This window comes from Pituophis catenifer, unplaced genomic scaffold, assembly GCF_029215685.1.
Source record: "Pituophis catenifer annectens isolate HBS135680 unplaced genomic scaffold, rPitCat1.0.hap2 SCAF_2, whole genome shotgun sequence".
Classification (NCBI taxonomy): domain Eukaryota; kingdom Metazoa; phylum Chordata; class Lepidosauria; order Squamata; family Colubridae; genus Pituophis; species Pituophis catenifer.
Window position 1 is genome coordinate 95,845,660 of NW_027256882.1, and position 100,989 is coordinate 95,946,648.

Genomic DNA, 100,989 nt, shown 5'->3' on the forward strand with positions numbered 1-100,989 from the left:
TCCAGAACATTTCTCCAAGCTTCCCATTTTGTCCATAGGCTTACAAATTCCTGATGGTCTCCCATTCCAAGAACTGAATTATGTTTCTATTTTTAGTTTTCACGTTTCATTAAATTAAAGATAAAAAATTGTTTTCTTACGAGAGAGAGAGATGGCGGGAAGGGAGAGATGGGGAAAAGTTATACTTTCTAGATTGGCACTAATCATTTACAGCCAATCTTATTATCTTATGAAGAAATTGAAAACTGACGTTTATTCTCTTCAGAATAACCAATAATATCTAATGCCCAGGATTACATCTACGACCAATACTCTACTGTCTTTTTAGAAAGTTTCCCAGAACGGAAATTTAACATATAATAAAATGAAAATAGTTACTCCTCCTGCCTTTTCTCACATATGCAGGCAAACTGCATATCACTATTCATAAAGATAGATATATTAGTATGGATGAAAATATAACTGAATATAAGAACCGAATCTAAATTATAGAATGTGGTGAATAAATGAAAAAAAAACCTAACCTTTCTACTTTTGAGAGCACACATTCTAAAATCATGTGATTTATTTTTTTAAAAAAGCAAATCTTCATTGTACTTAGCCCTTATATTACAAGGTGTCATCAGAAAGTCTTTTTGCTGTAAGCTTTAAAGTATGTCATTTCTAAGGATTTGTTCCTACTTCACTCAACATTCATATTTTTCACAGAGCTGGATAAATATTCTTCGAAATCCACATTCATGAGTTAAGAATGTAAGATGGGGGGGGGACAGACAGAATATGCAGATATCATTGCCTGCCTGTTATATATTTTATACCTGGTTATTATGAAAAATTCTGTTGAGTGTCCATGATAAGCATGTTTATAAAGCAAAGAGGTTTAAAAAAAGAAATCCATTACATCTCTTACTACAAGTTTATACCGTTTAATTTTTTTATGAAAAGTCCTGGAGCAGAAGGAGAATGTATAAAATACATTGCAATGTATTTTATATTACCAGATGACTAATCATTTCAATAGATTCTTTCTCATGTAGATATCTTTTCTTGACATCCTCTTTGCCTCTAACTGAGACAGTGTACAGCAGCAATTAAAACAAATAAAAATATCCCATCTTGTATGGAAACTTCTTAATTGCTCAATCCAGCCAATTTTAAGCATTTAACTGTAGATGATTTTAACAGGAGCAATTAACATCTAAATCTCTTCCTTTTTTGATTCAAGAACATCTAAAATAATAATAATAATAATAATAATAATAATAATAATAATAATAATAATAATAATAATAATAATAATAATAGTTTTATTTCTATACCGCCCTTCTCCCGAAGGACTCAGGGCGGTGTACAGCCTATTAAAAGCACAAAGACAAACAACAATTAAAATTATTTAAAATTATTAAATAATTTCAGCTCAATATTAAAACCCCCCAAAATTTAAAACATCCAATTTAAAATCATTACATTGATAGCCCGGCCTGGCGGAACAGCAGGGTCTTAAGGGCACAGCGAAATACCCTGAGGTCGGAGATCTTATGCATTTCCGGGGGCAGTTCATTCCACAGGGCTGGGGCTCCCACAGAGAAGGCCCTCCCCCTGGGTGTCACCAGCCGACATAACTTGGCCGATGGCATCCTGAGGAGACCCTCTCTGTGGGAGCGAACTGGCCGGTGGGAGGCTACTGGTGGCAGAAGTCGGTCTCGAAGGTACCCAGGTTCTATGCCATGGAGCGCTTTAAAGGTGGTAACCAACACCTTGAATTGCATCCGGAAGACCACTGGGAGCCAGTGCAGCTCGCGCAGGAGGGGTGTCACGTGGGCACAACGGGTTGCGCCTGTAACCACCCGCGCGGCTGCATTCTGGACCAGTTGGAGCCTCCGAGTGCTCTTCAAGGGGAGCCCCATGTAGAGAGCATTACAATAGTCCAGCTGGGAGGTGACAAGGGCATGAGTGACCATGCACAAAATGCAGCACGTTCATGTCTGTAATAGAATACTAAAAGCATGTAAATGTGATTATAACTTGAAAAGGCTATGGGTTGAAGCTGTAAGCACATTTGGGGAAATTCCTTTATTTTTAATCTCACTGGGGTTTAATTCTATTCATAGGAAGGAGGAAAAGATTAAATTGCATTACTTATGTATTGGCTATAAGCAGACAATAGTAAAGGACCTTTCTTATCTTGTATTTCCCACTGATTTAATTCTTCCCCTTTGGCTGGATTTTTTTTTTTTTTTGCACAGCTGTGGACATTGAGTTGGTATCCAGTTATTTAAAAAAAATATTGCTCACTACCAAAGGCTCCTATTTCTGTTTAATTTAATTATAAAAATAAATCAAGAAAGTTACATGTGTGAACCTTCTTGTGTGGAAGACAATTTATTATCAATGACTAAACAAGTTGTAGGATACCAACTAATAGTGCCAAATACATTCAGTACAAACACAGTTCTCTTTGAACATGCAGGTACAACAGATGGATCTTTCAACCATTCAATGATATGAAAAAATCTCAGGGAGTGACTGTCTGTGTTATATCGTAACATTTATTTAATGGTCAGATGTGCCAATGGCTTCACAGAGGAAAAGTCCATTAAGTTCCAGGGTTATCTTTCAGAAACAGACATAACCATAGATCCGAGGCACAGAACCTGTGAAAATACTACTAGGCAAGAGAAGGTGATTTCTAGCGTAGCAAGCGTAGCAGTTGAACCAAATCCTTCTTCTAGCATCTCTGTCCTTCCTCAAATTGAGATGGTTTCAAAGAACAGAGGCACAGGGCCAACACCTGTTCCGAAAATTATTTCTTTAAAAAAAAAAAATAGAACGACCCATTAGGTGCCTGAAAGCAAACGGAGGCCAACTTGTTAGATTTTCATGTTTGTTTGTTTATTTATTTGCTTCTCAGACTCGAGTGTTCTAAAAGAAAAATAAGATTTTTTTTATCGCCCGCCTTTTTTTTTTTTTCTTGTTTAATTATTTCTAGGATTTGGATAAACCGCGTGTTTTCAGAGTATTGATATTGAGAAATGAAAGATGGTCACATTCAGCGCGAGGGATTGGGTGAAACAGAACTGACAAGCTCTTTCTTACCTCTCTTTCTCTGTGTGTGTAGTTTCCCAACTCCGTTCATGGGAAAATCAGCGGGAAAGACGACAAGGAAAAGGGGGGAAGGAAGGAAGGAACCAAAGAAAGACTGGGAACGCGCGCGCCTGGCTCTGCGGCTGCCGGCTCGGCTCTCCTCTGTCCTAGCTCGGGGACGCGTTAGAGAAAAAAGAGAAGGGAAGATCTTTCAAACGATGCAAAGATGCGCTGATTTCCAAAAGTGACCAAAAAAACACCGGCGCTTTAAAGGTTAACTCCCTTCTCTGAATAACGAGCATTTGATCCAAGCTCAACAAAAGGTGGCTTTTCAAGCTCCCTGGCCAATGAGAGGAATTAGTGGGCGGAGCCAGGGCGGTCCAGGGGTTGGTTTACGGTGGGGTTTTCTTCGTGTGGTTTTTTTTTTTAAAGAAGCTTTTTCTCTCCCCCTCCTTCGTAGCCCCCTCCTTCTCCCCCTCCTCCTCCTCCTCCTCCTCCGCCTTAGTTTAATAAATTAATGCAGCAGGAAAGTCTGAGGATCCCGCGAATTCTGTCGAGGAGAAGAAGATAGGACGAGGCGCAAAATGGACCTGATGGAGAAGCAGCCGAGAGACTTTTGGCTTTTTCCGGCTTTCCGATCCTAATGGGGAACCGAAGCCCATGAAACTTACCTTTAGCTTCCTTCCCCGCTTCAGTCATGAGCAATGGGACACCGTCCCTGCAGCAATAATAACTTATTCGCGTGGGATAGATCCCTGGAGGAAGAAATCAAGGGCATCAAAACATCGACCAGCGGGAAAACAACATCTCCGGAACAATGCAGCAAAATGCGGAGGATCGCAAATTCCTTTGGATATAACTGAGGGGGAGAACCCTAAAAGACCGAGGAGCTTAGCCCCTGGGTTTCTTTCCCCCCACATGGCCAATTTATTCGCGTGGCATTCTGCATGGTCCAGACGCCCGGTGGGAGCGCTGGGGTTCCACTGAAAGGAAGGGAGCTCTTCTCTTCTTTGCCGGAATCTGGCCGCTTCAACAAGGCTGTTTTAACACGGAGAGCAGCGCGGGAGTTTAGAGGCCAATTTTTTTCTCTCCAAGGTGCTAGAACGTGGGGGAGGGGGGGCGGTTTGCTGTCCAGGGTCCTGAATTCCCAGCGCCTCATCGGTCCGAGCTCAGCGTCTTCCTCTTGCCCGGACGTCTCTAACTACAAGGATTGTATAGAAAATTAACAAAGAGGAAATTTCCACCATTTTACTCAGTCTGGCATTTATTTATTATTATTACTATTCTTATTTTGTTGCTAAGTGCCAATTTATTGTGCTGACTTGTGGACTACAAATCCATCCGATCTGAAAAAATGTGTAACCTCAATGCATTTGGAGTCTACCTTTGGGAGACCGTAGTATTCTTCAGGTAGGCTTTTTCCTAAACCACTCAGCTAGGGGTGTCTGGGTGTTGGAGATGCTATGCTGGATATGGTACGCTTGCCTTAGTTGAGATCTGTTTGCCAAAACATTTCCAGGCTCTTTGGGGATTCCCTCTTCATATCTTTCGTTCATCTTGTTTATTTGTTGATTGGAGTTATATGTTTTGTTTGTTTCTAATTATTTAATTCTGAATATACGGAGTTTTGACAGCTTTATGAGTTACTCGTTGTAATTAGCACTGCATTCTCTGCCTGTAACCGCAGTGCTGAAAACATCGAGTACTCAGACTGGTAAGAAAGCGACAACTAGCGGTGGCAACAAGCATTGCACGCATCCTACCACAAAACGAAATATTTCTTTCTGCCTTAAAGCATAGAGTTGCTGGTGGACGGGGCTGATCATAAGTTTAAAAGTTTGAAATATGCTTTAGTCATTTATTTATAATGACGCATTTAAAAATAATTGCTTTGTGTCAGGAGAATTGCTACAATTGCTCCTCTTGGGCTCCAGAATTCAAGCTGTACTGGTTCACTACAATAAATTTTTCACTTTTCAGAAACTTATGCAACTCCTACTTAGAATTAAACCCCTATTATTTCCATAGCACGTACAAGTGGCAAAATGCATAGAAGATCAATCTGTTAACTGTATATGCTTGAACTGGCAGCAGAGCCACATGGTTCTCTCAGAAGTTCCTGTTAAAGACACAGGAGAAGGCAAAGTTACTGTACGGGAATGAATATTATAGTCTTATATTATGGAAATGTGAAGTGTCATCAGATGTCATTTGTGAACCTATATTTATTTCACAAGCTGCAAGCTTCATTAATCTTACAAATCATTTGCTCCACATGACTGGAACATTTCATCTTCCATGTGTTTTAGAGGTGGAAAACCTAGTCATTTGATAAAGAATGCTGAATCACTGTATATATCTAGGTACATAGATAAACTACCCATAACCAAATACAAAAAAAAAATCCTACAAAAAACTTCCTTCTTTTTTTCCTTCCTTCCTTCCTTCCTTCCTTCCTTCCTTCCTTCCTTCCTTCCTTCCTTCCTTCCTTCTTTCCCCCTTAGTTTTTTAAAATTAATAAATTTTGTTCCAGTAATGTCAAGATCAGTTCTTTCCCAATCTTCTAATATAAAATATTTTAGATCTCTAGTAAGGAGTATATTGATCATCTAAGAGGTCAATATATCAAGAAAATCCACGTTACCAAAGAGTATGCATGCAGCATAAATTCTGCACTCAGTTACACTGCTGAAGTACTATTTACTTCAATAAGCTTTTGAATGGCTTGTGTGGAGTGCAATCTTAGTTCAGAACAAATATGTCCTATGCTTTAGCACCAATTTGCCAAATCTTAATTGCTAGTCTTTTCTTTATCTTTGTCCTGGCAATTCAAATCTCTATACAGGATAGCAAACAAATATTATTGGAATGCAGGTAATTTATGGGCAACTATATAATTAAACTATATAATTATATATTAATAAGATTTCAATATTATTAAACTTTCTAAAAGCATATTTTAAATTTTGACAGGGACTTTGTCTTGTGGCAAATACTTTACTTTACCAGCCAACAGAAAAGCAGGAAAAAGTATGCAGTTTTTCTCTCCTCATTTTATTGACTTATAAATTGCCTATCTTTTCTATGGAACACATGTGCAAAGAAGGCTCATTTCAAAACCATCTGATAACAGACATTTGTTATCTTCCTTGAGTATTTTTGGTACCAACCATTACATTTTCCTATACCCCATATTTAGCCTAAACACATATATATACACATGCAGCAACTTTAATGTTCTGTGCTGCATAGAAACCAGGCCTTTCAATTGTGTCTGTATTGATGCTTTCCCAATAGTCATCCTGAGATAAGAAATTTGAAGCAAATTCTGCAAAAATTTCCAGAAGCAACAAAGAAGACATTGCTAATTTTCAACATGTTGCTTGTTTGTCACCCAAAATTCCAAACCTATATTTTATTCATAAATCACTTTTGATATTTTAGAATACTGGGTTAAAGGAGATTTTGCAAACAATATGCGCTGTGGAGAGATACTAAGCATGCAATTAGTCAGTCAGTAATCCAATTGCCCATAATGGAACAGAAATATGTACTTAATTAAAAGCATTGAATGGTTTTTCAAAGCAGAATTATTTGAGACTGGAATAAATGTCAGTATCATTTCAGTACATAGCCTATGAAAAATAAAAGAAGGATGGGGAAATGTATCCATAAATTACATGAAAAAGAAAACTAGGCTTCTGGTTAAATATAAGATATTCTGATAAGCCATAACTAAATTAACAGGGACAAATAACATCTGGTGTGTGATTGTAAATATTGTGACATTCCCAATATAAAATTTGTTTGCGTTTTATTCAAAGCACTTCTGAAAGAATTCGCAGTTTATTCACAAGTGCCATTTAAATGAGACAATATATAATCAATTTACATACCAATCTGTGTTGCCTTTAAAGCTTGAAACAGTTCCAACAATTACTTAAAATGGATTGTTGAAGTAAAAAAAGAAAAGAAATAAACCAACAAAATCTGGTTGTTTTTTAACACACAAGAGTTTTGCTTTTTTTCTGTCATTAAATGCAGTTTGTTAAAGATAGTAAAAATAATATAGAGATATATTACTGAATATGTGGATATATACACATATATGTATGTATGTGTGAATATATATACACACACACACACACATGTTCTTAAAGAAATAATTCTATTATGTTTCTCCATTTAAGAAACAAGTCCACATAGGCAAGAATGAACATGGGTTTATTGATATACCCATTGTTTTAAAGTTGGCAACATTTTCCATATGTGCTGAATTTTCAAGGTTTTCAAAAATTATAGCAAAGCATAATCAGAGACTAATATCTAAGCCATAGTTTTAGAGGACTACTTTATTGGCTATAACTTGGAATGTGCCTATGTGAAGAAAATTACCATTTTGGCCAGGTTTTTAGTCTTTTTAATTGGATTTGGTTTGAACTTGCCTTTTGGGACTGAAATAAAGTAAGTATAACTTTAGCTTGATATCTAGGTAAATTGACAAAATTAGGATTACAGTTAAAGTACTATCTGGGGCTATGTTGTACTTGACATTTTAAATGAGGCTTTTTTGGATATGAAAGGAATTTGTGTTAACTAGAATGGTAGTGGAGTTTGTCAGGTTAATATACTGAAATTTTCTGGTAGCTTGATAAATGTGTTTAGTTAGTATTTTTCTACATCTTGTCAGTTTCTATTGCAAAATATGATCTAATGGGGAGGGGAGGGGAGGAAATGTACAATATTTGGTTGTCTTTGACAAGAAGTTAGAGTAGCGATGTTTCATCCCCTATTAAAAAAATCATATATTTTAAAAAAGCTAAAGTCACAAAAATGTGATATTGGATCACAAAATTAAAAGAGAGATTCCATTTCAAATTTCTGTTCTTTTCACTTTCCTTCTGCAACGCCAGATAACACCGTAATGAAAGGTGTGCTTCACTATAAAAACTGTAACTTTTGTCAGAAAGTTATTTTAAACGCTTTAGACATTTATAGGAGTAGCCATTTCTGTTCAAAAATGTGATGTCCCTTCATCAGGGATCAAGTTAAGATGGCTGTCATGATCACATGATCAAAATCCCACTCTTTTTTTTTAAACACGCGTATCTGCCATCTTGATGTAGAGGCCCAATGCCTGTTTGTCATACTGGAATCTCCTTTACATTGATTAGTAGCATGAAAGAATAACATAATGTGTAAACGTCTTTATCGTCTTCTTTTTTAAAGGATGTTTTATGGATAATATGTTCTTTACTTGTAAAGAAAATATAGCATTTATATAGCATAATAGAACAACAGTAGAACAGCGGTATCCGACTGATAACAGGCTACAATGTTGCATTGGCTTCTTCTCACCGGATTCATCAGCAAAACTTTTAAGAACCCTTTTGATGTTTTTCGGACAATCCAAGAAATGAAATTCAAGAAATTCTTCAAACTAAGCTTGGGAATGAAATTATCCCTAGGTGGCCAAATTAATTACAAAGCATCATGGGATACATCATATAATCATGACATATTTCTATTTCAATTGCTGTTCAATTTCTGAAAGATGTAGAAATGATCAACCAATTCACTGAAAAAGCTTAGTGAAAATCTCCCATTCTTTTTTCCCCCAGCAGCAACCATTTTACTGACTCTAGGGTATTTACAGGCCTAACACTGCACTGCAATTCAAATTTTGGCACCGAGAATTAAGTAAATGATGGTTCTTCTTGGGGAACCGTTCTTAGTTAAATATTAGTCATTTCAAAGCAAATGCCCAAAGCGCCTTTATAAAAGGTAATGGCAATTTATAAATAAAAAATAAGGATTTCTACTCCATCCTACTGCATGGTACATCAAAAATTAAAATATTAGATATTGAGCCAAATGCTAATTTTTGAAGCATCAATATAAAATCTTATATTTGTTCAAATCTTTTACTATCCAAAATAACCTTAAATAAACATTCCAGCAAGCTTCAATTTGTAGATTTTTCTAGTTAGAGAATTAAACCTTTAGCGATATATATAGTTCAGTAAGAATATGTCCAGTTAGATTTATGGGCCCTGCTTTGTGCTAGGAGTTAAGTAGCTTTTAATGATAGAATATATTCCTTAGCTATATTTGCTTTCATGGCAAACCAGTAATTATAACTGAAAGGGTTTTATTTCCCAATATATGCTAAACATTAAAGCTGCAAATAGAATTCTATGTATGCTTTTTTGGAAATTTACTTCTAAGCTTCCTAGGATTGCAACTATTTTGTATAATTTGTACACTAGCTATGATTCAAGGAACCTAGACAAATTAGCATTATAATGTACCAAAAAGTATGGATGGACCATGTATGTAATTTGTATTAGGTAAGATACCTAAAGAACTACTTTTTATTCTATTTTCTGAAATTCTATTTTCTGAAATTCCATTAGATGTAAACCTATAGGTACTGCACATTTTACATATATCTGCAATGAGAAACCAGCATTTGCAAGACAAACACTACAAAAAAGCAAACTAACATTTATTATCATTGAGAACACTTAATTGACTTATTTTCCATCTTTCTTTTTCATCATATAATATTCATAGTTCTGTTAAGCATTCATAACGGCCAGATTAGAACTGTAGAGGTATAGAGATTTTGCATAAAATTGTATCAACATGCTAGTCCACTGAAAAATTATATAGAGCACCATTTTCCAAAGATCTGTTGTGCACCTATTTGTGCCTGTATCTATAGACAAACATTATTTGTGAAATTGTTAGAAGTCATGTCTTGGAAAATGAGTGTTCTTAAGACATTAATCACTGAGTATTTGGAATTTATGGAATTCAGTATGTCTTGCTCTCCTAAAGCTTGTGCACTAAACTTCATCCCATATATTTGTTGATTTGATTATCTCATCAACAAATATCAGCAAAGTCCTCTATATGCTGTCCCCAAAATCAATGTCTTATGAGGAAAGAAATAAAAGCAGTTTAATAACTCTAGAAAATAATCCAAAAACCAATCTAGTGATTTTTGACTAAAATGTTTCAATATTGTGAAAATAATGACTATGCCCACCTATTCAACCTGTACCAGAATTTTATTCTCCAAAATTACAGGACTAATATATTCTGGAAAAGTGTAATTGAGAAGGAAGGAAAATGTACTTTACTAATGCAGAGCAAAATGTGTTATGTACAGACCATTGCTTGTTCAGGATTTTGCACTGGGTAAGCTGCTCACATAATGCTAAAGCATTACAGCATGTAAATATGTTATCTTGGCAGCAAGTAAAACTGCTTTGGTGCAAAGACATCTTGTTTGAAAACAAATGCTCTATGCTTTGCAAATCTCTTTAGCAACACAAAAAGTACGATATTCTGTAGAACCTCAGAAATTTGGAAAGTGTTATTTATGTCTTTCCAGACAAACAGACATATCATCCCCCTTATTCTCAGAAAAGGAAGAGGGAAAAAAGCAGTAAGCATTTGCTGATATGAAGATCATCACATATAAGGACAGTGGTTTTTGCAGTGCCATTCATCACTGCCTGGTGCCTTGAGATGGAAACTGGAAGCAGCAATCCAAATGCACAGAAATCAAATTAATCTCTACTCAAATCAAATACGCTCTTCATTTTTTTTTATTAATAACACAGCTTTCAAATATGGGCATAAATCTACCCCCGTTTTGTAATCAAGAGAGTTATGAATGGATTCTAATTGAAGGCCCTTTCGGTTACATTGCACTTTCGTAGTGCTATTTTTGTTTATAGTTTTACACTTGTGCATTTTTTGATGATATACTTAGTTGTGTTTATCCTGCTCAAATGAAAAAAATGGGTTATAAAAATCGAAAACAAACAAGCAAGCAAATGGGAAATTGTGATTGTTGTGTCCTGCCCAACAGTGGTTCTTACGTTTTTCTTATAAATGCCCCCACTCTAGTTACTGTGGAAAGAAAAATGTAAGCGTTGCTACAGAAACCACTATTCATTCAATGACCCCGAAGGGGAAAGGGAGGCTAGATGAGAAAATTTGCACAAGAGGAAACTGATTCCATCTTGGAAGAAGAAATAATACATGTTGAGGTCAAGTATTCTAGATGAAAACTTTAGGATCACATTGCTGTCTCTAGCCTGATGTCAAGATGCTTCAGCATTTTTAATATATTAAATAAAAGTAATAAATCAAACTAGAACTCATGTTGATGGATTCTTCAGATCAAATGTAAAATCAGTTCCCTGTTCAAATTTCATTCCTTTTTTGCCAAAAGCTCAGACAAATATTCACATTAAATCAGATTTCTGAAATCTTAAGGCCTTTTAAGGCCTTTTTGTGTCCAATATGTTACAATTGGAGGTAGAGGAAATTGGGGAAACTTCAGAAGTATTAATTCAGTAACAAAACCAAGAGCTTCTTTTATATATCATTAAGTTGATTTAAGGTTACAAAAAGTTTAGTCTTTAATTTTCTTTTTAAAAATAGGCACGTCTATCACTTTAGGTGTCATGTTTTCTTCTGCACTTCTCCTTCATTGGTAGACCTAAATGGGATTGTCTAACTGCTACCACAGCACCCAAATAGTAGAAAGGGGACAGAGAGAGAATGCTGTCAGCAACAGCCATTTTATTTCAAATGAAATCCAAGAGGGATGTTCTGCTGTGAACACTGGAAAGAATTCAAAAGGCTAGTTCCATTCCTTCAAGATGGCTCAGTGGGCTGAGTGGGGACAAGAATCAGTAAATTCACACATTCAAATTTGTGTGTGAGGGGGTGTTGTTTATTTTGTCCCACCAATTGCTGAGAACAGGACTATGCCATTTATTTAAAGCACACAAAAATTTCACTAAATCACTGCCTGATGAATAATTCTGTGGGTTCTTCTGTTTTATACATTCCAACATCAATCAAATATGAATATAATATTACCATAAAATCAACAGTATATGGCTTATTTCAAGGATATGTGACAGGATGAATTGGATATCAAAGCAGTTGTATTTGTTATGCGATTTCATGAAATCAAAAGCAAAGCTTATGCATGCCAGAAATGATGACTGTTCAATATATAGTGAAATATAGATAAAATCCACTGCTTAGAAAAAGAACAACTCTTATCCAACTTTAACAAATGATTATACTCCCCTACTTTCATTTTAAAAAATCTATTACAAGCTGCCACATTCGTGTGGATATGTTATTAAAATGAAGAAATACAGTCATAATAATATCAGATAAGTAAGGGGGGGGTCAAGGGGCATACCCACACCAGAATGCAGTAAATGAAATTCTTGCTATTGATTTGAGTGACTGCAGTTCCCAGAATTTTGCAATAGTGAAGTATTATCTGCAGATATTTCAGATTTCAGCTGCCATGATTCCCCAGCCAGAAATGACCAATACCTCTGGATAGCCACAGCTTAAGAAAATCTACAGTAACAAATATGCTTGATTATCCAAAAATGATATACTATAAAACAATAGCAATACAGGACTTCACTTAATAGTGCCTTTCTATACATTGTGTTATAAAAGTAATCCATTTCCTACTTCAGGGAAATTTGATAGTAAAGACAAGCCCACCGTGCTTCATATATACAACCCTCCTTGGCAGAAGTTTCTTTAAAACCTATTTTGTCAAACATGTCAGAAACAAACCAGAAAAGCAATAATTGCGCCAATTCCCACTTCATTTTTTCTTTCCTTTTTTAGCACCTCTGAAGCTTGTAAGTACCATAAAATGAAATCAGGAATAAGCCACAAATATAATCCTGTTCACACATTTGGCTAAGCCACCACTGTAGTTAGTAAGCCAGCAGCAAATTGAGTTTAAAACAAATTAAAGTTTATTTTGTGATGCTGTTCACACATCATGCTGAGTGAGAAAAAAATGCTATTGTATGGTTTAGTATAATGTTACAGTGGGATGCGGTGGCTCAGTGGCTAAGACGTTGAGCTTGTTGATCGAAAGGTCGGCAGTTCAGCGGTTCGAATCCCTAGTGCCGCGTAACGGGGTGAGCTCTTGTTACTTGTCCCAGCTTCTGCCAACCTAGCAGCTTGAAAGCACGTAAAAAATGCAAGTAGAAAAATAGGGACCACCTATGATGGAAAGGTAACAGTGTTCCGTGCGCCTTTGGCATCTAATCATTCCAGCCACATGACCATGGAGACGTCTTTGGACAGCGCTGGCTCTTTGGCTTTGACACGGAGATGAGCACCGCCCCCTAGAGTCAGGAACAACTAGCACATATGTGCAAGGGGAACCTTTACCTTTTTTTAATGTTACAGCACAGTGATCATCTCTAATTCCCTATATGATTTTGGCTCAGTCCTCTGGAAAGCCACTGATAGTTCACTTTTCCTTATATTTTTTTTTAAAAAGGAAGAGTTGAGTCATAGACCATCTATATATAATATATTAGTTTTCACAGGGTAAATTTCAAAGTGGATCCCATCCACGGCGATATGAAAAAAGCAACACAAGAACAAAAACTAACTTGAGTTCAAATAAAAACTGCATAAAGAAGAACATTTCTACCCTAAACAAACACGTAATATTGCACAGAACAAAGAGATAGTTTCTAATTAATGCCATGGTCAGTTGCCTCCTATCAAGGTGATGACAGCAGACTCTCCCTGTATGGGCACGTTCATTAGAGAAATGAGAGAATAGCCAGGTGGCGGCAGCACTTAAGGTGATGTGGGACAGAAAGGACATCATTAATTATGGGCCTGGGATTTGGAAAAGCCAGACTCCACTGTCAGGCTGTTCAGAACAGTTGGTAGCAAGAGCCTTGCTCCTATGAAAAGGCTTTCTTTCCTCTGGCCTTTGATATTAAATCACCTTTGGATTATCTGGCCTCTGTTACTACTACTGCTTGCCTAATTGGGTTTGGGCTCTTTTATGGGTTTCCAAGAAGCTTTAGCAAGAAGGAGCAATAGACGATGGGAGGCTCCATTGGCACGAGCAACTTGCTGCAGTCTCAAGCAGAGAGCTTCGTGCTCTTCTTTTCCAGGGTTTCAGTTTCATAATGGTTTCCTGCCGCAACAGCAGCAATAACTGTTCCAGGCAAGGACAATTTGACATCTGTCGTCAGGGAGAGCTTGCCCTCGTCCTCTGCCCTTGGCGTGCATGGCCAGGGTGTCATGCCAGGATGGGACATCTGCACAGCATCTTCCTGGGAGCCCAAGTTCTTTTTTTTTTTCCCCAGTTGAGCCCTTTTCTCAAATGCACAAAGACTTCATTTTTGGTGCCTGTTTTGGCTGACAAGCAGCTGCAGCCAGCTAAAGCAGGAAAGGAAGACAGCTCGAGTCATTTCGGTACGTGCATTCTCATGCTGTTCAGGGTGTGGATTCAGCAAACGAGCTGTCTAAACCATAAATGTGAAGTAGTGTCCCATTGCAGATTAATCCATTGTAAAAGCATCTTATCTGTGATTTTTTTTTTTAAAGGGGGATCCTGTGCCATTTTGGGACTGCAGATTAGTATTTATGTGGTATTCCTGCGCATTTCCTTCCTCCTTGCGGGTCATTTATCTTCAACAGTCCCCACCATCTGAAACTGACATCATCTCTTTATGCTTCATATAGAATTCAGCATCATGCCTCCTCAAGGACTCTGACTTCGGGACTAAATATATTGGCTCAGTCATCCATGAACCCCTAAAATATGAGTCAGCAAATATGACTTCCCAAACCCCCTTCTTTTCAGGTTTTACATCTGTGAAATACTGTCATTTTCCCCCCTTTTTGACACAAAGGCATATAGAATTTTCTCTAGGCACGTGCATGTTATGTGTGTGTGTTAAAACTGTGGGGACACCAATAGAGGGAGGGTAGTTCAGATGCCCGAAAAAAATCTCCTTTATAGCTACAGAAGGTTATTAATTCAAAGGCAGCACACAACACACCCCAAAGCGTTTAAACATCTGCCTGACTTGTTTTTAATTGAATTACATACAAATATGGGCTACCCTGTATATTTTTAATATTTAACCTCTTATTCAAAAAATTGTGCATGTTAAAATCTGTTATTATTTATGCTGCAGAAGCCAAACTAGGTCTGAAGCAATGCTAATACAAAATGTAGAAACAACACCCTGGAGAAAGTTTGAATGGACACCAGTCCTTGCTTCAAGGTGTACACAAAATGGTTTATGCAGAAGCCTCTAGAGATTAAAGCTGTCAGTTATTTGAAAATATTGAATTAAACATGCAGACAAGGGGGAAAAGATGTGAGTGAATGGGAGATGCCCAAAAAGATTGTGCAGGATGGGCTAAAGCTTCTAGACAACAACAACAACAACAACAACAACAACAACAACAACGGATAGATAGGGGAAGGAAGAAAAAAAATCTGACAAGCATAAGTGAATTAGAGGAAGAATAAGAGAAAGCATATGTTGGATAGGAAGAAGAGAGGAGGGAAGAGGAGGCTTAAAAACCAAAGCAGCTGCAAATATTTTGAGATCAAGATAGCCAGGACTGTTTGTCAGATATTATTTTATTTCAAAGAGGAGAACAGAGATCTCTTTTTTTTTTTTACCCAGAAATGAGGCAGGTTGCCCATTCAGATATATTTATACACCCTGCCTCCCTCCATGCTTTTTAAACTGGTTCCATTCTTCAAAGGAATTTCCCCAGAGGCTATCGGAATGCTGGTGTTTTAACATCATTTTAAAGTGACTTTACAAACAAATGTGATACAGATCTCTCCCTGGAGCATTATGATCTCTCTTGTAATTGTGTAATTCTTCCTCTGGCTAGAATATGCATTTCTGAACTTATTTTGCATCTCTGGAGTCTGGAACTTCCATCATTTTTTATACCAAAGTTCTTCATATCAACTTCTTCCAACCTAGTATTTTCATGAGTCAGAACTGTCACCCTCAAGGTAGCCCAGCTACCCAGGAATACTTCGATCCATGCTATATAATTGCATGTGGAAGGAACTAAATTGGGGGAAAGCTGCTATGTTGGCCATGATCTATGATTTCATCTTTTTAACCTATTGAAAATTGTATTTTTACATGAGAGATTAGCATTTAAGGCTGTGGTGGGTTGCTACCAGTTCGCCCCAGATTGGGGAAACTGGTAGCAGCGGCAGGAGGCTCCACCCACACATCCACACGCTTCTGTGCATGCGCAGAAGTGTTGCGCGGGAGTGCACGCACACCCACGAACAAACTGGTAGCAACTGATTTTGAAACCTGCCCCTGATTTAAGGTCTCCAAGCACAGGTCTCTGTTGGAAATGGGGAGGCTTAAACTAATTCATTTTATTAATAATTCCCATAATTTTGAAGGAAGAGCCATATCAGAGCTTTTAAAAAGATGCTTACACTACTGACTTCCATAGATTCTTCTATACCCATGATGGCAAACCTATGGCACACGTGCCACAGGTGGCACACGGAACCATATTGGTGGGCACGCGGAGCCATATTGGTGGGCACACAGCCTCCAGGGGGGTGGGGAAGGCCGTTTTCGCCCTCCCCAGGTTCTTAGAAAGGCTATGGAGCCTGGGGAGGGCAAAAAACAGGCCTACTGGGCCCATCAGGCCATCACATGCCAAAAGCAGGGGGAGCACGGGGGCGGGGTACATTGTATAAAGGTGTGGGCATGCATGCACGTGAGCCCCCCGCACTTCCCCCACTTTTGGCACGCAACAGCAAAAAGTTTCGCCATCACTGTTCTATACATATTCATATTTCGCTGGCATGCATGCAAAAGCTTTATTGAACTAAACAAGCCACTAGGATTACATAAACTGTAGCAGCTGTATGTATAATCTCCTCAAGCAAACACCTCCTGGTCAGCAGCTTTGCAGTGTCCTTTTGTGTTCTCACTGTCTTCATGTGAAAATAACTTGCACAGACAAACAGGCCATAAGTATGCTTAAGGTCAGAGCAGTAGACATCTTCGTCTGTTGCTGGATTGTTTCTGAATTTATCTCTGTCTTGGAAAAGAGAATAGCTAGATGAGACTTGAAATATTACAGCAATTAGTGATCCTGGTAAAGTGATATTTACTGACAGTGTAGCATTGTTGCATCAGTCATCTCATCTCCTGTAGCTCAGTTCTATTTGTAGACACGAATGTATTGAGGAAAGGGAATCCTGATATTTTTGCTTTTTATATGCCTGATTAATCTTGTACTAGAAAAATAACTTATCTATCTGATCAATTTGTGATGTATTCAGCTGTCAAAAATAGTTACTCTATTCAAAACAACCACTGCTTAAATCCTGGCACGTACATTGGCATGTATAGAGTAAGTCAATGATATGCCAAATTCAGTGGCATTTACTGTTTAATTTATAAGTGAAGTATAATTTTAGCTTATATTAGTCACATAGTGGAAGAACTTCATCCATAGACTGTAATAAAAATAGTACATTTTAATGTACAATTCCAAAATCATTCAGATAATGGCAATGAGTATTTCCAATTTAGAAACATTAGCTTCTGTACATACAATGCCTGACATCTGCAAAGCATATTTTCCATACATCCATACAACTAATTCATAGGAGTTCTTGAAAAAGCATATGACTGCAGTTTATATTCACAAGTTTTCTTTTTCCTTTTTTTAAGGTATACAATAAAAATATATGTTGGAATGTAATAGTTGCCTACTTTGATGTACTTAGACTCTGGGGATTGCAGATTAAAATTTAGAGTTTTTTCAGTAAGACTACATTAAGTCAATATTATGTCATATGGATTTGACCAAATAGAAGTCTCAAGTTCTGTTGGTTATCTAAAAATATTTGAGGGAGATGTGGAGTCTATCCATTCTCAACTAACAGAACTAGCCATGATTATACATTAGATTAAAATAGAATCATAGAATTCCCAGGCACTACACAAGAGTCATTTAGTTCTCAATTTCAACAACCTTAAGAGATGAAGACTTCAGCTCTCAGAATTCCCCAGCCATCAAGTGCTTGCTGGATGAATCCATCATATACCATCCCAGATAGTAGGCTGTCTAACTTCCACTTGAACACATCCAGTGAAGAGTAGAAGCTTACTTTCTTTGTTTTCTCCAGCTTCCCAAAAAATGTCTCTAACAGCTTGAATCTGCTCTTCTGTCTTTTGAATCCATTATTCTGTGTTCTGGATTGTGAAACAATAGTCTCAAACCTCTTCTGTCCTAGTATTTGAACCTATTCATATCCCTATTCAAGTCATCTACCCAAATTCCTTCATTCCCTCTTTCTTTGATCATTGTTATTCGGTATAGGCCCTGACCTACAGAGAAATATTGCTTCCAGTGATATGGAAATTATAATTTTGATAATACTGCCTAAAATTGCATTTAAGTTTGTTTGTTTGTTTGTTTGGTTTGTTTATTTATTTATTTATTTATTTATGCACTCACACCACACTCCTGATACATACTTGGTTTATAAAATGACTGTTCCAAGTTTGTTAAAGATAGAACTGAGCACCAGATTGCTGTAGTGGTTAAGGCATCACTCCAGGCAAGAAACTGAGAGTCCAACACCATCTGGGTGACTTTGGGTCAGTCACACTCTCTCAGTCCTAGGAAGGAGACAACAGCAAACCACTTCTGAAAACTGCAGGGCTTGTACTGAAGAGTCAACAGGAATCAAGCCTGATTCAAAGGAACACACAAAACAAAACAAAAACATAGCCTGCCCACTTGATTTTTTTAATTTCTTAATATTCTGAATATTTCTTTAGATTTTAGTTCAATTATTTTCAGCCCATTTTTCTAACCTATCAAGATCATTTTGAATCTTACTTCTATCTTCTATTTAGAAGACAGATTTAGATATCCCATCCGATTTGGCATCTGTAAATTTTCTAAGCCATTTCTTCATATGTTAAAGTAGAATGGGACAACTCACCACGGCCAACTTGCTGTGGCCGCCTCGCCATGGCCAACTCACTGCAGCCAATTCACCATGGCCAACTTGCTGTGGGACAACTCACCACAGGACAATTTAACAATTCAATTTAATTATTTAAAATAAATTTAAAAATTATTTTAAATTTTGTCATTCATATTTCATTTTGTCCCTCCTTTTGTATCCGTTCTTTAATTATTCTATTCCACCATTTCTAGAATTTCCTATGGATCAAAACCTCACCTGCTCCAAAAACTCTAGAAGGCATCCAATAAAATAGCACTGTATACATTTATATAAACAGACATGGTTTGCATGTGGATGCTATTGCCATTTATCTTAGCATAAAACATTTTTTCAAAAGTCCTTAGAAGAAAAGAGGAAAAAATCTCAAGTGCTTAGGGTGAATTAAATCCTTCAACACTGAATATTTTATTCTTATTGTCATCATTTTTCCATAGTAACAGATTGCAGAAATGCCACAAGCAAAGTGATTTATTTAGATCTTTAATCTGTTCTAATCCAGAAATTTGAAAGCAATACTAAAGACTGTCAACTATTCTGACCTGTTCTTATATTAAGTTCTTAATGCATGCATTTTGACATCCTCGCATCTTCTAATATACACTAATGTTCACACACAATTATTGGCAAGACCCAGTCAAAGTCTTGAATCAGTTTTTTGTCTCTGATGTTAGAGATATGATGGGCTTCAAGTCCCAGAATTCTCAGTCAGTATGGATAATGTTTAACACTCCTAGAGGACACCTGGTTTGGAAAGACTATACTGAATGATTGATTTATTATAGGCAATTCTCTTGCACTAATCAGAAAACACAACTACACTTGTGTTTACATTTTGCACCCAAACCAAAAAAAAACAAAAACCTTTAGCTTTTACATTTACTGAAAACTACACAAAGTAACTGAGTGTTACTGAGGTAAATTCATGTTACCCTATTCCTGCTCAAGTAGCAGAGTAACTGAGTGTTAACTGAGGTAAATTCATGATACCTATTCCTGCTTAAGTAGCAAACAAAAAGTTAAATTGATTGGAAATTATGCTAACCTTTCAAGTAAGGTGGGAAGGAACTGGCTCTACCCACAACTACCAAAGTCATATGTGAATAAACTAAGAAAAATTCACATAAAAATGGAGTTAGTACTTATTTAGCCATCTTCTCCAAAGTAATTGAAGTAATGACATTGAATCAGCAGGTATATCCATGCCTATTATGAGAATGTCTGAATTAAGTAGAACTTTTATGTGCCCAGCTGTTTATGTGCTTCCTTCCACACGTGTCAATATCCTGATATCACGGAGTCCCAGCTAGGGTAGAAGCTGGACCAATCAGCAGTGATAATTTGGAGAAGAATGGAGATCAATACCATCACTTATGTGCTAAATATATTTGCCTAAATAAGGTTGAAATGTCTCCCTGTTTCCCAATGATATCAGATACATCAGTCAAAGAGAACTAATTAGAATGCATTACCATTCACACTTTAAGATGCATTAAAGGGATCATACAGAAGAAAAACAAGTTCTTAGGAGACTTAAGAAATGTGTGATCTTGCCAAGAATAGCAACAGTGAGTGCTGAATATCCAACTGAGTCCAAAAGACTTGCAGTGCAGATAGAAGAGCAGTCCTGATAATAAAACTGAAAACAGCAACCAACATGCACCTTTGGTGGTACAGTGGTTAGAATGCAGTATTGCAGGTAAACTCTGCCAATAGCCTGGAGTTTGTTCTTAATGGAGTTCAAAATTAACTCAGCCTTCCATCCTTCTGAGGTCAGTAAAATGAGGACCAGATTGTTGGAGGCAATATGCTGGCATTGTAAACTGCCCAGAGAGTGCTCTAAAGTACTATGGGGCGATATATAAGTTTAAGTGCTACTGCTATGCACCCAAAACTAAATATTCATTTCTGAAACAGTAGCTGGAGTCACTGAGCTACATAATATCAAGTGGAAATAATAATCTCTTTGATAGTTAGAGGAAAGGTGACAGAGTGACAATGCTGCTCATCAGAGGATTTCTCCATGAAGATGCTCCATTTCTTAACAAGAGAGTTGATAATAGCTGAAAGGCCATGGCATATTTAAAGATCAGTGAACAAAAAGCACTTGATGGAACCCAAAGGGGCTTTTTTCCAAAAGGCAACGGGACTCTCTTGGTTTTTCTTTGAAAACATTTTGCTTTTCATCCAAGAAGTTTCTGCAGTTCATAACTGAAGAAGCTTCTTGGATGACAAGTGAAAGATTTTCAAAGAAAAAACCAAGAAAGTCCAATTGCCTTTTGGAAAAAAGCCCCTTTGGGATAGCCATGATTTGGATGATTGAAGATCTCCATAGACACTTCTTAGAATAAGTTGTCCACTTTCTGGGTTCTGTCTAGTGGGATCCACTTCTCTATTTATTAATCATACAATTTATAAATATGATGTTTAAATTAATTAGTACTCGCATGAGTAGGCATTGCACAGCAACCAATCAGAGAGTATGACATATATTCTATTTCCTGTCACTCTCCACCATTTCTATTGTTCTTGTCAAACAAGGTGCATTATAACCCAGTGGATTCCATTAGCTCATTAGCTGAAGCAGTACCCCACTGCCTACTCCTAAAAGATTGGCTGGACGAAAAGATCATTAGATTTTATACCAAGAAAAAAAAAGGATCTATTACTAGAGCTGTTAATCAATTCTTAAAGCCTTCTATGAAAAATAATATTAAAGTCTTAAAGCATTTTCATAGCAGCATCCAGCTGTCATTGAAGCAATGTAAAATCTTGCAACATTTCAGTAACAATGATGGTTGGATGACTCTAGAAGGCATCATGGTTATTTCCACACTAGTAGCTTATAACATCTTCATAGCACAGCACAGCCATTATTAATAAGAAATAAAGCTTATTTGCATTACTGTTATTTTAGGGTGGGGGAAATGATAGTTGGGTAACTAGAAGATACTATAAATTGTTAGTGCAAAACTGACTTATATGTCTCTAGCAGGAAAAGGACCTTTAGGAATTTATCAAAGCACTGTAAAGTACGTGGAGTTACACTGATTTTAGACAGCTGAAGCATGTGCTTACATCGTTTTTGTGATATCAAGGAACTTTAAAATGATTGATTTTGTCCCTGGCTTTTTACCTGATTTTTTTCTCCTGGTTATAGTTGCCATTTATAAATTTGACCAGATGGTAAACCTTCTATGCCTTCTTTATCATAAATACCTCTCGGCAACCAACCCAAGCAATACCTGTTAATGGAAAATAAAATTTATTGACAATAACCATCATAATATCAAGTTGTGTGAATTCAAGCTTGAAATGGATAGCTGAAAAATATAAGTGGGTTTCCTTCCATTATTTTTGTAATAGAAAAAAAAAAAGAAGAAATAATTTTTATCTGCCTTGAATTTGTCCCTGGGCTATTAGATGATGCAATGTTATACCTGCATTTAATAAAATGTAATATAGCTCACTGTTTGAAATAGATATGGTATTTCTTGCATTTAGCTTGTTCTTTAAAATATTTTAAAATCATAAATGTTAGGCAAACATTTGGTAAATGCAGGCTCACCTTTCTTGAACTTGTTTTTATCCTACTGATTAATTCTGAGTGATCAATTGTACTAGCCTGCAACTCCAGGGACTTTCAGAGAGTAACCTAATAGCCAGGTTATTTTATGATTCTCCTGGACAAGAGGATGAGACTAGAAAGCAGAATGAATCCAGTGTTTGCCTAAGTTTGGGAGGCAAACAAAACAGTACTTATGGTAATGCTGAAATGCCAGAAACGTGGGGTTCTACAGCAACCAGAGTCACTTTTATCTTCCAAAATAACTTGAGTTAGGGCAGGCTCATACCATTACTGGAGCTGGCACACATTTTTCCCCTCAGAGTGCAATTCACTAGGTGTTCATTGCTAGCTATCTTCTAGCATGGTAAGAATACAGAAGGAAAAAGTATACAGTAGCGAGAGTCATATTTGATCTTAGTAATTCAAATTCCAAGCCACGTACCATGTCATTTGAGGGAGAAAAAGGACTATTTGAATTGGACTCAGAAATGAATTCTTAGGCCAGGAAAGAGAGAAATGACTAGAATGATAATATATCCATAATCCCAGAATAAATATTGATGTAATACTTACAACTGTAACTATCATTTCACAGGAATAATATCCTTCTCAGAGACCTCCTGTTCCAGAAAATATGTTAGGTCTCTTCTTGAAGCAGGATAAGGCGTTTTCTTATTTAAAGCCAAGCCAATATTCTAGGGACTTGCTTCCCACCCTCCAAAAGTGTGTTAATATATAGATCCGTAGCTTGCTAAGGGATGCAAATGTTGGGAAGGGATATTCTGCCTAGCTGGAGATTATAATACAATGGATACACAGTAGCACTAGCACTAGCACTTAAACTTACCGTATATACTGCTTCACAGTCCTTTATAGCCAGTGGTGGGATTCAGCCAGTTTGCACCACTTCTGGAGAACCGGTTGTTAATTTTCTGAGCAGTTTGATGAACTAGTTGTTGGAAGAAATCATTAGGGCAGAGAACCAGTTGTTAAATTATTTGAATCCCACCAGTGTTTATAGCCCTCTCTAAGAGGTTTACAGAATCAGCATTTTGCCCCCAACAATCCGGGTCCTCATTTTACTGACCTCGGGAAGGATGGAAGGCTGAGTCAACCTTGAGCCTGGTGAGATTTGAACTGCCAAATTGCAGGCAGTCGGCAGTCAGCAGAAGTAGCCTGCAGTACTGCATTCTAACCACTGCACCACTGTGGTTCAAAGTGTGCAGTTTCTCAAACCATTTGCTACCATCCCCTCTCCAGCCAGCACTTCACTTCCCAGTGACCCCCCCCCACACCTGAGATGACCTCCCCATCACAAGACCCATCACAAGACCCTCACTTGACACACCCACACTTGACCCATCACAAGACCCACTGACCACACAAAGCCTTTATAAGCAGAAAAACATAGACACATCCCCTAAACTCTGTTGAAGATGTTACCTAGCCTGGTACCGAGACTTTCGGAAACCAGCCCACAAGCTCAGAGAACGAACATCCACCCTCATCCTACACCTGAGCTACAGATATTCACCACCATCACAAACCTACCATCATGGTACATTGATCTCAGAACTGCTATAGTGAGAAAGTATACTTGGTTTGGGGCAGTGGTGGGATTCAAATAATTTAACAACCGGTTCTCTGCCCTAATGATTTCTTCCAACAACCAGTTCACCAAACTGCTCAGAAAGTTAACAACCGGTTCTCCCGAAGTGGTGCAAACTGGCTGAATCCCACCACTGGTTTGGGGTATGAGCACCTAGTGATAAAGATAGAAAACATGGGCCCTTCCATATGTCTTATGTGGCTTCTTTATCATTCATAAATACACAGTATATACATTTAAAAAAATTAATTGCTTTCTCGCCCTTATGGGGGATATGTGTCTTCCTCAATCTTGAGTCCTCTGTCAGAGGCCTGGGAGTTTGAGGGTTCTGCCCAGTATCTTAGCTGCTTCCAGCATTGTATTGGACAGAGAACTCTGATGTCATTCCTGGGGTCTGTTGGAGCCACAGAAATTGTGCATTCATTCCTGTTCCTATAAACCATTATTTAAATCCCTCTGTCCTTAGTGAAAGAACAGTGTTTACCTGCAAGTATAACCCACACATGAGCCACTACCTTAAATAAGGTTAATTTAAGGAGTTCTCTCATTTTTTTTATTTTTTTTTATTTTTGTACTGGCATAGGTTTCATTTGTCATTACAAAATTCAAATTATTAATTTAATAGTAAGGCTGAATGCTCTGAAACAGGGGTGGGTTCTACTTACCTTTACTACCAGTTCACAGCGGGGCCACACGCACGCTCTTCTGCGCATGCGCAGAAGCGTTTTGATGGCATCGGGGTTGGTGGGCGGGGCTTCCCACCGGTTTTACTACCGGTTCTATAGAACCGGTGCAAACTGGGGGCAACCCACCACTGCTCTGGACTCAGCTGATTTTAATATCTTCCTAAATCCAAACATTTTGCCTGCAAAGCTCTGCCCCACCTGCATCTATAGACCCTGGTATATTTTACATAATATAGGCATAAATATAAAATCCATATTATTCACAGTACAGTATATATTATTCATTGGATCAATTGAAATGTGCTAGCCTACAACTAGAACTCTTTTCCAAAGACAGAATTGTGCTTGCTGCAGATAAAGGTGGCCACATGTAGGTGTCTTCACTATTCATAAGGAAATAGTTTGAATTCCTATACTGTTGGGAATTGCCTTTCTATAGACTTTCTTTGCATGCTAAAATCAATGCTGTACATACAGGAAGAAAAATATCTGCTTTTGCTTTGCCCTTTGCTTCATCTCATGCATGCAAGATCTTTGGGATGTCTTCTTTTTTAAACAAACTCTTTATATTTTACTGCCTCATTCCCCAAAGTCATTCTATAGCCCATAGTTAATGAGAAGAAATCAGTATATTGCATTTTCTGGCATCTCATTGCTGAACTGGCAGGATTCTTTGGGCACCAACTCATTTGCTGTTAAATTGAATTTTTTCTCCTCCGGCTCATTTCTATGCAGAATCTTTTTTGGAATACAGATTTATAGCCCACTATTGATTTCCTTTCTCCCCATTTACTCCTGAGCTTATACCAATTTTAAAACTAACCACAGATTCCCCCAGACTGATCTAGAGAAGATAGTTGCTTTAAAATATACATTTTATATATATATATTATATATATATATATATATATATATATATATATATATATATATATATATATATATACACAAACACTTCCTTCATCCTTAATCCACTTAAATATACAACATAGATTTTTTTTTTCATCTATGTTTCAATGCACCTACACTTATTTTTTGTTTTTCAAAATTAATCTTAACTGCTCGCAATTTACAATAGATACCTTGCTTGAATCAGTATGACATTTATAGTTTGTGTGGGTGTGGGTGTGTAAAATCATACGTGGGGATGAGAGATAGGAGGAAGAACCATAGCTGGGGCAACAGTCAGATAAAATTGCAGTTTAGCCCACAGAAAGAATGGGGGTATAGCAAATGTCTCAGAAGGGACCTTCCTAATTTCTTGGGCTGTAAAGACAATGGGAGAACAATGTACTTCCAATCTTACAAGACTTATGTCAGCCTTGTGAGTTAGCCCAGATAAGACACACACCCAAAAGTACTAGTTCTACTTTATTGTAAGGTTACATTAACAGAAGTTTGCAAATCTGAAACTATCTCTCCCAAAGACTTTTACAGCCAAAGAAATTAGTGAGGATCCTTTCTGAAACATTTGCCACATTCCTTCTGTGGGCTAAGCTGCCTCTTATCCAACCATTGGCCTGGCTCTGGCAATTCCCCCTATCTCCAAAATTTATCTCCATACACTATTACGGTGTGATATTTGCAGTTTATTTCTGATCAATGTATTTCTCTAAGCAATGTGTCTTCACATGTATTCCATGCATACCCAGAGATTCTGCATTGTTTGGGTGACTGAAGTGTAGGAAAACTCTGGCCAGCAAGATAGACCTATGTGTCACTGAGAATACCTACCTTCTCAGAGAATCATTGACCTGAAGATTGAATATGACTCCACGAAAGGCTATTGTTATTCTGTGACCATGGAAATGCATGAGTCCTCTAGAGAAATAAAACTTGGTAAAATGAGTTTAAATAAGAAATAAATGGAGTCATTCAAGAGAGGGAAACTCTCTCTGTGAAAGAGCAATACAATTTGATATAAGATTTCACATAATGTCTGGTTTTGAATCATCTTTCGGAATATTATTTTGGTGGAATGAAAAAAAAAGTTCAAAGGAGAAGGTGAGGAATAACTCAAAATGATTAGCAGGAAACCAGAGGGATCTTAGTGCCTTAGTGGACCATCAGTTAACTATGAGCCAGCAGTGTGCTGCACCTGCCCCCCAAAAAAAGCCTGTGCAGTCCTAGGCTGAATCAACAGAGGTATAGCATCAAGATTACGATAAGTGATAGTACCAATTTATATTGCACTAGTAAGGCCACACTCAGAATACTATGTATAGTTCTGGTTGCTATGATACAAACACGATGCTGAAAAAGTGCAGAGAAGAATAACAAAGTTGTTAAGGGGACTAAAGGATGACCCATAGGATGAATGGTTAAGGGAACTAAGCATGTCTAGCCTAATGAAGAGAAGGATTGGGAGTGATATGTGAACTGTCTTCCAGTATTTGAGGAACAGTCTTGGGGAGAAGGGGGTTGACTTATTCTCCAAAGCACCTGAGGACAGGACAAGGAGCAATGGGTGCAATATTGTTAATGAGAGATCCAAGTTTGAACTAAGAAGAAATTTCCTGACAGTGAGAACAATTAATCAGTGGAACAGCTTGCCTCCCAGAGTGTGGGTGTCCATCACTGGAGGTCTTCAAGAAAAGATTGGACAGCCATTTGTCCAGGATGCAATAAGGTCTCCTGCCTTGGGCAGAGAGTTGGTCTAGAAGACTTCCAAGGTCCTTCCAGCCCTATGATTTTTATGATTCTATGATTTTATTTCCTAGAGATAAATGAAAATGCTCATGAATGTTAAGGGACTCAAATGCAAAGCTTTCAAACTGATGTTCCTTAAGAGTACTGTCTTTGGCCTGTATTATTTGAGTTTGGTAGAATTTGCTCATCTGTTTCTTGTGGCATTTGTGTCTTTCAATCACTCATAACCTGTGATCTCAGAATATAGACAATCACTTTACTCTAATAAGAGGCTTCTATTCCTTGAGGCTGCAAAACTATATGAAAGTTTCTGAGAGTGAATGTCATCAAATTGAGTAAACATTTTCAAAATAGTTCATAGTTAATTCATCAGTTTTTTAAATTAATCTACAAGTACAATAGCAGAAGTGTTTTTAGATCTTTTATTCTAAGCTTGGGAATTGGATGGTTATGGAAGCTGACGAGGAACTGAAAGTTACTTCCAATGATATTTTGCTTTGGGGTTATTTATTCCCCTGGAAGAATAAAAAAGGTCCTTCACACGTGCACCCCAAGCTTCTTCCTACCAAACAAACGAACAAACACCCTTCCATTTAGGTTCATAAACATTTGATGAAATGGGAAATGACATTAAAATTACAAGGGATGTTTAAATAAAACTGCTACATTTTTTAAACACTCATAACTAAGAAAAGAAAGAACGTATCTCCGTATTGACATTAAGCAGAGACTGCATTTTTCATATTTAATAGGACTGACTATACAACCTGTTTATTCACATTTACTTATTACTGTATCTAGTGCTGTCAAGTAGTTAACTGATGCTCATTTATCCTGGGGCGACCCACAACTGGATCTTTTGTTTAATGTGGTCTGTTTACTTCCTTGCAGTTGCCGTCTATCCTACCCTTTCTAGGATTCTGTTTGAATAGCTACAGACTAGCCAACCACATTTTGTGGTGGCGCAGTGGTTAGAGTGCAGTATTGCAGGCTACTTCTGCTGACTGCCGGCTGCCAGAAGTTTGGCAGATCGAATCTCACCAGGCTCAAGGTTGACTCAGCCTTCCATCCTTCCGAGGTGGGTAAAATGAGGACCCAGATTGTTGGGGGAAAGATGCTGACTCTGTAAACCGCTTAGAGAGGGCTGTAAAGCACTGTGAAGCAGTATATAAGTCTAAGTGCTATTGCTATTTTAGCTTAGTGGCTTTCCTGTGGCCAGGTCACATAATTTTCTTGTTGTTGTTGGCTTCTGATAATTGCAAGGCCTGTGATACTTGGATGGGACTGCGGCAGACAGAATCAAAACTTCCCACCTTTTTGAGGAAAAATATGGAACCAAGACCCTATATCCTTGAATTTATTTTGCCCCTTAAACTCCCAGTGTGAAAACTGCCCCATGTTTTAAAGAGCTCCCTCTTCCCCAAACAAATGCCAAAAACTGCTGCATCGTTATGAGGATTTTCTGATGATAATAAAGGGATATTCCAGATCACACCCAACAATCACCATTGGCTGGTTCAGGATGTTTTAGGGACCTAGAAAATTAGGTTCAAATAGCAATAGCAATAGCACTTAGATTTATACACCACTATATAGTGCTTTACAGCCTTCTCTAAGCAGTTTACAGAGTCGGCATATTGCCCCCAGCAATCTGGGTCCTCATTTTTGCCAACCTTGGAAGGATAGAAGGCTGAGTCAACCTTGAGCTGGTCAGGATCAAACTCCTGGCCGTGGGCAAAATTAACCTGCAATACTGCACTTTAACACTATGCCACCATGGCTTTATTAAACGTGTTGTGTGACTCAACTAGAACAGGAGTCCCTATAGGTAACCAGATGATGACATCCTCCTTCTTCTCATCTGTGAATCTACCCACTTAATTTGAGTGCTAATAATTGAACTTAGGGTAATGCTGCAGTTTATTCACTGCTAAACAAAGATGGTACAATTTTTCATACCAGTTAACATTTGACTGTTAGATGATGAAAGGATGATCTGTTACATGGATGAGAAAATCCCTACCATTTCAGAGGGGGGGGAGGGAGGAAGGGAGAGGGAGACGTTGCCATCACAATTAAAACACCAAGCTGTCAAACCAGTGGTGAAATCCAAACTTTTTTACTACTGGTTCTGTGGGTGTGGCTTGGTGGGCATGGCAGGGGAAGGATACTGCAAAATCTCCATTCCCACCCCACTCCAGGGGAAGGATACTATTCCCTCCCCACTCCTGGGGGAAGGATATTGCAAAATATCCATTCCCAACCCACTCTGGGACCAGCCAGAGGTGGTATTTGCCAGTTCTCCTAACTGCTCAAAATTTCCGCTACCGGTTCTCCAGAGCCTGTCAGAACCTGCTGGATTTCACCCGTGTCAAACGTTGCATATGAACCTCAGTAGATTTCTCCATCTTCCATATTTTAAACAGTGAGTAAGAGATGGGGAAAATCTATTGACATTCAGATTTTGAAGCTCAATTCATCCTGCAATTACTTCCTTTTGCACGTATTTCTGAAGATAGTGTAATCTCCCAGTTGGACCTTCCAACTCCAAACCCCATATCTGAAAACAAATCTGACTTAATCCTAAACCTAACTGTATCCAGCAGAGAGAAGCAAAGATGAAAAGACACAAGGTGGTGCCAGGTTAGGAAAGGAAGCACGGAACCATGATACTAAAAAGAATGCAACTCTCCCAGTTTTTTCCTCTATCCAGGCAGCTGTTCTTTTCTCCACCTGTTAAACTACACCCTTGTTCATTAACAAGCATCAATGGGACCAGTATGCAGGTAGACACAAACTGTCCACAGCATGCAATGCTGCACAGAAGCTCAGCAAGCCTATATATTGCAAGCTTCTTAAATTCACTGGTTGTTACAGGCAACCACATGAGTATTTAGACATGAGTATTTTTTAAATTCTACAATTCAAGCATTTCTACATGCAAAACAATTGGAAAACTAAATGTCTTTGTTATGTTGTTTTTAATATGTTTGGACAGAGACAGAGACAGAGACCTTCAGTTATCTGAGATGCCTTGAAACCAAGCAAATTTCTTTCTCAAATAATAATCCATTTAGATACTAGAAATCTTCATGCTCTAAAATTTCACCATGCTATGCAAAGGGGAGTGGCCTGACCCTGGAAAAAGAAAACAGCACCATAATTTTTGTTCTTCTTTGGTATCTACCATTTGATTACATGATAATAGATGCCCCATGAGTGGTGCAATGGCCTAGAGGTGGAGCTCTCGCCTCACGATCAGGAGGCTGTGAGTTCGATCCTAGGTAGAGGCAGATATTTCTCTCTCTGGGCACAATGAGAATATATCTGCTGAACAAAACTCCGCATTGGTGACAGGAAGGCCATCCAGCCAGTAAACACTCAGCTCCATTCAGTTGCTCAGACTCCATCCCACAAGGGATTATGGGGTCGTTAAAAAAAAAGATAATAGATGCTCTATAACAGAACATGGGCAATCTTGATGTTTCCTCACTAAATTAAGAGTCCAAAATTCACAACTCTGATTTGGTAAAGGACTTTCCCTTGCTCAATCATATGTAGCAATCTATATTCAGGAATATTTAGACTGAGCAAGCAAATATTTGCAGAACATCATTAGCAATTCACAGAAGTATCCATAAGGACTTGTTATAGGCATTGTCTTAGCTACAAAGCATGCTAGCCTCAATTCCTACAGCATGGGACTAAAGATATAACTCTGAGAAGAGTAGATGGGCTACTAATTCAATCTTTGCTTGCTCTCTTCTTTTTGGCTCAGCCTCGCCGCTTCCAAAGAAACTGGAGCAGCAGCTCGATCCGCTCCTAAACTTATGTCCCCTTCAGATTTCCTGGATAAATTGATGGGAAGGACGTCAGGATACGATGCCAGAATCAGGCCTAATTTTAAAGGTATGCAGCCTTTTTTCCCCCCAATTCCATTCCATTTTATTTGGATGAGAGCATGATTTAGAAGCTGGTTAAGATTAGAGGCTTTGTGTCATACCTTAACATTACACTCCATAATTCCCTGCCAAGTAACAACTTCGTGTTTTATTCTCATTCCTCTTTTCAGTGCATGCAGTGGATGATGCAGACTGGATGGGCAGCAGTAGCTGAAAGATAGAAGCAGGGGATAAAACAGACTGGGATCATTTAAACCAGGGATGCTACTTAGAAAGCCCAAATACTTGTCTGCAATAAAAACATGATCATTGCTTTGCGAAAGTAGACAAGCAGCATTTTAAACAGAAAAATTTACCTCAGCTTCCTCTTTGCCAGGAAAGGTGAGGCAAGGGGGGAAATAGCACTTAAAATGTGGGGGTTTTTCCCCCACTTGTGGGGTAGACTGCCAAAATACTCATGAATCTCTGAATGTTGCTCTATTTGTAAATCCAGACAGAAAAAACTGTAGCCAGAAAAAGAAGAAAATCTATTTCTAGGGGGGAAATAGCAGTTGCTTCCAGGAAGAAGCATGGTTAAATAATGAAAGAAATGATCATGTTATCCTCTGTTTAACAAATGCCTCCTGACTGCCTTTTCTTACATGGCACATTCCAAAACTACTGGACCACAGCTCAGAGAATTTTAGCCGGCATACTGCAGAAATGGTACAAATACAAACAGAAAAGCTGAATATAAATCAAGTAGTTTGAAAACTAGTTAGTAAACTTAAAAGGAATAGACAGCTTCATCTATCTCATGTGTCTTGAGTCATAACCAGAACTGTCCTATTGCCTTTAAATCACTGGATGCAAAGTGGCCATCCATGGGATAAATATATTCAAATCCATGCATTGTTATGGAAAGTGAACATGAGATGGTTCTTGATTGCTTTGAAATGTAAATTGAACAAAATCCTCCAGCAAATATGTTCCATTACATTACATTCAATGAGTCATCCCCAGAAAAATACATGCAAGATTACAACCTAAGAGTATATATAGTGTTACATTCTATCTTCAATAGAAGGTGCTCTAAAAGTGATTGCTAAGGTGTTACTAATTCTGAATATCAGCATTTTGTCTTTTACTGTCAACTAATTCCTTATGTTTCAGTATGTTAAGGGTGAATTCACTAATTTAGAGAACAGAATTTGTAATCCAACACAATTGATGTTTAATCAGTTGTTAGAAACACCCTATGGATAGGCTGAGTGTGATTGCAGTAAACCCTCCCAAAATAATCAATTAAAAAAATCCCTTTGTCCAAAACTATACCTTGCCAAATTTACTATCAATTTTATTCGTTTAACTATAGACTTCCATATAGCAAATGTCTATGAGATAGCCTGAGGATGGGAATTCCATTTCTCTATTTGCACGTTAACATATGTTGATTTCACTTCTACTGGCATCCCATAAATATAAAGTACTTACATCTTAAATAAATAGTTTATTTCAATCATTTTTTCTCTTCTGGGGAGGAAATGGTGGACTGAAAACAGCTGCATTGTTTGAGTGGACCAGGTCTTCAATAATTCATCTCTGGACAAGGAGTGGGATTGAGATTGCCCACAAGTGCTCCAGACAGTTTCTTCTCGTGAGGAGATTGCAAGGCAGCTGCCTCTGGCAAGTTTAGAGCTCAAAGGATAATTAAAACTTTGATTTTAGAAAGTGACAAGCCAACTAAGGATTCAGATAAATTTGAAGTACAATTTTGAAATTAATTATAAAGAATCCTTACAGGGGAAAATTCTTTTGTTTTGAATTCTTTTTTAAAAAAAACATAATAAGACTTAAAAATTGGACACTTAGATAGAACCAGAAGGAACTAAATATTACAACTGAAGGAGAAGAACACTGAAACTTAATTTACAAATACAAAATAAACCAATTTAATTAAACAGTGGACATACTGAAATATATTTTTGAGCAATGGACTCAGAAGTTAATTTTAAAAGTGTCTATTTCTATAGACAGATTATGTGAAAAGGATGATATGGAAGAGAAACAAGTTTTACCTGACAAGATTGAGACTACTTTTAAAACTGAGCTAAAAATGACAGGCTACAAAAATGACATGGAAAAAGATATTACACTGGACATACAAAAGAAACTGGCTGATGCCTTAATAATTAAAAGAGATATACAAATAACAAACCAAGAAAGTAACGTGGATAATTTTCTTGTATTGGATTTATAAGACAGACTTGTTAAAGTTTTTTATTATTATTATTATTATTATTATTATTATTATTATTATTATTATTATTACTTATTTTTTTATTTGATTTATATGCTGCCCTTCTCCAAAGACTCAGGGCGGCTTACAATGCGTTAAGCAATAGCCTTCATACTTTTGTATATTTATACAAAGTCAGCTTATTGCCCCCACAATCTGGGTCCTCATTTTACCTACCTTAGAAAGGATGGAAGGCTGAGTCAACCTTGAGCCTGGTGAGATTTGAACTTGCAGTAATTGCAGGCAGCTGATGTTAATAACAGTGCTTTAGTCTGTTTTGAAGAATTTTGTGAGAAGGGACAAAATAAAAATGAAAATAAGTTCTAGAACATCCTGTATAGTTGAAGAGACTAATGATCAAGATTGTTAGAAGTAAAAAGGCTCAAGGTTGACTCAGCCTTCCATCCTTTCTAAGGTAGGTGAAATGAGGACCCAGTTTGTGGGGGCAATAAGCTGACTTTGTATAAATATACAAAAGTATGAAGGCTATTGCTTAACGCATTGTAAGCCGCCCTGAGTCTCCGGAGAAGGGCGCCATATAAATCAAATTAAAAAAAAAAAAGAAGAAGAAATATAATGTTCATTTATTTGATCAAGGCTAAAATAGATATGCTGTTATTGCTGGTAACCCTTAATGGACTTTTGTCAACATCAGGACTAAAATGACTAAGTTTTAAGGATTTAATAACCTTCCTGTGTCTCTATTACTATATGGATTACAATAATGTGGGAATTAAACAATTAAATTAAACAATTAAATTGAGCTGTCCCTAGAAATCAGTTGGAAAAGCTCTTATTTTGAACTAAATCACCCAAATTTATGCACATCTATCTACAAATGATCATCTTTTACATTTGCACATTCATTACTATAATGCATATGCACATGAAACAAAGAGGAATTTGAATGAATTTATTAGACTTTATATTACAATTGTTGCAGGAAGTGCTGGGGTTATACCAATGGCTTTTAAAGTGAGTTTGTTTAGTGTTTAAGTCATATTTAGACAAGTACATCTATATTTCAAACACCTGGGTGCCTGCAACAGGGGCATGAGCCAACGCTTAAACCAGTGGTGGAATTCAATTTTTTTTACCACTGGTTCTGTGGGCATGGCTTGGTGGGCATGGTGTGGCTTGGTGGACATGGCTTGGTGGACATGGGCATGGCAGGGGAAGGATACTGCAAAATCTCCATTCCCACCCCACTCTGGGGCCAGCCAGAGGTGGTTTTTGCCAGTTCTCCAAACTGCTCAAGAACGCTGCCGGTTCTCCAGAACCTATCAGAACCTGCTGAATAGCACCCCTGGCTTAAACTCATTTTATGCACTTACACACTTCATGCATCATCTGAAAAATAAACCATTGTGTAATCTTAGCATTCCCAGTTAGTAATGGGGATTGAAGACTAAGAGATCAAAGAAGAGATGATTTTCAGACGGTGTACATCTCATCTGCCCCTCTAGCAAACCTAGTGTTTGTCCAGGATGATCTCATAGCCTGTGAAAATGTTTATCTTTTGAAATTCATGCAACAGCAGCTCCATCAAATTTGGGCAATCTGTCTACATTCTGTCAGCACAAACATCCAAGCAAGGTCAGCCAAAAGAGCTGTTTTGAATGTGAACACTTTTTCAACACAGTGTGAAATCTCATCTGATAGGTAATATATCTGATAGGGGAAGCTGGCCAGTTGATGTTATACTGTCTAAATGCACCTTTTATTGCCAAGATCAATTAGGATGCACAGAGGGACCACTGTAGAAATCTCATGTGAAAGTATTAATACTATTTTCTGAGACTTCACTGTCCTAGAAGACTAAATAGAAATAACACTTTCTATGCATAGCTAAATGTCTATGGAGATTCTCAGTCATCTCAGTTATCCCATGCTTTTTTTCAAGAGGCAACTGAACTTTCTGGTTTTTCTTTGAAGACGATTCACTTCTCATCCAAGAAGCTTCTTCAGCTCTGAAAGTCCAGTTGCCTCTTGAAAAAAGCACCTTTGGAATACTTTTTATGATTTAATATATCCATTTTTTTAATGTGAGTCTTGAGCTACCAAACTTTAAAGTAGTTGGCGCTCTTTGAGCTTCATTGTAGATATTTCATTACCCAACTAGGTAACTTCATCATCATGTGTCTCTGTTTATATACAGTAGCTTGCCATATCAGCATTGGTGGGGTGTGGTTTTCTTCTTTGTAGTTCCTTGATTGGGGTATTGTTTTCTGCTTCATTATTTTTGTGATATTAATCCCTACTTATTTGGTTGTTGGAGTTGAGGTGTTCTGGTCTTTTGGTTTTCTTCTTAGCTTTATTGCCTTTTTCTGAAAGGTGTGTAAATGTTGTTTATCTCTATATGTCTATTGATGGCTGAATGCCCAGTTTCCAGGAAATCCCTAGCTTTTTTTGGATTTAGCTTGATCTATGATGCTCAGCTTTCCATTTTAAACTATGGTTGAATCTTCATATGTCTTATGAGACTAAGGAGTTTTCATCATGTCTTCTGACTACTAGTTGGTGTTCATGAATGCACTCTGCTAGTCTTCTGTCTGTCCTACATAGTGGTTGTTACAGTCCTTATACTGTATGCTATAAATGACTCCTATACTTTCTTCTTGGGCAGCTGGCTCTTTTGGCTTATTTTGGAGATCTTTAGTTTGTGTACTATGGTGATGCCATGTGGTTGTAATGGTTGGTTGGTTGTTTCTGAGATGTTATTCATGTAAGTGTTGCCATAATTTGTGCTGGTTATGGTTGTGCTGTAGTTGACTGAGTAGTCAGACTCTTTTTGATAAAGCCACCAAGGTTTGAATGTCAAGTTATTCATAAAGACCAGAAAAGGACGCCCAGGATACAAGTAAAATTGGACTTCCCTGAGCCATTTTGAAGTTTTTGAGGAAACCACAAAAGGTCATTATTCATTGTGAATTTTCCTTACCCACTACAAGTCTTGCATGGAGCCAGTCAGGAAAGAGTTTTCAGCTCAAACATTGTTCTTAACATGTCTGTTTCTTTAAGAAGGAGCTGTGAGTGTAGGAGGATCCCCAGATTGTGCAATGGATCTGCTTGAGGTCGTACAACCCCAACAGAAGTAAAGATGGAAGAATCTTCTCTCCATAGGATCTAAATACCCCAGCCACACAGTCTTGCTTGGGTTGAATATTAATTAAATCTATATAATCATTCAAAGTTCAGATTTCCAAGAAATTATTGTCTCGGCTTTTGGAAAAATCATAGCAAAGGATAGAACAATGTAGCAAGTTTAATAACTCTACATAGATGTTTGGTGATAGTGATTGAAAGCCCCCTTTTCTTCTTTTTCCTTGTTCCCATCTGGGTTTGTTATCCCTGCCATCTGGATTCTTTTTTATTATTTTAATGTTTTTTTTTTCAAAACAATTTGTAAACCTCACAGAATTTCCGGGAGTTGGGGGAGCATATAATAAATTACAACAACAATATATTCTAAAATAGTTTTCCCTGTAGCTGTTAGATCTAACAACTCCCAAGATTTCCAAATAGTATGGCTAAAGTTGAGCAAGAAACATTCTAATTCAGCAAACCAAAGAGAGCAATAATCTTTAACAGATGAATGGATGGATACTGAAATGGCATATCCTGCTCATCAAATTATTTTGACTATGTGAGCATTTTGAGGGTTGGCTGGTGGACATTGCAGCATACAGCATCCTAGAGAAAAGGCTAGGTCATACAAATTCAGCCAGCATCTTACTGATCCAACATGACTACAAACTGAATTCAGTCCAGTTTTTTTTTTAAAGCACACTGATATAAACTCTATGCAATGTAGACCTCTCACTATGATCTAACATCTTAGGCTTTCTTCTGCAACATACACCACCCCTGCAGAGCAGATCACACATCTACCTTTGTCCATGACATGTCAAACAGCCATACAGCCTTCCTGTGTTTTATCTGTTTGTTCCTTGATAACAAGCCCCTTGCAGTGCACAGTCAAAGGAGTAAAATTCACATGAACTTCCTTGAATAAATATTAACACCAAGAATTAGGTTTTCGGAGTACTGAATCTTGACAACTAACATGGGAACCCTCAGCTCTTATTTATTGGCGAGCTCATTAAGACAGGGTCTCTTTGAAGCTTTCTTAATGTCTTTTTTCCCAGGTTGTTTACAAAAAGTTCTGAGAATTTCTTACTTTGATAAGTCTGCAGTGACTTCTCCCACCTGCTGATTGTTTGTTATAGAGACTTGTTCTTTTTCAGCCTCGTCTCTCATACTTGAAGTTGGGAAAAAGAGGGTATTCATTCCGCAAGCGGGTGAGGTTAAGGTAGAAAAGTAGACCAATGGATGTCCCCACCCCCCACCCCTTTGTTGCTTGAATATATTCTTTTTCTAGAAGGATCCTTGAGAACAAGTGGTAAGACATAGATCGGCTTGTTTTTATGGCCTGATTTTAGAATGCACACTTCTCAGCACTAGGAGGAACAAATAAATGAAGTATGCCAAACACATAATTTCAAAGTGCTATTAACCATTGCATTTACTCCTCCAGTCTAATTGCAAACGTGCATGTTTCATTAGATGTAAAGATCAGCCCGTCTCAGTGTCTTGTGGCAAGTAATGAAAGATAAATACAAAATGTGTTGCTAAAATTAAGGTGAAACCTAATGAAATAGTTCGGTAAAATGGAAGTAAAATTCCAAAACCTCTCTCTCTCTCTCTCTCTCTCTCTCTCTCTCTCTCTCTCTCTCTCTCTCTCTCTCTCTCTCTCTCTCTCTCTCTCTCTCTCTCTCTCTCTCTCCACCTCTCCCTCTCTGTCTCCCTCTCTGCCTACCTACATACCTACCTCCCCCTCCTCTTCCTTCCTCCCTCCCTCCCTCTCTCTCTCTCTCTCTCCAAATAAACAGCTACAAATTCTTAGTGTTTTGCAAACCCACTGCAGAAACCACAAGAAAGTTAATAAGTTCTGTATAACTGAATCTGGAAACTTATCTACTAGATTCATATATACAACAGAATCTTTGATAGGTAGCACCACAGACATAGGCAGGGACAATAATTTATAGTGTTCAAGCATGGGGTTGAATTTAGAGTTACTCTCCTTTAATTTCACCAATCAACTGTGGATAAAAGGGAGCACAGATTGTGCTTCCCTGTGGCCTGAAAAAAGCATATTGCTTCAATGAAAAAGCAATGTATCCACAAAAAGGGTATAATTCAAGTGAATCTATGCAAGTCTATTTTCATGGATTCACATTTATAACAATAATTGCAACCAAAACAGATATGGTAACTGCTCCATAGTAGCATGCCATTTTCTGAGACCACCCAGAACATGCTTGTACAATTCCACTTATACCCAATAGCCCCACAGCATCTTACTGCTTTTTATTTTTATTTTATTTTGTTTTATTGGAACTTCTCTGTGAATGTCCTTGTTTTGCTGTCCATTTCTTACATATTCACCCCTAAGGCCTTTTTGTCCCTTTCCTTATCAGTCCAGACTGTGGGATCCTGGGAGGCAAGAAATATAGCAAAATTGCATTTCAATACTCTTTTGACTTAAAAATAATGGTTACGGACACATTTATAAAATGCAAAGAATCACAGAACCCAGGGATAACTGTTTTCAAAGCTGTGCCTTTCTCCAGTAAGTACTACTGAAAGATTCTCCTGGTACAATGTGGCTCAAGGAAAATCCTCAACTATTATTGAATTAGCACTTACCAACAGAGGGAGTGGTTTTAATGAGAGAAATTTCGATAATTTTTCCTCCATGAAAGAGATGAAACCTTTTATAGATGAGGGGCAGGGACTAACAGATAAGTTCAAGGCCAATCAATAGTTCTGTGGGAGTTTAAATTCATGTTTTCCAAGTTCAGATTGATCGACATTGTCTTATCTTTGAAAATCCATAGTTATGGAACAAAGGCATGTGGGTGTCTTATAAAGAAAATGTATCAGATCCTATGAGAAAAATCTATTGGAAAAAATGCCAAATAAACTAGAGAAAAAAATTTCTATATATATGCACATACACCCCAAAGAAATTAAACTTTAATATTTAATGAAATATATACATTTCCCCTTTGCTGAAAGCAGCTGAATTGTAATTTCATCCAAGATAATTTAATTTCAGATTTATTTCAAGGAACTCCTCATGGGGGCAGTTTACTGACTTCATCTGTCACAAATAAATCAGTATCCAATTCATATGAAAGTCACAGAAGAAGCTTTGCAGAGCTTAGAGTTATACGCCTCTGAGCATATTATTCAAACGAATGGGTCAATAAGTCACTGCAGCAGTTTAATGGTTTATAGTCAAATGAAAATAAAATCATGATTCCACTGAGTTAGTTTCTTTCTTCTTCCTTCTTTCTTTCTTTCTGAAATTAAAAATGTCTTCTCAATCATCCAAGTCATGGTTTCCCAAAGGAGCTTTTCAAAAGGCAATTGGAATGTCTTGATTTTTTTTTTTTTTTTGAAGGTGTTTCGCTTCCTTAACCGTCATCTGGTTTTAGCACTCTGACAGTCCGTTGTTCTTCAGCATGCTAACTTCTAAGGAATATTACTGCTACTGCTAAGGAATATAAATCTTTCCATTTATTTATTTATTTATTCATTCATTCATTCATTCATTCATTCATTCATTCATTTATTTATTTATTTATTTATTTATTTATTTATTTATTTATTGGTTCGATTTATATGCCGCCCTTTTCCGGAGACTCAGGGCGGCTTACAATGCGTTAAGCAATAGCCTTCATACTTTTGTATATACCTGCTTAGTAGGGCTTTCGGGCCCCTACTAAGTGGTGTTTTTTTTATACAAAGTCAGCTTATTGCCCCCACAAACCAGGTCCTCATTTTACCTACCTCGAAAGGATGGAAGGCTGAGTCAACCTTGAGCCTGGTGAGATTTGAACTTGCAGTAATTGGAGGCAGCTGGTGTTACTTAACAGTGCTTTAGTCTGCTGCACCACCAAGGCTCTTTATTCCCCACTATTCAGCCAGAACTGAAGAAGCTTCTTGGATGAGAAGCAAAACATCTCCCGCCACCAAAAAAAAAAGGCAAGAAAGTCCAGTTCCCTTTTGAAAAGCAACTTTGGGACTGCAATTTTAAAAAAATTAAAGCAAGGAAGAGGACATACATCATTAGATGTTTACTTTGGGTTGCTTTGTTCAAAAACCAGTAATCATTATGAACTTTTAAAGATCATAGGGTATGGACTCTGGTTCACAGCATCCTCTCTAGAATTAGTTGTTCTCTCTCAAATGACCTAAGCAAGGAAGCCTTACCACTTGTGTAAGGCAACTCTCATTCACACAAAAACTACCTACAATAAGACTTAAATAGTGTACTATTCTACACATTTCTTCAATGTAGTTCTAGAATGCAGACAGAATTATTTAGGAAATGAGAAGATGAAAAGAGAGAGATGGATGGATGGATGGATGGATGGATACCCAACTTCACTAGCTTCCTCCAAGAGGATGCAAAATATGTTTCTCCAGTGCTAGGGTTTCTGATGTTGCACAGGACACAATCTGAAAGTCTTTGGGGAAATTTTGAAGAAAAATAAGAGGTGGAGGGAAGAAGAATTATGCTGTTGCTTCTTCCTCTTTTTGTCTTGCCAATATAAGCTCTGAATAAGAAATATCATTTTGATCAGAAAGCAGATTGCAAATAAAATACTAAATATTAAAATGAAATATTCAATTATCACAGAACCATGCAATTTTGTTCGTTTAATTAATAAAGTGACATGTTAAAAATATTCTTATGACACACCGTGACAGCAGACTGATATTTCAGTTTCCAGAGTTCTTTTAAAAATGTCATGTCTATGACCCAAAGATGGAAGACCACCATAGAAAAGTTCTAAGTCTGGTACCCCATGATCTCTTATTTTGCCATCGCAAACTCTCCTTTTTAACCGAGTTAGCTTAAGTGGTGCTGTTTGTACTCTGGCATTTTTTTCTCCCTACTCCTCTTGCCAGAAAAAAAGGAACCAAGGGACTACAAAAAAAACTGGTCCCCCAAACTATTTCTATTCTTCTATACAGCATTCCTCTTATAAATGCAAATAAAATTATGGATATAATCTGTGTATCCCCTGTGCTATATGTTTCTATCTGGCTATATGAGAACTATTATAAGTTGCTGTGTTGTACATAAAGAGATGAAGGAAGGAAGACACACAGTTTGGAGTCCTTGGTGCTCCCTGAGCTTGGTTGTTTACTTGCAGACATTTCATTACCCAGCTAGATAACACCATCGTGTTATTTAGTTTAGTAATTAAATATCTGCAAGCAAACAACCAAGCTCAAAGAGCACCAAGCACTCTACAGTTCAACCCTGAGCTACAGAAATTCTTTTCTACTGGAAACATAGTTTACATTGCATAGAAACTACACATTAGAGAAAGCGGGAGAAACATTCTTCCATCTCATTAGCCTTCATATTCTCTTTCCTTTCTCTTTTCTGTCTCTCCCAAATCTTGTTCTATTCAGTCCTTATCTTACTATCAGTTCCAGTTCCAGTCTGCAAATCTACACACACACACACACACACACACACACACACACTTTGCCTTCCATTGTTACTTTTCCTTTTTTCATCCCTACCTCCTTTTCTACTCTCTTTTCTCTGCCTCTTCCTTGACCTTTTTCTTCACCTTTTATCTCTGACTCTCCAAAGCTTATTTCTTCCACAACTTTCCCCTCCCACAATTCTAAAGTACTTTTTTTAACCTTACCTCTTTTTTTTTCAAAATGTTTTTTTATTTTTTAAACAAAAACAACATAAAAACATCATCCTTCCAAACAATCACAGACATTGTTTCGATCAGTTAAGATCATTTCGTGCTCTCAAAGAATTTTCAAAGTCACATTATATGACAAATGTTCTTTCCTCTAGCAAAAAACAGATATTTAAACATTTACCACTTAAATTAAATATAATGGAGGTACACGTAGTTCTCAACTTATAACCATTTGTTTAGTAACTATTCAAAGTTAATATTTAGCAGTATATAAATATGTTCTCATATGCAAGAAAACAATTTATAACTTTGCTTTAGTTTGTCTGATTCCCATTTTAGTTATTTTTTTTAAATGGGAAAAAAAAATGAAAATCTGGTGGGGAAGAGATGTTATTTGGGCATATCAGCACACCTAAACACCAGGGTACCCTTTATTGATGCAGTGGATTTTTTTTATTCCAATTTATTAATCCAATGAAAATAAAGTTGATGATCATGTACTTTCAGCCGCAGCTGCATTTGATCAAAGATATAGTTGCATATATGACTGAGCTTTTCTGACTACCCAAACTGTGTCACTTCAGTTACCAGTTTAAACTGTCATGGCTTCTTGTTTCATCCAAAGAGTCTTAGTAATTGTTCAATGATTAAATCTGCTTTGAGAGTACCATCTCATCTGATAGCAACTACAATTCCAAGAATCAATGATGATGGGATGAAATGTTAAAGCAGTCTGGAAGGGTGATGTATGTGTATGGATCATAGAGTTCCAGTTCTTCACAGTTTCTAGTCAGCTGCAACGGGAACATAACAGGAAGGATTGCAAGGTTGGAGTCACATACTACTTCTTTCCCTTATTTGACATGACAGCATACAAAAATTTTGTATGAAGTAAAATTTTGAGTAGTTCGAAGAACCAGCAAATGCCGCCTCTGGCTGGCCCCAAAGTGGAGAGGGAATGGAGATTTTGCTATATCCTTCCCCCAGGAGGGGGGAGAGGAATGGGGATTTTGCAGTATCCTTCCCCTGCCACGCACACCAAGCCATGGCCTCCAAGCCACACCTCGCCCACCACGCTACACCCACAGAACCGCTAGTAAAAAAAAATTTGGATTTCACAACTGGGCTGTCCTTGTAAAGCATCTGGAAGCTGCAGGTGGTGCAAAATGCAGCAGTAGAGGCAGTTTTGGGTGCCACTAGAAGTACGCATGAAACATCTCTACTGCACAAGCTGCATTGGGTACAATATTGGTTATGACCAATTTCACCACTGTTCTAAAGTAGGAAGCATGAAGTTCAACTGGCAATTCAAAATCAGTTGAATAGAATTTATATCAGTATTGAGGAAAAAAACAGAAAGGCTCCCTTTATTATAACTGATGCAGCTCTTTGTGTCCAGAGACAATCACTTCCAAACAGCCATACTTGGTAAAAACACTGAAGCATGGTGAAGTTTATTTACTGTGTAAGTCTTGCCAAACAAAACCAATGAGACATATTAGTTCTTGTTCAAACCTGCAGGATCTCAGACCCTTTTAAAGAAAATCATTAGCTATGTTAAATCACAAAGATTTCTAGCCTGTAGCTGGAATGAACACTATACTATTGTCAAAGTTTTGTTGAACGATGTGGCATTAGTTCATTAGTGTAGCTTAATTGGACAAGAAAGTGAGGTGGGGGATATGCATGACAATAAAACAGACTAGTCAAACTTTCATTAGAAGAGAAAGAGAAAAGAGAAAGGAAAAACAGAATGCTGTATGTAATAATTATATCAAACTCATATGGTCTGAAATTATGCTAAGTGCATATGATTTCACTTTTTACCCATGTAGTCTTGGACTAAGACTTGGGTCTTAGAGCAGCCCAAATTTATTGGATTCAAGTGTAATGCTGTAGAGAGTTGTCTTTGTCTGACTGTGTGCATCTGTTGCTACTGGGGAGTCTAAATCAATAATGGCATCAAAGTCACACTGAGTAGAATCAATGCTATGCTCAAATTGCCTAAGCAACTTACCAGAGAAGGCCGTTATGTCTTCTAATTTAACATCCCATGATCCAGATGTCGTCTTTCATAAGCCTTCAGAGAAAAGATCTAGCCCGATGGACTGCTGGTGGATGGAGCAGTGGTCAATTTACCACTCTCCAGACCACAAAATAAGCATGTTACTATGCTTTAATATATCTTATTTATTTACTGTGCAAGATACTTCTCATTTCTTGAATCAAGAAAGGTGCCAAATAGATCCTTCAGGACTGGAAAGGAGCAAATATCGCCTAGGCATACTAAAACAAGGAATCGATGGGATAGCCAGTTATGTGAAGCAGAAATTAGTGAATCAAAGTTTATGGATTGTATTTTAGTATAGTAGACCATGTGTAATTGACATATCTGAATATATATCTGAAGAAATCAGTAATAAAGGTCAATAGATGTTTGTTCATTACCCATATTTTTCAGAGTATAAGACACACCTTTTTCTCCCTAAAAGTGGGTGCATCTTATAGACCGAATATGGGCGTTTTTGGCCTCCCGAACCCTCTGCGCATCATGTTTTTGCCCTCCCCAGCCCCCAGAAGCACTCTGCAGTGCTCCACATGGCCCATTTTTTGTTAAAATGGGCCATGTGGAGCACTGCAGAATGCTTCTGGGGACCAGAGAGGGCGAAAACACGACGCACGGAGGCCAACAATTATTTTTTCCTCCTGTAAATTTAGGTGCATCTTATAGTCCAAAAAATACGGTAGTTGACATGGGTCTGGCAATATCATTGTAAAGACAAACTCTCTAGAGAGTCCAAAATGGAATTGGGGTTTTTTCCCCTTTAATACAGTATATACATTTATTTCACCAGGATCTCTTGCTCAGATTGAGATACTAGAATCCAATTTATATTACCTAGCTTCTATACCACAATTTCTTCTTATATAGCTACTATTTTACAGTTTTAGTCTTCTCATTCAAATAAACGACTGTCCAATTCTCCTCTCTTTCTCATTTCTCTGTAGTCATGGAGAGTCTTTCCTTTAAAACAGATTTGTCTTCCATCTGCTGGATAAATGGAAGCTTTGCAATCCATGCCCAATTGAATCTCTCCCCTGTCTTAATTAAATTACTGGTTTCACCAAATTAGTGCAGATTCTTTTATAATGATTTTTTGTTAGTTCTGGAAATCTCCTCTGTATCAAGATAATGTTTCTGTCTGCCTGCTTTATCATTCTGTTGCCTAACAGTGTTGTTGTGTTGTCCTTTCTTGAATATGGTTTTACAATAACTAGTTTTCACACAGTTTCTTTATTTGATTGACTTGAGGATTGCTGTAGAATTAACATCCTTTACTCTCTGCTTGATTTTAAATACACCTTTGCATCTATTAAATTTTTCTAAATATATTGTTACAAAATATAAGTTTGAATCCTCTCTTATTTCTAGAGCATTCACCACAGTTTCAAAACATTACTGAGAGTCTAACATTAGTTCAATTAAAACTGCCTTGGGTAGAATCAGCCCTTGGACCTCTAGCTGGCATGATATTTCCAGTCTAGCCTCTAGCATCGATAAGCTCTCTCCTTCTTTGCCTTTTATTACAGAAAACCACAGAAAAGTGCACTTTAACCAAATGATAGATTTTTTCTCATGTCATTTGCCTCATCTCCTCTGCATTTCTATTATTTCTTAAAACTTTTGAAATACTGTAGTTTACTGCAAAACAGATCATTCAATAATAATAACCTTCTTCTTCTCCTTCTTGTTCTCCTCCTCCTCCTCTTCCTCCTCCTCCTCCTCCTCCTCCTCCTCCTCTTCTTCTTCTGCTTCTTCTTCTTCATCATCATCATCATCATCATCATCATCATCATCATCATCATCATCTTTATCTTCATCATCTTCTCTTTCCTGGCCTTCTATTAATGGTGCTACTGCTCCCTATTCTTTTTTATTTATTTATTACATTTATATGCTGCCCATCTTGCTATTCAAATAATCCTATAGGATTCTTTTCTATGCACCTGGCCTGCAGGTGTGAACTGACCCTTTGATTCTATCAAGGAATCCTCAAGGAATCTAGACCATTAGCTGGAACTGTTTCCTGGCAAGCCCTTTGAAGCCAGACAGATCTGTGCTCACCCTTTTCCCCTTCATGTTCAGTCAGCCATATCCTGGTCCTGAATATAGATTGATACATTATCCTTTCTGAATGTTGCAGTCTGCCACTGCTATTTGCAAAGATTTATTTATATTTGGGCTAGGTTTGCTGGCTTGTTTAATTCTGTCATCTTTCCAAGGTAGAGAGCCAAGAAATAACAGATACTAAAACAAAAAGGAAATCAAGCGAATCGCGACGCGGCACTTTTCTGATCATTTCAGTTACTAGACATTCAAGCCTCTGACTCAAATTGTCATTTCCTCTTGGGACCTCTTCAGCTGCTTCCCAGCTTGGATGCCCTTTGTTAGTCTTTTATTGGAAAGGACATGTGGGGTTTTCTGAATCCTTTTGTCCACTGGGTCTTTGTGATCTGAAGTCAAGGAGCTGAAAGGATTTAAATAACGTTACTCTGGAGAAATGGGCCCCAATTTACCCACTGAGCCTTCCCGTTCCCAACGAAAGGTTAGTCTGAAAAAGAAACAAAGATCAGTGAATAGGAAGGAAGACGTGAATCAGTAGAATGTGCTTCCTATATCCTGTTGGATCAAATTAAATCCTAATCAGATCAAGAATGGCAGTGATGGCAAAGTAAGAAAAATAACTCTGTGTCATATAAAGCTTTCTGTGCATAACTACTTCTACATAAGGATCTCCCTTAGTCTTTAAATGGCATGCTAGAGGCATGTCTCCAAAAACTAGGTGGGAACAATGCAATTAAGCAAGTGGGGCCAAGGGGGAAATTAAGTTTAAATGCTAGAAGAAAATTCCTGACAGTAAGAGCTGTCAACCAGTAGAATAGGCTATCTCATTATATGTCATGTTACATTGGAGGTCTTCAAATAGAGGTCCAAGTCTCCAAAATGCCTTAGTAGATTTTCCACTGGATTAGGGGACCGCTAAGGTCCCCTGTCCGACTCTAAAACTCTATGAATCTATGAACCAGAGTTAATATTTTTTTTCTACACAATTAATATATTGCTTCTTTTTAAAATTTTAATTTTCACTTTAAAATCACATCTGCCTTCCTCACAATCTAACCTTTCTTTTATAGTGTAGCAACTTCCAACTGCATAAATTAAGTGTATAATGAAAAATATGGTTACAATGTGGTTCCTATGTCAAATCACCATACAACTAGGTTTGGGTGCACGGATGATAAGTATGTATGTAGCCTTTATGTATAAACAGCCACTGGTAATGCCAAAATGGGAAGCAGAGGCATTAGGAAAAGTCTTCACAAACTACAAAACTGATCTCGTATAAGGCAATAGAAGAATGTTATCAAATGAAAAGATTTATTACCATTGTAACTTATACTAGGGCAATGGATTCAGTAAGAGACAACTGTACTTGTCAACTGTACTTTAATTCAACTGTAATAGTCTACTGTTCTTTGATGGATTGATACCCAACAGATGCTATCAGCCTTTATTTATTTTACAGGTCCAGCAGTGAATGTGAGCTGCAATATTTTCATCAACAGCTTTGGATCTATTGCAGAAACAACAATGGTAAGTAGAATGAAGCATGTCATCTCTGCAAACTTCCAAGTCAACACTGACATTTAACTTATTATACCCTTAAAATATGTCACTGATTCCCTATTCCCATCTTTTATTTATTTTTTTCCTTTGATCAGCAATGAATCCCAAGCTGACTGTATTTTTACTGAGAGGATGAGGCCAACATTGTTTTATTTTTATTTTTATTTTTTTATTTTATTTTATTTCTATACCGCCCTTCTCCCGCAGGACTCAGGGCAGCGCACAGCCAAAATAAAACATTGTATACAAAATTTAAAAAACAATTTAAAAACAATTAAATAATTTTGGCCCAAATAGTTTAAAACAACCCAAATTAAAACCGAATCAATTAAAACTGAGAGGACGGGATCAAGCCAGCCCAGCTAAATGGAATAAGTGTGTTTTTAGGGCCTGACGAAAAGTCCGGAGGTCTGATATCGTGCGTAACTCAGGGGGTAGGTCGTTCCAGAGGGCTGGTGCCACCACAGAAAAGGCTCTCCCCCTGGGGGTCGCCAGCCGGCACTGTCTGGCCGACGGCACCCTGAGGAGGCCCTCTCTGTGCGAGCGAACCAGCCGGTGGGAGGCTATTGGTGGCAGAAGGCGGTCTCGCAAATACCCCAGCCCTAAGCCATGGAGCGCTTTAAAGGTGATCATCAACACCTTGAAGCGCACCTGGAAGACCACAGGAAGCCAGTGCAGCTCGCGCAGGAGAGGTGACACATGGGAGCGCCCCGTCGCTCCCATAATCCCCCGCGCGGCCGCATTCTGGACCAACTGCAGCCTCCGGGTGCACCCCAAGGGGAGCCCCATGTAGAGAGCATTGCAGTAGTCCAGGCGGGAAGTGACGAGTGCTTGAGTGACCGTGCGTAGGGAGTCCCGATCCAGAAAGGGACACAACTGGCGAATCAGGCAAACCTGATAGAAAGCCCCCCTGGCCACGGCCGTCATATGCTCTTCTAAAGAGAGCCATGCATCCAGGAGGATGCCTAAGTTGCGAGTCCTCTCCGTGGAGGCCAATGATTCACCCCCAATAGCCAGCGATGGCACCAGCTGGCTATATCGGGACGCCGGAAGCCACAGCCACTCGGTCTTGGAAGGGTTGAGTCGGAGCCTGTTTCTCCCCATCCAGGCCCGCACGGCCTCCAGGCACTGGGACATCACTTCAAGGACATTGTTGGGGTGACCTGGGGTGGAGATGTACAGCTGAGTGTCGTCAGCGTACTGATGGAACTCCACCCCAAAGCCACGGATGATCTCACCCAGTGGCTTCACATAAATGTTGAACAGAAGGGGCGAGAGGACCTACCCTTGTGGCACCCCACAAGCAAGGTGCCTCGGGGTTGACCGCTGCCCCCCTGTCAACACAGATTGCGACCGGTCAGAGAGGTAGGAGGAGAACCACCGCAAAACGATGCCCCCCACCCCCAGCCCCCTCGACCGGTGCAACATGATACCATGGTCGATGGTATCAAAAGCCACTGAGAGATCTAACAGGACCAGGATAGAGGAGCAACCCCTATCCCGAGCCCTCCAGAGATCATCCACCAACGCGACCAATGCCGTTTCCATGCTGTGCCCAGGCCGGAAGCCGGACTGGAGCGGTCCAGATAGACAGCTTCATCCAGGTACTGGGGAAACTGCCGCGCCACCACACTCTCAATAACCTTCGCAACGAAGCGAAGGTTGGAGACTGGACGATAGTTAGCCAAAACAGCTGGATCCAGAGAGGGCTTCTTGAGGAGGGGCCTCACCACCACTTCTTTCAAAGTGGCCGGCAAGACACCCTCACCCAGAGAGGCGTTAACAATCCTCTGGAGCCAGCCTCGTGTAATCTCCCGGGAAGCCAGCACCAACCAGGAGGGACACGGGTCCAATAAACATGTGGTCACGTTCAGCCGTCCCAGGATCCTGTCCACGTCCTCGGGAGCCACAGGATCAAACTCCTCCCAGATAACATTCTCAAGACCTGCCCCAGGCCTTCCCGAATCTGAGCGATCTTGTCATGCAGATACTGCACAAAGTCCTCAGCTCGGCCCTGCAAGGGATCATCCCGCGCTTCCAGATGGAGGAGGGAGCGGGTCACCCTAAACAGGGCGGCTGGGCGATTATCTGATGATGCGATAAGAGTGGCAAAATAGCTAGATTTTGCCGCGTTTATTGCCACTAGGTAGGTCTTAATATGAGACCTCACCAGTGTTCGGTCGGTTTCGGAGCGGCTGATCCTCCAACTACTCTCCAGGCGTCTTTTCCGGCGCTTCATCTCCCTCAGCTCCTCGGAGAACCAAGGAGCTAGGTGAGTTCAGTGCCAGGTCAGAGGCCGCAAAGGCACGACGTGGTCCAAAGCCCCGGCGGCCGCACTGTCCCAGGTGGCCACTAGGTCTTCAGCCGAGTCATGAGCCAGTTAACTGAAAGTAGTTAACTGAAAGTAGAGGGAATCAACTTCTCCATTCAGCTGCAGATTAAATTGATTTCTGGGTTGTTTCAGAATCTATGTTAGTTCACAGATTAGCATTAGAAAACCACTGATTTATAGTCATGTCCTATAATCTGGTTCTCACACCAGGCAAAAATGGAAAACTCCAACTTTAAAAAATGCTACAGATTCAGTGTCTTCAGGGTGCGTTCAAGTTAATACAAACACAGCTAATCCATGTCCTTTACACTATATACTACAGTAGAGGTAGTTTCTGATTTACGACGACAACTGAGCCCAATATTTGTTAAGTGAATTTTGCCCCGTTTTATGACCTTTCTTGCCACAGTGAATTAAGTGAATTGCTGCAGGTGTTACATTAGTAACACGGTTGAAAAGTGAATCTGGCTTCCTCATTGATTTTGCTCGTCAGAATGTTGTAAAAGTGATCATATGACCCTTGGACACTGCAATCATCATAAATATGAGTCAGTTGACAAGCATCCAAATTTTGATCATGGGACCATGGAGATACTGCAATGGTCATGTGAAAAACGGCCATATGTCACTTTTTTCAATGCCGTTATAACGTTGAACGGTCACTAAATGAACTGTTGTAACTCAAGGACTACCTGTATATCAAGTATATACTGATTATAACATTCTGTGCCATTATTTCAGCTTGGCACAGGGACACGATTGCAATGGTTCATATGGTTAATATATTAGCATTGTGCATCAATTTGAGTGTGGCACATAAAATTCCATGGACCCATTATTTAAAATATAAAAGGAAGGCAGAAACCCAAAGCATTTACATCATCAGATCACAAAGCTGATATTATTATCATCTTTAGAAGGAATTTCCCCCCATACACACACACACACACACTCTTTAAGATTTGTTTTAACTGAAACACGGATTTTTCTAATGGAATTATTCATTTTAGCGGTGGAACTAAGGAGCCACGGTGAACTATTTTACTATTCTGAAAGACTTATTTTGAAGTGGAAAATTGCATTAGCAGGTCATTTTTGTAGAAAAACAAAGAGCCGGCTTTCTGAGCAGATATAGGCAACAGAGTTTGATGGCTCTACTTTAGTTTTGGGATCACTGTATGAATACTTATCCTCTTGGGTTGAAATTTACACAGTTATTATAATTTCCTTTTTTTTATTTGGAAAGATTATTAAAATGCCAGTGTTGGGAATTTTAGCTCGCACATAAGACATTAAAGTTGACATTTAAAGATGCTTCAGACCATCTCTTTGCAGCACACAAAGTAGTAGGTATTATTACATTACCATGTAAAGGTCCAATGAGTTCACCATTACAAAAGGGGATAATAAATGCTGGATAGAACACAAAGACTATAAATACAGGAGAGATTATCAGGAGATACAAGAAAGAAAATTCTGGCAAGCAGATCAATATTCCTCAAACATTAGGGAGGATAAGAGGGCAAATTACACAGAAAATGCATAGAATTTTTGAGGATGAGGATTCCAATAGTACAATTCACAAAATAAGTAACAAAGAAAGGAGTCAGACTCTATGCATCTATCCATATATCTATCTAGTTTTTAAAGGAGGGAGATGTATATGGAATGGTTCTGAGCGGCAAAGGTATCTTAACGATCTTAATCTAGTACTATATCAACAAACATTTCTCATTCTTTGTATCAAATGGATTACTGCAATGCATTCTACATGGGGCTGTCCCAGGGGTAACATCCAGCAGGTTCTGACAGGTTCTGAAGAACCGGTAGGGGAAATTTTGAGTAGTTTGGAGAACCGGCAAATACCACCTCTGGCTGGCCCCAGAGTGGGGTGGGAATGGAGATTTTGTAGTATCCTTCCCCTGCCACGCCCACCAAGCCACGCTTGAAATCCAAAGTGGTGAAATCCAAAAAAAAAAACCCACTGGGCTGTCCTTGTAAAGCATCTGAAAGCTGCAGGTGGTGCAAAACGCAGCAGTAGAGGCAGTGTTGGGTGCCACTAGGAATACGCATGAAACATATCTACTGCGCAAGCTATATTGGGTACAATATTGGTTATGATCTTGAAAGCTCTTCACAGCATGGACCCTGGTTACCTGAGGAACCATATCATCCCAGTTAGCAATAGCAATAGCACTTAGACTTATATATACCACTTCACAGCGCTTTACAGCCCTCTCTTAAATGGTTTACAGAGTCAGCACATTGCCCCCAACAATCTGAGTCCTCATTTTATCAACCTCGGAAGAATGGAAGGCTGACTCAACCTTGAGCCTGGTGAGATTCGAACTGCCAAATTGCAGTCAGTGGGCAGTCAGCAGTAGCCTGTGATAGTGCATTCTAATCACTGCACCACCTTGGCTCTTACAAGTTACATCAACTTGTCCCACCTGGTCAGGCAGGAGGGGCTTGTTGCCGACTCCATCAGTGAAAAAAATGTTGACAGATAGAGACTAGGAAGACAGTCTTCTCTGCTGTTGCCCCTGTCCTGTAGAACATCTCCTTTTCCACACACACACACACACACACACCGTCTGAGATGAAGTTGGCCCCCCATTCTGTTGACTTTCCTGAAGAGTGTTAAGGTCTGGTTCTGTCAACTAGTATGGGGATCCGAGAATAGGATGCAACTCTGTGGGTGGCTAGTGGCTTGAAGGTGCTCTCTCTGTCTTTTTAATTATTTTTAATTATTTATTTTTGTATAGACTTTTATGCGGATTTTATTATTTTTTACTTGTAAACCACCCAGAGTCACTTCAACAGTGAGATGGGTGGTATATAAATAATAAACAAAATGTTCTTAGGGACAAATATGTAGATATTTGGTGCTAGTCAATTGCTAGATGCATTGCTCTAACTACCTAAATGGTGATTGTTACTTATTGCAGTGCAGTGAATCTCAACTACTAAATTGTGCTGTGGAAGATGCAGCTAAGTGCTATCCCTTGTAGTTTGCCATCCCACCCACTCCTGTTATTATCTATTCATCCAACAAATATCACAGTATTTAGATTGGGTAATTTCTGATAATTTGGGTTCTAACTATGAGTTTAAGAATCATGGGAATTCTTATCACTACTACTACTACCACCCAATGTGTGGCACCAAAGTGTGGGGAAAAAACCCATTACATTTTATTAAGGATAGTTTTCTTGTGTTTTGGCTAATCAGTTTAGATATTTGTCACTAGTAAAAGTCAATTCACCACCACCTAGAAGGGGTTTGAGTGGAAGCTGAAGGCAACTACAAGGGAGGGCAACTCTTATCTTTATTAATAATTGCAGTGGAAGGAAAGACAACTGAAATCCATCCTGTGTGATCATTGAGTGCCCGGCTGCCAGCGATGCAAGCTGTTACCATAAGTGAGACCAAGTAGCTTCATTGCTCAATGGTGCACAGATAATGAATGCCCAATTTGTCCTATACCATGAAAGCTGTACAAGAAGACACTTAGTGTCAGTTCCTATCAAGGAGAACTCTGCATGTAAAACTACTGATTGAGAGCCAACACTACAGACAGAATGCAATCAAACCATTATAAAAGTCATTTGAACTACTGGTCTAGCATTCAGCATCATACACATTTCAGAAATCTTACAAGCACAGACAGTAAGATGATTGTCCTATTGTTCCAAGCAGTTGATGCATACTACTGTACAATCATGCAAACAATAATATTGATAGCCAGGTCCATCATGAATTTGGTCAGTCTCCTTTTAAAACCATCATCATCTAATGGAAGTGAATCCTCCAGTTTAATTAAATGTTATTTAGAGGAGCATTCTGTAATGTGGTGAGCAGGAACACAAAAGAGCAGCCTTTTTTGATGGAATACCTAAGTTATGGGAAGGAATCCAATAGCACTTTTTCTGGCTAATAAAACCATAAACTTTGTAAAGCATAAGCATTGTAACAAAAGGCTTTTAATGAGCTTTCAATTTGATAAAATGTGTTAGTCAGAAATGATGCTACTAGACAACTTCTGTTTTTTTGGCTACCGTACATAAACATGGCTCTTTTCCTAGAATGCCTAAAGAGGGGATCTCTAAAGTCAAGATGGCATGTTTACCTGCTGATGATTGGTACAGCAAGTAGCAATAAGGCAAGCATGGTAGAACTTGAATAGTATGCGAATAAGAGGTTATGGGGGATCTCAAGGCTCTAGGGTAGCTTGGGGAGTTATAACAAAGAAAATCCCCGAGGAAGGCAATGTGAAACATGCAATCACTAGGCACTGAGTACAATTTTCTCACAGTCACTCGGTCATTTCCCATTTGAATTGCTTCAATGTGCTCCACGTGGGACTGCCCTTGAAGATCACCCAGAAACTTCAACTGGTGTAGAATGCATAGTAAAGAGGGCCCTTAGGATTGCCCATCTGTTGCGCAAGCTGCAATGGCATCTGGTTTCTTTCCAGGTGCCATTCAAAGTGCTGGTTGTCACCTTTAAGACCTACATGGTACAGGACCAGGTTATCTGTGGTACCACCTTTCCCTAAGGACATCTACCTGTCCTACCAAATCAGATAGGGTTGGCATGCTCCTAGTCCCTTTTCCAAAATATTGCCATTTATGGGAACTAGAAAGTGTGCTTTTTCCATAGTAGCCTTTGTTCTATGGAACGTCCTTCCATCCGAAGTTTGGCAGGCCACTGCCTTCCCAGCCTTCCATAAAGCTTTGAAGATCTGGTTTTTCCCTCAAGGGCTAGGATAAAATGAGATGACTGCACATCAGAAGTTTGACTTGGCACCAGGTTTTGTTTTTAGCGTGTATAGTTTTTATAGTTTTAGTATGACTTTTATGCTGTTTTAACTTTTGATTAGGAGCTGGCCAGAGCTGGTTATAAGCTGGTTATAAGATAGCTATATAAATGTTTTAAATAAACAAATAAATAAACTCAATAAATGGCTGTTTTTTACCTTACCAAAATGTTCTAAACTTTGGGACAAACATTGGGCTCCTGCTATGTATCTATTATATAAAGTTTAGAAGCAGAAAGCCAGATGAAAACGTTATGAATGCAGTATATACAACATGTAAAGAGATGAGTCACATAGAATTAGTAATATCCAGTCTGAAATAATGAAAAGACCTTTAACCAATTCAAAGTAAGGAGATAGAAAGCAACTTTTAAAGACCATGCATTGACATTTGGTATCCTCATTCAGCAGTGCCCTTATGTGATCTGTAGATATTACGGATGACTTTGTGATCTATGGATATATTATGGATGACTTCTCTTTAAATAGATTAAAGTCATCCATATTATAACTCTTTAGGGAGCCAAGAACAAATGCTGCTGCTCAAAAGGGTAATAGAGAGAACTCAAGAAAGTAGAGTCTGGATGTAAATTCATTGAAAAATCATAGTTAGCCATCCTATAATTTCACAATCCAATACAAAGTATTTTTTGTAAACAGGAGATATTAAAAATGTCATATTCCAATTTAGGATCAGAAGCTTTCCCTTGATTTGGTCTCCCTTGAAGGCTTATTGATATTTTCTTTGCAATGCCTGGTAAATTATTGTTGCTTTCTATTTCTACTGCAGCTGCAAATACATAGGTTGAATTAAAGAGAGGCACGTCCCATCAAATAGCCAAAGTCAACAGAACTCTTGAAAGATAAGCAGCAGCCTTACAAAACCCTGCCACCTTATAGAATCCCAAGCATCAGGTTTTTTGTAGCCTATTTTGACTATTTTTTAAAAAAGCCTATGCTTGTGAGAGAGCATAAATTATTGTAGTATCCCTTTTGAAAATGTAAAATACAAAGAGACAGCTGGTGTGTAAGAAGGAAGTGATTTGGAAAATATTTCTCTGTCACCCATGCACTAATTTTTGCACTCGAAGGCATGACAATGTTCATCACAGGCATACAGTAAATCTTGTTTGTGTATGCCCTTGTTGTTAAAAGCATACAAAAGAGATGGGAATACCTGCTTTAGCTGTGTCCATCCATTCTTGACTTTTTCCCACTGCAGTTCAGGTCTAAACTGAAACTGACAGTTTTCAACTAAATTGCTAAGACATTGAGCCTCTGGGTACTGCCAGATTATGATTTTGGACCAGTTTAGATTTGGCATTGAAACTGGCTGATCCAATCATTTCAAGAGCTGAGTTGTCTGTTTTCCTGGCTCTTCGTTAGTTTATTTGAAACAGGATCAAATTTAGTCTTTTCTTCTGCGATGTTTGAGTGTATGGGTGGTCTAGCAACCTACCGGTAGGAATTCTTTTCTTTTCTGGCTCCAGTGAGCTATTTCATTTTCAGCCAATTATTTGAAAAATATCCATGCATTCTAACAATCTGCAGGCCAACTGAACAGGAGAGCAGAGAGAACTCTAGTCCATTTCACTTCCATTCTCTACTGTCTACCTGCAGTAGAGGGCTGCATCCATCAGGGCTGCATATTAAAATGGAATTCCTGCCTTGTTTAGATTTCATCACCCAAGAAAATCTGCATATTTGCCCCTGAACATGCTATTAGGGGTACATAAGACTTAAACCTTCATATCTATCTCTCTATATTTCTGTCTTTCTGTCTGTCTGATCTATGTCCACCTTATAAATTTCATTTGAGCTTTCTCACAATAGCATATAGCCAGCCTTGGCTGATTCTGAACAAATCTGACTGAAGTAATATTTGGATGGAGAACAATCTAGAAATCCTAAAGCAGTAGATTAGATCGGAAAATAATAAAAAAAAAAAAACCAAAAGAAGAATATGGCAAAGTATTTCCATGTTGTTGCCAAGAAAACTGTATATTCCTAATTTGGCAGCAACTTTCCTTTATAGCTTTTCATACTATGTGTGACTGCTGTTAAAAGATCCTTTAAAAAGATGTAAGAACAACCCAATTTCACAGGTCCATGAAAAAAACCTGAATGTTTGTTATTGGCTATATCCCATTAAATTCCTTCTTCTGCATATAGTACCTTAACTTCTCACCTTAAAACAATATGGTCCCACTTCCATTTAGACTAAGTTCTCAAAGCCAGCAAGCCATTCTTGTGTTATTTCAGTATGCAACACAATAACACAAGCCATTCTACCTTCATATCAAATTCTGATATAAGCATGTCCAGGGACATTTTTTTTTCAATCAGGATCATAACATAATCATCAAAAGTTTATTTGTCAAGCATATGTAAGATAACAGGTAACAGTATAAACATAATTTGAATACATGAAAAGAATAAGTAAAAATTAAATAAGGATGTTACCTCCATTTGATCTACAGTCCATTCCTGAAGAAGCCTAAGTTGTCCTTAACTATTTTAGTCAGAAAGAAGCTGTTTCTTCCCTATCCCAACACAACTTTTTCCTTGAATACAAGGTGATGCACTCCACCAATAGCAGAGAATATCTGTAACTCATGGTTGAACCGTGGGGTTCTTTATGGTCTCTGAGCTTGTTTGTTTGCTTGAGATGTTTCATTACTCAACTAGATAACGTCATCAGTGCAAGAGGATTGTAGCAGAGGTGGGTTTCAGCAGGTTCTGACCAGTTCTGGAGAACCGGTAGCAGAAATTTTGAGTAGTTCAGAGAACCGGTAGTAAAAGTTCTGACTGGCCCCGCCCCCATCTATTCTCTGCCTCCCAAGTCCCAGCTAGAAAGGGAGATTTTTGCAGTAACCTTCCCCTGGATTGGGGAAGGAATGGAGATTTTACAGTTTCCTTCCCCTACCACGCCCACCAAGCCACACCCACAGAACCGGTAGTAAAAAAAATTGAAACCTACCACTGGATTGTAGGCTCCTCCAGAACCAGTGCCTTAGTTGCCCTGAGATAAAAATTCTTTGGACACTCCACAACAAATTTAAACAAATGGCTAAACTGACCAGTCTAGTTACCTGTCCAAACTCACCTCCCTCAGGCCATCCCACATTAAGAAAAGTAATTGGTGAATCTTTTCCTATCAGCTGTTAATGTTTGATAAGAAATGAGGAGAACAAAGCTAGGGGAATCCACTAGTTCTTCTCTTTAATATGTCATGAGCACTATAAATAAGGGCAGCAACATTTATCAGCATAGTGCTTGAGAATTCATAGGGATTATTAGTGGGAACAGCAAATTTTGTATTGGGAGTTTTCTGCTGGCTCAAAGACCAGCAGACTACCAATGGTTGGTAGCATTTTTATTTGGCTAGAAGGAACAGCCCCATGTCCATCACTATGTCCTGGCATCATCTTTATAATATACATTTATTTTGTGTCTCATGTGAAATCAGCACAAGAACAAAACTGACTTGCCAGATCTTAGCAATTATAATTAAATAAGCAAAATAGTATTTTGCTTTCAGGCCATTAGATCAATTACATTGATTTTCACTGACTGCAGCCATCACCGATTTTCACAAACAAAAAAAGTGAGGGTGGCAGATCCATTTATTTGATTTGTTCAGCTGGCTGCTGTTGGCAGAGATTCAGGATGCTTTTACCTTTTCCAGGTTTTCCCATATCTTTCTATCCTGACATCTAACCTCTGCAGCTGATTAGTTGTATTTAAGGTTGATCACATTATTAGCTGCCTTCAGCAACTGAACCATTATCTGAGAGACATCATACTTTTAGGAAGAAGAAATGGCTAATTAATTGGAATATGGAAACATAAGTTTGTACTCCTTGTAAGTAGCAATAGCAATAGCACTTAGACTTATATACTGTTTCACAGTGCTTTTACAGCCTTCTCTAAGCGGTTTACAGAGTCTTCATATTGCAAGGACAATCTGGGTCCTCATTTTACCCACCTTGGAAGGATGGAAGGCTAAGTCAACTTTGAGTCTGGTGAGATTCAATCTGCCAAACTGCTGGCAGCCGTCAAATCAGCAGACTTAGTCTGCACTACTGTATTCTTTTTTTTTTTTATTGCAAAAGTTTTACAATTACATTTTCACCCCTTTTTCCCCCCCCACCTCCCCCCCCAAACTTCCCAACCTCCCTAACCCTCCCTAACCCTCCCCTCCCCCCAGACTTCCCAACCTCCCTAACCCTCCCTAACCCTCCCCTCCCCCCAGACTTCCCCATAATATACTCATAATCATGAAGAACCCTAATATAACACTTATATATAAACTTAAGCCCCTCCCTCCCCTGTATAATTTTTCTCTTTATCTCATTACTTTAAAAAATTTCTAGTACATTATTTTCAAGTAAAAGCTATTTGATACTTTCTAGTTTGATATTTGTTCTGAACATATTCTATCCACCTTTTCCATTCCCACTCATAAGTCTCTTGTGAACAGTCTTTTAAATATGCTGAAATCTTCGCCATCTCTGCAAAACTGGCCATCTTCAAAGTCCATTCCTCAATAGTGGGCAAAGCTTCATTCTTCCAGTATTTACCTATCAACAATCTTGCTGCTGTTATCATATACAATATCAATTTTGTTTCACCCAATGTAAAACCCCTAACTATACCCAGTAAAAACAGTTGTGGAGAAAATTGAATTTTTTTCTTCAAAACATTCTGCATGACCCACCAAATTTTTATCCAAAAAGCCTTAACTTTCCTACAGGTCCACCAAACATGATAATACGTAGCATCCAAACATTCACATCTCCAACATTTTGGCTGAACATTAGGGTACATACATGACAACTTTTTGGGATCTAAATGCCATCTATAAAACATTTTGTAGAAATTTTCCCTCAGGTTCTGCGACTGTGTAAATTTAACATTCTGAACCCAAATTTTTTCCCATGTTTCCAGCATCACTGGTTCTTCAAAATTCTGTGCCCACTTAATCATACAGTCTTTAACTAGTTCAGTTTCTGAATCTCTTTCTAGCAAAACATTATAAAGCCTTTTGATATGCATTGGACCTTTCTCTCTTATATGTCTAACCAATTCTTCCTCATGCAACATAATACCAGTTTTTTGGTCCTCTTTCCATCTCAGTTGTAATTGATTATATTGTAGCCAAGTTAAATTAATCCCTTCATCCAACAGTGTCTGCAATGTCTTCAGCTGCCATCTGCCCGCATCTGTAAAAAGAACCTCTTTATATAAAAACCCCCCGAGTGACATTATATTTGTATTCCACAAAGTATGACCAAGATCCAGCCATAGCGGTATTTTATAATCCCATTTGAGTCGGTGCTTCTTCCAAACTCTCATCAAAGAATCTCTAAGTATATGACTTTTAAATACTTTATCTACTTTGTCGTCGTAAAATAAGTAAGCATGCCATCCAAATTCAAGATCAAAACTTTCTGCATTCAATATTCCAGTCTTTTTCCTTCCAAACCAATCACTTGTTAAAGTTAAAGCTGCCGCATCATAATATAGCTGTAGGTTTGGAAGTTTAAGACCTCCTCTTTCTGGAACATCTTGCATAATTTTCAATTTCACTCTCGGCTTCTTCTCGTTCCAGACAAACTTATTCACTCCAGATTGCCAAACTTTCAATTGTTTATCACTTTTAAGCACCGGAATCATTTGAAACAAAAAAAGAAATCTTGGCAAAATGTTCATCTTAACTGCTGCTATTCTTCCAAGTAAAGACAGCTGCAGTTTTTTCCAAGTCTCCATGTCTTTCTGCACCTCTCGCCACAACACCTCATAGTTATTTTGAAACAATTTCATGTTTGATTCTGCAACCTGAACTCCTAGATATTTTACCTTAGGTACAGTCTCAAAACCTGCCCTCCTTTCAAGCTCATGTTTACGATCTTGTGTCATGTTTTTAACTATCATTTTAGTCTTTTTTGGATTCAGTCTAAAACCTGAGACTTTACCATAGTCTTGTATAATGTCCTTCATCAGGATTATTGATTCCATTGGTTATGATAGGGTAACAACCAGATCATCTGCAAATGCCTTTATTCTGTAATCCTCTTGCCTAATCCTTATTCCTTTCAAGGTATTAGAGTCCCGTATTGTATTTAACAAGACTTCTAGTGTTAGAATAAATAAAAGTGGGGACAACGGACATCCCTGTCTTGTTCCTTTTTCAATTTTAAACTCTGTTGTCAAACTTCCATTAATGATGATCTGTGCCTTTTGCTCTTGGTAAATTGCTGAAATCGCCTGTATAATTTGATCCCCAAAATCCATCTTTTTTAAAGTCTTTAGTAGAAAATTCCAATCAACTCTATCAAAGGCCTTCTCTGCGTCCAAAAAGACCAGCACTGCAGGAATCTGTTTATTCTTCTCAAGATATTCCAATAAATCTATTACTTGCCTTACATTGTCCTTCATGTGTCTGCCCTCGATAAATCCCGCTTGGTCCTCATGAATCACCTTTTGGATTACTGGCATCAACCTGTTGGCTAATACTTTCGCATAGATTTTATAATCTGTATTCAGAAGAGATATTGGTCTATAATTCTCTGGTTTTTTAGGACCGACTTGTTCTTTTGGTATCAAAGATATGTAAGCTGTTGTCCATGATGGGGGTATTTTACCCCCTTGTTGAATATTGCAAAATAAATCTCTAAGTTGTTCCACCATTTCAACTTGCAAGGTTTTGTAATACACTGCAGTCAAACCATCCGTACCAGGAGCTTTGGCTGTTTTTAACTGTTTAATTGCTACTATTATCTCCTCCTCTGTTATAGGATAATTCATTCTTTCCTTTTGTTGATCAGTAATTTTTGTAACTCTTTTATCGTTTAAGTATTTTTCTATAAGTCCATTCTGCACCTCCTCCTTAGCATATAATTTGGTATAATAGTCCACAAAAGCTTCTTTAATTAATTTTTGTTGAAAAATTTCTTTCCCTCCAATATCAATACTATCTATAGTCCGTATACTTTGTTTTTTCCTCAATGTGTAAGCCAACCATCTGCCCGGTTTATTAGCGTTGCAAAATGTATTATGCTTCGCATATTGTAAATTTGTTGCAACTTGTTCCGCCATAAGCATTTGAAATTGGTCTCTCAAAAGTTTTATAGCACTGCTTATTCTTTCATCTGTTGGATTTTTAATAAGTAACTGTTCTTTATTCTTTATTTCTATTTCCAACTCAGATCTTTTCTTTTGTCGAAACAGTCTATGTTTAGAGTTCATGTAGATAAGTACCCCTCTCATATAAGCTTTACTTGCGTCCCAGACAATTTCAATTGGGGTACCTTTATTCAGATTTATTTCAAAAAATTCTTTCAGATGCTTTTTAAGTTCTGTTGTATTTTTTCCATATCTAAACAAGTTCTCATTTAATCTCCAGGAACGTCTCTCAACCTTATCCATCTCAATTTCTATCCATACTGGGCTGTGGTCAGTCAAAGTTCTTGGAAAAATCTTTGTTCTTTTTGTCTTGACAAGTAAATCATCTGACAACAAGATAAAGTCAATCCTAGAGAAGGATCTGTGTCTATCAGAAAAGAAAGTGTAGTCCAGTTCTTTTGGATTATGTATTCTCCAAACATCTTTTAGTTCCATATCTTCTTTCATGTCAAAAAAAGTCTGTGGTAGTCTGATTCTAGACTTTGCCAAACTCTTTTTATCTAATTTAGAATCAATTACTCCATTCCAGTCTCCCATAATTAAAATAGATCTGTAATCCCATTGCAGTATTTTGGTATGTAGCATCTTGTAGAAATAGTCCTGTTGTTGATTGGGAGCATAAATTCCAATCAAAAGAATTTGGCCCTTTGCCGTAAGCAATTCAATTGCTACAAACCTACCATCTTCATCTGTTTCTATAACTTTAGCTGTTAATTTTTTATTTACATAGATAACCACACCATTCTTTTTTTGCGAAGTTGAAGATATAAAATGTGTTCCTAGTTTGGAGTTTATCAGATATTTTTGATCTTGAGTTGTAATATGCGTTTCTTGTAAACAAATTATATCATTATTAAATTGTTTCAAATATGTAAATAATTTCTTCCTTTTCTGTGCTGAATTCAACCCATTAACATTCCAAGATAAACACTTAAAGGTCATGAGCCTCTTTTCGGAGCACAGAGCAAAATACTTGAAGATCATCCGAAAGCTTCGATTTCACTCCTCCCATAGCTCCAATCTCTTGTGCAGTACTCTTAACTTCCTTGTCTTGTCTTTCCTGTTGTTGTTGTTGCTTTTGTTTAAGTAACTTAGATTGAGCTCTAGTTATACGTTGATCCTTAGATTCAATCATCCGAACCGAGTCCAAAATTGGAGAAGATTCCAGCAAGGGCTCATCCAAAAAACCTCCTTCTGCACCTTGCACTCCTTCTAATTCCTGCTTGGACTGTTCTTGCAATTCTCGTTGAGGTTGCTTCTCTTCACTCTCTTTAATCTCCAAAACTGTAGATGTACGTGGAGATGGTGTTCTTTCCTTAAGAATAGTAGTATAAAAGTGTTGTGCCTTCTCCACGGTATTCAAACGGCATCTTTCTCCCTTGTATCTGAAAATTATCCCAGCTGGTGCGTCCCACCGGAAGGGTATCTGTAAATTTTGCAATTCCTTAACAAGAAAGCCAAATTCTTTTCTAGCTTTCAACATTTTAGGAGGCAATTCTTTATAAATTCCAATTCGTGAGCCCCCGACTTGTACAGAAGTGTAAAAGGATTTTTGCAGGATATCATTTCTTATTTCTCTTTCTGTAAAATATATGACCACATCTCTAGGTAATTGTCTTTGTCTGGCCACCCAAGAGTTCACTCTGTAAATTTTGTCTATTTTATGAAAAACCACATCAGGATTAACTTGTAGAATCTTAGCCAAGGCCTCAGAACAGACTTGTCTCAAATCCTGTCTTTCCTCCTCTCGAATTCCCCGAAGCCGTATAGCGAACTCCATTGCCCTGAATTGTATCATAACAATCTCGTCTTCAACTCTCTGCATTTTATTGTCAACATCAGCAATTTTATAATCATTGTCTTTCATCTTTACATTAACTTCTGATTTAAGTTCTTCAACTTTAGAATCAACTTTCCCAATAAATTCTGCCAGGCCAGATGCCACTTCTGATATTTTGAATTGCACTACTGTATTCTAATCACTGTGCTACTGTATTCAACCACTCAAATAGCAAAAAGTATAATTTTCTTCATGCCCATTCAACTGGAGGTGAAGATCCATTGGTAGGAAGAAATTAGGCAGTGCCACTAGGACTGAAAAATTGTTCAAAATGAAATGAGATCTCTGAACTTCTATCAGTGCCTTGGTAGTACAGTGGTCTAAAGCACCCTGTTATTAAGAACAGCTGCCTGCAATTACTGCAGGTTCAAATCTCGCCAGGCTCAAGGTTGACTCAGCCTTCCATCCTTTCTAAGGTAGGTAAATTGAGGACCCAGTTGTGGGGGCAATAAGCTGACTTTGTATAAATATACAAAAGAATGAAGGCTATTGCTTAGCGCATTGTAAGCCGTCCTGAGTCTCCGGAGAAGGGCGGCATATGAATCTAATTTAAAAAAAAAATGCCAGATATACACTAAATATGAAATTATTTGCCAGTTGAGTTTCAAACATTCCCAAAACACGAACCTTTGCACAATGCCTTCCATATCAATGTAGATCCACATTTCCTCAAAAGGGTCTATTCTTTTTAAAATATATGATGGTTGTATATTGTATATCTGTACAGATATTTCACTTCTGGGCTTAACCTAATGTCATAGTTTAGTTTAGTTAGTTACTTAGTTCCTTGTTTTCAGGGGTGAAATCAAGCAGATTCTGACAGGTTCTAGAGAACTGGCAGCGGAAATTTTGAGTAGTTCAGAGAACCGGCAAATACCACCTCTGGCTGGCCCCTGAGTGGGAATGGAGATTTTGCAATATCCTTTCCCTGGAGTGTGGTGGGAATGGAGATTTTGCAGTATCTTTCACCTGCCATGCCCACCAAGCCATGCCCACCAAGCCACGCCACACCCACCAAGCCATGCCCACAGAACCGGTAGTAAAAAAAATTTGAATTCCACCACTGATTTGGATACATTTCCAAGTCTGCCTTAGAGAATCCTTTTCTTAAGCAGTCACAAGGTCCTTTTCACAATCTGATTTAGTACTCCACAAGCTAAACTTAAATGTTTCCCAAATAGACAGTAATTCTAAGGCCCATTGACTTACATAACGACAAAGAAAACAATCAGCAGGTTCTATATTAGTTAGCAATGAGCACACATATCATTGTTTCGGTCCACACCTTTCCTTTCTCATCTTCTTTACTGTCTCAGGTCCTCCAAAAGAAGAGATGTAGTAAAGAAAACACATAAATCCTGATCCTAACAATTAATTTGGTCAAGGGCAGTGGAAATGGTTTACGATCTGGCATTCCTCAAACCCATCAAAAATGCAAATGAAGGAAGGGACTGTGAGATTTTATTACCTCTTTTTTGTTTATTAAATACCACCTGCTTCTTTTGTCCTCTGAGGCCGAGGAGGAAAGGAGCAGATGTCAGAAAAGAGTCCCTGGCCAGACAAAGGAAGCCAAAGATGCCACCCATTGTCCAGGATAAAAGATTTTGGCTTCACCTGGCTTGGAGATGCTCAAGGGAGTTGTAAAGACATGAGATTAAGAAGCAGACATCATTCTCAGCGGAGCTGGTGAGACAAGCTCCAATTAAATTATGAAACAAGCCTATAAAATTTGCAGCACTGTCTGGTTTTGCAGTTGGATGGAGGAACCCCATAAACTAGTGAGCTATTTAGTAGCCTCTTAAACAAGCCAATAGCAGTCATTAGGAAGGCATTGCCATGGAACAAAGGGGGATGACCAGATGGGGTTAGCAGGCATCTTTGTGACTAAGCAGAAGTTACAATTCTTGTGTCATCCAAATGTCATTCAATTTGTCTCGATTTGTTACTTTAAACAGCTAAATCAGGCTCAGATCTAGATTATACTGGCAAACAAAGAGGTAGGCAGAGAAGAGACATACGTAGATGACCGCAGTAGCTGTTCCACTGACAACCAGAAAAAGCAGCATGAGTAAGCACAATGCAGGAAGCTATGCTGCTGGTAATTAAGCTCAGCCTACAAACACAAAGTATAGCCAATCACAAATCAAATACAAGCGAACAGAGAAACAACTTGCTGTCAGCAATATTCTTAAGTATTCTCAGATTTGTACCCAGGTGGGTTGTTTTGCACGTACCATCAAAATCTCCAGCCAAACTTCACTAGAGATGATTTGGAACTAATATTCGGGGGCAAGACTTGCAGTTCCTAAAGGATCTTTCCTTACAGATTCTCATGTGCTTCTATACCTGGATCAGATTCAGCTGCCAGACATCACATAGGAAGGTTCTGGTGTTACTAGCTTACTTCATGGAATCATGGGAGTCCTCATTTTGTTTTAATCTTGGACAGGCGCTCATCCACAGAGGCCATGACAAGCTGTGTCTAAATGCTTCTAACAAATGCAACATATTGTTCACACACACTGACCCACCCAAATTCTTCTTTTTTTTTTTTTTTTTATTTATATGCCGCCCTTCTCCGGAGACAATGCGTTAAGCAATAGCCTTCATACTTTTGTATATTTATACAAAGTCAGTTTATTGCCCCCACAATCTGGGTCCTCATTTTACCTACCTTAGAAAGGATGGAAGGCTGAGTCAACCTTGAGCCTGGTGAGATTTGAACTTGCAGTAATTGCAGGCAGCTGATGTTAATAACATGTTAATAACAGTGCTTTAGTCTGCTGCGCAATCAGGCTCTTATTCTTATTCTTATTCTTTTGAGAATATAATATCCAGCATCCGACATTCAGACACATATTACCTCTGAATTCTGGGGTTCTGTGTAGTTAAAGTTCTGCTTACACATCTTCAGAGAGAGGAGGTGATTTAGAGACAATGCATAGATTTTATATGCAGAATTTCATACACAGAGTTTTTGATACCACTACTTGGTGCTCTCTGATCTTAGTTGTTTGCTTGCAGATGTTTCATTTTCTGACTAGGTCTGTGGGGTTTGCGCCTGTCAGGTGCAAGAAATCAGGAATCAGGATAGAGTTCAAAAGTACTACAAATTCATTTCAGGCAAGAATCTGAACTTCTAATAGTCAAAGCAAATTAGCACTGGATAAGAGTCAATGGACTTCAAGGAGGGCTGGGCTTAGGTATTTTACAGGGGCATAGAGACTCCAAACTAATGATGTGTTTGACCCCACCCTTGGGCTCAGCCTGGTCATCTCCTACATCTCCCTGTCTGTACAGAGTAGCCTGCTCTACCAGTGTTGATGGAGATGTTCTTGATAATTCCTTGAATATGGTATTGTTTTCTGCATGATTGTCTGGTGTAAATCCTCACTTATCTGGGTTGTTGAAGAGGATGAGTTTGGATCCTTTGATTCCTTTTTAACATTTTTTTAAATTATCTCTTTTTATTGGTTTGCAAATGTATTTTATTTCTATGTATTTATTAAGGGCTGATTTGTCTGATGCCAAGTTTCCTGGAATTCCCTAGTGTTTTTGGATTCAGTTTGGACTAGGATTCTCACAGTTTCCAGTTAAAACGTTGGTTTCATAAACTATATGGAGCTACCTATACTGCCTTCTGCTGAAACCTCTACTTATTGTTGCTGTCATTTTTAAAAACTGGAAAAGACCTCTTCTGAAACGCAAAGACTCGTGGCTAATCAGAGTAAAATTGTTTATTTATAGTAGGCAGCTTCCCAAAATTTAATGCCACGGGCTTGTCTTCTTCCAAACAGGAATCATGTCTAAAATGATTATTAACAGTGAGTTAACCAAATGCATGGATAGTATTGACCAAAACAGTGTCTCTGAACTAGATTGCCTTGTATTTGTGCACCAGACAGGATTCACAAGAAGAAGTGGAAGAGAGAATAATGGAGGACTCAGTCAAAAAGTCAGGATCAGCAGCAACTTCAAATAGAATTGGAAAAACTCCAACATGAATGTCAACACCCAAAAAAATAGACCCCAGTTGAGTTGGGTACGAGTGTAGGGGGAACAGAATTTTCAATGTCACTTTTGGGAGGAAAGCTTTATTCATTTCAGGCAAAGCAGAGAAATTTCTGCTTTGAGAAAAGGTCTCCTGGCTGGGAGGAAAAGAATTTAGTTTTCAGTGCTGGCCCGTGCTAATCTTTTCTTACAGAAGTTTTGGCTAAGCAACTAATTCATTCTGCAAGGCAAGTCGTTTCCCTCTTCAGTGCCTTACCCTTTTTTTGATTGTAGAAAGTTGATCCCATAGAAAAGATGGGATTAATGGTAACCTTTTCATAAAGCTGTTGTGAAGATGTAAAAATTACATAGTAAATTTAAAGGTACACACTTCAAAGAACTCTTTAGAAATTATTGTACTTAAAGTTTATTATGCTGAAGGATTCAATGACATCGTCCTTCCAAGCACCATCATGCACCTTGAAAATTATTAGTATCATTTTGAAAGAGGATGATTGATCTGTACATGGCCCTGAAAAATGTTTTCTTCACTTGGATGCACCCCGGAACTGGCTTGCCCCAGAATGGCCTGAGTGTTTCTGCATGAAGCAGGTGTTATGGACTATAGCTGGTTGCCCTGTGCTGAACCTCTTGGCTATAGAGTTAAAAATAAATATAGTCCTCTGTTAAATATCACCAGCAGGGAAACTCGCAGAAGAAGGGCGGAATCCGATTGGTAGTGAAGACCTAATATGTGTGTGTGTGAGGAGGGGGTCACTCATTCACCCTAAGCAGACTTTTGCTAGCCTTCATGCTGCACTGAGCTTTGTGGATTACGGTGGGGTTTTTTTTCCCAGAGAGCTTTCTTTGGGCATTCACCAATCCTTTTGCTTTTCTTTCTTCAATGCAGGATTACAGAGTGAACATTTTCTTACGGCAGCAATGGAATGATCCTAGGCTGGCCTACAATGAATATCCAGATGATTCCCTAGATTTGGACCCATCCATGTTGGATTCCATCTGGAAACCTGATCTGTTCTTTGCTAATGAGAAAGGAGCTCACTTTCACGAGATCACCACAGATAATAAACTCCTGCGGATCTCCAAAAGTGGCAATGTCCTATACAGTATCAGGTATGTTTCCTTTTTACAGAAGATAACAGAATAACAGAGTTGGAAGGGACCCTGGAGGTCTTCTAGTCTAACCCTTTGTTCAGGCAGGAAACCCTATATCATTTCAGACAAATGGTTGTCCAATCTCTTCTTAAAAACTTCCAGTGTTGGAGCATTCACAATTTTTGGAGGTAAGTTCCACTGATTAACTGACCAGGAAATTTCTCCTTAGTTCTAGGTTGCTTCTTTCCTTGATTAGTTTCCATCCATTGCTTCTTGTCCTGCCTTCAGGTGCTTTGGAGAATAGGTTGACCCCCCTCTTCTTTGTGGCAGCCCCTGAGATATTGGAACACTGCTATCATGTCACCCCTAGTCCTTCTTTTCATTAAACTAGGCATACCCAGTTCCTGCAACTGTTCTTCATATGTTTTAGCCTCCAGTCCCCTAATCCTCTTTGTTGCTCTTCTCTGCACTCTTTCTAGAGTCTCAACATCTTTTTTACATCGTGGCAACCAAAACTGGATGCAGTATTCCAAGTGTGGCCTTACCTAGGCATTATAAAGTGGTATTAACACTTCACGTGATCTTGATTCTATCCCTCTGTTAATGCAGCCTAGAACTTTGTTGGCTTTTCTAAATAAGATGTATAGGTACTCCTCAACTTATGACCACAACCGAGCCCCAAATTTATGTTGCTAAGTGAGACGTTGGTTAAATGAGTTTCCCCTATTTTACAACCTTTCTTGCCATAGTTGTTAAGTGAATCACTGCAGTTGCTAAGTTAGTAACAGGATTGTTAAGTGAATCTGGCTTTCCCATTAACTTTGCTTGTCAAGTCACAAAAAATGATCACATGACCCTGGGACACTGCAACTGTCATAAATATGAAACAGTTGCCAAGCATCTGAATTTTGATTACCTGACTACTGGGATGCTGCAACTGTCAAAAGTCTGATAAATGATCATAAGTCACCTTTTTCAGTGGTGTTGTAACTTCAAATCATCATTAAACAAATGATTGTAAGTCGAGGGCTACCTATACAGTCTATCCTGTCCTAAATAAGATGTGGAATCAAAGCTTGAGGCTCATCATCCGATTTTAAAAGATTGAATATGTTTATTTTTGACGTAAACTGCAAAGGGGTAGAATAAACTAATTATAATTAGGTTATCAAATTTTAATTAGTTTAGAGTGCTTAGAAGCAAACTGAAAGTGCATTCTTCTTTACTTCTTTTATAAAAGAGGTATCCCATTTTGTCAGCTCCAAATCCTTTCTCAATAATTGTTCAGTATAATTAAATGCCCTTGACATCAATACAATAATGTGGTGTATATGTATTTTTCATACGGCTGTTGACAAAAATAGGATTGCCAACATGATCGCCAACATCTGATGATGGACATGGCACAAGAAGAAGAAGATATGTATTAAAAGTTGGGCAGAGTTGTATCTATAGTTATACACTGAAGCCTCCACTCCACTTCCTGTACAGGAGGAGGTTTTATAGAGAACTCAGCTGTGGAATCAGCATTGGTCTGATCCTGTAAGGTACTTCTTACATTTACCCAAAAAAACCCACATCTAAGTCATATGCATATCTACTTAGAAAGAAAAGGCCTGCTAGGTTCAATTATATTTACCCCTAAATATGCATATAGAGATTTTTAGCCATAGTCACACTCATTGAGTGCAGATTAATTAGATCCTTAGTATTACAAAATTCAAAGTATATCCTGTTGCTTTATAACTGACACTTCAGTAAATTACACTACTAAAATAATCAGCCATGCAAGGCAGACGAAAGACCATTTCTATCCCATACAATAGAAATTCTCTGACAGTCTGGCACAGTTGGAGAATGTATAAATGGATCTTCCCTGCACTGGCCTATTACAGTTTAAAAGATGTTCAAGCTCAGTCTCCTTTGTTTTCAGTGGATTTTTCTTTTTTTTTTAAAGTAAGAAATGACAAATCACATAATGGAACCAGATAGATCTGGCTTTTTCCCTCCATCATTTCTCAACACAGTAATTTCTGGGTCATTGGATTTCAAATGTATGATATGTGAACTGCAGTAAGTGGACTCATTTTAATTTAGAAATAATCCATTCGAGCCACCTCCAAACCTTACTTTGTCCTTTGCTGAAAGAATGCAATTAGGAACATGTACTTTTCTTGTTACATGCAGTAAAGAACGTACTGGCACCTTTTTTTTTAATGAACTTGGATTTTGTTTGCATATTCCAGCTTGCTGAAGCCTGGCAGTACAATCCCAGAGTACAAAGGGGTCACTCCCATTGGAACTCCTGGCTCATGTCACAAATGTCCTCCTGGGCCCAAGTTACAAAACAAGTAACATTGTAATACAGAAAGACAAAAGGAGACAGCTTCAGTTCAAACATCAGACACCAGACAGCATAACATCCACCAAAGCACATAGCCAGAGCTTTGGGAATTTAAAGCTTTAATTTATACAACCATTTGAAATGTTTTCCAACTAACAAGAGGTAGCTATTAAAGTAACCGCCGCCAAAGGCGACCTTCCATTTATTGTTTCACTCAGAAAGGTGAGAGTGAACACATCAATAAGTGTTCTCATATTAATGCTATCTGAAAAGTATACAGTGAAGCAAGACTCGTGTTGGTTGGCGCACTGAAAGATTTTAGCAAAGAATGTGTTGGTAGGTCCCCCTAATTTTTTTTTCTTAATCCATAGCTATTTATCTCCCATCTTTTGAAAGAAGAAAAATTGGGGACCTATTGTGCTAACAGTTTGTAGAGATACTTCAAACCTTTCACACATTAAGCCGCACCTAGGAATTGGGCAGTGTTCTGTGGTAGAAAACTGAGTTTCCCCTTTTCAGCCATACCATAGTAACTATGGTTAGTACAGGGCAGCGGTGGGTTTATTTATTTATTAATCAAATTTCTATACCGCCCTACTCCCGGTTCTGTCTGGTTCTATAGAACCAGTAGTAAAATCGGCGGGAGGCTCCACCCTTCCACCCGGACATCATAAATGAGGATCTGCGCATGCGCAGAAGCATGCACACATGGTCCCATTGTGAACCGGTAGTAAAGGTAAGTAGAACCCACCTCTGGTATAGGGAGAGCGTTTTCTAATTATCTAGTGAATGAGAGCCCTCTATCACTACTATATTCTAGCTTCAATTCTGGCCATTCTACTCTGAGAAGTATTTATTTATGCAAGAGCAGATTAAAAATAAAGGAATCGTAAGAAATGAGAGTGAAGATGAAATGGAAACAAGCTATATTTTCATAATCAGACTCATGTATCTAGATTGGTATATTTCCCTTTCTCACCAGGCCTAAGATTGGCCTACATATTTTAGCATAACATTGACACTGGCTTGTTATTCTTCAGCTAAAAATGGGTAGAACTAAGTCTTTTCTCTCTTCCCTTCACAGAATAACCCTGACTCTGGCTTGCCCCATGGATCTAAAGAACTTCCCTATGGATGTCCAGACGTGTATTATGCAACTAGAGAGCTGTGAGTCTTGATATTTCTTCTCTAAAAAGTTGCCACTCTACATGGGTACAAGTATGGATACTCATATACATGCCACACAGGGTGAAATGCTCCCGATTCGGACTGGATCGCCCAATCTGGTAGCGATGGCGGTGGGTGGCTCAGAGAACCGGTAGCAAAAATCCCTGCCCCCCCCCATGCCCAGCTGAGCCGCACGATTAGAAAATTTAGCATTAGAAAAAATGCTTTGAAAAATTTTTTTAAAAAAAGTTGGCCATGCCCACCCAGTCACATTAACCCCCCCCCCCACCAAGCCACGCCCACAGAACCGGTAGTAACAAATTTTACATTTCACCCCTGATGCCATATCATATTTTCAGGTCCTAACCAATCTCTCTCAGAGAGAGTGGAGGGAAGAAGAAAAAGCATCAGAGCCACCTCTGTCTTCTGTGGAACACTAGGGGATGAGGGCAGATAGCACTTAGCAATAACACTTAGACTTATATACTGCTTTACAGTGTTTTACAGCCCTCTCTAAGCAGTTTACAGAGTCAGCATCTTGCCCCCAACAATTTGGGTCCTCATTTTACCTACCTCGGAGGGATGGAAGGCTGAGTCAACCCTGAACCTGGTGAAAATTGAACTTCCAAATTGCAGGCAGCCAACAGTCAGGAGAAGTAGCCTGCAGTACTGTATTGATGTGACCCCAAAAGCCTTAGCACAACCTTAGAAGATTATTATCAAGTTGTAATATGACAGAAGGAGGAAATTATTCAATGTAGTAAACTCAGTTTTGCTCTGGCCTCATTCACAATTCTTTGCACTGTGGTCTTTGGCATGTCATTAAAAAGCCAAATATATCCTTTGGCCTAATTAATATTATATACTCTTGTACATTGGGTAAGGAGAGGATAGAACAAACTGGAGTTGCTGAGTTTAGTATGCCTTTACTAGCCCTATGTATACAGTACCAGTAGCTTGTGGTTTTAGTAAAAACTAGTATGTACGTCTACTGTTAATCTTGTCACTCATTGATCTGCAATGACCATCCATTATAATCCCTGCTGATTTTCTTTCCTGCTTTGGCCTCCACAGTTGGTTATACAATGAATGATCTGATATTTGAGTGGCAAGAGAAAGGGGCAGTGCAGGTTGCCGACGGATTAACCCTGCCACAATTCATCCTGAAGGAAGAAAAGGACTTGCGCTACTGCACAAAACATTACAACACAGGTTAGTAATGGCAGATCCACATTAAGCATGGAAATGATCAAGATAGCAAGATTCTCATTCAGTCTTTTCAACCAGCCATCTACCATTGAGTTAGCAATACCTCTAATGCAGCACTGCTACAGTTGGCCGGCAGCCCATGGAGGGCGCATGTGGAACATCAACGTGGAGGGTGCTCCCATACATACAGGGGGTGTCCGAAACCGCAGCATGCATCCTTGCACCACATGGGGTTAAAGTGGCACACAGACCTGACCAAACACTGAGGAAGAGAGTAATTGGCCCGAAAGAAGCTTTGCCGAAGGAGGAGACTTCCTCAATAATCTATCGTATTAACTGCAGCAATTGTGCAGGTCATTACATAGGAGAAACATCAAAATGACTGAAAACGAGGGTGCATGAGCACAAACTAGTGGTCAGACATAAGGAACAGCACTCCCAGATTTGGATGCATATGGAGGAGCATGGTCACGAGTTCAACTTCCAAGAGACTGAAGTTGTTGCCCATGATGAAACAAAAGGAGGGCGCCTCTTGAAAGAAGCCTGGTTCTCTAACAACAACTCCCTCAATAGACATATTGACATACCACCGGCATACCAGGAAAGACTTAAGGAGGACCGATCACTAAGACTGAATGGAGATCGGGGACAAATCTCCTCCTCTAGGCATAGAGATTGGCCCAATGGAGGGGTGACAAACCCTGACAGAGGGCAAGAGAGTAGGTTAGGGAAACAGCAGAATGAGGGAGATGGGGAGGGGGTAAGGAGGAACAACGCAGACCCATCACAAGATCATGGGTAAAACAAATGGGTTTAGGGGAAGCAACGTGTGCGCCTAAAAGGGAAAGGCATAACAATGAGGGAGAGGGAGCCGGGAGTAATACCTTCAAAGCAATGCCTGATAACTCTGCGTTACCCCCCAGGGAGAGAAAGAGGCAACACACAATGGGGCAGGAGGCAGGGGAAAGTGCATCGTCATCTGTCAGCATGACTAAGGCAGAAAATAAGATAATTACAGGGGGAAGGCAAGAGTGCGGGCCTGTTACACGCGCAATGACCAAATTGATCAGCATTACATAAAAGCAAGCAGCTCTTCAATGGTGATTTTACACTCTGATGAAGTCGGTAGGGGCCGACGAAAGCTTAGAACAAGTTTTAAAATAAAATTTTTTTAAACTTTTAAACGTTCCGGAAATTGTGATGTCTATCGCTTCATACATACATACATACATACATACATACATACATATATATATATATATATATATATATATATATATATATTCTGCAAAAATATTCTTTTATTAATAGTAGCAACAGCACTTAGACTTTTATACTGCTTCACAGTGTTTTACAGCCCTCTCTAAGCAGTTTATAGCTTCAGCATATTGCCTCCAACAATCCAGGTCCTCATTTTACTGACCTCAGAAGGACGGAAGTCTGAGTCAACCTTGAGCCACTCAGAATTGAACTCCTGGAGTGAGCAATGAGTTAGCCCTGCAGGATTATTAAGAATTTAGAATAAAGGATAAAGCTTGTCTACTATTAAAAAACAGCCTTTCCCATAACATAAAGCATGTTATGATGAATCCCACAGAAATCTCAGGTGTGGCACAGTCCAAAATGTGTGTCCAGGCTTAGGAAGAACATGATCATCGTAGAGAATTGCCTAATGCTGAGAAAGAAATGTATTCATGGTGAGTCTCCCTTAAGATTCATTTTTTTAATGAAGGTTCCTGTAATTCCTAGGCAAATTCACCTGCATAGAAGCCCGTTTTCATCTGGAGAGGCAGATGGGCTACTACTTGATCCAGATGTATATTCCCAGCCTGCTGATTGTAATTCTTTCCTGGATCTCTTTCTGGATCAATATGGATGCTGCACCTGCCCGAGTCGGTCTGGGTATCACTACAGTGCTCACAATGACCACACAGAGTTCTGGTTCTCGAGCATCTTTGCCCAAGGTAACAAATTATCCTTATAAAGAGCCAATGTTGACCCTTCTGTGCTGGAATGAAGTTCAGAAACTTGATAGCAGCAATTCGAAGGATTTGGAAAAGATGATAACAAAGATTCCCCACTGAGAACCTTAGAAGAACCATTCCCACTTAAAGTAGAAAATATTCATCAAAGTTGAAAATCACATATTAGATAATACTTTTAGGGCATTTACTACTGTGTTCCCAGTCTTCTACCCAGATCTAGCATATGGGCATATCGCCTCCTTTTTAAGGTTTGAAATGTGTATTTAATTTATTAGAAATTGATCTAGAATTAGTTTAGTGCCCTTAATAATTAGCATTTAGCCTTACTTGCACAGTTGTCAATAGGAAAACAGCAGAAATATCCTAGCATCCTTCATAACTCTAAACCTGTAATTTATATACTGTGTGCAGTAGAACTGCAGAAAAAAAATAAGTGTTAGAAAGATGTAGCACATATTGTTGCTTATTTGTTTTCATTTGTACTCATAAGATTAAAAATATGCTCCCTTGACGTTACTAAATACAATTTATTTGGGAGTAAGAGCAGGAAGAGAAACAGAAAAAAGTGTTCAGATACAGAAGATTAGAATATGGAAAAGGCAATCACTATGTTTTATGAACATTGGATTTTTTTTTTTTCAAATACTAGAATATCAAAAGGCAACTGGACTTTCTTGTTTTTTTCTTGAAGATGTTTCCCTTCTCATCCAATGAGCTTCTTCCATTGAGAACTGGAGAAGCTTCTTGGATGAGAAGAGAAACATTTTCAAGGAAAATAACCAAGAAAGTCCAGTTGCCTTTTGAAAAAGCACCTTTAGGACAACCATGACCTAGTTGACGGAGAATCTCCATAGATACTAAAATATAATTTTCAGTTGTATTCAATTCAATTACTGTACTTTTAGAACAACTGCATTCGTGAACTATGTTATTTAGAAAGGATTACTAGTTTATTAATATTCATCAAACAGATTATAATACTAGTTTCTTCTTCCTCATCCGAGTTCACTGGCAAGTTCTCATTAATAATTATTTTTGGGAGAACGGCAGGATGCAAGTTCTGTATAATATTTATAAAGCAATGTATAGTTCCTTCCTAGATGAAGGAACAGATGGAGAATCAGAGCAATTTCTGGAAATGGATAGATTTTTTTGTTTTGTGGGGTCCTTGGTGCTCTCTGACCTTAATGGTTTTCTTGCAGACATTTCATTATCAAACTAGGTAACATCATCAGATTTTTGTTCATTTTCTACTCTGCCACCATCTTGTTAAGGAAACTTTTCTAATAATACACCTGTAAGAACTCACTCCCTTATGGTAGTATCAAATATTTTTTTAAAAAAAATTTGATTTATATGCTGCCCTTCTCCGGAGACTCAGGGCGGCTTACAATGCATTAAGCAATAGCCTTCATACTTTTGTATATTTTTATACAAAGTCAGCTTATTGCCCCCACAAACTGGGTCCTCATTTCACCTACCTTAAAAAGGATGGAAGGCTGAGTCAACCTTGAGCCTTGGAGAGATTCGAACCAGCAGAAATTGCAGGCACCTGTGTTAATGACAGGGTGCACTAAACCACTGTACTATCAAGGCTCTTCTTAGTTTCACATTAGAAATCAACCTGTCATCGTCGTCCCCCCAATTTATTTAAAAACATATTGACCTAATTGGCACCCTGATCTCTTCACCAGAGCGGTCTGCAAATAAAGTAACTCAAGCACAATTCCTCGTAGCTTGATGGATATTTCCATGTAGCTTCCTTAGCAACAATACAAAATGGTTTGCCATTTGCTTCTTCCAAGATTTTTTTATTTCCCAGTCCAGTCTGGGAAATATATCCTGAAACTCTCCCATCTACCCCAATCTGCTTAGCTTTGAAAGCAAGACACAGTCAGCCAGGAGCTACCATTTGAGGATACAAAGGGGGCTCTCAATCTTCCTAACAGTAATTATATGGTATGATCCAGAACTTTCTTCCAAGGAGATTTAGGGTTCTAAAAATAGGTACAAGAGCAATATTAGAGGAAAGGAGGGTTTTTTCCCCACTTTTATTTGCAACAAAAACAAAAGTGGTTATGAAGCAATTGTGTAAATCTGAATCACTGTGTAATGAATTGGACTGTATATGCAAAAGCTCATGCAATCATAAATGTGTCAACGAAGAAGGTGAAATGACAGATATGAAGCCTGTGTCCAGACATAATGCTAAGCCTTGATTTATAACTATGAGTTTCTGAACTTACAAAGCCAAAAGCAAATATATCCTATTATGGCATAGCAATATATTTGAATCCAGCCAACAGGTTACTATTTCAACTACCCATAGTGAAGCTTAGTGATTATTATATGGAAAGGGCAGTAGAGAGTTTACATCAAAGGGCAATGATTGTCAAGGACAGAGTGGTGTATTTTGAGTAAGGCCAGCTGGAGAATTTGAAATGTATTATGTTGATCTTGGTAGAGAGTATTTGAATGATACACTACTAAGAAAACTGCATATGCTTTCCTCTCTCAGGTCTCCTATGTTAAAGCCATTGACATCTGGATGGCTGTGTGCCTGCTGTTTGTGTTCTCAGCTCTTCTAGAATATGCTGCTGTTAACTTTGTGTCCCGGCAGCACAAAGAACTACTCAGGTTCAGAAGAAAAAGGAGGCACCACAAGGTAAGCAATATACAAGTCAAGACAAGCATTGTATGTTGAGCACAGCTGAAAGAGATGGGTTGCAACACAAGGTCACCTGGTCAAAAGGGACCACTGCATTTGACAGGTGCAGTTTTAGCATGCCAGTTATAAGATGAACAGTATAATGTTTGAAGAGAGATCTGCTTTTCACAAGCTATTGCTGCTGCTGCTGCTGACAAGTATTTGGAAGCCAGAGTGAAATAATTCACTTGAGTACAGAATCAGTCAATACACTCACATATTTAGAGACATCCATCACTCCTCTTCAAATATGAAACTTCTCACTGAGGTCAGTAGATACCTTTTAAAGCTGTTCCACTCTATAAAGGATAAAACACCTCTAATGACTGAGAATATGCAGTCTTGGGCACAGAGGAAGTTGGGTGATTAAAAAGCAAGTTTCAGAAGAGAAACGAGTTCAATTGCTGCTCCTGTGACATTCAGCTTGCTCTCCCAATTGATCACAATATTTTAGTTTTGCCAATTCAAGAATCTATCTCTGAAATGGAAGTTCTCTCATTCATGTGTATGCATTGCTCCACATACAATGACATCATTCATGGTTCATGCTGCTTGTTTCCTTGGGTGAGAGGCAAGGACACTTGTCAAGTCACATCACTGATGAGCCACTTTCATATATCCTAAAGGTAGGTGAAACTTACTATCTCACAAATCAAATGTCCTATTACATTAATTTTTTCCCATTATATTAATCTGACTTAATAGATTTTGCCAATGACTAACTTCAAGCTGAGCAAGATGATTTAGAAAGCTTTTCCTCCCTGTGCCATTTCTGGTCCTGGCCATGCTGAAGTTTTTATGATGGCAAATAGTATTTAAGAGGCACGTGTACTAAGTGGGATCTTCCACAAGATGTTGCAGTAAAATCCTAATCTAGGTTTTTTTTGTTTTTGTTTTTTTTGCCATTCCAAGCAGAATAAAATATGAAGTTGTGGGGTTTTTTAGTGTAACCAAGGCTGATAGAAAATATTTCACAGGAGAAATGGGGAAAGGATATATTTTTCTTCTTCCCCATTCTCCTTAAATCCTTTCTCTCCTGTTTTTAAAGGATCAAGCTTTAGTTGATGGGAAAGACATCTGCCTATTCAGTAAAATTTATGGAATGACATGTCATGGCAGCCATCCTTTTCCTCCTAAGAGTATTCCTGTAAATTGCTGGGGACCAAAAGAGCTAATCTCTTTCTCCCTCCCCTTTTTAAAAGCCACTTGCTTTCTTATCTCACCCATCATCAGGTGATACCTCCACATCCCAGATCTACATTCAAATCTGTGGGTTCCAAAACTGATATTTCTCACCAATAACCAGAGGTTTTGAGGGTTGAAGACCACAAATCTAGAAGGCATCAAAATTAGAAAAAGTTTGTAGTCTTGAAGAATGCCTAGAACAGTGAGGGCTAACCTTTTTGCCATCGCGTGCCAAAAGCAGGGGGAGCGCGGGGGTTTGCACGCATGCCCACACCCATAATTCAATGCGCCCTGCCCCCCTATGCATGACCCCCTGTGCTCCCCCACTTTTGGCACGCAATGGTAGGCCCATTTTTCACCCTCACCAGGCTCCAGAGGTTTATTTGGAGCCTCGGAAGGGCAAAAACGGCCTTCCCCACACCCCAGAGGCCTCCCAGAGGCCCGTTTCCCAACTTCCGGTGGCCCAGAAGACCCAAAAATCAGGTGGCATGCGCATGCATGCGCACTGGAGCTGAGCTAGGGCAGCGCTTGCATGCCCACAGATATGGCACCCGTGCCATAGGTTTGCCATCACGGGCCTAGAAGGATTGTGAAGATATAGACACCAGTAATTTCTTTTTGGCCAGCCCCAGGGGGAAAAAACCTGCAATATTTTATTAGAAGAAATCATTTGAATAAAACTGCAACTTAATGTTGGAATAGGAGTAAATTCTGTTTGATTCAAAAGTGATTACTCATTAAACATGAATGGAAAACATGTTACAGAATAAGTAGAAGAAACCATTTCTGAAGAAACTTTTGGTTGTCATCCTACACCGATTTGCCACCATCCCTGCATTATTCAGCTCATGATTTCTAACTTAACTGTTGTGTGCAATAGTTAAGACAATAACACGGGCACACACAAATTGGGTGCTTTTTGGATCTGTGAGACACATTGTTTGCGGAGAGAGGCGATTCATGAAGGTAAATTTAAACAAATAAAAATCATATCTACACGAGGAAGAAAGGACTGTATTAAAGTCTTCTTCTGGCCAAGTAGTGTTCATGGAACTCCTATCTATATATAACAATGACCAGATCAGGGAATGAGGTGGCTCACATGATTAGAAGACTGGGTTGATGATCTGCAATCTGCTCCAAAATTCATATTAGTAAGGTGACCAACTTTTTTACAATAAGAAGGACACAAATAAATTGAAGAAAAAAATATTGTAAATAAAAGAAACATTTTATTTTAAAGCCACTTGCGTGCAGCGCACTCTCTCAAAACAATTCTCCAGTGCAGAGCACATGTGTCTCATAATCGCGTCTCTCTGCACTGTACCGAGCCTTGACGAATCGTCATGTCAAATACAAATACGTCATATCATATGCTACGGATCATATCGGCATCGATCAAATATGGAGTTTTACAGATTAGTCTTCAAATATCGAAAAGGAGGACATGTAGGAGGACACTTTTTGAGAGAGGACAGAACTTATAAAAGAAGGACTGTCCCTCCTAAAGGAGGATGATTAGTCACCTTAATATTAAGACAACATCTTTATTAACCACCCCAAACAAGTTTATAACCAGCAAAAAGAATGACTGGCAGAATGAGTTCAGGAATTTCCAAGGAGGATTTTTACAATGGACAATTACAGTTCCATTAAAGACCTCTAATATTTAACAATATATTGAGGTCTTCTCCCTTTTTATTTTTAGGAACTTTCTAATCCTGGAGAAACAGGCTAATCCTGGAGAAACATATAGGCTCACTAGCAGACTATTAACAAAAGCTCATTAGCTGAAGCTGTCAGGGCCAAATCACTGCTGCTCCACAGAAAAAGCCCTCTGTCTTGAATCAGCATAAATTCTTGCAGTGGAAAAACGGGCAAAAAGTCACCGAATGGACCACCCGATGGTTTCATTTCCTTTGCAGAACATCACACTTGGAGCTTAGAAAGTTGAGGGGTAATTACTTGTTACAGTGGGTTGTAGTGATAAATTCCCCACTGAGACTATCCCATAGTCTACATCCAGAAACTCAATCCTGAGTTTTCCTTGAGTTTTCAAGCCAGTGACAAGTTTAGGAAGTCTGGCTCTGGTGCAGTTAAAATGTAGATTTCCATCCAACAAGGAATGTACATTTCTTCTTTTGTGTTACTGCCCTCTGCTGGCAAGAACAGAGGATTTTATTTTATTTTAAATGCTGTGAAGGGCAGGAAGTGCCAAGTCCCGTCCTCTCCCTTTTCTTAACTCCCCACTTCATTTTTTTTCAGGAGGTGATAATTTTCACCACCTCATCTCCCTCATAAATTAAAATGGCAAAAGTCACTTCATAATTTGATAACCCACATTCTTCTGTGTCACTATAATCTAAATATGGCCGTTTAATAAATTGGAATATTTTTTTCCTAGATTGATAACAAAATTGAAGAAATAATCACTTTGAGCCCCATCTTTCAGGCATTTGCCAGTTGAAACAAATGAATGAAAATATCAGCCATGATTCTTTGCATTGTGCTGATGTGAAGCTGTGTAAAGGGAGGGAATGGGTAGATTTTTTTAAAAAAGAGGTTGGTTGGCTCTTGAGAGTGCTAGCACCAGAAGGAACTGGAAGCCCACAAGATATTGTTAGGGACTCACAAACCTATCTGCTTCTGAGACAACTGACAAGTTTTTTTTCAGGTAAGCCCCATGCCTTGCAGCTAATGCTAGATTATCCAAAGCTTCATATGGCATTATTTGTTCAAGCTACCAATGTGCTCTCAACAACATTCATACATCCTTGCTTTAAACATGTGGCTGTACAACTCATCCATAGTATGCAATATGAAAAGTGAGGTCATTCTTAAAAGATATTCTACAAAGGAAAGCTTGAAAAGAGCCATATATAAAAATCTAGCTGTACCACTCAGAAGTAAAGTCCACAAGAAGAAGTAACTAATGGCCGTAAGAAATAAGAATGCCTTTTATTCTGAAATACTCTAGAGTTACAATTTGGAGGAAAAAATGTATTTCATCCAGGAATATTGATATGTATATATTCCAACATGTAGTTATTGCTATTTGAACACCCGCTCCCCCAAAAATAGAAGCTTACATCTAAGGCAATAATTGCTGGAGTTGTTCAGTATTCTTTATTAAGCATCCTTCCAGTGCCCAACTCAAACCCACTAGACATTTTTTTTCCATCTTTTGATTTAATAAATAGTTCCTTCCCAGCAACTCTGTGAAACAAAAATAATTCCTTATTTTTGAGTCTCTTTTGCGATCTGCAAAAATTGAAGAAATCCACAAATAATTTTAATACTCAAGAAAATCAGTACTAAAAGGAAGAAAAGAACTAAATCTATATGCCTAACAAGTATCTCCTCTTATGTTCTCATGATCTGTACTTAAAACCTTGAATGGTCCAGAATTGTTCTTATTGTTTGGACTAAGTACTGTCTCTCTTACTCACTCCCAGCTTCTGTCTAGTTGTATTTACATGTTTATTCTCTTATAGCTGACGGCCTAAGTATTATTATTAGGGTTGTTGTTTTTTCTTGAATCAGTATTTAGTGAGGTATCTCCATCTTCCTTCACACATATGTCCTCACAGAACTCCTCTGATTACAATTCAGTGAACTTGAGGCTTGGAAGCCTGGAGAGCACCACTTGTGGTCCTCAGATTCCCTCTAAATATGCATCTGAATGTCAGTTGGGAAGATGTCCCAAAGTGCTTTTCCAAAAGGCAACTGGACTTTCTTAGGGTTTTTTTAAAAAAAACATTTTGTTTCTCATCCAAGAACCTTCAGTTCAGAATTGAAAACTTTGAAAATATTTCGCTTCTCATCCAAAAAGCTTCCTCAGTTCTGAACTGAAGCTTCTTAGATGAGACTCAAAACATTTTCAAAGAAACACACCCCCCAAAAAAAAATTCTAGTTGCTTTTTGGAAAAGCACCTTTGGGACAACCATGACCTGGATGGTAGAGAATGTCCATAGACAACTGGGAACATTATTCAAAACCAGTGGCACAGTTTCTTGTTGTTTTGAGGTGGAAAATACGAATTTAAAAAGGTGATGGAACAACTAAAATATTCTTGATTAATTAGGTGCTGTCAAGTCAATGTCAACTCTTGATGACAAAAATAGATTTTCTCTCCCCAGCCTGGCCCTTCAGCTGTTCTATCCACTTTGCTGCTAGTCGTCTTCTTCATCTCTCTCTTTCCATTTTCCTGGACTTTTCCAGGCAGAATAGTCTGAATGCCATTCTGTAAAAGTAAAGGAGTGCCCATCTATGGATAGCGGTGAAATGCACTTACCTTCGCTACTGGTTCGGGAATGTGAGCATCCGTGCTTCTTCTGCGCATGCGCAGAGGGTAAAAAATGGGACGTAATGATATCCTGGTGGGTGGGCGGAGTCTCCCGCCGCCGGCACTACCAGTTCACGTGAGCCAGATAGATCCAGCCGGATTTCACCGCTGCCTATGGACCAGTGGTGGGTTGCTCCCAGTTCGCACTGGTTCGCCAGAACCTGTAGTAAAAATTTGTAGTAGTTTGGAGAACCAGTAATAACATTGGCTGGCCACGCCCCCAAACCAATCCCGGCATGGTCACCGCTCGCTTACCCCACCCACCTCATCAGAGGCTTTTTTTTTTTTAACTTTTAAAAGTATTTTTTCTACGACCTCTTCGGCTGAAGAGGTTGTAGAAAAAAAATGCCTTTAAAAGCCTCTGAGATCCCAGCTGAGTTGCCTGATCATCAGAGGCTTCGAAAAGCATTTTTTTCTGCAACCTCTTCGGTCAAAGAGGTTGTAGGAAAAAAAAATGCCTTTAAAAGCCTCTGAGATCCCAGCTGAGTTGCCTGATCATCAGAGGCTTCTAAAAGCATTTTTTTCTGCAACCTCTTCGGCCAAAGAGGTTGTAGGAAAAAAAAATGCCTTTAAAAGCCTCTGAGATCCCAGCTGAGTTGCCTGATCCTCAGAGGCTTCTAAAAGCATTTTTTTCTGCAACCTCTTAAGGTTGTAGAAAAAATGCTTTTAAAAGTTAAAAACAAAATGGGCCACACCCACCCAGTCACATTACCCCCACCAAGCCACGCCCACAAAATAAGCCACGCCCACAGAACCGGTAGTAAAAAGTTTTAGAACCCACCCCTGCTATGAACCCCCCCAAAACCTAGGGAAAAGTTCAAATTGCAGCCCTGCTTCCATGCATGATATGACCCTGTCCATCTTATCTCTTTACTGCAAACTCCTTGCCTCCTAGCTTCAAAAAGTTAAGCACATTCGCTAGCTGCTCCAAAAGTGCCTCACCCAGTTTTAGGTTTGTGGAAAGCAACATGGAAAAAGAAACCCCAAGAACATCCTGAAGGGAAGAACTACGGTTTCACTGTGAAACTAATCCCCCATATGGATATCTTTTAAACAATGAGCCTTTCTGCTAAAAGTCCATGCAACTCTGTAGCAGTTGATGGGATGACTTTGACTAGAAGAGTTCCATGGAGCCCCCTCCTTCTGGGCGAGCCAAATGTAAAGAAGGTCTGGATGGGGAGGAGGGGCAGAAGCAAAACAGGGGATATCCAGTTAAGGAAATGGAAGGATTTGTGTGCCAAATGGATCCCCTGCTTTGCCTCTGTGCATTCAATTGCACCCATCTATAAGGCTGATCTCTCCAAGGAAGGGTTGTCCTTCACAACCAAAGCATTGATGCATGTCCCCAGTTCCTGGCAGTGAGCCTTATAGCCAGGGTGCACTGCCTATATCTTATTTTTAAGTAGAGCCCTATGTTTCATATATTTCAGGAGGATGACACCGGAGAAGGCAGGTTCAATTTTTCTGCATATGGGATGGGACCCGCCTGCCTGCAAGCCAAGGACGGCATCTCAGTCAAAGGAGCCAACAACAACAATACCACCAACCCAGCGCCGCCTGCTTCCAAATCTCCCGACGAGATGCGCAAGCTTTTCGTCCAGCGAGCCAAGAAAATAGACAAGATCTCGCGGATTGCCTTCCCCATGGCTTTCCTCATCTTCAACATTTTCTACTGGATCATCTACAAGATTGTCCGAAGGGAAGATGTACACAAGCCATGAGTGGGAGGGGTTCGTATGCACAGTTCCAACGGGATAGATGAGTGTGACGAAGGCAAGATAAATGGTTACTCTATACACACCATGTGCAATAGCAATGCAGTGATGCATGAATTTAAGAATGTGGCAATATCTATTTTAAAAAAAAAAGTGGGTGACTTTTAAAAATATTATACGAACGGAGGGATACTAAGGGGTGGGTGGGCAACGGGATGAAAGCTTTCAAAAAAAAAACCTTGAGGTGGGGAGAGTGTAAGAAAGGCAAGCTATTTTACAGTGCAACAAGATTTAGGATTGCTTTGGCAGCAGTCCAAGCAGTGTAATATATTAAATATATATTCATGCTTAACTATAATGCAAAAACAGAAGAAAAAAAAAAGAAAACCTTTTTTAGCCTATTAACAGCTTAGATTCTAAAGCCAATGGAATGATTCGTGATTCCATGTGCGGAGAAGATTGCAAATTACGCTTCAACCAAACTCTTGCTCTGTAAGGCCATACCAATTCCAAGCAAGCACCCAGAGGAAAAAGAAAAATAGCAAAGAAAGCGCGAAAGCAGACAATGGTGAACTGATCCCATGCTGCTCACATATAGTTTGAAGATGGAATGAGTTGTCTTGTGGGATTTTAAAAGATCAAACTCCACTGGAAGGGTCTGAAGAGTGCTGCGTATTGAAAAGCAGTCACTTTACAGCTAAAGAAAACCCCTTTCTTTGGAAAACGATGCAAGGAAGAATGCTGAAAAATCACTCCATGGAAACTGTCTAAAATCATGATCTATAGTCTCTTTTGGAAAAAGACGAAAAAAATGAGAAGGAAAAAAAAGCGTAAAAGGTTGGCTGCTGAATTGCTAAAGGCAGAGAGGTGTCTTTCAAACTTAAATGCCCAATCACAACTCATTCCTATTGACTTATGTTGGATTTTCCCAAGATCACTATCACGGTACAAAGCTTCAAAAATATGTGTAATTTTGGAAGAATCTTGCCATATTTCTTCACGTGACAATAACACAAAACAAGTAGCGACTATGAGTATTAAGGCTTTAAACGTATAAAAGGTATTTCTGCACGTCAGGCAAGAGGAAGAAATTATGTGAGTGTATGTAAATTTTAAAAAACCAGAAAATTAACTTTAATTAGAAAATCTGGGGAGGGGTATGGGAAAGAACAATATATATATAGCGATAGATAGAAAAGATAACCATTATTTTCTGACATTTCATAGCATAAGTAATATTCAAGTGGGATTGCTAGCCCAACTATATTTTTGTAATTCTCTTCGGTGCTGCAATGAGCTTTCATGGCTAGGGAGACACAAATGAGATTTTTCTGAACTCCCCCGCAATTTGGCAGTTGTGGGTGTTTTCTGCTCCCTACTGATCCGATTAATACAAATTGCAGAGGAGGTGAAACAGTCATCAAAGTTTACATGAACTGGGGAACTGACAAGCTCCACAGGAAAAGTTGAAACTGGTGTTGAAGCCCTTAATAGTAGCAGTATGCTTCATGTTCCAGGTGGGGATGGATGAGCAGAAACAGGAAGAGTGTGTATGTGTGTGTGCGTGTGTCTGTCTGTCCCTCTGTCTGTCTGTCTGTCTGTCTGTCTGTGTCTCTCTGTCTGTCTGTGTGTATAAGTAGCATATATATGAATATGTATAAGTAATTTCCCAATATTTGCACTTTAGAAAGTTGTTGTTAAAAAGGGAGATTGAGAGTCAACAAGTAGAAAGACAATCAGCCCATATTCAAATGCTAGAGCGTCATGACCAGATCAGCACATTACTGTCTCCCAAGTTAAGGCAGCTGAACAACATATAACTTCTCTAAGGAATGCCACTGTTTTTCCATAGCCAATAAAGTGTGGGCATCATAGATACATACAGTACATACAGATAGGTCTATCCGTCTCTAGACCTACATTGCACCTTTAAACTTATATTTATTTGCTTGGACTATAAACTATATATGGCACCTTTAAGCACTGATTTATATGCCTAGATATAAATTATATATGGTTCAGTTAAAATGTACATTATAAATTAAACCCATATTTTGTGTTTTTGCTAGAGAAAACCTCAGTTAAATCTAATGTGCGTCACAGGTGTCATAATTGTGGAGGTATTAGAGAAACATTGGGTAAAGATTTTCACAAAATATTTGATTTAATTGATTTACAGTGCCAAGCATTTCCAGAACTGGTGCATTCTTAGTAAAGCAAATAAATCCTATTTTTTAACTGCATAATCTCGGCCAGCCAATCTATGGGTTTTGAAAGAAATTATTAGCTCTGAGGGCACCAAGAACTCAAAATAAATTATTCTAATTTTAAAATGATCTGTATATAATTATATACATGAACTTACTTACTTACTTATCAAAGTTCCGATAAGCTCCATTTAATTAGTTTTCCCTAACCTGCTGATAAAATGTCTGTTGCTTTCTAAAATTCCCGGGCATTAGCCAAATTGACTAGGGATACTGAGATTTGCAGTTCTAACAAAAAAAGACTGTTGTAAAAAAAAACCAATACTTTCTAAGACTGATGTAAGTAGATAGGAGAAAGATTCAGAAAGTTTAAACGAATTTCACTTGAAACTTTACCTTTGGGACAATAGCCTTTAAGGCTCCAATAGCTATACCAATGCCTTCCAGTCCAAGCTGTTTACACTTAGGATTTCTTTACCAACCCTCAAGCACAGTGCAATATAGTTGCCAAAATATATGGCATTCAAATATGTTGAAGCCCATACATAAAGTCAGAATATCAAAATTGTTGAACAAAATAGAATGCTGTTCTATAGGTTAGAAACAAGGCCAAGTAATTCTTCCTTATATTTCAGGCTTCATCCTAGAAATGTGTTTTTTACTCTAGTCAAGAAGAAAATCATCTTTTCTAAACGATCACACCTCCCGCTTTCTGTTTTGATGTATTAATTTTAAATCCCAGTAAATTTCCCATAAAATTACATTGGTTGGAAAGATTCACTAATTCCACTTATTAATGTTCAGTATAGCTAATAAACCCATCTACCCATACTCACACAAATAGATTGACTGCAGTCTTCCATTCTAGCTAACTTGGGTGTAGTCTTTAAACACCACTTTCCTAAATTTAGGAAATAAAATGTGTTGTCTGTGAATTACAGCATTTATCCTGAAAGTCTCTTCTCCCCTTTAAGACTGGTTGGTTGGTTGAAGTTATGCACTATCAAGCACTTTGTACATTCTTAAAATATTTTTTCTTTCTTTTTTCTGCACAAGGCACAAAATATGCCAAGAAGAACCCACTAGCACTTTCATAGCCAAAACCACAAAAACTTGGTAAAATCAATTTATAAATAATAATTTAGATCATTAACAGTTGAGATTTAGATTGCTGAAACTTTGGGGGAGGGAGCAGTGGTGGACTGAAACCGGTTCGGTGAGCATGCGCTTTGTGCGCCCATGCACGCCTAATGCGCTTGCACGCAGCATTCAAAATACAGCAATTTGAAGCTCAGCTGCTTACCTTCTAAGGCAGCCCCAGTAAGTAGAACAGTGGAGGCGCGGAAATCAGCTGTGCCACATGAATCAACTGAGCCAGAAAGAAGGAAATATAGGACAGGATAGGGCAGGGATGGGTGGGCAGGGCCAGCTGATTGTCGGAACTACCTGTTCACCCAAACCGGTCTGAACCGGCAGCAGCCCACCACTAGGAGGGAGGCATGGGAGGCATGATAGCTTTAAAATGTCTGTGATCTATGTCCTGTTAAAAGTTGATGGAGATAGATTATAAAGCAGGGGTGTCAAACTGGCGGCCTGCAGGATGGATACATCACGTACAGGCCATGCCCACCCCAGTTCCACAAAGGCAAAAAAACATCATGATACATCACGATACATCACGTGACACGATCGAGTTTGATACCCATGCTATAAAGTAATGCTATAGCATTCGCAGTCTTTTGTCTTTCATATTAGTCCTTCAACTGGGAGATTTCCTTTCTTTTCATTTGCAAAGCTTTCTAAGAAAGCCTGCATACAGGTTGACACACACATTGACCCCTTTGGATATTTAAAGCATGGTAGTTCCAATCCAAAGTCTATAATTTGTGCCTTGTCTCAGTCCTGCAGCTGCCATTGAGTTAAGATGAAGAAGCAGATTCAGCATTTTGTACTTGTTTAATGCTATGGAGCAAATGGAGGAATTCTCCTATCTGCCCTGCATGGCAGGAGCACACTAAACAGATATTCTGTTCCTCCTCTTTCCCTTCTACTCCACCATTACCCCACCCCTGTTTCCTTCCTTCCTTCCTTCCTTCCTTCCTTCCTTCCTTCCTTCCTTCCTTCCTTCCTCCCTCCCTCCCTCCCTCCCTCCCTCCCTCCCTTCCATGTTCTTGGGCTTCACTTTGGAGTGGATGTTACAAACCAAGATCCCTTAAACAATGGCTTGCATGCTCTAAATTCAGACTAGCCAGTGTAGGTCTTTATTCCTCACAGTGATTTCTGTATCTGGAGGAAGAAAGGTGCCATACCTGAATGATAGCTTCAGAAGGGATCTATGATGTAATCTACCTTGAACCATTGCCCTTTTCGATGAAGCCAAAATTGCAATTTTCCAATATTTATAACAGAAGACCTGAAGTCCCCTAAAGATCTGGAGAAGGCCAGTAGGGAAGGCTCTGTTACAATATCCACACATCTGAAGGGAACCAAGTTTCTTTCAAGTAACTCCTGGTGACTTCGTAAAAGTGATCATGCTGTTTTCTTGATAGTTTTACAGAAGTGATTTATTAAGTGTTATGTTTACACTGTTATAGAACATTCTTTCTGGAGTGTTTTTGAGTACTAACCAAAGCCATAGTTTCCAAGATGAATTAGGTGCCTCAAATGGCACATGGTTTTAATAAAAAGCCCCATGCCCAAGTATTGTTTTTATTATTAGGAACAAATTATTATCTGAACTGAGTAGAGTTTGAGAGCGAATGTTCATCACTCTATTGGCTGACAGTTAGTTTGACCTATAAAGCCTGCTTGGCTACCTGCGGGATTGTCTTTGCCAGCAGAGTCAGCCTGCCTTGTGTGCTCAATCATAAATGATGATCTGGGACACATTTGAGAAAGAAAGGATCAAAGGTAGACTTTTTCTGTGATGGTTCAGATGTCCAGAAGGCCCTGCATTTGTAGAATTTAGAAAGCAGGTAAAATGTTGTTGTTTTGCTGTCTTGAGGACCTGGGATTATGCTACTTTCAGTATCTGTTCTTTTTATTAACTGCTTTTATGACCATTTTACAAAGATCTACTTAACATGTATAAATTTTATGCAAATTTATGTAAAAATTATTATCCACTGTCATCACTCCACTACAATGAAAACTATACAGTAGTCTAACCTTTTGAAAGGCATCATTTACATTTTGGGGCAGTATCTCCCCAAAATTATTGGGATCAGATACCCATCTAAATTCCAGAAATTGTAGTTTTGAATTTGAGGAAAGTGAAGCTGACTAAAACATAGTATCTAGTTTTCAATGAAAGAGGCTCAATCAGGATCAAGATTGCCAATCTCCTATATTTGCCAACTTCGTTATTTAGAATTGAGACTCTAGATAGCTCACTTTTGAATTGGAGAAGAAGGAGAAGTGGATCCTTGGATAAGTAGACTATGTAAGCAAAAAAGGAATGAGGATAGGATGTGCAGAGTACACCAAAGAAGCTTTGAAGACTTGAAGTAATTTGTTATTATTTGGTCAAAGGACAGTGAGTTTGGTTCATTTCAAAGAATTTGGGATCACAATATCTTGCCATAAGAACAGTTATGACATTGTTTTTCCTGAAAAACATTAGCTTTAGTTTTAACAAGTAGCCTTCTCCCTGCTAGATGCCACCTGCCAGAGGTATTGCATGCACAATAACAGGAGAATGCATACGGTATTTTCAGATTAAAATTCAAACAGATTGTGTCAAAGGCTGGTTACAAACATCTTTAGATTTTCAAAAATCTATACTGATTCAAAGTAGCAAATGTTTTGAAGCAAGATTATGAATAATCTAAATAATTGCATTAATAACCAGAAGCTACTGTAAATCGGCTACAGAAAGACCTTTGGCAGCACCAATAGTTAAGAAATAGTCATTTATCCCATTTCTACTTCAAAATCTTCAAGGCTGGAAAAAAGCAACAGTCTTCCTGCTTTTGTTCTTGATATTTTTCTCTGTCTGCCCCATTTTTAAGAGATGGGGAATGAAGGAAAGAAAGAAAGAAAGAAAGAAAGAGGGAAGGGAAGGGAAGGGAAGAATTTCTGATATCCTAGCTAGCTTCCCACAAGCATTCTCAATGGGGAAGCTAGCAGAAAGTTGGAAGTCATCCTTGTTCCTGCTGCTTTTTTGCCCAGCCATGATCATTCTGTTTCTCATTTAGATAAGGCAATATCTCTGAAACAATGACCCAATGGAGCATGGCTTGTGTATATTATTATTATCTTCTACTGTTTTTATGATGTGTGGCCTTCAGAGTAAGTTTTTGTGGTACATATCCACAGCTGTCTTTCTTGTGAGATCTGATTGGGATGGGCTAATGGAAGCAGAGAAAAGCAGTCCCTCAGATAGCCCAGCCCCATGCCATGAAAGGATTAAAAATTAATGCCCATTTCCAACTATCCAGATTTGAAGATCAGAGACTCCTATTTTCTTTTACACGTTGGGTTTTTTAACATGAAAAAGGGTAGCAAACACAAGGTAGATACAAGCAATCACTGCAACATAAGGTGCTTATTTTTATGAGACCGCACATTTAGTACATAAATCTGCTACATAACTGGAGATGCCCAACACTCTAAGCTTAGATAAATCATATGGATCATTTTAACCTATTATTGTTTATGTCCCAAATTGATCAAGTTAGCTAAAGGCATTTTCCCCTCCAGCAAAATTTAGAAGGCAGAGCACAGAGGCTCAGCACTTGAATGCAATCATTCTTTGTTAGCCAATTGATTTTTTTTTTTTGTCTTCCTTTACATCTTGTTCTGTCCTTTTTGTGAAAGAATGTTGTGCAACTTCCTAAAGAACAAGGAGACCAACTTGTTCTATTTGTTAGAAAGAGAGACAAGGTTAATAGAAAGGAATTGATAACTGGAACCTGTTTTATTATGGAGCTGGGAACGATAAGATTTACATTCCAGAGCATTTCAAAGGCATCAAATTTGAGGTCAGACAGGATCCCCATAAATGATTTATGGCATCTTCTGGAATCATTCAACCATTGTTAAACCAATATAGCAATAATAAGGACAGGCTTTATATCACCTCAACAATGGCTTAGTGGTACAATCTATGATCTAGTACGGGGTTGGGGGGGAAGCACAGTGGTTCGATCTATTTCACAGGTTATTAGTACAGATATTCTGAGACATCATAATTTGCTATTAAAAAATTGTTCACTTTTATTCTCCTTTATTGGATTTGCTTCAATCCTATTTCTATGGAAGTTTTGGAACATTTTGCTACCAGAATTACAGTTTAAAAGCATCTTACATGTATGACATACTTACAGGAAAAATAGCAAAGATGGTATATTTTGTATCTCAGATGTGCACTTAAATATTCTTTATAAACTACTCGAGGCTCAGATATGTCTGTTAAAAAGCCCTATTTATTTGGATCCTTCTTTTATATCAAATTGACACTTTGGAGAAGCAACAACATTGAAAGCTATTTCATTGCATCCATAGTAGAAACCCAACATTTTGACAGCAAACAAAAAGAATTTAAGTGGAACAGTGAAAGTCTTTTATCTTTTCTCTGCTAAGCTAAAACAAAAAACAAAAAAAGCCACCAAACTATATTTCTGCAAAACACCATCAATGTCTATAATGTGCCATCAAAGCCACAGTAATGCCATGTGTGTCAATATATAATTGTGCATCTCTCTCTCTTATACACCCCAACAATCACATACCACTGACCCCCCCTTCCACATGTTCATGTTTGTATTTATATATAAGATTTATATGGCACCCATTTTGTAGAATAGAACCCTGGGTAGCTTATAACAATAATAAACCTATATGATACTACATTTAATCAACACATTGTCAATAATTGCCATAGCAATTGAAAAGAAAGTTAAGGTGATGCTATCAGTTGCTCTTTTAGCTTTCTATGGAGGCCTTGTTAATAGGCTTCCTTAAAGGAATGGAAATAGAATTGTGCTTTATTCTATCAGATCAGTACATCTGGGGTGCTGATGTCTGAAGAAAAGTAGAAATAGTTGAGAAAAAGCTGTTGTTTCTAAAAATGTCTTAGCAGAACATGACAGACAAATCTCTTCCTCTATTAAATACTGTACTCTATTCTATTTGGTTATCTGTGGTTCCCAGTAAAAAAAATCCTTAAGGCAACATGGGACCAAAATGTAATCAATCCATATTCAAGTCAGTCAACGTTTCTCAACGATAATGTCTATTTTAGAAAAGATTCCATAAGATGTTTTATAGGAATTTAAAGAGTCCATGGTACTTTTTTATTTATTTTTTTATGCATGAGAGGACCTTACAATTGATACATCGATAAGCAAACATTTGGAGAAAACTGGGCTGGTTTTCTCTGGAGAAACATGGTTTGTTCTAACCCGCAGATTTTCCTTGCAGCTTGGTACTTTACACATGATTCAAATCTTGTTAAGAGTGATGAGTTGCCCTTGACTTGGTTAGCCAAGTTCAACATATCATGCAATGATAGGACTCTAGTGTCACTGTGACGGGACAAATTGCCCCAATGGACTTGGGATGATACAATGGTCTCAAAGTTAAAGGTTTTTTTTTTTCCATAAATCAAAATCAATGAGAGACTGAAAGGACGCGAAAGAGTGAAATGGTTGATTTTAAAAAAGACCACAATTTTGGAAGAACAGAGAGATTTGATGAAGGTGCTGCAATCTAAGATCAGGGGTCTCCAACCTTGGCAACTTTATGACTTGTGGACTTCAACTTCCAGAATTACTCAGCCAGCGCATGCGCATACACTGGCTGAGGAATTCTGGGAGTTGAAGTCCACAAGTTGTAAAGTTGCCAAGGTTGGAGACCGCTGATCTAAGATGGCCCTTCTCCTTCCTAGGACAGAAGAGAAGCCAGAAAATATAAAAGCACAGAAACAAGCTGCATGAGAGAAAGTGGAGGGAGGGAATGGAACATTTTTAAGACATTTTCTCACTCACAGACTGAATAGAAGTATAGTTCATTAAGCGAGGATCACAGTAAATATTAAATATAATGTAAATAGAGAAAATAGGTGTGTGGCTGGAAAGTTTCTGCCCCTTTTCCCCCACCTTTTCACAACCATGCACCTAGAAGCATCAAAGAACAGAACTATTCATCAATGAAAATTAATCATTAATTAATTCTTCCTTTGGTTTCTTCTGGAAAGAAAAAAACTGGGTCTCATTTCTCCATGTCACATTTAACTTGTCTAACCAAAAATGAATTACATTGTAATGGGCAAAAGAAATACCTTTAATGAATAGGACCCATCCCTATCCTCTACACACACACAATTCCTCTACTTACATAATCAGGCTCTGCCTTTGGTGTGACTACTGTATATCTGTCAGTCCTTCAAAGTAGACCAGGCTAGGAAACCAAAGTCATGCAAGCTAATGCTATTTTCATTATAAGGTGATAGTAATAGAACCTTGCAAGTCTGAATGTGCTTCTCTCTTCTCTCTCTTTATGTTCATGAGAAGTAGGGAAGTCTTATCTGAGATGCTTACTAGGGTTCAGCGTCAGCCTCAGATTTCTTTTATTTGACCATTGTCTTGATTGTGGCTCTTCCAGGAGAGGATTGGTATTGTTTTTAGTCAAGAATTTATTAAATGTGCATGATAAAAATCTAAACTAGAGACTTGCCCTCTTGGAGTGTAACTAAAAATAGTCCCTGAGAAGAATGAGGAAAATTTTCAAGGCCAATAATTTTTCTTCTTTTTCCCCAAGCAAATAATTTCTTTATTATAAATGATTATACAGCAATGGTAGTTTAATTTCCTCTGCTTTTTATTTTTTAAATGCTGACTTCATTTTTAATGAATTATTAGTACAACTCAACATCACCGTCTATTTTTTTTGTTATCTGTATCATGAATTACCATAACAACATAATTAAATGTAACATAAATATCATTCATAAATTAGTAAATCAACATATGTTCAGAATATACACATTAATCCAAGAGTTAACAGTTAGAAAATGCTATTTATGGATACTGAATTAATACATTTTACCTATTATACACACAAGGAAAAAAAATCAAAGCCCTTTCCTATAATTATTTTAATGCTATTCCAGTGTTTGATATTTAATAAATTATTAAATTAATTATTATATTCTATGTCATCTCCACTCAATTGTTGAGTCTGGCTATCATGAAAATTAAACCTCCTTTTACCTTATTTAAGTATACGCTGAATCATCTGCGTACTCTGCCAAGTATTTAAATTAAAGGACCTTTTAGCTATATGCAGTAATTAGTAACTTATTTGTTCCTGATGCTTTAAATTGATTCATTTTTAATATGCCCTTATAACATTATGAGAACGACCATGAAAAGCATTTCATGCAGTATTTATCAATAGTTTCATATTCTCCCATTTTTAAAAATAATTAGTACCACATATAAAATTTATTCTTGGTTGAGTATAAAGGCAGCATTTTTTTTTAAATCAAGTTTTATTGATTTTTTTTTCCTCCACACACACCCACATATTTTATGAACAGGGTATTGACCATATCATATCTTATACAACTTGTCATATCCAAATACATTTTACATAGTTACAAATTCTGCCAAGAGATTCATTTTCCCTATTTTTTAATCATATTGATATTTCTATGCTTATTATATAAACATCTTCTCCATCCTCAAATTCTAATTTCTCCTTTTTTTATCATATGTATTCTCCTTTAACTTTCATAGTAGTTCATTCTTTATCCTGATAAATTTAAACATATTCAGGGTTGCCTTTCTTCAATTTCATCTTTTTGTTTTACAGCAATCTTTCTTCTCTTTTTCCTCTCCCTCCCTTCTTTTATCCTTCCTACTTTCTTTCCTCCTCTCCTACTCCTCCTCTACTTCCCCTTCCTTTCTCCCCTCCTCCTTTCTTCCCCCATCTAACCTTCTCTCCTACTCTTATTTCCCCTCCCTTTCTTCCTCTCCTCTCCTCTTCCCTTTCTTCTGTTCCCCACTCTCCTTCCTCTCTTCTCCCTTCCTTCCATCTCCCTACTCCTTCAGCATTTTTTATTGTTATCCTCAGTGCTGCCATGAATTGATGCATTCCATACTTCAATATAAGGCTGCTCCATTCATTTTTAAGCCTACATTAAGTAGATCTTCTGTAGACAATAGGATATTATACATTTTTATTGTAAGTGTTTTTGCTATGTTTATTTTTATTTTATTTTATTTTATTAAATTTCTATACCGCCCTTCTCCCGAAGGACTCAGGGCGGTGAACAGCCACAAGATAAAACACATAAATACGAAAATTTAAAATAAATTAAAAACGAATTCAATAATTTGGCTGAATTTAAAATTAAAACGTAAATTAAAGATAAACATAAAACACATAAATACGAAAATTTAAAGTAAATTAAAAACGAATTAAACAATTTGGCTGAATTTAAATTTAAAATTTAAAAGAAAATTGTTATATTTTCTTTTCCAATTACAAGTAATACTTTATTCTGATTTTTTTATTTTTGTTATGTAGCCGATAATATTGATATCGATAAGATATGTTGGTATCGGATTTCCTTACTGCTTAAACTTCTCTCTGAAATGTTTCCTACAAAAACTGTCCTGTTTTAGCTTTATGAAGAATCCAACCATGCGCTTAATGGCTTTCTTCAGATTCAGCTCTCTCTTTCAACAAGGTGGCTATTAGCAACCCAAAGGAATTTATTTGGAATAGTTAGTTCATACTTTCTACATCTTCATGTTCTTGATTTTTTGGTTTTCATTTGAGAAGTTCATTAAAGGATCTCTTGACTTTTATTCCTTCGATGTATTAGACTCTAGCCTGCTACAGATCAGCCTCCTTTAGATTAAAACATATACTGAATAAGTCCAGCGGATATTCTGGAGACTGAACATGGATGGCAATAAGCTGGTATAGATCTCGTCAGAATGGATGTTCTCTATGTATATTTTCTAATGACTATCCAATCAGATTTGAGTTACCAGTTGAAAATGAATTATAAATTGATTCCTTTACTTATTTGTCTGGAAGTAACCAGCAATGAATTTAGTGAGACTTGACTTGCAATAAATAAGCATACGGTTGTATTGTCAGGAGGTTTATGGCTTGATTTAGATTTAAATATGTATATTCTGCGATACATTCAAGTCAAGAAACAGCATGTAATACTTATTGTGTTCAGTTATGGCCATGAAAGCTTTCTGGAGAAATCTTCAGGGTTGTTTTTCGTTTGAAACAACCACTGAGGCAAAAAAAAAAAAAAACAAGTCTTCACTTTAAAACCCACTTTCATAGGTATCCACACTGAAGGTGTGTTGTGACATTGTGATGCAAACTCTGCCCGTTTGCATATTTGTATGCAACTTTGTAATGCCAGTATGAAAAGGCAGAACTTATATTATGCTTTTATGGCACATATTTTGTAATTTTGGTGTCATCTTGGCTCCCTGTGAATGACTCCACATTTATTTAGAATAGTTAGTAGCAAAACACAAACTTCTTTAATGATTACTTCCTAGGAAATTTATGAATGATATAATGATCAAACATTTTAAGCTTCCATTTCCAGATTTTGAAAAACTGATTTATTTGCCTGTATTTTCTCCTCTAAATTGTAATTGTTGTTGGCAGCTATGTCCAAAATATTCACCAGAAACTGTGGCATGATAAGGATTAAATTATGAAGCAACAATGAATTCTAACAAAAATAGGCAGCAGGTTAGAATTTGATATTTTTAAGGATTTTTGAGCTTGTAATACAATTCTGAAAGATCCAAACAGTCCAGCAGTGGCATCTAACTATGCAAGATACAGAATTGTCACTGACTTGAAGAAAATTCCATTCTAAATCCACAGAAACTGTACCACAAACAGCCAAATTATACAGACCACTGCTACACACATTAAATAATACATTTCGATGACATTCTAGAAGGCTGCCAATCCTGGGTTGGAGGTTGAAAGCCAAAAGAGACTGCTAATACAAAATGGGGTGGTCTTGCAACTGCCTTTGTTATTTTTAACTGAGCACTAAGGGGCCCTTGATTTGTCATAGCATGGCATATAGAGAGCTGCAGTAAGGTAATTGAAGCCTGATGCCACAATTGTGCAAACATAAGCCTTATTTCAGAGCTGGCTCAGGGAAAAGATGCTTAGAGGAGAGGGTGAGAACAGAGTTGCATGTGCCATATTATCTATCTCAGTATTTATAAACTTGGCAACTTTAAGATGTGTGGACTTCAACTCCCAGAATATCCCAACCAGTCTGGGGAACTATATTAGGCCAATTTTTTAAGGTAATCCGTTGGAACTGGGAAACTCTCTCTCACAAAAAAAAAAAAAAAGCCATAGAGTTCAACCCTGTGTTTTAACTTCTTCAGGTGAATGACAAACATTATAACTTTCAAATTCAGTCATATAATTTACACTGTCCTTTGTGGCAGTCTAATACACTTGCAGAAACAGTCTATTTTACTATATTTGGCCTGATTGTAGATCTTGCCAAATTTTATTTCTATATTTAGTGAGGGGAAATTGGGGGGGGGGTTTAATTTGAAACAGAATAACTATTTATCCAGAAGTTCTTTTCAATAGCATTAAACAAATGAAGTCAGTCTGTTTATTTATCGGTTTTTAGGGAGAATCTGTTCAAATTTGGAGACAAGGGATATGTCACAGAATATTGCATGTAAAAATAGCTAAATGTGGGAAATAATACAAAAGCTTTTTCAATGGCAACAGTCTTGCTGAAATGCCACATTTTATTGTTTTTATTTAACCAACTCACAGCACCAATGTTTGGATCATACATATCTCATCTTAACCATGAAAAAGCAAATCCAGTTTACTGATGACTAGAAATGGGCACATGCTACTAAAGAAATGCCAGTAGCACATGACACTGCATTGATAGTGCACGTTTCACAGAGGCTGAAAGAGATGTTGCTGATACCATGAAAGCAACTCATTTAGGCCGATGCCTGGTTTGACAGTCAACATGCCTCCTTCACACTTGCACAAGCAGTAAAACAGGTCTTACTCTTTTCCCATGAGTGATGCCATACTGCAAAAACAAACAACTGTACAGTATTGGTTGAGAACATTATGTAGATCTGTCCTACATAGAAGACTAATGATCCATCCATAAGTATATGCATGCAATTGACCAACTCATACTGCAGTCAGAGTTAGAGTCACTCAGACTGCTTCCATGCCACTGAGTGTGTGGAAAGCGGACCGGGGGGGGGGAAAGCATAATTTGTTGATGATGAGCAGAGACTCAACAATGCTGATACTATAAATCTTGCCTCTTATAATAATTGTTATTGGACTAGCAATCAATTGTATCCAGTGGGGGTGGAAATTTGTTTTGCTTTCTTTTTGAAATGCCCATAGTTTTATTTAAGTAATAAATAATATAAATATTGAAGACATGCACTTTAGGAGGAATTTCCTCAACTGACAGACCTTCCAAAAAATGTGAAATGCAGTATTTGAGAAAGAGATTCTGCCCATTGTTTTTTAAGGAGTAAGGACTGCTCTGTATTTTCTATGTGAAATTTGTATTTATGTGTCCATTGGTATGGCCTTAATGCTCCATTAAGGATATGTTTTACTATATCGGATCCCGAGTGCAAAGCAACCATTTCCTTAAGAGTAAACATTTCTACATCATGTTATACCTGTAACATATATGAAATACAGCTTGCATGAACACAGGAA

General features: G+C 38.3%; 1 protein-coding gene across 1 annotated transcript; it reads left to right on the forward strand.

Annotated features, from left to right (window-relative positions):
* The first annotated feature begins 4,438 nt into the window (after window positions 1-4,438).
* GLRA1 (glycine receptor alpha 1) lies at window positions 4,439-86,189 on the forward strand. The gene is made up of 9 exons (XM_070933860.1): window positions 4,439-4,494; window positions 31,255-31,385; window positions 47,995-48,062; window positions 69,175-69,398; window positions 72,809-72,891; window positions 73,966-74,103; window positions 75,850-76,064; window positions 78,604-78,750; window positions 85,754-86,189. The coding sequence occupies exons 1-9, from the start codon at window positions 4,439-4,441 to the stop codon at window positions 86,042-86,044; spliced, it is 1,353 nt and encodes a 450-aa protein (XP_070789961.1). The 3' UTR covers window positions 86,045-86,189.
* Window positions 86,190-100,989: the final 14,800 nt, after the last annotated feature.

What these genes read in the sequence shown, in the direction of transcription:
- GLRA1 (XM_070933860.1), top strand. Translation starts at nt 4,439, where the DNA reads ATGTGTAACCTCAATGCATTTGGAGTCTACCTTTGGGAGACCGTAGTA. An exon ending in TATTATGCAACTAGAGAGCT is followed by an intron (nt 72,892 to 73,965) that starts GTGAGTCTTGAT and finishes TGGCCTCCACAG; the next exon opens with TTGGTTATACAATGAATGAT. An exon ending in CACAAAACATTACAACACAG is followed by an intron (nt 74,104 to 75,849) that starts GTTAGTAATGGC and finishes TGTAATTCCTAG; the next exon opens with GCAAATTCACCTGCATAGAA.